The sequence below is a fragment of the Callorhinchus milii genome, unplaced genomic scaffold (genome assembly GCF_018977255.1).
Source record: "Callorhinchus milii isolate IMCB2004 unplaced genomic scaffold, IMCB_Cmil_1.0 Scaffold2, whole genome shotgun sequence".
Lineage (NCBI taxonomy): Eukaryota > Metazoa > Chordata > Chondrichthyes > Chimaeriformes > Callorhinchidae > Callorhinchus > Callorhinchus milii.
This window is the reverse complement of record NW_024704743.1, coordinates 92,077,925-92,222,103: the sequence shown is the minus strand read 5'-3', so window position 1 is coordinate 92,222,103 and position 144,179 is coordinate 92,077,925. Positions and strand designations below refer to the sequence as shown.

The window sequence follows — 144,179 nt, the reverse complement described above, 5'->3', positions numbered from 1 at the left end:
CTGCATTATCAATTGCTGCTGCTCAGTGCAAATCACTTCCAAGGCTAACTCCTCCTGACTGTCTTATGGTTTCAGCTGTATGGACTCTACAGTTTGAGCAATACTACATATTGAGTCAGAAATTCATGTACAATTTTGCCCTTTGCCAATTTTTCTTTAACAATTTGCTCCAATCCAGTTTTCTCTTACAGGTGTTGAGCTCTGGTTAGGTTAGTCCCACGAGTGCTGATCACATTCCGCAGCACGTCACCGAAGCAGTCATTCTTCATGTGTAAGCTTCTATGGTGAGTCGATTTGACTCCAGCAGAGTGGATTTCGAGATGGTTGGGGGGGGTGGTGGGGGGGGCGGTTGGCAAGTCAGTGGATTATGATCAGGAGTGGTGACTTTTCCTCACTAACTCAGAAGGCCAAGTGTAGAACTTCAACTGACAGAATTCAAACCTGACTCTGTTTTGTTGTTGAGGACAATGTTACAATATAAAGATAGGCAATTGCTCAACGATTCACTAACCATGCATTTTCCCACCCTACCTAACACCCTAATCCCCTACCAACCCGCCCGTTCCCTCTGCTCAGCCGGCTCTGGCCTGCTCCACGTCCCCCGACCCATCCGCCCCACCATTGGCGGGAAAGCCTTCAGCCACGCTGCCCCCAACCTCTAGAATTCCATCCCCCAATCACTCCGCCTCGCCCCCTCCTTAGCCTCAACAAGAACAACAACAAGATTCCATTTATAGAGCGCCTTTCATGTCGGGAGGACGTCCCAAGGCGCTGTACAGTTGGATCAGGACCCGAGCAGGGGGAAATGGTCAGGGTGAGGGGAGGGCAGGAGCGAGGAGGGGGTAGAGAGTCGAGAGGGGAGCTGAAGGCACGGGCAAAGAGAAAGGTCTTGAGACCGGCCTTGAAGGAGGAAAGGAAGGAAGCGGCGAAGGCACTGGGGGATGGAGTTCCAGAGCCTCGGGGCTGAGAGGCTGAAGGTCCGGCCACCGATGGTAGGACGGTTGGGACGGGGGATGTGGAACAGACCAGAGCCAGAGGAACGGAGGGTACGAGCAGGTATAGGGGGATAGTAGGTTGGAGAGGTAGGAGGGAGCGAGGCCGTGAATGGCCTTGTAGGTGAGGATGAGGATCTTGAATTCGATCATCTGGGGGATGGGGAGCCAGTGGAGGCGAGCGAGGGTGGGAGTGATGTGTTCCCAAAGCCTGGTGCGGGACAGTACACGAGCTGCAGAGTTCTGAATGACCTGCAGCTTGTGGAGGGAGGTGCCGGGAAGGCCGGCGAGGAGAGAGTTCCCATAGTCCAGCCTTGAGGTGATAAAGGCGTGGACCAGAGCTTCAGCAGCGTGAGAGGTGAGGTAGTGCCATAGTCTGGCGATGTTTCGGAGGTGATGGAAGCCGGTGCCAGTTGTGGCGCGGATATGAGGAAGAAAGGACAGCTCAGGGTCGAACAGAACACCGAGGTTCCTGACCGGCTTTGAGAGGTGGAGAGTGCAGCCTTGGATGCTGATGCTGTCAGCGCCTGAGGTGCGGAGGCGCTGACGTGAGCCAATCAGGAGGGCCTCAGTTTTACGCACGTTGAGCTGAAGAAAGTTGTCTCTCGTCCAGGACTCAATGTCAGACAGGCAGACTGTCAGGACATCGGTGGTCGTGGAGTTGAGGGTAGAGGAGGAAAGGTAGAGTTGGGTGTCATCCGCATACATGTGGAAGTTAACCCCATGTCTGCAGATGATATCACCAAGGAGGAGCATATAGAGGGTGAAGAGGAGGGGACCGAGGACAGAGCCCTGAGGGACACCGCACGAGACAGTGCAGGGGCTGGAGGAAAAGCCATTTGTGAAACAAAATGAAGACGGTGGGAGAGGTATGACCTAAAGCACTCAAGGATAGGGCCTTGAAGGTTGAGGTGGGAGGACAAGTGATGGAGGAGGGTAGCGTGGTCGACCGTATCGAATGCTCCTTCAAGTCCCGCCTCAAAACCCTCCTCTTCGACCATGTCATCGGTCACCACTCTTCCCCTCCCCTCCCTTCTCCCTCCTTGATCCCAGTTCGGTCTGAAATGCTGTACATTGTCCAGGGTCTTGGGACGTCCTCCCGACGTGAAAGGCGCTATACAAAAGTAATCTTCTTGTTTTCATTTCAGTCAGATTGCATAGATATATCATGTCTCTAGTAACCTTCCGGGTACAACTAAATACTGTTGTAGAGGTATAACACCTCTGCATTCTACTTTGTATAACTTCTATACTAATAAAATGACTTTGTCTGCGTGTGTGTATCAACCAAGACCTCAATAACCGATTAACTTAAGAGACATGATTTGTACATCATTGGAAAGGTCTTGCATCTGGGGCATATTGTTTTCAGGGATCTCCTATTGTTGGTGAGCTATGACCTAAACAAGCTCATCACACATGTATGGCAGTTTTGCATTTTCCGCTGCAGTTACACCTGATAGCCGCACCGACTCACAGGGGTGCTGTGGCATCGTGCGTCACAGAGCACACACCCAGACAAAACCTGATGGTGGTGAGGTGGAAGTCTCCTCGAGCAGTGTTGACGGCAGCTGTTCAGCCGCTTTTCTTGCTGTTTCTGGGTTGGACGGTGCCATGTCGGAGTTGGGCCGGTGATGGTTGGCTCAGTAAGGCTCGGAGTTACCGGGTTCCTCCGTGCCGCGGTCTAGCAACGACTAGCCAGGGATAGTGAAGCCTGGGGCTCCAGTTCAAGCCTCATCTGGGGTTGGGGCCTCACCTAGGGCTGGGGTTTAACTCCTCCCCCTCTTAGGTATATAATTTTATATAATAATCTATCTATGCTAATAAAAACAAAAATCTCTGTCTGTGTGTCAATCTACATTCCATATTGGATCCTCTGGTTGCAAGCGAACCTGTAATGGGTACAGCTAGTGTTTAAATAATTACGAAACAATAGGACAGTGCCTCAAGTTCACGAGAGTGAATGTGAACAGCTTGATTTAATTGGTTCACACAGAGGGTAGGAACCAATTTCAAATTTTCCCTCTGACAGAGTCTAAAACTGAGGACTTGGCTATTCGGGAGGGACCTCAGGCTTGTGAGGGAGCTATCCCTAAATATGGATAAAGATCCGGAGAAGAAAGGAATATACTGTATCGTAGTGAGAGGAACCTGAGAGAGAAATGATACCCAAACTGACGAGCTGGGTAAGATCAGACAATGGTCTTGTCGATAGTCTTGTGAAACATTATAGACTAAGGTAATTGCTCTTTAAACTATGTAATTTCAGAATTATTGGTGTATTATGCCACCAGCTCAATTTTCGTAACAAAATTTGGCTGTTTATTTTGTATCAGTAAATAAAAAAAGGTAAACTGGAACATTGATGTATCATACTGCTGAAAACTCTACGATAAGTGTTGAAGATAGTCAGAAATAACGCACCAATCTGCATAATATTACAAATGATTTTATAGGAATTGTTTTACCTGTTCACTACATAAGTTTTCTATATGGAAATACAAGAACAAAAATGAAACTGAACACAATCTAAAAGTGCACAAACGTAATTCAACACAGGAGGGGGCAGGAGGGGAAAGAAATTATTGCTAAACATCAGTCTAATGAAATACAAAAGAACTACAGCATAATATGCTGAATGAGTCACCCAAATATTGAAATTAGTTCTCTGTTGTGATTAAACATTTTTAAAAATCTGGTTACAATGATCCATAGACTTGTATGTTGTTCAAAGTCCTTGATCATGATTTCCAAACTGCAATCTGTACGACTCAATTCAAACAAGGGACTGTGTAAACATTGATTCCATATTACCTCATAGAAATTTATGCTGCTGTCCTATGAATTTTTTATTTTACAGTTTTAAACATAATTTGAAACATAGCTAAGACTCATCAATTCCCTTGAAAACAGGAATAATATCCTTTAATATTTACTGTATGCAATGTGGTGCCCCACTGAATTTTAAACCCTCACTCAAAATTACTGTTATAATGGCTTTACAAAATTGGTCCATGGATGAACAAGCACAAACTGCACATTAACTTGTGCAAACCAGATATGGTAACATTATCTTATTTGTGCTGTATCATAAAATGGCATTTTGAAATCAAACTCAAACACTAATAAAAATGAAGACACAAAAGAATCAGGATAGCACAATTCTATACTTTTTTAAAAAAAAACATAAATTTTAAAAAAATTCCAATCCCAAAAGGCACAGATGTCTGGAGTCATGCTCAAGTCTGCTTGAACTCTTTAAATAATAGTGTCAGAAATAGAAATACAATGATTTGTATACAGGAAAATGGTCACAACCACTTCAGGCTGCCAGCTGCTGATTATGCAGAACTACCTATACTGACAAACCTATCCAAATAAGCAGCATGTGTTTGTGCACCCCATGCACCTTCTGCTGATCCCTACATATCTAATAACTGTTTTTCTTATCAGGTAGACAGCTTCATTTCCAAATAAACCAAATCATAAATTCAGATTTAAGCAGATGCTTGCTTAGGTGTTTAGCTCGATATCGCTGCTGCCCCTGCCACAAAAAAGTTTCTTTCAACTGGGCACATTTACTGTGCACAGAAGCAGCTTGGCTTAATCTTAGGGCCAAAAATCATAATGAGCATTTAGCATCCTTAATGATAGTGCGACAAAAAATCATATTAATCCATTTATAAAAAAATATAAATGAGCGGTTGAACAATCTTTAACCAAGAAGGCACCATTTACCTCACCGTCAATTCTTGGGGTCTGCTTAATGAGATTGAATGTCAAAATAACACTATGTTCTTGCATTTGGCGACTGATTTAAGTGGAAGCTTACATCAAGATTATGCCAGTAGAGATGCAGAACTAATTAGCAGTTACACAAATCTGCAGTTAGCAGTCTAAAATTTAGCAAAACTTGTCTCACTCACTGAGATGAGTGAGAAAGTGCTGTACCTTAACAGTAAAAATATCTTATTTGGCAAATAGACTGTGTAACAGATGTGAGAAGAAAGGGGCAAAAAAAGCAAAGCCCGATGATTACAAAATGAAGGAACACCAGCAACTAAACAAGCTTTTGTAGCTAGTCTTTGATAAATTATATATTTTTTAAAAAAATATTCCAATGCATTCCAGTTCCAAAAGTGCAATCTGCTCATGACTTTGAAAGCTTTCAGTAGTGCTTTTCTTGCAAATAATCCTTCATTTTGTTTGGCAGAGGCAGTTTCTGAATTAGATCTATTCGAGTGTACTGACGAATGACAAAACGGCACAGGTACTGTAGCGAACGCACTTGCATGAACCGGGACACTGGATTTGTTAGTCTTACAGGATAGGTTGCAGATCCGGGTAGGCGAGATCTAGAATAACAAAATGCTCCATTTTCAGAGTCCTTGATCGAGTGCTCAATCAGTTCTACTATGGATGTGTGACCCTCCACATCAGGCTGCTCGTAAAAACTAAACCTGCCATTCGAGTGTTCTATTCTAGTGTGAAGAGTTTTGGCTTGTGAACGAAAACTCAGACTTAAAAGATATCGATCATCAGAACTATCACGCACAAGAAAAGAACCATCGGGCACATTGGTAAGTTTCTCCTCTGCTTCCCACCTCGTTATCGGGCCCCAGTACCAGCCTTGCTTCGCAAGTTTTTTCAGCTCTTCTGTGAGACTTGTAACTACCATTGGACCATTGTGCTGAACAGAATCATAAACTCTTCCAACACCAGGTGCAGAGGTTGGATCGAAGTTCAAGTGATGACGAACCCTTTCGGCTACTTGAGCTTCTGTGCCACTAAATCCAGGAAATGCCAACCGCATTACATTTGGAATTAGAGGTAGCAGTGGAGATAGCTGTGGGAGATCAACATGGTTAGATCTTGAGTTCTGTAAGAGAACATTGGTTCTAATCAAAAGACCATTTACAGGTGGATCCAAGAAGATATCAGAGGAAACCACTAAATCTGAGGCCATGTGGCCTTCATCCATTTGTAGGGTACCTGTACATACCTGGGATGGCACTGATGCAACTTCCATTGGCAAGGGATTGTCAAGACAATAGTTACGGGACCCATCAATAGGATACATTTCCTCGTCTAAAGGCATTGTGTACTGAATATAGTCCTGAGGCATTAATCCAATAACTACAGGCACATGACAGGTTTCATTAATATTTAGATGTGAACCACCATTCTGGGACTCTTTGATTGCATTGCCCTGATCCTGAAACACATGGTCTGTCTGCATGTCATGGAACTCCTTACGAACTCCATTTAATGCCGGGTTTGGACTATTATTGTGAACCATTGCTTTGACCTTAACTTCCATTTTTATGCAGGTCTCCTCAGAGCTGGCTGATCGCAGAGGCCAAGGTGTAGGACTGTAATGGTGGCCCCGGAGTGATGTCGATCTTAAAGGCCTTTGAGCTTTCAAATCATTAATGCTTGTTCGTGTTGAAGAGAATGAAAATGTGTCATCCTCCATCGAGCCGGCAGATGGTGAACTCCCTTTACCCTTTTGTTTCTGCTTAGCAGAAAGTCTCCTTTTCAGTGTACCCATTAAGCCTTCACCTTTTGTCTTATTCTTAGATCCTTTTTCATCTTCTTCTGCTCTGCTTAACTCACTGCCAGCCAATTCTTTCCCATAGCAACTGAAAAGAGAGTCCTCCTTCACAAATTCATTGGCAACTGCTGGCTGTTGCACCACCACAAAGTCACTTTCATCTTTACTTTTATTCAAGTTAAAGGATTTCCTTATTGTTTTAAGGCTAATTTTCTTCATTCTGGAAGTGAGTCTTTTTGCTCAGCAATGGCTCCAAAGATGCTGTTTGCACAGATCTAGCCAACGTGCTTGTCTCTCTTTATACAACAGTTATACTCCAAGATGGCCATCTCCTACAAAGACAAAAGTTATACATTTCAAAATGTAATCAACATATTAGGACTCCACTTTAGGTACATATTCATATTCACATTGGAACATGTTATTCAGCCTATCAATCCTATTTGACTATTAAATCTATTACAACTCTTTTATTCAAATTCCCCATCTTTTTTCATATTTTAATATCCTTATATAGAAACAGAAATATTCAGTGCAAAGGAAAATGGCCAATCATAGCCAATGTTACGCTTACTTTTTAACAATGCTCTTTTAAATTAATTCCACTTAATGTTTTTAGTGCTCAGATCCTTATTCAATTCTCTTTCAATCAATGAATTCCACACCAGAATAATCCTCTGAGGACGAAATTCCTGATAGTCTCTCCCTGATTCGTCTGCTCACAATCCTGAGATTACACGGCTCATTGTTACCAATTCCCCAAATAAAGGAAAACAATTTTCTCTATTTATTTTGGTCTACCCATTCAAACTGTAAATACCTGGATTATATTATATCTCAATCATCTCTGCTTCTATGGAAAAAGCTAAAATTTAGCTAATCTCTATTCATAAACTCCTGATAACAAGACCATAGCGTCTCAGAGCACTTCACAATAACGGATCCCGGGGCCGAGCCAGGGGAGGGGGAGGAAGGTGACCAAAGCTGCGGATGAAAAGGTCTTCAGCCGAGATCTGAAAGTGGGAAGAGAGGGGGCGAGGCAAAGGGAATGAGGAAGGGAGTTCCAGAGCCTCGGAGCATAGTGGTTGAAGGCACGTCCGCCGACGGTAGGAGCGGAGAACCCAGGGGACAAGGAGGAGGCCAGACCCAGTGGAGCGAAGGCAACGGGCACTGCTGTGAGGAGAGAGGTCAGAGAGGTAAGGGGGTGCAGAACTAGTTGATGAGCCCTTTCCACTTCGAGTGATGATTTATCAGGAGTTTACTGTATGCCTAACTATCTTTTAAACTTCTCAATTGACCGTCAGTATGCTTCAAAAACCTTTTGTTTGAACACAATAATCCGCATAAAGCTGCCCGATGGGTGGGAGTGATGTGGTCGTGAAGCCTGGTGCGGGACAGTACACGAGCTGCAGAGTTCTGAATGACCTGCTGCTTGTGGAGGGAGGGAGATGCCGGGAAGGCCGGAGAGGAGAGAGTTCCCATAGTCCAGCCTTGAACTTCACACTCCACCTTACTAAGCCAGTCCGGAATCTTGGTGTCTTGTTTGACTCTCATCTATCCTTTCTACTCTACATCCATGCCATGACCTACTCTCCCTTCTCCCACCGCCATAACATCGCCCGGCTCCGCTCCTGTCTCACACCGCAAGCCTCCGGATCCTTCATACATGCATTCATAACACCCAGGCTTGACTATGCAAACTTCCTGCTTGTTGGCCTCCCCAATTCCTCCCTTCACAAGCTGCAGATCATCCAGAACTCTGCAGCCCATGTCGTTTTCCGCACCAGACTCTGCGACCCTATCACCCCCATCCTCGCCCGACTCCACTGACTTCCCATCACACAGAGGATACAGTTCAAGATCCTGGTCCTCATCTTCAAAGCCCTCCGTGGCCTTGTTCCCCCCCAAGTCTGCGACCTAACCCCCTACGAACTTGCCGGCTCCCTCCATTCAGGGGCTCCGGCCTGCTTCATGTCCCCCATTTCGCCTGCCCCATCATTGGCAGGCGGGCCTTCTGCCAGTCTTCCCCCCCCCGCTCTGAAACTCCATCACACAGTCCCTTCACCTCTCCCCCTTTAAGACCCGTCTCAAGACCAACCTCTTCGACTGTGCCTTCGGTCCTCCTTCCCCCCCCCGTGCCCTCCACACTCCCCGATCCTGACCCCCAGCTCAGGTCTGAAACTCTGATTATCCAGCGCCCCGGGACATCCTCCCGATGTGAAACACACTATACAAATGTAATTTTGTTGTTGTTGGTGGTGGAGTGAACTAAGTTAATTGGAAACAAACTACAGTAAATATCTTAAGCCATTTTACTCAATTAAATGGTTTCTAAATGTGAAAGACCATGCTTAGACTGAGAAATCGTATCACAGTGAAGGCTTAAGATGAGCATTTTTCCACTTGGTAACATGAGCAAGTTAGCACTAGAATGTTCTTATGAGCTCACTGAAGCGAGACTTGCAAGCAGAGGCCTAGAGACTGATTGCAATGCATTGTATTTACTTTGGAGATCAAAACAAAGATATTTATCCAGGTAAAACAATAATGTGTGCATGAATAGTCACTTGCTTCCAAAAAAATTACTTCAATTTTGCTTCAGTTCATTACCATTTTTACCAAGCAAATGAAAAAAAGGAATGTTTATTTTAAATTTTGTCAGCTAATGTATGTATATAAAACAGACTTTACAAAAATATAGTAACTAAAACATAACCCTATGGGAAATACTTGCACTGAGGTTTACCTGCTGAGACACTTAAAAAATTCTGTTAATCAAAAATTGAAGGGACATAATGAGGTATGTAGTGTGATAATCATCATTGGTGATAATGATTGGTGATAACGCAACCTTTCGTCAGGTTCGATCCCCAATTATCCTTCCTCCCCCACGTCCGGTCCCTCACCAGGGCCGCTTTCTTCCACCTCTGATGCATCGCCCGTCTCCACCAATACCTCACTCCAAAAGCCGCTGAAACCCTGGTCCATGCCTTTGTCACCTCTCGGCTGGACTATTCAAATACTCCCCTCGCCGGTCTCCCCTCCACTACCATTCACAAAATCCAGGTCATACAAAATTCTGCCGCCTGCATTCTTATCCGCACCAAACTCCACTCCCCGATTACCCCAGTCCTTGACAGACTGCATTGGCTGCCTGTCCCAGAGAGGATCGACTTCAAGATCCTCACCCTAGTCTTCAAATCCCTCCACTCTTCTGCACCTCCCTACCTCTCTGACCTCGTCTCGCCTCACAACAATGCCCACTGCCTTCGTTCTACCGGATCTGGCCTCCTCGTCCCCCGAGCCCTCCGCTCCACCCTCGGTGGCCGTGCCTTCAGCCACTATGCCCCGAGGCTCTGGAACTGCCTTCCTCACTCCCTTCACCTCGCCTCCTCTCTTACTATTTTCAGGTCTCGACTGAAGACCTTTCTTTTCGACCACAGCTTTGGTCACCTTCCTTCCCATCCCCCCGGCTCGGCCCTGGGAACCGTTACTGTGAAGCGCTCTGAGACGCCGTCCGGCGTGGAGGGCGCTATATAAATCCAAGTTGTTGTTATTACAAGGTTAGAAAATGCAACAATTTCCCAATGTCCTTTCCTAATACAACAACTTGCATTCATATAGTTCCCTTCACACGAGTAGGGTCTCAGAGCCCTTAATTGCTTAATAACATATTTTAATATAATTTTAGAGTGAAACTCCAGGATGGAGTTCCTGAGAATGGGAGGACAACGGCTAAAAGTTCACCTAGAGAATATGAAGGAGGCAGTGTTTGCGGAGCAGAATTAGACCTGGAACATAGGGAACCAGGAGGTCACAGAAGTGGACAAGGTAGGGTGGGCATGGTGACACAGGCAGTTTAAAGTGAACATAAGAATCTTGAATTTGATCCCTGGAGGATGTTGAGAGTCAGTGGTCCAAATGAGGATGGGATTGAAGGGCTCATGGAACCTGTTGTGGGAATGGATATTCCTGCAGCGTTCTAGATGAGTTGCAGTTTGTGAAGAGAGGAACTGGGAGGTCTGGTAAGGAGAGCATTCAAATAGTTGAGCCTGGAAGTGAATAAGAATCTTGGCAGCCCAACAGAGGGGTACTGGCAGAGGCAGGCGGTGTTGCAGAGGTGAGTAAACTCTGCACAAGTGAGAGCTTGGATGTAGGGTTTAAAGAGTCGATTATCCTCACAAGTTAGAAATTACCTAGTTACATTCTCACAGAACACGTGCAGAACCTTTAGTGTCTTGCTCACCCCAAAATATCTGTCAAACAGTATAATCTAGGCTCACACTCCATTTCTACCTTAAACTACAAAAGTACCCCCAATGCAATCTCTGGGGTCCCCAAGCCTTGGCTCTTGCCAATTTACGATTCTCTGGCATTAGGTAAGTAGGACTCTGCCTGATCTATGCATATTTATCTAGATGTTCAGCTGTTCTGTTCCTGATAATAGATTCTACTAATTTGCCAAACTCATGGACTTGTAAGCAAGTTAAACATGATTTGATCACCGATTTTTAGGATTGCATCATTAACACGTCCTCACAATTTCGTCACGTTAGAAGCCCGCTTATAGGAAGGCTTAGATTATTGCTCAATGCAACAAGAATTGCAACAGGAACATGTAGCTCAAAACAAAAATTGTGCATCTGAGTTAACAGATTGGTGTTAAAGCAAGAGCAAAATGAAAAAGGTTTATGCAGAACCTGAACATGTTCTTAAGTTTTGATTTGAATTGCACTTACATTGACACAAGCAGCAATCATATCACCTTTATAGAGCAATTAGTTTTAGGTTATATGGAGAAACAGATGTAACTGTATATATAAATCCAAACGTAGAAGCTCATTTAAAATGTATCCATTTCTAGCAACTGGGAGATCTTCCCTACTTTCTTCCCTCGTCCCTCAATGGTAGATTATAACATTAAGCAAGAAAGAGTGTGAGCCCATTGGATTTGATATCATTAAAATATCATAGACAAGGGCAGGCAACAGATGTTTTTCTTGTGCAGATTGAAAAAGGGGAAGAGAAAAAGAGAAGAAACATACAATCGCAGTCCTCTCCTGTTCTCAGCTCTTGTTAGATAATATTAATAATAATCCTTGCATTTGATATAGCACTTTTCACATCTTCTCGACGTCTCAAAGCGCTTCACAAAATATACTATAAAGTGAATTGACCATATATTTGTGGGTGAATGTTACATCTTAGATGAGTTCTAACTTTCTACAGTTCAATGTTGACAAGACTGAGGTTTTCCTGCTTGGCATCCATCAGTTCCTTCTCACCTTAGGTGCTGAGTGCATTAATTATCACTCCACCTCACAGAGCTGCTGTGGAACATCTTGTTCAATCCCCCCCAACTATCCACCAAGAAGTACATCTGAGATCTCACTCGCTCTGCTTTTCCCTCACTTCCGCAACGCTACCTGCTTCCATCCTGGAGTGCCTCTGTGATGCCACTCCATCTTAAAACCCATCTTAAGCACCTTAACCCATCTTAAGGTTCTGGCCACCTTTCCACTCCACTTCTGAAATCTCCCACCTGCCCACATCTGGAACAGATCTCTAATCAGTTGTGTTTAGCACTTTGAGATATCTTTCTGATGTGGAAAGGTACTATATGAATGGAAATTATTGTTGGCTGTGTTCTTATCAAATCAATATAATACTGTACATATACCTTTACTCTGCGTTTTAAAGCATTTTTGATGATATGTATGCAATATTAATAACTAATATACTTCATGTAGGAATAAGGGGTATACTTAGACAAACCTATCAAGGCTTGAAGTTAAGTATTTAACCCTGAATTAAAAGCATTTAGTCAAACTTTTCACCATTTCAAAGATATCCTTTCAGAACTGTAAACGGTTGTGCAAATACATATACGGTAGGACATCAAATTGTCAAGACATTGTTAACTGATGTTCACGTTCATGTGAACTGCAAGGTCTGCTGAAAAATCTAGCGTGCATGATAAAAAAACAGGAACTGTATACTGGAGAAAACACAAAATATTGCAGATACTGAAATCTGAACCAAAAACAGAGAGAGCTGGGAAAACTCAGCAGGTCAGGCAGCATCTACAGAGAAAGGAAAGTGAGTCAACGTTTCGGGTCCACGACCCTTCGTCAGAACTGGGATATGTTGGGAGAGGGAGAGGTTTTAAAGGACAAGTTGAGAGGGAAAGGCAGGACAAGAACGACAAAGAAGACAAAAAAAAGAGACAATGTTTTGTGACCCGAAACGTTGACTCACTTTCTCCAATAGATGCTGCCTGACCTGCTGAGTTTTCCCAGCTCTCACTGTACACTGGAGATATGCTCAAAATGTCTTGGCATTGGAGGCACAGCTTATAGAATTGTGCAAGAGTCACACTCATTGTCTGGTGATAATACTGTCAAAGTTCAAAGACTGAACTCACAGTTCATTATTGGATCATGTTTTGACATATTAAGCATAATCATAAGTGTTTTTACATAAACATTGCATTATCTATTTATAGTCCAAAGTACGACAAACATAAAATGCCACAATAAGCAACTCTAAAGTACTCAAAGACCTAGTTCTCGATTTTTATTTTTAATAATAGTTACCTTTGTATTTGATATGGAGCCTTTCATGTCAGGAAGATGTCTGTCCCAAAGCGCTGCACAGGATTTAAAATGTAGTGACTGCGTATTTTGTAGGCGAATGTGACAGTCAATTTGATTGTTTGCCAGGACACCAGGAGAAACTTCCTTCTCTTTCTGAATAGTTTTGTGGGATCTTTAACATCCACCTGAATAGACAGACAGGTTTTCAGTTTAACACGTAATATGAAGTACTGAACCTCTAATATTGCAGTACACTACCAGCAATGCACTTTCATCATAGAATCTTACAGCACAGAAGAAGGCCACTTGGCCCATCGTGTCTGTGCCGGCTCTTTGAAAAGAGCTTTCCAAGTCAATCCCACTCCCTTGCTCTCTCCTCATAGCCCTGCAAACTTGTCCTCCCTAAATCTCAAGACTATTTTTCAAACTTCTAACTCAACGTGTTACTAACTGAGCCAGGCTGACACTTTTTTTAAAAAAAGTGCAGAACTGTCAACCATCTACAGACAGGAACAAGTTTCTGTCTAACCATAGACTGGTATCCTTTCATCAGGTGGCTGACTACTCCAAAATGTAACTAAACCTGTACATTGATCTAATGGAGCCTGAGAGGATTGGTTGCTAAGCTTCTCTGATGGATGCATTTTGAGTTCACGTAGTTTAGCATTTAATAATTAATTTAAAACTACCTCAATGGAATCCCAACAAACTTAAAGCTATTATGGGGTACAGTTCTCAGCATCTTTGATCGTCCATCACCATCTCTAAATTTTCTCCCCGCTAAACTATTCTTTGATCCATCATCCAGTCAGATTATCAGTAAAAAGAATACAGGAAATTTGCCTATGACTTTTGTCAGTTTCCTTGGATTTAGAGTGCCAAAAAGTTTAAACTGGGAAATTCCCTTTGACTATATCATTAAGCCTAAAGTGCAAATGTCCCCTTTAAAACATGAATTGATAAAATAATAATTCTTGCATTTGGTATAGCACCTTACCATGTCTTCGAGATATATCAAACGCTTCACAGAATATAATGTAAAGTGAATTGACAGCATATTTTGTGGATGAAGGGCGGCAGCCAATTAGGCACAGCAATGTCCCGAAAACAGTTGTAGATTGAGCGACCAATCTATTTTTTTTTTTAAAAGGAATTACTACCCCCGGAAAACCGATCTGCCAATCGACTAACAACCGGGTTTCTACTTACTGCGAGGTAAACAGAGACGTGTGGAGTAAGAAAACTTGCCCAATTGTTTCACCCTGCCGGGAACCAAACCCAGGTCTCTCGCTTGAAAGGCAAGTGTTCTAACCATTGAGCTACAGGACTTCATTATTATTAAATATTAAATAATTATTAAGTGCATGAACAAATTAATGCTGAAGAATCGCATTTTCCCTCCTGGCTTCAGCATAGTTGTTACACTCAAAGATTTCAATGCTATCATTGTTTCTGATTACTGACCCGCAGGTACGTATGACATACTATGACATACCGAGAAGAGAGGTTCCTGCACTTCCATTGAATTCAAAACTCTTAAAATATATATTTATCTGGTATTTGGTCAACATCTTTAATTCCCCTTCTTCCTCTCTTATATCCGTTAAGGGCTTAGAGATGTTCATTGTACATGAAAGGTGCAATATAAGTGCATACTATAGTTGATTTTGAAAAAAAGTACCATGATGATGATACATTTACTCGTTAGTTTTCATTATATAAATAGTATATATCTGCTGTATCTTTTTATACAGCTCTTGGACCTGCTGTCCTTTTATATACAAATCAATCCAAACCAAATTGAATTTGTTGTTTGTTAAATCAATTAAAATATCTACTACTTGTGTGGGGCAAATTTTTATAGAGAGCAGCAAGTGTTTTCCTTCTACCTATTCTCTCTCATAGGTAAATGTTAAACATACAGTAAACTCCTGATACACCATCATTCCAAGGGAAAAGAGCTCAGAGACTACATCCAGTGTGTCATTGTAGGCATGAGTAGCCATGAATGTCAGTTTATTTGTTGAAACTCATTTGTTAAGTACAGGATAAGTTTACGTACTGCCATATGTGTCTATAAATACACTTATTTTCCTTTTCCTAACGCTTCTTTCTGTTACTGTATTAGAAACATACACTTCCCAGGAGTTGTCTTGTAGTGTGTCAAAGAACAAAGGTACTGTATTTCCAGGATACATGTGAACCCCAAACATGTAATAAACAATTTGCATTCAACAAAATACATTACGTATTTTCCAACATGACAAAACATGGCAGACAATCAGATATTACTCATCTGTCCTATAAGGGTCCCATAGACTAGTGGTTAGCACGTTCGCCTCGCAAGTGAGAGGACATGGGTTTGAATCCCAGGCCGTTGTAATTCTGGGGAGGGTGAAACCTTAGGCAAGTTTCCTTACTCCACACGCCTTTGTTGACCTAGCATTAAGTAGAAACTTGGTTGTTAGTTGAACGGCGGATCACTCAAAGAAATTTGCTCACTCCATCCATGACTGCATTTCACCCACAATACAGTCAATCCACTTTGCAATATATTCTATGAAGTGCTTTGAGATGTCTCAACCACATGGGATGAGGCACTATATAAAATGCAATCAAAGTCCTCAAATTAAGTGTTTTGGTAAAAAGACGTGCCCACTGTGAAGCTAACTGCTTCCAGGTTGCTCAGCACCAGGTCAGTGTTAGTCAGAGCCCACCCTCCCTGCAGTGGTTTTCCTTTTTTTTAATAAAACACAAATCCCACTCATTGCTTGGTTCTGGAACTTGCCAATAGGCTGAAGGAGTCCCCTCCTTTGCATACCAAGAACTCTGAACCATAAAGGAGAAATTAATGTGTCACAAACGTAATCGGGATCAGAACTTTGCCATCAACAAAGAGAGACAAGACTAATTTGCCAGATCTCGGAGACAACGACAACACAACTCTATCAAAACCTTTCATAACTTTAAAGACCTCTATCACGTCACCCCTGATAGCTTGTTTATGCAAGTCAAGATACGAGAAAGTAGAACTTGCCTCCTATTCAGGTGGATGTTAAAAATCCCAGACTCTCTCCTGGAGGCCTGGCTAACAATCTCCCAGATAAAATTGGTCAGTCACTTCAAGGCTGTTTTCATTGGACATTGCTGTGCACAAACTGACTTTACGTTTACCTACAAAATATACAATCACTATAGTTTACACTAAAGCCTATGAAGCACTTTGAGACATTCTCCTGAACTGAAAGGCTCTATATTTGTGTGTCAGTCTGACTTAGTTGGTAGCATTCTCGCCTCCGAGTCAGAAAGCGGAGTGGAGTCCTGTAGCTCAGTGGTTAGAGCACTCGCTTTGCAAGCGAGGGACCTGAGTTCAATTCCAGGCAGAGGGCGAAACCTTGGGCAAGTTTCCTTACTCCACACAGAGCCTAATAATAATCCCTCCAAAACCAAAAACAATAATAAATTGGTCATTTTCAATCTACGACTGTTTGTGAAACATTGCTGTGCGCAATTGGTGCCGCGTTCACCCACAAATATACAGTCAATTCACTTTACAGTGTGTTCTGTGAAGCGCTTTGGGACATCCTCCCGACGTGAAAAGCTCTATATCAAAAGCAAGGATTATTATTATTACTATTAAAGCTGTGGGTTCAATGGGTTCACGTTGTGACTTGGAACTTGTATAGTATAAGCTGACAGTCGATGCAGTTCTGTGGGTGGTCGTGGCATTGTTGGAGGCGACTCCTTCGGATGAGATATTAAACTGAACCCCTGTCTGCCTGACTAGGTGTACATTAAAGATCCTATGGCCCTATTCGAAATGAGAAGGGCGTTTCTCCCTACGTCCTGGCCAACAATCTCTCAAAAAATAGGTCATTCATTTCATGGCTGTTTGTGGGACACTTGCTGTGTGCTAACTGACTGCCATGTTCACCCACAAAAACAGTCACTACACTTTACAGTGTATCCCACTAAGTGCTTTAAAATGTTCTCCTGCTGTGAAGTGTAAATACTGTTATTATTCTAACATAAAATGCAAGGATTACGTTTATTAACTTTGGATATAACATTGGTACTGTTGACGTTTCTATTTTAAGATTGAGCCCCGCTATATGTTTTTTTTTTGTAATTGTATGTTTGTCAATTACAACTTTTACTTAACATTTAGTGAATAAAATAATAGTTAGTACATCCTATATGTATTATTAAAATACTTGACATCTTTTTGGTCAATCAAGTGTTCAGTTTTACCAGAGTTGTCTGCTTGGTTAGTGTCAGGCAAATACCACTGATCTGATAAGAAAGACAATCAGCTCAACCAACAGAAAATAGCCCTAAAGACAGATTTTGTTTGTGTAAATAAGCGAATTGGTTAATTAAAGATTTCATAGAATCATACAGCACAGAAGGAGGCCATTTGGCCCATCGTGTCTGTGCCGGCTTTTTGAAAAGAGCTATCTAACTCAATCCCACTCCCCTGCTCTCCCCCCATAGCCCTGCAAACTTGTCCTCCCCAAATAATTATTTACTTCTCTCTTAAAATTTGTTATCGAATTGGCTTCCACCACCTTTTCTGAGAATCCATTCCAGATCCGTACAACTTGCCTTGTGAAAAAAATTCTCCTCACCTCCCATCTGTTTCTTTTAACAACTATTTTAAAATCGGTGTCTCCGGGTTACCGACCCACCCGCCCGTGGAAATAGTTTCTCTTTGTTCATCCTACTTTTTAATCAAAGTACAATTTACATTTTTATATTGTTTTTCCACATCGAGAGGACTTCTCAGAGCACTTTGTAGCTTAATGAACCTGGGGTGGGGAAGGGGAGAAAAGGAAATTGGGGAAGAGGGAGCTGGGGGGTGGTGGGGAAGAAAATGACCGAACGTGCAGTTAAAGTGCAGGCTTAAGGGAGGGAGGAATTTAGACATAGGATGGGGTGAGGAGGTGGAGGGAGTTAAATGCTAGGGCGAAGATCTTCAATTTGATCCCTGGAGCTGAGCAAGGATGTGGGTGACAGGCTCACTGAACCTGCTGAGGGACATGACACAGCTGCAGAATTCTGGATTGTCCACTGATTTTTAGGGAGGAGTTGGGGAGTTCAGTGATCAGGATGTTAAAATAGTCAAGACTGGATGTGATGAAAGTGTGAATCAGGATCTCAGCAGTTTGGGGGGGGGCGCGAGGTAGTGGTGGAAGCAGACAAATTTGCGGAGGTTAGATAAGCTGAGTGAGCTTGAAAGACAGGCTTGGGCGGGTGGGGGGAGGTCAAACAAAGCTCTGAGGTTCCACACCATCTCTGTAAGACAGAGTGAGCATCTGTCCAAGTCAACTCCGCCAGTGCCTGAGGTGGAAAGCCAAGCCAAGGAGATGGGTGTCAACCTTGATATTTGTCGACATTCAACTGAAATCTAAACTGGGAATATGATGCAAAATAGTTGAGCGACACTTTTGGAATCACTAAATTAAAATCAACTCAAGACATTAAAAGATCTCCCAGAGGTCCTGAACATAATTCTGGGGATTCTGTATCATCTTTTTGGAAAATATATCAGATATGCATGCATTACTGGCTGAGCATAGTGCAGTAGAGAACTTTCCCTTTGACATTGGTTTGGGGAACTATATGGAAAAATCTTCTAACAATTTCCATCATTCAACCTGATAGACTGGTCAAGCAGATTTCAGGAACAATTTTTGTATTGTGGAAATAGAGGCGTTAAAATTCCTTCCTCACTTTCTATCCAGCACAAAACCCAGAAAACGGTTGAAGTTCTTCTAATATACCCCACAAAAAAGCCACATCTCTCTTTTGCAATTTTAAGGGATTATTATTAAGCTGCAGTTTAAGGCTGCAGTATGCTAGAAAACCTCACCACCCCACAAACAATAGCTGGGCATGGAGGCCACAGCAGTCTCTTTTGTTCCACCACGTTTCTTTTCTCCAAACTTGACTCAAGACCAAAATGACATCCTAGCATTCAACTTGGCAATGTTCAAAGGTCTATGCCTCAATGGGATTCCCGGGGGGGGGGGGGGGGGAGTGGGTGGCAGGGGCTCTCCTGTTTTGTTCTTTTCCCATACCGGCAAGTTTGATAGTCTGATTCCTGAGCCACTCGGGACCACAGTGCTCCAGTACTCCAAGGCACTACTGATGACATCCCAGGCAGTATGGCTCATGACTAGGACTTAGAGGGTAGCCCAACCATGGGGGGCAGGTGTTGTTCCTACTTAGTCCAAACCAAAGCCATGGTAATAGCTGGACAAGCATCGGGGAAGCTATTATTTTGAAAATTAAAAAAAAGTGTATTCCTCTTTAAATGACATCTTGAGATTCTCACTTCATTTAATTCCAAATAGTGCTACTTGTTAGCCGCAATCAGTCACAAGTAATCAAGCTGTCCTGTAAAGGTCCACCACCACACTGAAGGCAGATATCCGCTAGTAGTTGATGAGGAAATTCTGAGGTTTAGGGTGACAACTGCTGGAAGGCGTTATCTGGAATCCGAGTTTGTGAACACAAGTTCAGATATCCAGCTCTGGAATCCACCTTGATCTCCCTGCAGAGGCAAGCAGCTGCTGCTTAAACCCGACACCTCCATTTGTTGGAACTATCACTCAATGGGAAGTTCCAACAATTGGAACCTGGGTGGCCGAGCTGCGGACAGGAAGACGTTGGCAATGCTGTCACAAATTTCATGCTGAGATATGTTGCCCACCAGGAAGCTCACAGGGAATTCCTGGTACCTACCATCTACCTTGTGAGGGCTCAAACCCGGCGCTTGTCGAATGACGAATGACCAACTAGTGACTATCTCGGGGGGGTGGGGGGTAGAGAAGAGAGGGGGGTGTCCTTGGAGCTGAACTGGCTCCAAGGTGTCATGTTTGGCAACGAAATATTGAAATCAAGCCAACCCTCTGTGGCAGTCTCGGTAGTCTGGTTACTGAGCCAGGCAGGTCCGCAGTATTCCAGGACGCTGCTGATGACAGCATAGCAAGCCTGGATTTGGAAGGGCAGAACAGACACTGGATCTGGGAATCATACCACTCAACTCCTGTTAACCATGCAAGCCAAAGCCCTAATGGGTAGGGCGGTCCTAGCTGGACAAACAGTGAGAAAGCTTGTCAGAAAGCGATATCAATGGCAAGCTATGAGGTTTTTCAACAACAACAACAACAAGATTCCATTTATAGAGCGCCTTTCACATCGGGAGGACGTCCCAAGGCGTCGGGAGCAGTACCCCAATATACTCTGGGAACCCCACGCCCTGGCTCTTGCCGACCTGCGCCAAATACTTTCCAGAATTAGGTAAGAAGGATGCATCCCTCCAGGGAGAGAGTGTGCATTCCATTCCAACAATCTATCTCTGGGATTTCCATGTGTAGATGGGATGCATGGAATTCTCAGTTTGGTTTGGATACACTTAAGCATGGCGATAGATTTCTGCATGTGTCAAGGCACCTGGCTGACCAAAATAATTACTACAATTAGTCTATTATTTTTCCCCAGAAATAATCCAAACCTACAAATAAACCAATCGAAAAATCAGACATTTTTCTAATTCAAAACATCAAAGTGCAAACTTTCTCAACAGTCCATGTTCAATCACAAGAATTTTGATTCGTTGTGTTCATACCACTACAACGCTTCCAAACAGAAGGGGTATTCAAATACTGTGTTCCCAAATTTATGTTATTTCTACATTTCAAAGTCTCTTCCTGTAAGCACAATTATTTGACAGTCATGATTGCAAATTTAATATCTCTCTGCCTCATCTTCCCTGAAAACAGATATTCCAGTCAGAAAAAAGCCCACAAGCAACCAAAAACACCAGAAAAATATGCCAGCATGCACCACAAAAGCATTAAAAAAACTGCAATCTACGTCCAAAGTGGGGGAGGGGAGAAGAGGGGGATAGTTGAGGGCCGTTGGGGGGAGTTGAGGGGCTGGGGGCTGAGGGTCGGGGGGGTTGAGGGCCAGGGGGGATGGTGGGGGTGGTTGAGGGCCCGGGGGATGGGATGGGGGTTGAGGGCTGGGGGGGGGGTTGAGGGTCGGAGGAAGGGGGGGGGGTTTGAGGGCCGGGGGAAGGGGGTGCGGTTGAGGGCCAGGGGAGGGGGGGGTTGAGGGCCGGAGGAGGGGGGGGGGGGGGCGTTGAGGGCCGGAGGAGAGGAGGGGGGCGTTGAGGGCCAGGGAGGGGGGGGCGGTTGAGGGCCGGAGGAGGGGGGGGTGAGGGCCGGAGGAGGGGGGGGGGGGGTTGAGGGCCGGGGGAGAGGAAGGGGGCGTTGAGGGCCGGGGAGAGGAGGGGGGCGTTGAGGGCCGGGGAGGAGGGGTTGGGGGGGGGTGGGGTTGAGGGAGGGGGGGTTGAGGGGCTGGCGGAGGGGAGTTGAGGGGCTGGCGGAGGGGGGTTGAGGGGCTGGCGGAGGGGGGTTGAGGGGCTGGCGGAGGGCGGTTGAGGGACTGGCGGAGGGGGTTGAGGGGCTGGCGGAGGGGGGTTGAGGGGCTGGCGGAGGGGGGTTGAGGGGCTGGCGGAGGGGGTTGAGGGGCTGGCGGAGGGGGGGTTGAGGGGCTGGCGGAGGGGGTTGAGGGGCTGGCGGAGGGGGGTTGAGGGGCTGGCGGAGGGGGGTTGAGGGGCTGGCGGAGGGGGGTTGAGGGGCTGGCGGAGGGGGGTTGAGGGACTGGCGGAGGGCGGTTGAGGGACTGGCGGAGGGGGGTTGAGGGGCGGCGGAGGGGGTTGAGGGGCTGGCGGGGGGTTGAGGGCCTGGGGGGGGGGTCAAGGGCCTGGCGGAGAAGTGGGGGAGTTGAGGACCTGGGGGAGGGGGGGAGGGCCTGAGGGGGGGGGGGGCGGTGAGGGCTTGAGGGGGGGCTTGAGGGTTGGGGGGTGTTGAGGGCCGGGGGGGGGTTTGAGGGCCTGGGGGGGGGGGGTGGGGGGTGAGTTGGGGGCGGTGGGGGCGGGTTGCTGAGAGCCGGAGGGGTTGAGGGTCGGGGTGGGCTGCCGGGTTGGTATTGCCGGGGGGGGGGGGTATTGCCGGGGGTGGGGGTGGTATTGCCGGGGGGGGGGGGGTGGTATTGCCGGGGGGGGTGGGGGGGGGGGGGTGGTATTGCCGGGGGGGGGGGGGGGTGGTATTGCCGGGGGGGGGGGTGGTATTGCCGGGGGGGGGGGGGGGGTGGGGGGGGTGGGTATTGCCGGGGGGGGGGGGGGGTGGTATTGCCGGGGGGGGGGGGGGGGTGGGGGGGGGTGGTATTGCCGGGGGGGGGGGGTGGTATTGCCGGGGGGGGGGTATTGCCGGGGGGGGGGTATTGCCGGGGGGGGGGGGTGGTATTACCGGGTGGGGGGGAGGAGGGGGTGTTGATGGCTATAAATCGCTGTTACTCTGGAGGCGGCTCCTCCTGATTCAGCTGCAGTGAGTCTGGGCTCCGGCCGCCGCCGCCGCCTCCTGGTCACAGCTGAGCCCGGGGACAGCGGCTCCCAGTCCGGGGTCGGTGGGTGGGTCTGTCTCCCGGGCCCGGGCTCGGCCCTCTGCTCCGCTCCCCTCCCCTGCCCGGGGCTGTGCCCCAGTATCCGCGCTGCCCTCGCTCCTCATCCACTCACCTGCTTTAGGCCGCACTCGCGCACCGCGATCCCCAGGCCCCGCTCCTCCCCCCCCCCACCCCTGGCAACCAGCGCGCACGCGCGTTCACGCCGCCCCGCGTGTGCTCAGACACCTCAGTGCACTGTGCGAGTGTGAGTGCAGCTCAGTCTGTGACAACAACATTCCCTGCACTTGGTGCAGCGCCTTATCAAAGACTTCGAGACGTCTCAGAGCGCTTCGCAGAATAGACTGTAAAGTGAATCGACTATATTTCGTGGGCAAAACCCGGCAGCCGATTGCACACAGCAGTGTCCCACGAACAGTCGTGTAATCGAGTGGCCAAATTATTGTTATTTTCGAAGGATTATTATTCCCTGGAAAATCGATCTGGGGCTATCACCAATTGGCTAACAGCCGAGTGCCTACTTACTGCCGGGCGAACAGAGGCGTGTGGAGTCTGGCAACTTGCACAACTTTTAGCCCTGCCCGGGAATCGAACCAAGGTCCTCTCGCTTGCGAGGGCTCTCAACAATAAACTACATGACTCTACACTTTGTACACTCTGTATGTATAGACCAGTATTTGCAGTCAGTGTATGCTTATTTGGAGTCGGTCAGTGTTCAACCCTTTCAGTGACAGAAACCTGCACATTGAGGGGGTTTAAACTAACAATTTGCATTGGTAGGAGAAGGACAATTCAACAGTTTGAGCAAGAATATTACAAAGGTCGTTCTTATTTTTGTAGAGATAATGTGACAATAACCAGAACATTTCCTAACCAAACATGTCATACTTTAGGCAGGTATGAGCACCAATATTAATTCATCAGAGAGCATTTAAAAGAGCAACAAGACTAATTATAGTGTTCTTTGTTGGGGAAAATTGCTTGCAGATCTGAATTGTTTTTTAATAGAAAAATGGTTGAATTCCTGATACTGCTTTTTGTATTCACTTTGGTCCTTTTTCTTTCCTGCCAAAATTCCCATAACTATAGAATAGTAAAACTATAGCAATAATACAAACAGATTTGCATTTGTGATGACACTCTTAAAAGGTGCTCGTTGCTGAGTGCTACCTGGCTCTCCTCAGCTTCAGGCCTGGGCCTTGCTTTAACTCTGGCTTCCTCACTTCGGCAGAGCCCTAGAATGAGGGACAAATACATTAGCAGAATATATCCCCCCTGGTATAGAGGTGTCATTTAATCCTTCGTGTTTGGTATGATGAAACTCAGTCACTTGAAGATGTCAACACACTTGATCCAGTACTATACCATTTGACACAATTTATACTTATACAGCACATCATTATGCAAGACTTACAACCTTATCACAGATGGCAAAGCCTGTTGGGTAGTTGTTCAAAATTTTCAGATATCAAAGCAGCTTTGACACCTTTCTGCATTTCTGCATTCTTCTGCATATTTTGTTACCCTAGCAATGCCTTCCAACTTTAGGAAACACATAAGGAATTTCACTCAATCCATGAGCCTCAACTATCCTTTCTACCCCACATCTGTGCCATGACCCGCTCTGCCTTCCCCCACCTCCGCAATGTCGCCGGGCTCCGACACTGTCTCACACTGCAGGCCGCTGAAACCCTTATACATGCCTTCAACAACAAGATTGCATTTATAAAGCGCCTTTCACGTCGGGAGGACGTCCCAAGGCACTTGAGTCGGGACCCGAGCAGGGGGGAAATGGTCAGGGGGAGGGGAGGGAAGGGAGGGAGCGAGAAGGGGGTAGAGAGTCGAGAGGGGAGCTGAAGGCACGGTTGAAGAGAACCGTTCATTACATTGAGGCTCGACTAGGCAAACTCATTGCTTGTCGGTCTCCCCAACTCCTCCCTCCACAGGCTGCAGATCATCCAGAACTCTGCAGCCCATGTCCTCACTCACACCAGGCTCCACGACCTTATCACCCCCATCCTTGCCCAACTCCACTGGCTTCCCATCACAGAGGATACAGTTCAAGATCAGATCAAGATCCATGGTCTTGCACCCCCTACCTCTCCGACCTCCTAACCCCCATCACCTTGTTCTCTCCCTCTGCTCAGCGGGCTCCGGCCTGCTTCACGTCCCCCACCCTGCTCGCCCCACTATCGGTGGGAGGACCTTCCGCCGCTCTGCACAACCTCTTGAACTCCATCCCCTAGTCCCTCCATCTCGCTCCCTCACTCGCCACCATCAGGACCCACCCGAAGGTCCTCCTCTTTGACCGTGCTTTCGATCTCCCTGCTTCTCCCCTGCCCTCCACCCTCAGCTCGGGCCCATAACTCTGTCTGTTCAGGGCCTTCAATTCACTTTGTAGTATATTCTGTGAAGCGTTTTGAGACGTGAAAAGCGCTATATCAAATGTAAGGATTATTAGTATATTATTATAATTGCACAGTGAATGCACTTCTCCTCAGACTTGTTCAAGTCCGCCTGGAAGCCTTCCTCTCCGACTGTGATTGGACGGTGTGTCTCGGACACCGTGATTGGACGCGGCGTCTCGGGCACTGTGATTGGACGCGGCGTCTCGGGCACCGTGATTGGACGCGGCGTCTCGAGCATCGTGATTGGACGCGGCGTCTCGCGCACCGTGATTGGACGCGGCGTTTCGCGCACCGTGATTGGACGCGGCGTCTCGGGCACTGTGATTGGACGCGGCGTCTCGGGCACCGTGATTGGACGCGGCGTCTCGAGCATCGTGATTGGACGCGGCGTCTCGCGCACCGTGATTGGACGCGGCGTTTCGCGCACCGTGATTGGACGCGGCGTCTCGGGCACTGTGATTGGACGCGGCGTCTCGCGCACCGTGATTGGACGCGGCGTCTCGCTCGCTGTTCATTATGACATTTTGGCGCCTTCCTCTCCGCGCTCGCACTGCGCCTGCGCGAGAGGATGTTTCACCTCCCACAAGTCCGAGCGCGGAGGGGCCGTTAAACGGTCCCAAGTATCAGCACTCGAGCTCCGGAGACCAGTGCCACAGCCCCACAGCCCCCCCCGACCCCACAGCCCCCCACAGCCCGACCCCACACAGCCCTCCCCCCACAGCCCCCCCCGACCCCACAGCCCCCCACAGCCCGACCCCACACAGCCCTCCCCCAACAGCCCCCCCCGACCCCACACAGCCCTCCCCCAACAGCCCCCCCGACCCCACACAGCCCTCCCCCAACAGCGCCCCCCGGCCCCACAGCCCCCCCGACCCCACAGCCCCCCCCCGACCCCACAGCCCCCCCCCGGCCTCACAGCCCCCCCACAGCCCCCCCGACCCCACACAGCCCTCCCCCAACAGCCCCCCCCGACCCCACAGCCCCCCCCGGCCCCACAGCCCCCCCACAGCCCCCCCCCCCGGCCTCACAGCCCCCCCACAGCCCGACCCCACACAGCCCTCCCCCCACAGCCCCCCCGACCCCACACAGCCCTCCCCCAACAGCCCCCCCGGCCTCACAGCCCCCCCCTGGGCCCCACAGCCCCCCCCGGCCCCACAGCCCCCCCCGGCCTCACAGCCCCCCCCCGGCCCCACGGCCTCACAGCCCCCCCACACTCCGGCCAGGAGACTGATGCTGACCCACACGGGCATTCTCTGGTGCTGAGTGTATTAAGATATACGTTACATTATTACTTTCGGATCGTTTATACCAAAGGAGAACGTCTCGGAATGTGAGCGCGCGATTTACACCCGAGACCATGGAAATAAGAGGAATGATAGAGAAACTAGGTACAGAGAGAGCGTGAGACACTGCATTCAATGTGAGAGAGACACTGTACAGTGTGTGTGAGAGAGACACACTGGGTGCAGAGTGTGTGTGAGAGAGACACTGTACAGTGTGGGTGTGAGAGAGACACACTGCGTGCAGTGTGAGTGTGAGAGAGACACTGTACAGTGTGGGTGTGAGAGAGACACACTGGGTGCAGTGTGGGTGTGAGAGAGACACACTGGGTGCAGTGTGGGTGTGAGAGAGACACACTGGGTGCAGTGTGGGTGTGAGAGAGACACTGTACAGTGTGGGTGTGAGAGAGACACACTGGGTGCAGTGTGGGTGTGAGAGAGACACACTGGGTGCAGTGTGGGTGTGAGAGAGACACACTGGGTGCAGTGTGGGTGTGTGAGAGACACACTGGGTGCAGTGTGAGTGTGTGAGAGACACACTGGGTGCAGTGTGGGTGTGAGAGAGACACACTGGGTGCAGTGTGGGTGTGAGAGAGACACACTGGGTGCAGTGTGGGTGTGAGAGAGACACACTGGGTGCAGTGTGGGTGTGAGAGAGACACACTGGGTGCAGTGTGGGTGTGAGAGAGACACACTGGGTGCAGTGTGAGTGTGAGAGAGACACACTGGGTGCAGTGTGAGTGTGTGAGAGACACACTGGGTGCAGTGTGGGTGTGTGAGAGACACACTGGGTGCAGTGTGAGTGTGAGAGAGACACACTGGGTGCAGTGTGGGTGTGAGAGAGACACACTGGGTGCAGTGTGAGTGTGAGAGAGACACACTGGGTGCAGTGTGAGTGTGTGAGAGACACACTGGGTGCAGTGTGGGTGTGTGAGAGACACACTGGGTGCAGTGTGGGTGTGTGAGACACACTGGGTGCAGTGTGGGTGTGTGAGAGACACACTGGGTGCAGTGTGGGTGTGAGAGAGACACACTGGGTGCAGTGTGGGTGTGAGAGACACACTGGGTGCAGTGTGGGTGTGAGAGACACACTGGGTGCAGTGTGGGTGTGAGAGACACACTGGGTGCAGTGTGGGTGTGAGAGACACACTGGGTGCAGTGTGGGTGTGAGAGAGACACTGGGTGTAGAGTGTGTGTATGAGAGAAACTGGCTGCTGGATGTGTGATCAACAACAACTTGGATTTACGTAGCACCCTCCACGCCGGACGGCATCTCAGAGCGCTTCACAGTAACGGATCCCGGGGCTGAGCCAGGGGGAGGGGGAGTAATGTGACCAAAGACACGGTCGAAAAGAAAGGTCGTCAGCAGAGACCTGAAAATAGGAAGGGAGGGAGTGAGACGAAGGGAATGAGGAAGACACTGAAAGATACTGGGTGCAGAGTGTATGTATCTGTGTGAGAGACACTGGGTGCTGTGTGTGTGAGGGACACTGGGTGCAGAGGGCGTGTGTGAGGCGCATTGGGTGCAGAGGGCGTATGTGAAGGACACTGAGTACAGAGCATGTGTGCGAGAGGCACACTGGTTACAGATCTTGTGTGTGTGAGAGAGACACCCAGGGTACAGAGCTTGTGTGTGTGCGAGAGGCACACTGGTTACAGATCTTGTGTGTGTGAGAGAGACACCCAGGGTAAGAGCTTGTGTCTTGCCCCAGCTTACCTTTGCAATCTTCTACCCTACAGCCCCCCGCTCCCTGCACTATACTGGCCGGTTTCACTTACCCTACCATTGGGGTCGGACTTTCAGCCTTTCTACCCCCCTCTCTGGAATTCCATCCTGGAGTCACTTAGCCTCGCTCCTTCCTTTGCCTCCTTCAAAGCCTTCCTCTTTGACAGCACCTTCAGTCATCTTTCCCACCCCTTTGATCCCCACGCTTCCTGAATTCAACCCCCAACTCAAGTGGAAACTCTTAACTGTCCAATGATTTGGAACGTCCTTCTGACATGAAAGGTGCTATATAAAAGCAATTTGTTGTTATTGTACCGAGTGTGTATGAGAGAGATTGAAACTAAATAGTGTGAGTGAGAAATCAGCTCATCATTGATGGGACCATATATTTATATCAACCACATATGGCCTTAATGATTTCTATTTCAATTTTGATATATTCCAATTTGTTAAATCCACTTCTGCCACCCTTTCAGTATTCCCTGGCTTGATGCTGTGATTTCCTTATTTCCTTGAAGTAATTAAGAGAACTTCATCCTTTCTCTGTAGGTCATCAGCTGGTTGAAATTCGAGTTCGAGCATTAAAGAATATATTGTGCAAAATTGATCATGGATTAATTACTCTGGTTGATCTAGCTCAAGAAAAGAGGCTTTTTGTTCTGCTACTTGAGTGGTTCAACTTTCCAAATGTTCCACTGCAGGGAGATGTACTTAATCTGTGTAATCAGCTTGCAAAGGTGAGTAATTTGGACAACATTCTTTAGAACGATTTACCATTTTATAGACGAGTGAAATAGGCTATAGGAATGGGGGACTAAATTATAACCAAACTTGCATGACAGTTAGAAGTTTTATAACGGCCATCCTGAAGCATACTGCTATTTGTGCCTGAAGTTGAATAAACAAATTATCTTCCTCATTCTGTAAATGTAGTTCAGAGTTGGACTTTCACAGTTCCACCATATATAATTTTGGAATTGTTTGACATGTTCATCCCCTTATTTAATGTTTGGTGTTTCCTGCCCTCCATGAGTCGAAGTGAACATTAAGCTTGTAATTCTTTCAAAAACAAAGTTAGAGAGAAGTACCTGGTTTCATTATTAGATCAATTATATGTAGACCAAATTTCTCGTGACTTTGATTTATAGAATGGCAATTTCTTATTTTTATGTTGAGTTGCTCACAGAATGAGAACATAACTATGATGTACAATCTGAATGACTTCCATGTCTTCACTTATAGCATTCCTCTGGGGGCCAACATTTCAGAGAAATTGGAGCCTTGGAATTTTTATCTCAGTTACGTCCCAATGTGGAACCAAAAATACAAGTTTGTATTGATGAGATTGTGGATAATCTGTTCAAACTCCCTGATACTCCTGTTGATACACAAGCAATTGCCTATCAGTTACATCCTCAGATGACCATGGAGCAGCAAGGTAATCCGAGTTGAGCAATAAAAATGTAACCAAGCAGCCCCAATGGTGCAGTGGATAGAGCTGTAGCTTATGGACTGGAGTTTGCTGGTTTGAATACATACAATACAAAATTGCATTTGTATGGTGCCTTTCACGTCAGGAGAATGTCTCAAGGTGCTGGGTCCATGCTGAGTTTGCTCAACTGAGCTGGAGTTGCATGAGTAGGCTAAATTGGCCCAGCCTTCCCAGGGTTAGGGAAGGGAAAATCAGCAGGTTCTTGCTCCTAGACACTTTTCAGCACCGTACGCTGTTTGTGGAGACAGGATGGAGAGAGGTCAAGCTCGCCTGCCCCTCCTTGTCCAGACTGCCAATGCTCACTGCCAAGGCTCGTGCATGAACAATGGCCACTTGATACAGAAGGGCCATCAGTAACTGTAACTGTAATCCAGCATGAGGCTAACCCAGGAACAACAACAACAAGGTTGCATTTATAGAGCGCCTTTCACGTCGGGAGGATGTCCCAAGGCACTGGACAGTTGGGTCGGGACCCAAGCAGGGGGGAAATGGTCAGGGAAGGGAGCGAGGAGGGGGTAGAGAGTCGAGAGGGGAGGTGAAGGCACAGTTGAAGAGAAGAGAGGCAAGTCACTGGGATGCTTGTCCCTTGTCCTCTCACAACCTCCATAAATCAATATGGAGGTAGATCTCTTCCACTGTGGATGTATCTGATTTTGTCCTTTGTACATTCAGATGCATCTATCCTCAGAGTCTCTGCTTGATAGGAATAGTGGGGCTGAACTCTATTTTCTACCATTTCCTGACTCATCAAATCATAAGTGCTGAGTAGTGGACACGGGCAGTCCAGTTGAGCATTTATTTCATTTCCAATTTGATTTTGTTAGTCAGACCTCGGGGTGCACTTGGTATCATGCACCCACAATCACTTGGAAAAGAGTTTATTTAACTGGAAAAGGTGGAACTTCAATCACAAATATGAAAAGGATTGAGTTATGTTTCCATAACAGGTTTGATGACCTCTGTTCCTATGTATCTTAATATAAAGAGATGTTTAAAAAGATAACAAGTAGCTAGTGTTATCATTGTAAAATTTGTTTTTGTATAGCTCTCCCTGCTGTTGCTTGTGACGTGGAAGATAAAGTGGCTGGTTATTTTCAACAAAACAATAACAGAGCAAAATTAAATGAATTTCCACTGCTGAGAATGAATGGTAAGTTATTAGAATCTCTTGTGCTTTAAGTTTAAATATGTTTTCACTTGTAAGGTGAAATTCCTATAGTTTGTTGTAAAACAATGATTATGTTGTCCTGTACTTCTACTTTTTGGTAGTTGATGATAACATAAGAAATGCTAGACGAAAAAAGACCAAAGTCCATCAAGTTCACCTTCCTGGCGGTTGCATGCACATATGTCCCAAACTACCTATGCACTACATCCCATAATGTTATTTCCCAAACTATTTAATCTATGTTTGAAAGAATTAACACTTCCTGCTTCAACCGTCTCCCTAGGGAGCCTGTTCCACAGGTTCACTATTCGCTCAATGAAATAGTGTTTGCGTAGATTCATTCTGAATTTAACCCCCTTCAATCGCAGGCTATGTCCTCTGGTTCTACTCTTTTGGACAAGTTGAAACAGCTTGTCATGATCTGTATTGTCTTGCCCCTTTAGAATCTTAAAGTTTATTTTGCACACTAACTTTAAAAATATAATTTTCAACAGATGTTTCAGGATTATGTATTGAAATCAATACAAGTATAGTACATAAAACCTGAGACAAAGGAACCGTGACCTAGAAGTGCAAATTCACTTGAAAGGGTATGAAGTGATAGTCATTATAGAGACGTGACAATGAACTGAGCAAGATTTGTAGCTAAGTGTGCGTTATAGCAGGATATTTGGGAAGGAGAGAAATTAGAAAGGAAGAGGAGGATATTATCTCAATATATAATTTTAGTAGAGGTTAATGTACATACTAATTTATCACCCCCTCCCAAAATCCTCCCCCACCTTCATCTCTGACATCTCCTCCCTCCTAGCTTCTCTCTGACTCTGCTCCAACCGCCTCATCATCCTAGGCAACTTCAACCTCCACATCACCCCCTCCTGCTATACCTCCTCAGACTTCTCTCTCAACCTCTCCCTTCACATCCATTCTGCTACCCACACCCATGGCCACCCACTCGACCTGCTGATCACCCTCAGCGTCTCGGATGTCACCATCACTGACAAGGTCATCTCTGACCACCATTTCATCTCCCTCAACTCCCATATCCCTCTCCCCACTGCCTCCGAACCTACCACCATCTTCTACCCTTGTGAAAGAAGATCTCCCCGCAAACCCTCTACGTTGCCCTGGAGTCCTTTGAACTCCTTCCCCTTTAGCCCACCTCTTGCACCAACCCACTCATTGCGCTTACTCTTCTCCACAGTACCCTCTCCACCACACTAGACGCCCTCACCTCCCGAACTGCCTACTATTCCCAATCCTCACTCTGGTTCTTCAGCCACCTTGGCTCGCTTAAGGGTCAGGTGCGGGCTGCCAAACGCACCTGGTTCAAATCCGACCTAACGGTCCACCGCCACATCTGGCTGGACCTCATCAAAACCTACCGCTCTGCTCTTGCCTTGGCCAAATCGTCTTTCTATTCCAGGTTAATCCTGGAGGCGAAGGGCAACCTCAGGGTCCTGTTCTTCACCACCAATGGCTCCTTCGCTTTCCCCTCCCTACCTTGCCTCGCAGATTCTTTCCTCTGACTCTGACGAGAAAATCAAGGGTATCCACTAGGCTGCCACTGCCCTCCCAACTTCCACCCCTTCCCTATCCCCACCCCACACTTACCACAATTACCCATCCCTCCTTTCACACCTTTGAACCTGTCACCCCGTCCTTTGCCTTCACCACCATATTTTCCATGAAGCCCACCATCTCTTCCACCGCCTCTCCTCCCACCTCAACCTTCAAGGTTCTATCCTTGACTGGTTCAGGTCCTACCTTTTACACCGCCTCCATTTTGTCTCAGCAAACGGCTTCTCCTCCAGCCCCTGCACCGTCTTGTTCCTCAGGGCTTTGTCCTCGGTCCCCTCCTCTTCACCCTCTACATGCTCCCCCTTGGTGACATCATCTACAGATATGGGGTAAATTTCCGCATGTATGCGGATGACACCCAACTCTATCTCTCAGCCTCCACCCTCAACTCCAGGATTACTGGCGTCCTGACCAACTGCCTGTCCAACATCAAATCCTGGACGAGGGACAACTTTCTCCAACTCAACATCAGCAAGACCGAGGCCCTCCTGATTGGCTCGCGCTAGCGCCTCCGTACTTCGGGCACTGGCAGCATCAGCCTCCACGGCTGCACACTCAACCTCACTAAGCCAGTCAGGAACCTGGGTGACTTGTTTGACCCTGAACTGTCCTTTCTCCATCATATCCGACCCATAACCAGCACTGCCTACCACCAACTTCGCAACATGTGGAGTCCTACAGCTCAGTGGTTAGAGCACTCGCTTTGCAAGTGAGAGACCTGAGTTCAATTCCAGGCAGGGCGAAACCTTGGGCAAGTTTCCTTACAACACACACCTAATAATAATCCCTCCAAAACCAAAAACAATAATAAATTGGTCATTTTCAATCTACGACTGTTTGTGGGACATTGCTGTGCGCAATTGGCTGCCGCGTTCGCCCACAAATATACAGTCAATTCACTTTACAGTGTGTTCTGGGAAGCGCTTTGGGACGTCCTCCCGACGTGAAAAGCGCTATATCAAATGCTATTATTATTATTAACATTGCCAGACTCTGCCACTGCCTCACCCCTCACGCTGCCGAAACCCTTGTTATGCATTCGTCACATCAAGGCTCGAATACGGAAATTCCCTCCTCATCGGCCTTCACAAGCTGCAGATCATCCAAAACTCTGCAGCTTGTGAACTCTCGTGCACCAGGCTCCGTGACCCCATCACTCCCACCTCGCCTGATTCCCCTGGCTGCCCATCCCTCAGAGGATCGAATTCAAGATCCTTGTCCTCACTTTCAAGGCCATCCATGGCCTTGCCCCCTCCTACCTCTCTGACCTGCTGACTCCCTACCAACCTGCCCGCTCCCTCCATTCAGCGTGCTCCGGCCTGCTCCACGTTTCCCGCCCGACCCGCCCTACCATCGGTGGCCGGACTTTCAGCCTCTTTGCCCCCGCACTCTGGAGCTCCGTCCCATGGACCCTTCGCCTCGCTTCTTCCCTCGCCTCCTTCAAGGCCGGTCTCAAGACCCTTTTCTTCGATCGTGCCTTTGGTCGCCCTCCCACCGCTCTGCCTTCCCTCATCCCTACCCACCCCTCCCCCATGCTCGGGTCACAATCCCTGACTGTTCAGCGCTTTGGGACGTTCTCCCGATGTGAAAGGCGCTCTATAAATCTTTTGTTGTTGTTCAGATTACTGGTAATGGTTGGGCCACAGCACAGAAATTGCACAACTGCAACCTATTTTGTAAGGATTTAGATTAATTTCAAAAAATTCTTTGCTCTAGAGAGAAACCCGAAAATAAAATGATATCTTGGCAGCCATTTGAACTGAATGCTCCCTTATAATATTTATGTTGTCTTGTACCCGAGTCCATGGACATGAGAGAGAGACAGAGAACCTTGCCAGAGAGTGCTTTCAATGTGGGTTTTTAAACTCCAGCAGTTACTCAAAGCATATTCTGGCGACCGCAAACCTTGGTTCTTGCTTACCTGCGCATAATACTCCCTGGAATTAGATAAGCAGAGTGTGTTCCTCCAGGGGGAGAGTTTGCATTCCATTCCAGATTCAGGGAAATTTCCAAGTGTGAGTGGAATGCATATGTGGAAATCTTTTGATATTCTTAAGCAAAGTTATGGGTTTCTGCTCAGCTGACCAAAAATAATCCTATTCTTATGATTAAGACATTGTATGTTCAATAATGCACAGCTAACATTACATCAACCACTGTAATTGTTTTGTTGTTTTATTTTGTACTGATGAATTTATTTGTCCATCTAGTTAATAATGCAGTCAAATGTTTGAAGTTTTCCACCTTTCCTTGGTTGACGCTGACTGTGACGGACAGGCACATTCTTTCATCAAATGAAACGTAAGCATTCATCAGGTTAGATTAATGGCAATGTGAAAGGCTGCACTCTTCGAAGCTTTGACTGCGATTTTGGGGGAGGAGGAGGAAAGAGTGTTCTATTCCAGTGTTAGCTATAAATATTTCAATACTGAAATGTCCGAACGTTACAGTCGGTGAACAGTCATTTGCCGAAGGGGAAGAGCCGCGGGTTTGTGAGGTGAGGGCACCCCTGCACTATCACTCTCCAGTGCTTTGTTTGCTGTTTAGCTGCCAAGTGGCCCCATGATTAGCTGGCAAGCACTCAAGTGATTGACTGCCGAACAACCCGCCATTTTGGCTTGATTGCAGATCGTAATATCAGGGGCTGCGATGCTTCAATGATCGCTGTATTGGGATAAGAATCAATAGGAAATAACGGGTCTCAATGTCGAGTTGGATGCACAATTGGATGACAAAATAAAAACAGTTTTAAAGGTAGCTATGCCAACAGTGTAACAGTTTTCTATTCCACGTCCCATGCTGTCTAAGTATAATTTTTATTGCAGATGTCTGTTTTCATCTATAAAACTGTTGTATATACCTGAATTCACACTGAGCCTGCTTGAATATTTTGCCTTTTTTATCGTGAGGATATCCTGTGGATAGACAGATGTTCATCTATGTCTAGATTCAATAGTTTAATCTGTTTATTTGCAAATATCACATTTAAAAATGCAAGTGACGGAGCTAGAGTTGTGTAGAAATTTTAAGTAGGAACAGCACAGTTCAATGGGGAAAAGGCTTGATATCCCTATTTCATTTGTTTTCCCCCCAAATAGCTCGTTGAGAAGCAGTAATCAGACCTTAGTCCGTAGTACATGTGAACTTCTGCAGGATGTCATCATGCAGGATTTTCCAGCTGAGATTTTCCTTCAGCGCCCAAAAATTGTCCAGGTAAGAATTTTCTTGCCTTTTGTGTTGTGCTTAAACTGCTTGGTTCCCATATTACAAGCATTGAATTCTGAAGTGTTGTCAGGTTTAGCTGTTAGATTGGAGCAAACAAAACTTTTTCTACTGCTGGCTGTCACCTCTAAGGGATTCAAAGCTTCTTTGCTGTGCATTTTGTATTGAATTGTTATAATTATTGCCTCACGGACAGATTTAAACTGACTTGAATACTGATGTAACCTGTCAGTTGTGATTAACAAGACTCACCTATGGATTCTTCCCCATGAAGAAACAATGTCATCTGGATTGAGAAGTTATTTCTTTCTATATCAAATGCAAGGATTATTATTATTACATTAACCTGTGCCAATCACATTCTCACAGCTACAAAGAGTTTTTGTATGCATTTTAAGCAGCCTTTTTCAAGACAGAGCAATTTCATACAGGAGTCAACCTAAACAAAAAATTAGATTTATCAATAGAATTAACCATCAATTCACTAAATATACAATTTGTGAATTTAAGTAGAAATATTGATGCACAGACTTCCTGTTATTACAATGTCCAGCTAACCAATGCTTTTTGACATTAATTTATGCTTTGACAGGCATACAGTAAATATTTGATATACAAATTGTAATATAACATGAGTGCAAAGTGCAGATTTTTTTATTCAGTCAAAATTATAAGGAACTCTTTCTCTTTTAGAACCTTCTCCTATTGACAAAATTAGCATTTGGGAGAGATGGCACACAACACTTAGCACTTCAGGCTGTAGGTTGCCTCTACCAACTGTGCAATTACCTGAGAAATAGGTTGAATTTTCACAGGGACCCCAGCTTCTTCTCAGCAAAAAATGGTAAGTTTACTTGTATCTTTCAATCTGAATACAGTATTTAAACCTAAAGTTATGATAGAGGACTGACTATCTGTGACCTGAATATTGAAGCTCTTTATATTTTTTTTATCCCTTTATTTTTTACCTTTAAATCCTTTTTTTTATTATCAGTTTTTTGCTTGTTTATTTTCTTTCTCACAAGATTTAGTTTCTCAGAACTCTTCAGTGACCCATGCTCAGGAAACACAGGGAACACGCATTTCCCAAAATCCATCTCCCAGAAGTACCAGTCCTAGACCATCTGTGATTGGGCGAACAGTTCAGCGCCCCAGAGGAGATGGTCAAGATGGAGACGCAGCATCCTCAAGGTAAATGGCAATTTTGCTTGGGATTCATATCATAACAATTTCTTCTATTTAGGTAGATATCTTATAATAATAATAATAATCCTTGCATTTGATATAGCGCTTTTCACATCTTCTCGACGTCTCATAGCGCTTCACAGAATAGACTGTAAAGTGAATTGACCATATATTTGTGGGCGAAACACGGCAGCCAATTGTGCACAGCAGTGTCCCACAAACAGTCATGGATTGAACATGACCAATTTATTATTTTGTTTTCGGAGGGATTATTATGTAACTTGAATAATGAAAAATCATTGATTCTGTCAATGCAAACCTTAGTCTTTATACATTTGTTTTTGTTGGATGGTTTAATTGAGGGGACAATACAGCGTTTTAATTCAACTACTCTTAATGGTTTTATTCTAATCTGTAATGTATAACAATTAAGGAATATATAACTCCTCATCTGGATAACATCACCTCTGACAATTCAGCGCTCCATCAGTACTGCACTAGGGTGCAAACTCAGCAAAACCATGGATTTGAGCCAATAACATTTGGATCAGAAGAGTGCTACCAACTAATCCAGGCTGTTGTAATTTTTTGAATATTGCACTTCTGTTGAACTATCATCTTTTCCACAAGGCGGCATTCTATTCTGTAGTCCCTTCATTCCAAAAGTGTAAGATTTAATTTCCTGCTTTATACTGGTTTTGCATGAGGTATCTCACATCTTCTACCTCATCAAATCCTTTAATTATTTTAAGAATTTGGATATTGCTGCGTGTCCCTTGAGCTTGCTTGTTCCTATGAGAATAAAAGTAGAATTTGTGGCTTAGTTTTATAGAATACAAATCTGGGGTGTACTGGGGCAAGTATGGTCACCATCTCAAGCATAATATTCATGAATACTTTATTAAGTGCTTTTATTACTACTTGAATTTCTTTACATTTTAGTTGCCAGCCGAACATTGCACTTTAATGTTTGATAAAATACAAGGATTGCAAGTGCTGTGCTCACCATCTTGAATACTGGACCATTCAGTAGGAGTTGGTGTTGGGTGCTCCATTGCTCAATAAAAGTATTGATTGGAAGATGTATGCATCAGTGTCCTGTAGCTCAGTGGTTAGAGCACTTGCCTTGCAAGTGAGAGACTTGGGTTTCATTTCCGGCAGGGAGAAACGTTGGGCAAATTTCCTTACTACACACACCTCTGTTTACCTAGCAGTAAGTAGGAACCCGGTTGTTAGCCGATTGGCGGATCGCTTTTCCGGGGATAATAATCCTTCAAAAAAATAATAATTTGTTCACTCAATCCACATCTGTTTGTGGGACACTGCTGTGCGCAATTGGTTGCTGCATTTTGCCCACACAAATACAGTCAATTCATTTTACAGTATATTCTGTGAAGTGCTTTGAGACGTCTAGAAAACATGAAAAGCGCTATATCAAATACAAGGATTATTATCAGAATTGTTGATTCCTGTTTATCTGGGGGTTGTGGTAGATGCTAACATTTGTTTGGATGCTGTCCTTTGTGATTGCTGGGAAAGGGTGAAGAGTGCTCTGTTATCATTGAAACAAGATGAAATTGACTAAAGCCCCAACAGCTTGCGGCGTATAAGTTTTGTATTCCGACAGTTCTCTTTTGTAGTTCAGAGCTCATAGGCATCCAATAGAAGGGAAAGATTAAGCTGTTGGTGATGAGTAAGCTTAACGTTGCATTTGGAACTTTAGAGCATCAAAGTGGTTGGCATGTTGCATGTTATCTTATAAGGGTCCTTTCATCATGCCGAAGCCAGATGCCTGTTCGTACCTACCTCGATGGAGACATTTTCAACATCAAAAGCAATGTTTCAAATGCAAAGATTATGATTTATTATTTGAATTTTCTCCATCTTCAGAAGAAAGGATGAGAATTTATGTATTTGAATGTCTGTTAAAGTTCTTAATTGTTTCTCTTTTCTAGTGGAAGCAGTTCGCAGGGACATATTCATTCCAGAAGTCCAACTTCCAGCCATTCTGTGCTTGACTTGGCTCATGTAGAGATGCCCAAGATGGAAAATGAGGATTCTGTGGAGCTACAATTCCAGCAGCTCAGTCTGCCACAGTTTTGTTGTTTGGTCCTGGAACATGTAATTTCCATGCTTAGAACAGGTATCCATCATCCTAAACAATGTTCTTCAATGCATTGATCTTATGTAGGTCATATGACTTAAACCATAAATCATTGTGTAAGGGCCAGCAGTTTAATGGTATCAGGTGATTGGAAGAAAATATTGTAATGATTAAATAAATGCTTACGTTAGGTAATTAACAGTAATTAATTGTTCAAACGTAATCCAGATTGATGAATTGAAAGCTGTGCAAGTTGATTGACCAGTGTCGATCGTTTCTCCTTTGGGTACACTATCTGATTAACACTGACATCCGTGTGCAGCAGAGGGTTTCCTGTTTAAAAAAAAAACCTGATACCTGCCAAATTGAGCACAAAAATTCATGAGAAAAATAATGCTGAGTGATAATTTCTTGCATGCACAGTTGAAAATTGGAAGTGATTATGGCTGTAATGTCATCAAAGTGGTTCAGATTTCATCCTGTCCTGAGAATACAAATATCCGATTATGTTGTGTTTTGGTTTAGTGCTAATGATACTCATTAGCCTTTAAAGTGTCCATTTTAAGTCACTGATTCTCTTTGCAGGTAGTAGGAAGATTGTGTTGTGTGTACTGGAATTGTTGGCCGAAGTGGTACTACTCATAAATTATTCAATCTCTGAAGACGTCTGGGTTGATGATAGTCTTACAGGTCGAGAACTGGTATGATTAAGAGCATTTCAGATTCATTTTGTGATGTGGCAACAATTTAAATTCATATGTCCCCCTTTATGTGTGCTAGTGTATTTGAACGACACACAATGATGGAATTGGATGCTGAGCAAAGGGGGGGTGGAGATCACTGTAAGTGTGGCCGAAGAGGTAGGTTTTAAGGTAAGATTTAAAGACTGCTTGAGAGTGAGTGAGATGGAAGCGTAGAGGGAGTTCTAGAAGTTAGGAGTGTACTATCTTTAGGCTTGGGAAATACTGGTGGTGTGGGGGTTGCACAGCAGGCTGGAGTTTGCCGAGGGGAGGTGGAGCAGAATAGTGGGATAGTGGGTTGTTTTTTGCTAAGTTGTGCCTCCAATGCTCTCCATAATTTGGTTAACGTAGAGAGAGCGCGCAATCTATTTCAGGCAAGGGAATTTTCTATATTTAAGTGGCATACATATGTGGTACTTTGTCTAGTTCGGAATCTCTTAAGCATGGTAATTGGATGTGTCCAACACCACTCTGACTAAACAAGATTTTTTTTACATTTGGCTACATTGAACTGCATCTGTCATATTTCACCTAATTTTTTAATATCTGCTTGTAAACATTTCAATCTTGAGTTTAACTTGCTTCCAAGCAGCATGTAGACAATGTTGTCAGTGCCACCTCCTGTCCACGGTGTGCAGTAAATGATTGCAATAGTGGCTATTTTGACTTTGTGCTATGTGTCTGAGTTTAGGTATCCAAACCAAAGGGTTCTCCTGTAAGTAAGGAGTATGTCAACCTTTCATTAAAGTTCTCAGCCACCTTATGTTTGTGTATTCATACTTACTGGGGATTTACTCCTGAGCACAAATTATTTAGTTGGCCTGAAAAAGCAAGGTTAATAAAAATCCTCACATTTGGAACAGCAACTTTCACAAAGGGAAGACTGTCTCAAGGCACTTCAAAGGATATACTGTGAAGTGGAGTGACTGTGTTTGTGGCAACTAATTTAAAGTGACAATATTGTTGGATCTCTGTGTTTTACAGAGGGAAAGCCTGATAGCTGGTTTGGATGCTTTAGGGGAAAGTCTTGCCTATCACAGTTCTAGCATCAACGTAGACCTGCCAGAGGCTATGCTGCTGCACCACCGCATGACTTTTATCAGTATTGCACTGTTCACTATGCAGCTGCTGCAAGTACTTGTCCCAGTGGAAAAGGTGAGAATATTGGATAAATCATATTGAATACAATTTATATGGTGCCTTTCACATCAAGGCATCTAAAAGTACATACATCATATAGAATGATGAAGGCTATGTGCAGTAAATGAGTTATTTTACAAATTAAAAAGTGTAGTTATGATGAAATCTGCATTTACTTATGTAATTATACACTATGGTCCCAAGCGATGGAATTGGATATGGTTAATCTTCGTGTAATTTCGGTGATGCCTACTTTTTAGATTTTTCCATCTTCAGTCAATAAAACTTGGGTCAACACTTCCAAGTGACACACTTGTGTAAAGATTTAGACCCATTACAAAATTTACTGTCCTGGAAATTTGGAGAAAAACCTGAAAAACTCCTGTCAATCAAAAACCCTCCAGCCCAATCAGTTATTTCGACCGAGTGCCAAAAGACAGCTATTACAGAGTTCCACTGTGAGCATTGATAGAATTCTGATACTCGCAGAAACATCCACTTGCACAGATTGAACAATTGTACCTGCTTTAGTAATCTCACTGTTTTACTTGAGACCTCTCACATCTTTGTCTCTTGATACTTTCTCAATGATGAAACTATCATGTGTCTGCTGTATTCCCATTAAACACAAAATATTAGAAACTTACAATGGAGAAGACTACTAGTTCTTTCAATGTGCAATCCATTCAGTCCCATTTTACCTGCCCTAAAATGCTAGAGGTCCTGATAGAGACACTCACTCTTTCAATTCAGCAAATGTTTTGCATTCACATGTGGGATATTAAATGGAATAAAATAATATCTACTGCAATTGCAAACTTTGAATACTATTGATTTCTTCACATCAAATGTGGTTTATGCAGCTTTACGTTGTGTGATAGTCATCTAGAAGAGAGCTAAGAGCTATATTTTGTGGTTCACCGAATAACTACTTCGGAGACAAACACAGTAAACTTTGTACATTGCTAAAAATAAAATGTTTTGCTAGAACAGATTACAATTTTTCATTGTTGATTTTGAATTCTCTTGTAGGCCAATGAAGTTCTGCCAGAGAGCATAGAAGTTGTTCTGTATCTTTTGTCTCTGGACATATCGTTTCGTTTAGCTTATCCCAACGTTCACGAGACCATCACTGCCTACTTAGAGCAGGTCAGCTCTGAGAGTTACACTATTTACAAGAGGGCCACAGAGATTGTCCACTCAATGGAGTTTGCATGTCGTTTTCTCAAGGAGATTGAAGACAAGGTATTTGCTATTAATTTTAAGATCTAAAACTGTTTTATTGTTAACTTGAGTTGTTGAAGGAGAGAGGTTGCAAATCGAACGGGTGTTCAATATGTTTATGGTTCTGTTCCAAAGAAAGTATTATGGTTTGGTTTGCAGAGACTCACCGTAGCATTGTTTTGGTACCCTTGTTACTTTCAATGAACTAATTACATCATTCTTTTTATGAACATCAAAACATTCACAGATAAAAAAAATAATCTACCATCAGTTCTCTTGCATTGATGTTCCTCAAAGTGAAATGCCTCATTGCTTTTAAGTTTGTGAACTCCCCATACAGAGAACTGTTGATTGAAAATCTGTATGCCCTCACTCTTGTTTGCAATGTTACTTCACTGATTTGTTGTGGTATTAGACCACTTTATTATAATTAATTGGAATATTTTTATTTTCAAAGTGTTCAGGCCAAGCACAGAACCTTAACTTTGTACTATTCATTTTTTGGATTCGTACCAGATTTGCTCTGCCAGATTTTATGATAAGTTTGAAATGGAAAAGTAAATGGCATTCTGAGTTTCTAGATGGTTGTAAAACCACTGGTTGGTGAGTCATACATATGAGGACATTTGCTGAGTTAGCTGATCTCAGGAGGGACAACACTGGGACTACTATAATTAATCTCAGTGTTCCTGGGTTAGGGAGGGAAAATAGGATAAGGAACACAAATTAAATAGCAACAGAGGGTAAGGAATTCAGGAAAAAAGTATCCCAAATAGAATCTGTTTGGGTATATCTGATAGTTAAAGGCAATATATTGTGGATGAAATTTGTAAACTATTTACAAAGCATAAATTAGTAATTGGGTTATAATATAGATGATCTTAATTATTATTATTCAGAAATGGATGGCAGAGGGGTTGAGACAGAGTTCTGGAGCATAGCGGCTGAAAGCACAGCGGGGCTCAGAGTTTTTAATTAATTGGAGCTCTTGCAGGTTAGATTTACAACGATATTACCAGGGATGAATCAAGGAAGATTGGACAATTTGGAGCTTTTTACTCTGGAGATGAGATAATTGAAAGAGGACCTGATAGAGATGTTTAAATTATGAAAAGATTTGATAAGGTGGACATCAAGAGACTTTCCATTTATTGGTGAGTCCAAAACAAGAAAGCATAAATATAAGATAGCTAATAGATCGAATAAGGAGTTTATGTGCAAGGATCCTGAAGGAAGCTGGTAATTCTCTGCTTTGTAAAAGTGAGCTCAGTTTATATATTTAACTTAAAGTTTATAATTTAAATTTGGATGTCATGCTGCCTGCATTTTTCTCTTGTAGGATGAAAAGAATCTTCTTGAACTGATTGAGTTAGCAGACCAGGCAGTGACGAGTCTTCCCTATCATCAACACCTCCAGCTGATTCAGAAATATATTGAAATCTGCTCAGAAATGTAAAGAAGGATTTCTAACATTTGTAATATTACAGCCTACAAAATAGAAATTCTAATACGAATGACTCGTTTTTTAACTTTTATATCAACAGTTCGTACGTAAGAACTTTGACAAAGCTAAATGTGTTAAAACTTTTTTTCTGGAGCACTACAAAAAGCAATGCTAAAAATCTTAATAGCTCTCTCTGTCACATGTTGCATTCTCCTTATAAAAGACTGGGTCTGAAATTACAATGCTTGATAACCTTGTTGGCAATAGTAATGCTGGCAATAGTTAGTGAAATTGTTTACAGTATTTGCCTGCATCGGTTATGAATCATGGAAAACAAAACAGCCACAAGATGGCAATATACATTTATATAGCAACTTTCACATCATGAGGACATTTCAAAGTGCTTTTGCAGCCATTGCCTATCTGAAAGTGGAGTCTCGCAACTTTTAAATGCCGATACCATCTTTGATTTTTTTATTACATATATATGTATATCTCTGAAACTAAGTGTATTGTTTTTTATTTTTCACAGTTGGAAATCTGCACAGGCCAGTCCATTACTACAAGGAGAAAGTCAAAAAGTATTGCTGAAATTATTATCTCATCCCTTGCCAGCTGTTAAATCTGAGGCTTATCTCTGTTCCTTGAACATTGTAAAGGTGAGATCTTTGGGCTGTGATAAACTAGCAAGCTGTATTGTATTGGTTTTATTCAGTTCTGTCAGCTATTAGATTTTTGGCATAAGGTTACTGTATTTTTCTTATGGCTTCTGATGTGTGTATTCTTGAGCAGTCAGCTGATAGATATTGGCAATTACACTATGTGGAAATTGATCTTATTTGAAACACAAACTTAATTGTTTCTCTTTCTTGCCAAGGAGTGTTTGGGAATCTACAATGTCACAAAGCCAATGCCATCAGTTTGCCAAGGTGTTCATTTTCTTCTCCATGGCCGAGTGTTATATGAAATATGCACATTTGGCCTACAGGACTCTCTAGAACAGGTTAGATTTTCAATGATTGTTTTGTAAAGGTTGTTTATTTTCTCATTCATTTAAATTCTATGTAAATGCATTGAACGCACCTTGGGAACTGCCACTCCATTCAGGCCACCGAGACCTTTGTCCATGCATTCATCACATCAGGCAGTCTTATCCACTCTTCCCTCCACACGCTGTAGATTATTTTGAACTATGCAGCTTGTGTCCTCTCCTGCACCAATCCATGAACCTATCACCCTCATCCTTGCCTAGCTCCACTGGCTGACCAACCCCCAGAAGATAGAGTTAAAAATCCTAGTCCTCGCTTTTAAAGCCCTCCAAGGCCTTGCTCCTCGCTACCTCTGACATGCTAACTTGATCTGTTCGTTCCCTCTGCTCCACCGACTCTGCCCTGCTTTGTCATGGAGCGGAGTCTGTAACTTAGTAGTTAGCATTCTAGCCTTGCAGCGAGAGGATCCTGGTTTGATTCTTGGGTGTGGAGATACCTTCGGCAAGTTTCCTTACTCCACATGCTTCTGTATACCTAGCAGTAAGTAGGCACCCGGTTGTTAATTGTTTGGAGGATCGCTTTTTAATCCCTCAAGAAAAATGTGGTCACCCAATCCTCAACGATTTGTGACGCTGCTGTGCGTAATTGGCTACCTGGTTTTGCACACAAAATACGCAATCAATCCGCTTTACCGTATACAATTACCACTGTACCATTGGTGGTTGGGCCTTCAATCTTTCTGCCCCCACCCTTTAGAACTCCATCCCACAGACTTTTCACCTCACCCCCTCCCTCCTTCAAGACCCATCCTCAAGATCCTCCTCTTCAACTGTACCTTTGGTCATCCTCCTGCCCCCAGTTCGAGTGCAAATCCTTTACTATCCAGCGCCTTGGGACGTCCTCCTGACTTGAATGGTGCTATACAAATGTAATTTGTTTTTTCACTGCAAAAATACTTGATGGGTATGGATTAAACGTGACTAATGATGAGGAATAATGAAAAGTAAAATTGTGACCAGCTTGTCAGTGTTTGGGATATGAAGTTCTCTTATTTCCCCATTGCTTAGGTGAACAGTGCTGCAAAGAACATTCTGGTTTACCTACTGCAGGGGGGCTTGATAATGAACACTTTAACCTGGAGCAAATTAATTGAAGCCTTCTATCCTGTAATTCCAATTCTGCAGGTAAATTTAACTAATTTGGTGAAAAGCTAAGAACCTCAAATATAGTATTGCTTAAGAGATTGGGAAGTTCGTTGAATTGCAACACTGTCATTTAAATCTGGGTTTAATTCAGCCTTGAATGATGTGATGCAAGACACTGCTGGCTGCAAGAGAATTTGGGCAGTTCAGCGTAAAACTAATTCTCATAAATCCGATTTGGAAATTTTCTCATTAATGCAAAAAGAACCGTGGCAAATTATTTTTACAGAACTAAATAAAGATCTGATGTTTGTTTGTATCATGCCTATGTCATTAGGTAATGCAGTTTTAAATTGACAGAAGGCTTTTTGGGGTCAGCAAGTTGTCTGACACATACGGAAACCCATCATGCTTACAGATATCAATTCCAGACTGAGATTTCCACATGTACATACCACCTAAATATGGAAGTTTCCCTATGTCTGGAGGGATGCACACTGCATACCTAACTCAAGAGAGTATAAGGTGCAGGTTGATAACGCTGACCTGGGAACTCCTGAATGCATTGGGGTACTGCTGGGGTTTAAATGGCAAGCCATGCTTTTAGCTGGTTAGAGTACTGCCTGACAAGAAGATGGCTCCTGCTGCTTTTCTAAATAGGACCATCTTTGCTCTTGGGGCTTTGGCTTGTAGGATTAAGAGGGACGGAGTGGGAAGAATCTGTTCTTCCAGTGTTGGTCTGCACCTCCCAAGTTTTGCCCAAACGGATTTAAATTAACCCAATAACCCATGAAATGGCATTTAAATTCCACAATTGTAACAAAAATAGCCAAAATCTTGTGCCCAACTATTGTCAATGTCACAAGAGACAGGCAAGGATTTATTTTTCCTGATTGTTTCGTTTTTCATTTATATTGTAACTGCAGATGAGAACATTTCTATGCTTTTTGAAAATGTTCCATGTATTTCTCCAACATAACACTTGTAATCATTAGGATGGATTAAAACATGAGTTGTTGTTTAAATGTTGCTTTTGAGATGTATGTAAATGTAAAATCTGACTTTTTGTAGATAATTCCAACAATGTTCATAGTATTATAGATATTTGAATGTTTATATGGTTCGATTAGGGTTTTGCAGATGCAGAAGGCCCCTTAGGAAGCTGTATTCTTGCACTAAGTGAGACATACAATGATGCCGGTGATGGTGTACTCCCTAGGAAAGCTAGGCTTCGTGCAGCTCTTCGACTTCTTATGTGCAAAAAACAATCGTAAGTGTAAAAGCTTTCTTTAACTACTGGTTTTACTCAACAATTTTTGCAGGTTTAAATAACAAATTTTACCACATACAATCAATTCTCTCCTCAGTAAAAGGTGCTACATCAAAAGCAAGGATTATTATTTAATATACACAAATTACTAGTAAGGACAATATTCAATTTTGATCTATCCATTTTAATAGAAATGCATGTAACAAATAAAACACAATTTTGTCATCAGCTTTTATTGGCTTTCATTGGCTTTCGCAACTTCCACTATAATGGAATAATTGCTCTTTCACAAGCATCCTGGCTTCCTCAAAGTTAATTTTAGTAATCACAACCTTGGTGTTTCTATAGCAAGGCATTGGTTAATTTGTCTGTTTTTGTTTAATAGAATACGCTCTATTGCTCTGAAACATTTGATGTGGCATCTGATTAATGAAGAAGGAGCCACTGATAAACAACCTTCATTACAAGGAAGTGTACTCCAATATGCATCAAACGTATACGTATTGGATGAATCTATTGACTTGCATCCAGAAGAAACTAGCACATCTTTATTTAAGGTAACCTTTTATTATTTCTGTCAGTCTGGGTTAGTGGTAGCGCTATTGTCTTTGAATCAGAAGGTTGTGGGTTGGGGATTTAAGCCCTATGTCAAGACATGAACCCACATTGTCTAAGCCAGTGGTGGTCAACCTTTTTGGTCAGCCAAATTTTTCTTTATTGAATTTTTTTCCTTCATTTATGGCCACGTCATGGATATCGGGGCTCACTAGCTACTGGAAACAAGGTATTGATTTGGGGTGGACTTGCCTGGACTGGCGCTAGTGTTTGGCGGTCAACTTCGTGACAGCCCCAAAGTGGTCCATAGTCCACTGCATTATAGTTTTGTGCAATTGAGCTGCCACGTTTGCCTACACATACACAGCCACTTCACAGTAAATTCAGCGAAGCGCTTTAGGATGTCATCCCAATGTGAAAGGCGCTATATAAAATGCCAGGATTATTATTATTTTTTATATTTTTCCAAATGTGCCAAGTAAAAAGATTGAGTATTCAACACTGTACATCGATAAATGTAGGAGGACCACATTTGAACCTGGTGTTTTCAGTTTGAAATGTAGCATGAAGTCAAAATGAGCACCTTTTCTCCACAACTTGCAGAAATGCCAGCAACTGTGTTAGTGGGTGCAATAGAAGATCCTCTTTATAAGCAAACTCACGCAATAGTAAAGTGCGTTTTTAAGGGATCAACCTATATTTTGTTCACTGCTCAACAAGTATGTCAGTTTCATACAAATAAAAACATTACCAAACTGAACCTAAAAGAAAATGGTATATGGTATGCATATGATATGAATTGTTATCACTCCACTCTCCCTATATAATCTCTAGGTGAACAGTAATACAATTATACTGAGAAAAATACAGTACACTTTTACTAGTTTAAGCAAGGTGGAGCTGTATGCTTCTGGGCCCTGGGTAAAATTTGTCAACTTTGCATATCTGAAGCAGAAGTGAAAGGAGTATTGTGAAAGTTCACAAGTACTATTCCTGTCTGTTTGAACTGGTTTCCGTTTTTAAAAGGCACTCCATTGTGGAACTGAATACAGATCGCAGTAGAAAATTCTACAGGATTTATTTACTTTTGAACTAATGGTAGCAATAAATCCTGCCTGGCCCGTATTCTTTGAAAGATTTTACGGTATTAAGTATAGGGTGATGTAAAATTCTATAATTCTACCCTGTCCCAGAACTGGTCCAATTCCCAGGAATCTGAATTCCAACCTCCTGTCACACATTTATTTCCCTCATCTGCATGTTCCTAGTAAGTCAAACGATAGTAATCCTAAAATTAGAATATCTTCAAAATCTTTTTTCAGCCATGATGCCCTGGAAGTCGGACATTTTTTCTGGAGGGACTGGCTCGCTGCACTCGTTCAGTGAAACTGGCTATTGTGCCTCGCGATAGCATGATTTTATAGGTCTCAACCACTACATTATAATGAGCTTATAATATAATCCTTGCATTTGATATAGTGTTTTATTATGTTAAGACATCTCAAAGCACTTCACAGAATACAGAGTGGATTGACTGTATTTTGTGGGTGAAACTGTATTATGATTTACAGCTTTTAGATATCAACCCCTCATGACCACTACCACTACACTCCTGCATTTAACTTTCTTTCCTCCTTTGCAAAACTATGATTGTTAAAACTAATGGATCAAACATACCTGCAAATAGGTTTTATATTATATATATTATAATGTCTCTTGTCTATTATGCTAATACCATTCTATTGCCCTTTTTCCCCCTCAGGGCGACAATGTTTTCAAAGTGTACGAAATCCTAATATCTGAGACTGTTGATCTGGCTCTTCGGAAGTCTGCAGCAGAGCAACTTGTCATTATGATGCAAGGCAAGTGTTTCCATACCCAGTGAACTAACAACAACAAATTGCATTTATATATTGCCCTTCACGCAGGGTAGCGTCCTTGAGCGAATCACTATGAAGAAGAAAAGGAGAGAGGATAATGGTGAAGGGGAGAGAAAATATTTAATAGGAGAGATTGAATAACTGAAAGAACAGAATTCTAGGGTCAAATAATCAGTCAGGAGAAATCCAACAAAGGGAATTAACAATACCATGAATCAATAAGATTAGGAAACTGACAATTAAAAATAGTTGATTTACATTAGCTTTGTTTCCCGAATGGTCGACTGGTCTAGAACAGTTTTAGTAAAACAGTAAATAGTTTTCTAGCAATCATTAATAGAGACTTGTGAATTGCAGTAAGATTAAATATGATGGTGAACCCTGCCTGAAGTCTGCTTACTGGACGGTTAACAGATGTTTTCTGCCCAGTCTCAATAGTGTGTGACATGGGAAGACTTTAAAGTATGAAAATAATGAACTAGTACAAATGGAGAGAAAAGTAGAGAAAAATTGCAAAACTTGTAGACAAAAGTTTCATCATCCTTTCAACGTTTCCAGCCTTTGCTTTTTTGGATTGATACAGAAAGCAACCTGATTGCTGGTTAATAGTTATTTAACTTGCACTTTTTATTCTTATTTATATAGATAACACAATGCATGGAGTGTTGAAAAATCATGGAATAATTGAAAAGATAATCTCATTTGTACATGAAAGTGTGCACAGAAATGGAAAGGTACAGTTTAAAACTTACTTTTTTCATCCCAATTGCATATGAGTAGTTAGTGTAAATTTCAAGAGTATTGTGTAATCCTTTTAATTCCGCGGCGGTGTAAACTGGAAAGCCAGATTTCAACACTAGTTGCGACTGACCCGATTATGGATTTACAAACCAGAGGGGAGAGAAGGGGGAAAGGAGGAGAACTGATCAAAACTCCATCCACAGCTTTCTTTTCATTCTTTATCTGAGAATTGTATGTATTTTGAGAAATTCAAGATAAATTAGTTAGCAAATGATGGTACATGCAGAATTAGTGTGGATGTGGTAAATGAGTGTGGTGTGTGTGCTGTGTGAGTTTGTGAATATATGTATAATACAAATGTTTTCTTTTGGCCAGAGTATGCAGTGCTTGGTGTTGCCATGTCTTGCTATTTTACGAAAACTAGTTTACTCAGACCCCACCCTACGCCACAGCCTGGCTCAAGAAACTCCTTTTCTACTTGCACTTTTCAGAGGTGAGATTCCTAAATTTATAATGGGATTGGGAAAGGAAGCTTGAACCAGAATCTCTGTTCTCTGCACTGTTTTTGGGTGGTTCAATGGTAGAGGGTTATTGATCATGCTTAACTGAATAAGGAACCGAACTGTTGGCAAAAAATATAAAAGCAGCAATTGTGTTCCATTTAGACTAGATTTGAAGAAGAGGGAATGTTGTGCTATATTGGTTTAAATGCTACCTAAAGAGATGGTAGTTCTGGCAATGCAGCACTCCCCATATCGGCTTTAGAGCGACAGCCTAGATATAAGTTCATGTTTTGATGTGGAACTTCAGCACACAAACCTGACCAGAAGTGAGAATGCTGCAGTAGAAATCCATACCATAGGAAGCCACTAAACCTACCACCCCTAAACCATGTATATAAATTGCAATTCTCTTCTGTTTCCCATTTAACACCTTTACTCCACATAATTCACTTCTAAGTACCAACTGGCACAGGTTATATAAATATTATTGAATATATAATGTCAAAGGATTTTGCATTAATGTTTCAGTAAGTAATAGTTTACTATAAGTACCATCAGTATAAAGGTGCAGTAGGGGTGGTATGTTTTAGACTTATAGTAACTATTTTATTGGCTATGTAGTCTCTTTGATTCTGCAGAAGGAAAAAAGTGTCCTTATAGAGGCGGCAGTATTGCTGAGCCTGCTGCTGTTTGATGAAGTTGCAACAATAAATTTTTGGTAAGAATAAGCATATTGTCAATTTCCTAGATTATATAAGTATTTAGTAAGTAGGATATTTACCTTTTTCTCATTATTTTAAAGAGGTTTGTATATTCTTGCATTTTTTTCACATGAAACATCTCCAGATGCTAAACAGGATTTTACTGTAAATGCAGTGGCTGTATTTGTAGCGAAACTTGGCAGCCAAAATGCAACCACAGTAATATCCCATGAAGTGAATATGATTATTGAAGGATGTTTTGACTTTTAGTTCAATTTTTTTTGGCCCTTTGGTGAGTTGATTCTTATCTTAACCCAATCCACAAAATAAATTATGAATTTAAGGGCATTCTGTGCACACCTTGCTCCAGCACTGAAAATGTATAAAATCAGATGCGGTTTGAGTTTCTGGTGTTCATGCTGGCAGTGTAATATTACTTGAGTATGTTAATAGCTTCTTTATTTTGTTGATCCAAACTTTCAATCATCCACCGCTCAAAACCACACACTTTGTCCCACTCCCAGTGTCCTTTTGTATTTCCTGAACTTCTTATTGTCCCTTTTGTTAATTGTCAATTTACTCTAAAAGGAGTATCCAACAGGCAGCGAAAGGGTTGAAAATTAAGCTCTCAAAGGCATTACCCAATGTGAAGAGCCATAAGATACAAGTTGCTGTTTAGCTAAATATGCAATGTGTTTATGGAAATTAAAATGTTATGTGGGATAAGCCTCAAGTTCATTTTACATGTAAAGAAAGAAATGTTAAATATCGTCCAACTATTCTTCTGTCTTAATGCGAAATAATAAAACAGTTCCTTTGTCCCACAATACTTTTAAACAGGTGTGATCATTCATCTGGTAATGCCACTGCTCCTCCTCCATTCAGTTTACCTGTTACTGTAGCGAGGAGGTAAGCTATTGTATACTTTTGTTATCAGTATGCCATAACATTATTCTTTACGTTACAAAATTGTAGTTGATAAAGAATCTTATTACTTGGGAGCTGCTCGAGCTCCCACTTTGTTTCTGTAAAGCATTTTGATACATTATCTAATATTAAAGATGCTATATAAGTGCACATTGTTGGTTTATAGAGTATATACTCACTGGATTTTGTTTTCTAAACAAAAAGATATAACTTGACAATCAAAGTTGCAGTCCATCATGCAGTAAGTCCGTACTGCACTGTGGTCCCATCTGCTTCGGATCATTTGACTACAAAACCTGCTTCAGACATGTTAAAAATAGCCTGGAATCTTGCATGGTATAATGGAATCGACCACCTCTTAGATCAGATGAAGTGTTTAAGAACCTATACATCAGCAGAGTAAGTATACACTATTTTATGGTGACCAGTAAACCACTTTTTTTTTAAAAAAGCCATCCAATTATTTCTACTTGCCCTTTCTTTCTCTAAACATCAACTCATTCTCAGGGTAATGACCATGAACTGCCTGAAATTTCCCAAATATGGTCCAACATTTTTGTCTTAAAATTTGAGATTGTTCAGGGTTTAGGAAAATTCTTCCTCATTTGGCACCCTTAACCACTGGTTTAAACTCACTGGTTTGACCCAGAATATGGACCCCCTAGTAACCCTTCAAACTGCCTCTTTTAAGAAGTTTTTAAGGTGTCAGTAATGGGATGAGTGCTGTCCCATGTTCTGGATGCCTATATACGCAATGGCTGTTGAGGCTTCCCTCTCCCCCGCCTCCCTGGTCCCAACTTGACTTCTCTGGTCTCCTTGAGACCCCAGCACGTTGCTTCAACATACCTCATTTTCATTGATGTTCTGTGGCAGATTGGGTTGCCAGCACAGGCAGGAATTTAATCTAAGACTGGTGGATTAAATGGTGCAGAGCGAGCCACCATGTCCCTGGTCTAACATCACTCAGTGGTTCAACGAGTCAACAAACGAGGAGGGACTCATTCTTCAGTCAGTCCTCTGACAAGACTTAATGTGACTTAATATCTTAATGTAAAGTAATAATAATAGTTACTTTGTCCCACAATACTTTTAAACAACTGTAATCATTCATCTGGTAATGCCACTGCTCCAACTCCTAATGCCTAACGCCTAGTTATTTGTTTTTTATATGCCACTATATTGCTTCTAAACTATAAACATTCTGGTGGACATTGGAATAATTCTCCCCACATTCTTAATATTTTCATTAAGGAAGCAATGAAGCAGGTATTGAGAATTAAGATAGGAAATTCAGAAATGAATGCTTCCAGAAACAGTTTACATTTTCATTGTTATAAATTCCAAAATGTCTAGTGACTGGCTGTCTGTTTCAGAGTTCAACTGAATTGCTTTTCATGTGCTGTTTTACTGTATACTAAATACCATAGTTAAGTTTCTAGTTGCAGTGTGTAAAGACTTCACTGACGCGTCTATTTGTTACATTTGTTTTCTTTGTAGATTTGTAGAGAAACTAAAGTTGTCTCCTATTGATGGTGTGATGCTCAAAGTCACCAATGTTGCCAGTGGTCTTCAGGACTGTCTCTCCTCCATCACCTTGGCAGTGTCTCACATCACTGTCAGCTCTGCTCTCTCCAGAATGAGACTATACTTGCTGAATGATAAACTAGCTCTCAAGCAAGGAATAAACAGCAGCTTAACTGTATTACAGAAGCTTGAATGGCATACAGCATTGGGCAGGTTTGTGAAAGTTCAAAACGGAGTGGTTCAAAATAACTAAGAAAAGCTGTTATTTAAAAATTGAAAGAGGTCTGCTGTTGAGTGTGTAAATCTTAATAAAAAAATTACAATTGTTGAGAGCAAGTTTAGCAATGATATAAATTCATAGAATGTTACAGCATTAAAACAGACCATTTGAACCATCAGGTCTGCACTGGTGTTTTTCTCCACAAGTCATCTATTGCAATGTGACTTTGCTGCTTCCTCCCCATATTTTAATTGTCCTCTTTTTCAAGCATGTGTACAGTTCCTATACATTTATGACTTTGCTTCAACAACAATTTATAATAATCCTTGCATTTGATATAGCATGTTGTTCAGACGTTTCAAAGCGCTTAACAGGATTTACTGTTGAGTGTGGACAAAGTCCCCAAAACAACCATGAACAGAATGACCTATTTTATCTGGGTGATTGAGGCCAGGATGCTGGGAGAAACTCCCTTATCTTTTTGAATAGAGCCATGACTTGCACATAAACACGGAGCGAAGACCTCAGTTTAATGTTTCATCTGAAGGATACCACCTGCAACTATGCAGTGCCTCCCTAGAACTGCATTAGCATGATAGCGTACAATCTGAGCTCAAAGTCCCAACCTGGGGCTTGAACCCACAACCTTCTGACACAGAAGCTTTTCTTGATGACTTTTTTAACCTCCTTTTTAGTTCCTTTTGTGATTCTTAATTTTAAGCTCTGATTACTGACTAACCACACAGTATAACTAATCTTATTTACCCTGTCAGAAACCTTCATGATCTTGAAGACTTCTTATATTTTTAGTTTCAGTCAAAAAGGCATAACCTTTTGTCTCTTCATAACTGAATCCCCTTTTCCTAGCAAATATACAATGTACTTTTTCAATTCTTCTTATAGCTTTCCTATAATTAGGTGCCAAAATTATATTTAAAAAATTACTCCTATCTATGGCCTAACTAAAATCTTCACGTTCAACATTACATTTATACTGTGGTTCAGGTAAAATGTAGTCACACCACAGGCCTGCAGTATATAGAATTGTGATTCATTCCTTCCTCTCTGGAAATAGTTTTAGGCTTCCTACGCTGACTTGTTGTGGATGCTGTGAAGTTAGAGGGCTTGGAAATGCTTGAGGATTATCTGCTGACTGACCAGTCGACCTACCTTGGAAGTGCTGACCAGCGGCTACATCAGCTATCCAATTTTCATTGAATAAAATCTTAATATTCAAAGTATTTGATTTTATAAATCGGGAAAGATATGCTTATCGAATGTTTTTGTGCTACTCTGATATTTGAACACCTTTATAAAATATGTTTTAGGTTTTTGCAAATTCTTCCAGCATGTACTGAAGATGAGAAGCTGCTGGCTGATGTTGTGTCTTTCCTGAGGAAATTGTTGTTAGCCCAAAAAGAGGGTGTGGATTCAAAGGATCTGACATCACTTTTAGAACTCCTGCTCAGACAGGTAACAAAGTATTTAAGGTTGTTAAAAATATTGTGTTATGTTAGCATCATGAAGAAACTACAAGGCAACTCAAGGGCATTGAAAATCTGGATCTTTTATTGGATAATATCACAGATGTGTTTTCTCTTATGTATATTCACAAGAAAATACTAACAGTATATTAAATACCACTGCATGGGAATAACAACAACAAACAACAAATTAATTACATTTCTATAGCATTTTTTGCATCGGAAGGATGTACCAAGGCGCTGCACTCGATTTGCACCCGAGCTGGGGGTTGGAAGCAAGAGAGGTGGGAGAGTAGGGGGTGGGAGGGTGGCCGAAGGCACGGTCAAAGAAGGTGGTCTTGAGACAGGTCTGTAAGGAGGCAAATTAGGTGGAGGGATTCTGGGATGGAGTTCCAGAGGATGGGGACAGAAATGCTGAAGGCCCGACCGTCAATGATGGGCAAGGCGGGACACATGGAGCAGGCTAGTGATCTCCGAGCACAGGGAGCAGACAGGTCGGTATGGTGTTAATAGTTCGCAGAGCTAGTGAGGAAGTCCACGGATGACTTTTAAAATAAGGACCAGAATTTTAACCACAATTTTCTGCAGAATGGAGAGCCAGTGGAGACGGGTGAGAATGGAGGTGTAGAATCACCAAAGCATAAGAGCTCTTTAATCTTTGCTTTAATTATATTCATCTATCGCCTTTTCTAGACTTGTCCTTTTTCCAGTGTCTGTTCAAAAATCAATTTTTAAAAAAAGAAAGTTGTAAATCAGTCTCTGTTTACTTAGCATTAAGTAGTAACCCAGTTGTTAGTCAATTGGCGGATCGGTTTTCCGGGGGTAATAATTCCTTCAAAAATAAATAGTAATAAACTGGTCACTCAATCCGCGACTGTTTGTGGGACACTGCTGTGTGCAATTGGCTGCCGTGTTTCACGCACAAAATATACAGTCCATTCACTTTACAGAATATTTTATGAAGTCCTTTGAGATGTCTCCAAGACATGATAAGATGCTATATCAAATGCAAGGATTACTATTGAATCTACAATGCAATTTGCTATCTGCAAAAGTATGCTTTGGGATTAGATATCTTTTTTATATTCAGGTGAGTATATTTGGGTGAGTTTTGTGACTACTGTTCTGGTGTCTTTGACATAGGAATCCAACCCACTGCTGAACTTCTTTGTGGCAGCTGAATCTCCTGTGCAGGGTGAAATGGATGAAATTCAAACTCTTTTAAGACAGAAACTACGAAAGGAGCTGACTGAATTCTTTAACATCGTATTACAAGCGCTCACCTCTGTTACAGATAGGTACTAGAAGATAATTATACATTGTTTTATCGTATGTGATTAGCTTTGTTTTTATAGTGTGTTTTCTAAAATTTTTTTAGTTTTCTAAGCTATTAGGTGGTAACTATCAAAATATTCTTATTTCTGTTTCACCACAGATCTGTACATAACCGATTAAAATACACACTTGGGTTTGTATTGTGCTTTTCTTTCAGAAAGTGTTTGCTGTTGGCTGGCCCTTTCAGGACACTGCTGGCAGTTAAATTTCTGCAGTGTTTGCGAATAACAGATGCACCACATTTCTATGGTCTACCTTCATTAGAGCGGACACTACGAGGAATGGTTCACATCACCGCTCTTCCCAGGTGGAGTTTGCACTCTGCTGCTTTGGAACCCTATTCCCTGTGTATGAAATATTTGACTGGGCTGCTTGAGGTATGAACAACAATGCCAGAAGTAATTTATGAAAATATCTGTTTTAAAATAGATTCACAATTAGCATTAAATATCTTGTTACATGTACACAATGCTCTGCACCATTCTAAACCTTAAATAGATCATAGACCAAATCACTCATCCCTGGAATCATCCGAGTAAATCTCCTCTGCACACTCTCAAGTGGAGTGACCAAAACTGAACAAAATATTCCAACTGTTGTCTTAATGATTTATATAAGTTTAGCAATTTCTCTTTGGGTTATCGTTTATACCCCTATTTATAGAATTCCATTTTAATTGAGTTTTATTCTATAATAATTCTTGCATTTGATATAGCGCCTTATGTCTTTGAGACATCTCAAAACGCTTCATGGAATATACTGTAAAGTGAACTGACTGTATTTTTTTGTTCAGGTCCTTTTGCTTGCTAGGCGAGTGCTCTAACCACTAAGTTACAGGACTCCACAAGATATAATTAAGCTATTATTCTGCTTCCTATTTTCCCGAAATGCATTAATTCACATTTTTAGCATGACACTGCATCTACCATTTATCTAACCATAGTCTGTCAACATTTGATTGAGTCTATGAAGCAAGCCACAAAGACACAGTAGGCCAGTTCTAACATTTTATTGGATAATGACAAATATTTTAATCCCATTTCATTGCCCTTTCTCTATATCCTTTATTCTCTTACTTCTTGATTATACAGATATTTTCCAACTGTCTATCCAGATAACTCCTGTGCAGTGGTTGATGTGGAGTTTGGTAACCATTATCCACCTCTTATCATTAATAGGTCATTTCAGCCTTTTATGTGGAATGGGGAGGAAATGCTATGTCTTACATGGGTAAAGGTGTTACAAAAAGTGCAGTACTTTGCTTGCTTCAACTGTCGCATGAGATGATGACCCAGGCAAATGATGAGGTAGGCCTGTCAACTGTAACTTTGCATATTTGAGGAATAATTATTTTCAACAAACTTTTCAGTACAACAAATTTGTTATCCAGTGTTTTGTCTATACACATTGTGCTTAGAAAGATTTGAGTACTTTCAGTTCGCTGAATTATGTGAAACTATTAAATAACATGCACAGTGAAAATACATTAAATCTATACAATAATTTTAAATTAGTTGGAAAATTTACACCATTTTAAAATAATTGCATATGTAGAGCTGATTCAAACATTTTCCATGCTTGCTACTGTTGATTGATAGCATTCAAAAATATTTCTAATTAATAATAATACTTTCTGCTATGGAGCCTTTCATACCAGTTTATTTTTGTGGGGTGGGGGTCAGCCCACCTGACAAATGCTGCAACCATCACCATGCATGCATAATAATAATAATCCTTGCATTTGATATAGCGCTTTTCACGTCAGGAGGACGTCCCAAAGCGCTTCACAGAACACACTGTAAAGTGAATTGACTGTATATTTGTGGGCGAACGCGGCAGCCAATTGCGCACAGCAATGTCCCACAAACAGTCGTAGATTGAAAATGACCAATTTAATTATTGTTTATGGTTTTTTGGAGGGATTATTATTAGGCGTGTGGAGTAAGGAAACTTGCCCAAGGTTTCGCCCTCTGCCTGGAATTGAACTCAGGTCTCTCACTTGCAAAGCGAGTGCTCTAACCACTGAGCTACAGGACTCCACGAGTGTAAGAGTATCCAAATCACATACAATTCCATGCATCCCATGGATATTCCACAGAGATTTATTAGAATGGAATATGCATTCTCCTTGGAGAGATGTCTCCTGCTTACCTAATTCTGGAGAGCATTAGGTGCTGATTGGTGAGAGTCGAGGTTCGGGGACTCCGGAGTGTGCTTTTGGATCTGATGGAGTCTAGCTAAAACCTCACAGCTTGTAATTGAAAGCACTGTATAGCAAGCTTTCCTGCTGCTTGTTCAACTAGGATTGCCCACCCGTCAAGGCTTTGGCTTGCAGGGTTAAGGGGACCTGAATGGGAAGAGTCCCTTTCCAATTAGGAGGATGTCTCAAAGCAGGATCTGATGTAAAATATATACTGGACTGTGCAGGTTAACACAACATACTCTGCAAGTGTCAATTGGAATAAATCGAAAGGAACTGGATAGAACCTGACACTCGCTTCTCTCACATTCACTCTTCCCTCTTTTACACTGTCTGTTGGTCTAGTCACATCATGTGTGATAGTCATTCGGTTTATTCTTTGTATCTTGTATGTAGCACTCTTCTGTATGTTAGCTCTCTTAACTACAACAATTACATTCATTCACAATTGTTCCCTCATCTTGCTCCCATGTACTGCTCACTCAATGACTCCTTCCCTTTTTTTTTTACGTCTTATAATGTCTCATTCTCACTTACTGTCTTGCCCCTCTTTCTCCCCCCATCCCCCCTCCATCCATGTCTGACCCTACCCCACACAGAGACGTTGTCTTCTGGGATGGGTACTATATGAATGCATTGTATAAATTTCTGGTGCTAGATCTACTATACAAAACAATATTTTCTCTTTTTCATAGTGTTATTCATTTTGACCAGTTCACAGGTTTTTAATAAAACATTGCTCGTTATATAGTCTTCAAAGGCAACAATTTTAGTAAACATTTGGTCTTAAAAACCTAAAAAAAAGTTAAATCTCTCTTTCTGTTTTAGACGTGGGTATCTCTTTGGTCATTGGCATATGAGCAAAATAATGAGGAGCAGATGCCATCACGACTTGGTCTGGCATGGCTTATTCCTCTCTGGGTCGATCGAGATCCTGAAGTAAGTAAATTTGATTGCTCGTGTTTTTGGTAAATTGGTTTATAATGGTATGTTTTGTGTAATTTTGTGTTACGCAGACACAGGGTAAACTTCCACATGTATGTGGATGACACACAAGTCTACTTTGCCTCCTCTAGTACCAACTCCAGGTCCACTGATGTTCTGTCAGCTTGTCTGGCAGACATCAAGGCCTGGATGAATGTAAACTTCCTGCAGCTGAATATGGACAAGACGGAAGCTATACTCCTTGGTTCCCGTCAACGTCTTCACTCCTGCGGATCTAAACTCCTCAAACTCACCGAACCAGTGCGCACCTCCCACTTGGATTACTCCAACGCACTCCTCACCGGTCTCCCCAGCTCTACCATTCACAAGATCCAGCTCATTCTAAACTCTGCTGCCCGCTTGCTGACCTGGACCAAACTCCGTACTCACATCTCGCCAGTTCTGGCCGTGCTCCACTGGCTCCCCATCACTGAACAGATCAACTTCAAGATCCTCACTCTTGTGTTCAAATCCATTCACTCCCTGGCACCTCCCTACCTCTCTGATATCCTCATTCCCCAATCTACCAGTCGGTGCCTCTGCTCGACTGACACTGGCTTCCTGCTTGTCCTTCACATCCTCCGCCCCACTTTCGGAGGTCATGCTTCCAGCCACTACTCCCCAAAACTCTGGAACACTCTCCCTCAATCCCTCCTCCTTGTCCCCTCTATCAGATAGCGCCTGAAAACTTTCCTCTGACCGTGTTTGCAGCCATCTCCCCGCAGCTCGGAATCAGGCTCTTCCACTGTTAAACGCTCTGAGACACTACCGTGCGTGGAGGGCGCTATATAAGTGCAAGTTGTTGTTGTAATACTACATTAGGATAGATAATTTGTTCCTTTGTATAGAAAAGTAGTTGGGTGGGGTGGTGGGTACACTTTTATCAGAATCTTGTACAGGCCTGTGAGCCTGAGGCAAAGAGTATTTTAAAACAGGGAGAAGAGGCTCCAAAGTTACTGATCATTTTGCAAATCTGTTACTTTTCTTGGAATGGTTTGTCTATATCACTCAGTTTAAAAGGTATTCCATATCAAGTTATCGTAGAAGAGTTACTGACTTATTAATGGATTTTTTAATTGTATAGAAAAGACTTTATGTAGTTCTATTTGTTCTGAGTTAATTTTATTTATACTCTTAACCTTATTTTCCAGAAAATCCACAGAGTAGATCTAAATGTATAGCACTATTGAGGAAGTGATGCTTAATATTTGAAATCGAAAAAGTAAAGGTCCCAGAACTATTGGAAAAAAGAACAGAGTTTCTCCCAGTGTCCTGGCCACAAATTTGTCATTCATTTTATGACTGTTTGTGAGAACGTGTGTAAAAATTGATGACTGAATGTTTACCCACAATACACAATCACTCTACTTGCCAACAGCTACCTGTGCTTTGTTGCTTTACAATATTAAGAATATTAGAGGTAATAAATGCAAGGATTACAGTATTCATAATTTTATTATCTTTATTGTTTTAGGTGCGTTTTGCTAGTTTGGGTATTGGATCAGCTCTCACATTGGTTGAAAATGGGTGCACTGCTCTGGCTTCCAGTTGCCAGAACATTTCTGGAGGATTATGGGGTACAGTGCTAAATATCCTTCTGGACCAATCTGAATGCAGTATGGTTCGAAGAGAAGTGAGTAATACTTCTGCAAAATGGAAGAGATACCATACAATTTAAGTACAATAGAACCCATTATAAGAATCCTGTCAAATTGCTGCTAACTCAGAAGTCACCCATTGTTTAGTAAGGGAAGCCGTGCTAAATATGCAGAGAGTGACGGCAAAAATGTCTTCACTCAGATGGTTGTCCCTGCTCACTGGATCCCTCTTTCTCTGCTTTCAAAACCTGCCTTAAAGTCTATCTCTGACTGCATTTTAAATTGATGAAATAATTTCAACTGGATTATTTTTGACATTTTGTAAAAAAAAAAGTTTGAAGATGGTTCTAAATCATTTCTGTTTTAAAAATATTAAATCTGAATGTCTTTAATTGTTACTGAAAAGCTGCTGCATTACAATTTTAACAAACATTTTTATGGTGCGTGATGTTGCTGTATTGTTTGCACCTACTTATGCAGAAAAAAGCAATGATTTGTTTTTCTTCAGGCAGCATCCATTCTCCAGAATTTACTGATGATTTGTTTGCCTGCTAACACGGAGGAAACCAAGGATGTCTGGCAGGTGAGAAAGGTCTAAGTAATATAATTAGTTAAATATTCTTGCTTTCACAATATTATGCAATAAGTATTATATCCACCTAACTTTGAAATGAGCCCTTTTATTTATAATTTGGACTTTTTTTCAACAATAACTCATTATTCATAATTTTTGTCCTTTGAAGTGATTGAGAGGTAGTAATCTAATTAAGGGTTCAGTGTCCTCTAAGTGATGAAGTCAATGTTGAAACAATTGCTAATCATTCTTTAAATTGTTTTACAAAACCTGACATTACATTATAGTTATGTTGGGTGCATATACATCTGTCCATTTCAGTCCAAAGAGATCTATAAACAATCTGAACATGTATATAGGTGGATTGGTGTACTAAATTAAAATCATCATATTTACATAAATATGCTGCAGACACAATTTATTCACAACAAACTGATAGTAAGTGTAAACCTCAGTAATATTAATAATTGATATTTTGGCTCTATTGATGGGGGAGGGTGCAAATGTACATGAGTAAGAAGGGAACAGGAGAGGCTTGTGTATGGAGTATAAATGCTAGTATGGACGAGTTAGTCAAAATGGCTTGTTTCCATGCAGTATGGTTCTATGTAATTTCCTGATTATTTTTCTGCAGACCCCATGTGTTCATGATGAGGAGTCTGGGGTGTCACTGGTAGGACTGCCTGCTTTCCAGGCCTTGCTGTATCACTGCCAATTTTATGAGCATGTGGCTTATATGGCAAAACATTGCTACTTTGGAAGGCAAATGTTTGATTTCAGTGTCGCTAAATCTACTGAAAACAGTTTGCTCAGTAACAGCTTCGAAGGTATGCGTTTTAAGAATGTCAACCCATTGAATTTTATTCTGAATCTTTTCTTTGGTTTACATAATGCTGCTTTTATCTGAGCAAACTACTTCTTGCTGCTGTAGAGGTTGTTCAGCACCCTGATCTATATTTTATTTAAAATTACAAGTAATAAGTATTTCACTGGGGCTGGTACTTTCCCAGCAACTGAGAAAGGTGAAAGATGGCAGTTTGTGGCTGCCAGGGGACTAAGTAATTGAACTACATTCAAGGTTAAAGGTAAGAAAATTGCTTTTTATCTGCATGAATACAGATTTTAACATTTCAATTGCTCAATCCACTGGCAGCCACAAACTGCTATCTTTACCTTCCTTACTAAGCTACTGTCAGCATTGAATAGATTATAGGTAGAATTGTGACAGAAATAGAAGCTGCGATTTCCTGAATAATGTGTTACAAATTTTAGACAAAATAGTAAGATACTAGAATAATATTTTAAGTCTCAAAAATATAATGGCTTGTGAAAATTCTACCCATCGCACTTTATACACAAGTCATTCAATACACTTTTTGTGCTAGTTGATTGGTTTAGAACTTTACAATTCTGTGTCTCATTGTGTCGGTGGTGGTTCTTTGAAAGCAATCCATTCAGGTTCATTTGCCGGTCTTTTCCCCAATCCCTTCAAACTACTCCTTTCAGATATCTATAATTTCCTCTGGAAAGATAGTAGGATCCTGCATCAACCACTCCCAACTGGGCATTCCACACCCTGGCAATTCTGAAAAAAACAACTCCTTCTAATCTTCCTGAAAGTCAGCCATTTTTCTGTGCTTTGTTATTGCAAATAATATGAGACATCGTACCTAGATGATTGCATTATCATGGGGTTGTGTGAGGAATGTCTCTTCACACTCGATGGGGAATATAATAACTTTAAAATTAGAGGTACGTAGGAGACAGAGTCCAGAAAATTGCTTTAACACCAAAGGATTTTGAATATATGCAACGGAAGGTCATGGATTCACAATGGACTGAGATGGTCGAAAGAGAGAAATCCTTGGTTGGAAAGGATATGAAAAGGAAGGGAAATAGAGTTAGAGTTTTCATAAATTTAATGGCAGAGCAGGCTCGATTTTTTTTGTTCATAATGACAAATATTTATTAATATTTCTTTTAACAGACTCATTGAAATATTGGCGAATGCCATCCGTCTTATCCAACCACAATCAGTCTTCAAGTCCCCCTTCTACATCAAGCACTTTGGTATGTAGCAAACCCTGAATGCACAACTACCTATAGATCATTAACTAGAAAATTTAATTTCAACAGTTTTGTTAACCTTTTGTTTTGAACTTTATTTTGGAAAAATTTTTTCCCTCAAAAGTGCATCCTGTGGATATTAGTGTGCGAAAGTTATATCAACTACTTTTCAAAAAATGTTTGAATTCCTTTTTAAACTGTTCACAACTGTTCTGAAAATTCTAGGTTTTGCCACAGTCTTCCCCATCAGTCGGTGGACCTGAATTATACAGAGTGTTGCAAGTTTCTGCCCTGTCTGCTGTCATTGCTTCTGAAGCTCCAAGCAACAGGCTTACAGCTCAAGGTAGATTAACGTTCTGCAAATGATTAGTGTCTTATTTCTAAAGCAAGAAACACTGAATAACATTTGAATGATTTCAAAATACCAGATTTCAATTCAACCCTGAAAATAGCATTATTTCAGTGGAAGCCTAAAAGTACAATACTAAGTCATTCTGTTTTCTATTCCTGGCTTTGCCTGGTGTGTTTGGAGGAAAAGCAACCACAGTAGAAATTTGGAAATTAAATCTGTTTCAATTTGTATAATCCGGCCCTGATTTCCTCAACCTTCCTGGCCTCTCCCTCAGACTCACTGAGCTATTTTTTAACTTTGGTTTTCAGTTTGATTCAATGCTCTCTTTCCTCCCTCATATTGGTCCCTGGCCAAAAGCGCTTTTCTACATTTTCGCCTATCTGCATCCCAATCTCAATCTCAAAGCAAAAGGTGTTGTCAGCGTTGACCCGAAGACGCTTAAATTGTTATCAAGTTGCTCCCAACCCATTTCCTGCTTCACAAATGCACAGTAAATGGAACTTATGTTGGTGGGACTTCCCCTACTGATTTTGATCTTTAAGCACTCTGAGACACCATCCGGTGTGAAGGGCACTGTATCAATGCAAGTTGTTGTGTGCAAGATATCAATTTGGGTCACAATAAGTCAATGTTTTCCTTCAGAACAATTGCATCCAATTTTTTTGAATGTGCCTATAAATGGGAAAGGTGACTAAAAATGAAAGTTTAAAGGTGGAGAAGGCAGAGCAAGGACAGGACACAAGTACTTTGAAGTTCTAAAGTATAAACCCTTTAGCTCAATGGAAGGTTTTCCTGAAAACCATAATAATAATCCTTGCATTTGATATAGCACTCTTGACATCTTCTAGACATCCCAAAGCGCTTCACAGAATATACGGTTAAGTGAATTGACTTAATTATGAGCATCATTGGTGATCATTCCATTATATTTTTCTACTCAGACAAATTTGATGCTCTTGGCTGGTTTCCCCAGGATATAGTTAGGAGACTGTGTTCTCTAATTTACAGCACAAGTTCTGGTCTACAGATTGAGAGTATTTTGTCATTGTCATGTGTTTTGTATTGCTTTTACTGCTGTAGTACCAAGATTACGTTTTAACCTTTGTTTTTACTCCTCTTAGGGAAAAGTGACACAGACACACTTCAATCTCTGGACAGTGAAAATTCCCATGTTTCTGTTAACTCAGAGCAGTGTGCAGTTGTTACCCCTCACCTTCTCTCAGCTGTCTGTAGCCTGCTTACTAACCTCCTGGCAGCTATTCCAGAAGACACATTAATTGCAGTCAAACAAAACCACCTCTTTGCAGCTTTCCATCGGTAGGTAATTCAATAACAGTTAATTGGGAAGTATTGAAGGGCAACTGAGTCATATTTCCAAACTCTTGTCTGCATCTTGTGTCAAACAGTGACTAAAATTATAGCTATTCATGCAACCCACCTGTACTCAAGTGGGTTGCAAGAATAGCTCTACTGCCTGTGCAATTGTATTTTGTATACACCCTTATTCAGCATTTAGTAGGTCACCGAGTAAAAGTAATGGGGTATAGAAAAGGGCAGGTAAATGGGACTGAAAAGATTGTTCATGAAAATGCCAGCACAGATGCATTGATTGGGTTGAATGGCTGCCTTCTGTGCTATAAATCTCTATGGCTCTAATTCCAGCATGATTTCATAATTAATGTTACTGGAATGCTAATCAATGTTCTAGTCGTACGTGTAGCTTCCTTTACAGATAATCTATGCAATAAAGTCTGTGGCCATGTTTTGCCATCTATACAATTCAATTTACATTTAAATAGCACCCTTCTAAACTAATCCTAATCTTTGCATTTGATACAGTGCTTTTCATGTCTTCTAGACATCTCAAAGCACTTCACAGAATATACTTGTAACCCTTTCACATTGGTAGGATGTCTCAAAGTGTTTGACCTATTGGCATAGGACCTGAGCTATGGGCAGGAGCCGAGGGGCAGGGGAGAGGAAGTATGGTCAAAGAGATGAATTTTGAGATAAATAATCCTTGCATTTGTTGTAGCACTTTTTACATCTTCTAGATGTCTCAAAGCGCTTCACAGAATATGCTGTAAAGTGAATTGACTGTATATTTGTGGGCAAACGCGGCAGCCAATTGCACACAGCAGTGTCCTGCAAACAGTCGTGGATTGAGTGACCAAATTATTTTTTTTTCTTGAGGGATTATTATCAGGCATGTGGAGTAATGAAGCTTGCCCAAGGTTTTGCCCTGCCGGGAATCAAACCTGGGTCTCTTGCTTGCGAGGCAAGTGCTCTAACTTTGAGCTACAGGATTCCAAGATCCATCCACTCAAGATGGATCTTGAATGAGGAAGCGCGAGTCAAAGGGACTCTGGGACAAAATTCCAAAGAGCAGGGGCAGAATAGCTAAAAGCCTGCTTGCTGATTGACGGTAGGTCATATAGGGCAGGAGACCTCATGTAGGCCAGTGTTCACTGAGCAAAGGGAGCAGCTGGAGCGATATGATTGAATGAGGTTGCAGAGGTTTGGTGGGGCAAAACCGTGGAGGATTTAAATTTTAATTGAATGAGGATCTGAAACTCTCTGCTGGGGAATGGGGAGCCAGTGGAGGCTAGCGAGGATGCGAGTGATAGGCTCACGAAGCCTGTTGTGGGAGAGGACATGGCAGTATTTGTTTCATAACACTTTGTGTTTTATGCCCTTATTTAGTTTATGTAGTGATTTACATGAAAAATTATCAATGGAATTAGTTGTTTTTAAGTCAGTTGTGACATTAAATTCAACATGTAAAACAAAAATGATGATTCATAAGTAGGAACTCCATTAGTCAATGTATGTTGTTCCTTACTGAGGAATTATATTTTCCATTGAAGAAAAGCCACTGCTAAATTGTGGAGAAAATAGCTACTGCTACATTATGAAGAAATAGTTGCTACTATAGATAGAAGTGATCCTTCATACCAAGTAACGTGGGGTGCTTCAGGGGTCTGTGCTGGGACCCCATCTGATCTTTGTATACAGTAATAACTTGTGAAAATGTTAAACTTATTTCCTTAGAATATACATAGATGCAAAATCTATTTGGATCAATAAAAGATAAATATTTGGAAAGCAGGGTTTTAAATGTTATTGAGAAAAGAACATAAGGAGCAGGAGTAGGCCATTCGGCCCCTCGACCCTGCCCCGATGAGGTGTTGAAATGGAATTAAAATATCTGCCCCGATCTAATAAACAAGTAAAACAGGTTTGATGAGCTTAATCGATGCCTCTACTTCTTGTGCAATATAAAAACTTTTGTGAATCTTTCACTAAACAATTTGTAATTAATTGTAATATATTCATATTCCTTTGCTTTGTCAATAGTGTAGTTAACACTAGTTTGTTGGAGAGATGCTTGTGGGAGCTGAGAACACCACTACTTCACCCTAACCACAGACAGGATATTAAAGCTCAGGTCAGTTTGATACCTCAACCGCTCATTTCCTTGGAATCCACTGCTAGCACCATCTTTACTCGCAGTACTTGAATATTCAACTGACTTTGAACCAGAAATCCACTGCACTGTGACTCTTTAAAAATAAATATTTTCTTGACTCATAAGTATCACCAATAACCTTCCTTCTAACGGAACAGACTTGCCCTTTTTTGTTTGGCTTATTGCCAAATACATAAAGACCTCAAAAGTTGTCGCTCTGACTGGTTTTATGGCAGAAGCAATTATGCTTTGAGCTTGGACTCTCAATGCTTCTCAGTTCTTCCATCTTTTCCCATTGATATATTTTTTTTAATTTCCCTAACCTGAGGTGCTGAAGCCAATAGTAACTTCCCAACTGCTGTGCTGGTTGAGATTAGCACATATTAGCACTCAGTGTTACAGGATGTTCAGTATGATTTCTTAGGCTGATGTTTTGATTTGTTCCGTGCAAGCAATGTTATATTTTTCTCTGCAGGTTTTGAGCCTCCTTCAGTATTTGTCATCTTTGTCTGGACTGTTCCAGACCTGTCTCATCCTGCATTATGAAAATATAACACAAGATGACCTGCTGAAACCATTATTGTCAAATATATTAACAGTACTTTGTGTTCGATGCAAGGATTATTTTGGTAATGTACTTCACTTACCTTTTAATTCAAATTGAACGATTATAATCGGGGGATTATTGTAATGTGCTTTATAATGTGGTAATTATCACAAAAGCACAGCCAACCAGTGGTCAAAAGAGCATTATTGTTTACTGTCTTCGATTGTCCTCACAGGGTAATTTAAATGTGTGGGTGCCTAAGATCAGAGTTCATTTCCCCATCCACACAGCCAGAAGCTTTAATACAGACCTACTTTAGAGCTTGGTCAATAATTCCATACAACCGTTGAGCAAAATAATCCACCAACTAGTGTCAGCAGCAACTCTACAGTCACCAATCCCTATACCAGCACCACCTATTTAGCTTGAGGTTGACCCAATCCTGGTAAACAGTACCTAGGAATCAACCTTCACAGGACAGTGAGGCTGAACAGCAGCTGACTACCTCATCTCTTATTTTGAACTTACCATAATAGTTATTGAAGACTTTAGTTTAAGTGGCTCAAAGACTCAAACGTGGCACAACCCTTATCGCAGAAGCTCAGCAAAAAGGTTCCGCGGTCCCTGCTCAAGGGCACCCAACTTTGATTCCCCTGCAGTTCACAGTTGCTTGTGGAACAAAATGCTGCAGATATGGACTGACATGACTGTCAAAACATAACTTTTGACACAACTTTTGACTTTGTTCTACCACTTGTTTAATAATACTTTACAGTATATTCTGTGAAACGCGTTGAGACATTTCAGCGATGTGATAAGGCACTATATCAAATGCAAGTATTATATTCTGCTAGGTTAGGCCACAGGTAGGAACAGAATCGGGTTCGTCCTGAAAATGAGTCCCATGAAAATGGCTTCATTTCTTTGTAGATGCCCAGGCCCAAATGGCTGGCTAACAGCTTCATTGGGTAATTTTCATGTAGCAAGGCTGAAAAGATTAATATTGTGTTGGTGATTCCCCAGTCAAGAAAATGTGATCCTATTCTCACCTTAGTTGAGAATGTGAGGTATACATCCTACCGGAATAGGCAGCAGCCAGTGCTCTTGCCCAATGCCTCAGCCTCAGCTTGAACCCCCACACAGTGACACCCACGCTGTGCTTTATTTCTTTCCTCCCTCACATCTAATACCGAGGAGAGATTTATTCATTGAGATTGAAGACAAAGTGGAGGGCCATAATAAATAATAATGGATTCTAGGGATTGTAAGAAAAGGTACTTGTTCACTTTCTATCAGTGAACATCTCTTGTTGTTGTCCCCCATCCCCTTTGTTTTTGGGAAATCATGCCATGTCTGCCAATACAATACATAGCCACTATGCTTTATAGTTGTTCCTATGAGCATTTTTGAGACGTTCTCCTGACGTGAAAAATGCCGTACCAAATGTAGTAGGTTTTTTTATTAGCTATTAATGAATCCTTTGAGGTTTACTTTTTGACACCAAACTAATAACAATATCGATGTTTCAGACTGTGAGGTAACCTCAGCCATCTACCAAACGTGGACAGACTTGTTCATCCTTCTAAATTTAATTCTACGGAAAAGTGGTCAGGCTACATTCCCGTCTGTTGTTGGTGCTGCGGCGGAGCAATGGGCTGCTCTCATAGGTAATGTAAGACAATTAACGTGTGCATTCTCTATTAAAAAAATGAATTCCCCCTTTGAGCTCTTTTTATAGTATTGTCACATAAGATAATGTAAATTTCTGCACAATTCTAAAAACAAAATATTTGACAAAATTACAACTGCTTAACTAAAATGACCCTTTCTCAATTCCAAACAGAATATACTTTATTTCTACAAGTTTGAAAGACGTTGGTTTGTGTTGCTCAATGAATATTTCTTTGTTTTTTAGATACAATTTCAGTGTGCATTCAGCTGTCCAACAGCACACCATATTTGTATACCGCATCCTTACAGTTCATTTCTCTCCTCTTGGCTGAAGAGGGGAAGAGACAGTTCCACAATAGCGGTGAAAGTCAATGTCCCACGATTACTGAACTTCTAGAGATCAGTGATGGGACTGAGCCATCAGGAATTTGCCTCTGTGAAATCTTATTACAGGTAATCTGAAAGAATACTACTAGATGTGTAAGTTTTGTCCAGGTGGTTGTATTGAGTTTATAATAATGATGATCCTTTCATTTGATATAGCGCTTTATCACGTCTTCGAAACATCTCAATGCGTGAAATATGGCAGCCAAACTTAGCACAGGAATTTCTCAAAGTTTTTAAAATTTCTGAGAGCCAACCCCCACACACATGTAGACAATTCCAAATTTGTATTTATTCTATTTTTAAAATTCACTTTCATTCATTTCAGTTTTTTTTATCAATTGTATATTTTTATTTATCCTTTGGGAAGAGCAACATTAAACTGATTTTGCTATGAATCTTATAACTTAAATGTTGTGTTCTTAACACAATTATTGAATTCCATCTTAATTAAATAAATCTGAGACTGGAAAAAGTGGTTCCTAAGAAAAACAGATTAACACAAACATTTTTGATCAATAATATTAAGATGTAACAATTCTGGATCTGACTTCAAATTGACAAATATCCTTTGCTTGTTAACCTTGTTTTCAATTATTGCTTGCCGATGATGTTAAAATAACATTACTCACCTTCTGAAAGAGACAGAACTATTGAAGATCAACACTATATTATAGTAATGATCAATTATTTGCCTTGATCAAGGAATATTAAGTGGTTTGTTTATCTGGGGTGTGAAACGTTTATCAGAATTGTAAAGTTAAGTTACAAGTCAGTAAAAGTCTTTCAGAGCACACCAATTGGTGACATCAAGAGAGCAAGAGTGATTTTATAATCGTATCCAAGAAAGGAAAGTGGGAATCTGTTCTCAGAATCACAACGACATAGAAACAGGAAAATCATTTGAAATTTCTGCTTCAGTTTTTGGAATAATATGAACCCTTTTTTCCCCAAAAGATCCTTGATTGATTGAACATGCTGTTTTGCATTTTTTTGTCAGAGCTATGAAGGTAAATCGACTGAAGATGCCCACAGGAAAGTTGCAGCTGGTGCTCTTACATCATTGCTTGCTGTTAGTGGTAGTGCACAAAAGCACGCTTACAAGGTAGGATTTAAACAGAAATCACATCTCTATTAGCCTTGTCGATTTAGTTTTATTACTCAAGCATGTAATTGTTAGTAAAGAAACTAGAATTATACAACCTAAATTAAATTTACATCTACCTGAAGGATATATGATAAATAACGATACTCTCTAATTACAAGCAAGAAAGAAATGTTCATCTCTCAGTGTAGGCTGGAGGATGGTGGCAATGGTCTCAGTGAGTTGGGCTGATTACCAAGCAGCTCATAAGAAGTTTCTGGTGCCTGCAATCTACCTAAGAGAGGTAGATAGATACCTGTTTGTTAGATGTCTAATTACCAACTTGGGACATCTGGGGAAGTAGTGGTAAGTGGAGTGGCTGGAGTACTAACTGGGCACCAGCATCTGGAACTACATGCCGTCATGTGGAGGCTAAGGACCAGGAGCAGAGACACATATGCCTATGTGGAGATATTAGAAAATAATTGGAAGTCAGGATTAAGTAATTTTTAAAAAAAAACTAATAATTTTTCCTATCTGTTTAGCTGGTGTTATTGACAGCAGCATAGAACAGATGAAGCATACTTGTATTCAACTTAAGTTGGATTCTCTGAGACCAGGAAAAGTGGTCCAAAGAAAAAAGGTAAACCCAGATGTTTTTGTTCAGTAATATTAAGATTCGCAGCGATTCATTGTAGTAGCAAGATGTTACAATTCTAGATCTGACTTCAAATTGACAAATGCCCTTTCCTTTTGACCTTTTTTCAGTTGTACTGAAATATGGTTACTCAGTGAAGCTCATATGGCATGCGCTGATTCCTGTTGGTGCAAAGAATAGACACAGCCAGATGTAATGCTCTTGTTTCTTAATTTACAAGATGAAATATCAGTAATCTCTTGCAAATTGTAACTTGTTTATCCAGTTAGATTTCTTTCATTCTCATGCTTTGCTATTCCTCAAGTCTGCCGATAATGCAGCTGTCCTGTAAATCTGTAAGAGTGGTTGCCTTCTTTCCTGCGCAGAGTATACACTTACAGCTCGGAGGAAATTACATTAACAGCATTTCCTTCATGCAGTTTAAAAGGAAGTGATGATCACTATGATCCTTGGGGTAAGTAAATCAGGTCTGCTTGTTGCTGAGCTGGCTCCAAGGTGACATGCTTGACAAAGAAATGTTGGCATCAATTCTTACTTGTCTGACGTTCTTGGTAGTCTATTCCTGAGTTGGGTTGGTCTACAATCCTTCCAAGGCACTGCTGATGAGACAGACTGGTCAGTCTGGCTCATAGACAGGACTTTAAGCGGTACTGGATGTTGGCATTCCTCCTATTGAGTCTTCTTTAATCCTACAAGCCAAAGGCCAAATGGGTAGGGTAGTCTTAGCTGGACAAGCGGAGGGACACTTTCCAAACAGTAATGCCAGTGGCAAGCTATGCAGTTTGGGCTCGTTAAACTCTAGTAATAACCTAAATGCCCACTCTTGCCAACCTGTGCCAAATGCTCTGCAGAATTAGTTCAGTGTGGTGTGTCCAGGGAGAGAATAAGCATTCAACTCAAGACTCAGGGCCAATTTTGTGAGTTCATGACCCAACTGCTAGAGTGGGGGTCATCCTTTATTAATACGCATTTGAATTTAGTGTTTTCATTCTCACATTTTTCTATTCATGCAGGATGACAGTCTTATCCAAGAGTTGAAGATTGCCATGCAGCTCCTGAGAAATTGCTTATATAACAATGCTGAATGCAAAGTAAGTCCACTTCCAAAGTGAAGCATTCAGAGTGAGTTCAGAATTATTCTTTCAGGATCAGTTTAAGGCACTAGTTCTAACCAAGAGGTTCATTGTTTTACCATCTTTCTAACAGGTTGCAGCTTCTGATGCCCATCTTGTGAGTGTAGTGCACTCACTTTGGCCCTGGTTTTTAATGGATGATCAACTACTGCTGACAGCTTTGCAGCTGCTATGTGTTTACACAGCTAATTTATCAGCATGTGAGTACAATTGCTATACTAAGAATTGCCTTGTTTACATCAGCGTTGGATGACAATTATACCTTTTGCATAGTTTACAACAACAACAAGATCACATTTGTATAGCGCCTTTCACGTAAGGAGGACCTCCCAAGGCACTGGACAGAGTAGAGCATTTCAGACCTGAGCTGGGGTCAGGGAGGGAAGGGGAAGGGGGGTGGCCGATGGCATGGTTGAAGAGGAGGGTCTTGAGGCAGGACTTGGAAGGAGGCTAAGGAGGGGGTGAGGCGGAGTGATTGGGGGATGGAAATCCAGAGGTTGGGGGCAGAGTGGCTGAAGGCTCTCCTGTCAATGGTGGGGGACGTGGAGCAGGCCAGAGCCAGCTGAGCGGAGGGAACCAGCGAGTTGGTAGGGGGTTAGGTGGTCGCAGAGGTAGGGTGAGGCGAGGCCATGGAGGGCTTTGTACGTGAGGACCAGGATCTTGAACTGGATCCTCTGAAGGATAGGGAGCCAGTGGAGTCGGGTGAGAGTGGGGGAGATGGGGTCACGAGTTTGGTGCGGGAGAGGACACGGGCTGCAGAATTCTGGATTATCTGCAGCCTGTGGAGGGAGGAGTTGGGAAGGCCGACAAGCAGGGAGTTTGCATAGTCGAGCCTGGAGTTTCAGCGGTCTGAGGGGTGAGGTAGTGGCAGAGTCGGGGCAATGTTATGGAGGTGAGGGAAGGCAGAGCGAGTCATGGCTTGAATGTATGGGAGAAAAGTCAGTTTAGGGTCGAACAAGACACCTGGGTTCCTGACTGGCTGGTGAGTTGTAGTGCGCAACCATGGAGGTTGATGTTGCCAGAGCCTGAGGCCCTGGCGCGAGACAATCAGGAGGGCCTCAGTCTTGTTCACATTCAACTGTAGGAAATTTGCCCTCATCCAGGACTTCATGTCCGACAGGCAGTCTGTCAGTACAGCAGTGGTCCTGGAGTTGAGGGTGGAGGCAGAAAGATAGTTGGGTGTTATCCGCATACATGTGGAAGTTGACCCCATGTCTGCGGATGATGTCACCAAGGGGGAGCATGTAGATATTAAAGAGGAGAGGGCTAAGGACAGAGCCCTGGGGGACGCCAGATGTGACAGTGCGGGGGCTGCAGGAGAAACCGTTAGAGGCAACGAAGTGGAGACAGTGAGAGAGATAGGAATCGAACCAGGCAAGGGCGGATCCGTGAAGATTGAGTAAAGCGGAGAGGCGGTATATGAGGATGGAGTGGTCGACAGTGTCAAAGGCAGCAGAGAGATCGAGGAGGACAAGGAGGCAGAGGCAGCCCTGATCACGGATGTTCAGAATGTCATTAGTTTACAAAGAAATGTGCTTACATCAGGAATCTGATCACCTAGGAATGCAATCTATTTTCACAGTACAGTGACTTCTACATTTTGACTCATTAAGACCTATTCCATGTACTTCATAGGGACTCTGGGATAGAGTTCCAGAGAGCGTGGCAGAATAGGATTGGGAAGCCCGCTAAGCCTAGCACAAAGTTGAATTAGACCTCTTCCTTGCTATGTCCTTTAATGTTTGTCTCTTCTTACGTGTGGTTCATTTTCTATAACCAGGCTGAGCATTGCCTCTTTTGCTTGTCAGGCTTGTGATGTACTTGAGTGGCAAACAATTCTGAAAGCACTGTTATCAATCTTGCTCATTTCTGTTTGGTGAACTCATTTGCTAACCCTGCAGGATTACAGATGGTGCTCTAATGGTTGACGTTGGTTGTTAATTAGCTGCGGTGTGCAATTGGCTGCCGTGTTTCTCCCACAAGTATACAGTCGATTCACTTTACAGTGTATTCTGTGAAGCACTTCAAGGCATCTAGAAGACATGTAAAGTGCTATATCAAATGCAAGGATTATTATTTACATAATTAAGGACATCTGTAGTTACCTCTATGTATACATTTACACACAGTTAATGTAACTTACAAATTGGACCCCACTGTGTTCTTACTCGAGTAAGTAATAATAGTTATGAAGTAAAGGTGATTATTTCAGTTGGAAATCTCATATGCTGCTTATTAATTGTATCTTTCAGCATGTAATTTCCTTTGCTGGGGAGGTGGAGCATCACTAGTTCCCCAGTGTTCTCAAAGAAGCTTGTCAAATAACAGTTTGGTTCACTTAATCATGAAGCAAGCCCTTCACAAATCATGTGACAACAGTATGGTACGACAAATGGCATTTGCTCTCCTCTCCAATTTAGCCATGTTCCACGAATGTAAAGGAATCCTGCAGAAGGTAAGTAACATTCTCCCTGAAGTCAAATCCACATTTTGTTTATGGTACACTGGCGGTTGCACTAAGTTAGCAGTTTACCTAGTCCTGTCAAAAATGAACCCAACCTTTCAAAATCAATGTAAACTTAATTCCTTGTGCATTTTTGCATTATGTGAATGTATCATCTTCCTGCTGGAATTTGCATGTTAGTGACCATCTTTTTATGACTCAAAATCTCTTAAAACAAATCCAGAAAAAGAGCTTCAATATTCTTTGATTGATTTAAAAAGTTGTTTTGCCCTCCATTATTGGCCTTTAACTCTTAATAAATAAATAAACAACAACAAGATTACATTTGTATAGCACCTTTCACTTCAGGAGGACGTCCCAAGGCGCTGGACAGTGTACAGCATTTCAGACCCGAGCTGGGGTCAGGGAGGGAGAAGGGAGGGAAAGGGGGGTGATCAATGGCATGGTCGAAGAAGAGGTTTTTGAGGCGGGACGAAGATTAAGGAGGGGGTGAGGCGGAGTGACTGGGGGATGGAATTCCAGAGGTTGGGGGCAGAGTGGCTGAAGGCTCTTCCGCCAGTGGTGGGTCGGGGGATGTGGAGCAGGCTGGAGCCGACTGAGCGGGTGGGTTGGTAGGCGGTTAGGAGGTCGCAGAGATAGGGTGGGGCGAGGCCATGGAGGGCTTTGTAGGTGAGGACTGGATCCTCTGAGGGATAAGGAGCCAATGGAGTAGGGTAAGAATGGGGGAGATGAAGTCACGGAGTTTGGTGCGAGAGAGGACACTGACTGCAGAATTCTGGATTATCTGCAGCCTGTGGAGGGAGGAGTTGGGAAGGCCGACAAGCAGGGAGGGCGTTTGCATAGTTGAGCCTGGAGGTGATGAAGGCATGAACAAGAGTTTCAGCGGCCTGAGGGGTGAGGTAGTGGCAGAGTCGGACGATGTTACGGGAGGGAAGGCAGAGTGGGTCATGGCTTGAATGTGGGGGAGAAAAGTTAGTTTAGGGTTGAACAAGACACCTAGGTTCCTGACTGGCTTAGTAAGTTGCAGTGTGCAACCATGGAGGTTGATGCTGCCAGAGCCTGAGGCTAAAAGAAATGTCAAGTGTTATGACTGCAAAACATATTTTACTAATTGGAGCAAAACAACATTTTGAGATCCTTCAGAATCCTAAGTGCAACAATTCCAAGAATCATCCACTTGATCTTTCCTCAAAATATTTTTATAGCAATCTATACAAATGGATAATTTGCAGGAGTATGGGGTAAAGCCAGGTAAATGAGACTGAATGGATTGCTTTTCCAAAAGAGTCAGCACAGATGGGCTAGGTGGATAAATTTCTATAGTTCTATGAAAAACTTGCCTCCTTCAAGAACCCTATCAAGACTGTCCTCTTCAACCGTGCCTTTGAACTCGGGACTTTCTGACTTCAGTGAGTCTGAGGATTTAGATAGGCTTCAAGAGCTTTAAAAAAAATCCCCAAATGCAGATGACCTGTATCTCAGGATATGTTGCAGAGAAGAAGCGGTAGATATTTGTAGCACTGTAGACATGAGTAAGTTGATCACCCCTAGGGAGGTTCTAGCAGACAAAGCCAGCAAATGTATATTAACATTATGGGATATAGTACATAGGTAATTCAGGACATATGTGCAAGCGACCGTCAAGAAGGCAAACTAGATGGACCTTGGTTTTTTTTTGCCTAGCATTTCTTATGTTCTTAATGTGGTTCCCATATTCAAGAAAGGTGTTAGCTACATTTGGCAAATACAGACCCATTAGTTTGACTGCAATAATTGGTAAATTAATAGAATCAAATATTAGATCAAAATGGAAGAGTACGTGTATGAAAATAACCTAATTAATGACAGCCAGCACAGCTTCAGAAGGATTGGATCAACCTCAGACTTTTGAGGAGATGATATTCCAGTTTGTGGGAAGTCGTAAGATGTAGTGTACCTAGATTTTGAAAAAGCCTTTGACAAAGTACCACATGAATGACAAATTGGATGTCAATAGTAAGATCAGATTTTAATTCTCATTTTCAGTCCAAAGGAGGCTTTTGCCATTCTGTCACCTGTCAAGTGACACATAGGTGTTTGATTGTCAAGTAATTCTGCTCAAGTTAGTTTTATTCACAACATCAAAAGTAGGTGTGGAGCTTTGCTTTGAATTCTGTGAATGTTTATTTTAAAGCTGTGATTTTCATTGTAGAGCAATTTCCTGCAAAACTTCCTTGCCGTGCCATTACCAAAGACCACAGTAAAAGGCCTCAGCACATTGACCACTCTTTGGTTGAAGCTGTTACTGAACATATCTTTTGGAGATGATGGACAGCAGATGATATTGAAGATGAATGGGAGCTTGGAACTACTAACAACAATGTCCCAGTACAAACACAAGGGTAGTCAGCCCACAGCTCTTCTGATTCTGCATAACGTTTGCTTCAGTCCAGCCAACAAGCCAAAGGTTCTAGCCAATGGTAAGTAGCCATAGCATATTTAAAATACTGTATATATGTTTTACATGTCCTTACAGAATTTGTTACTATGCTATAGCATTTTAGTGCTTCAAAATATAAAGTACACTATGGTTCGTCAGCTCTCCTCAGTTGGTAGAATGTTTTGAGTTTCAAAAAAAAAGGAATATCAGTAAAAATAGGTCAAAACAACTAATGATCTTTATTTATAGAGTTAAGTGCAACTGTTTAGAAAAATGCATCACTGTAACCAACATCTCTGGCCCAACATTTTGCTGGAGACTATGTGTTGTTTACATTTGCCATTTTTAAAAATTTCGAGACAGCAAACAGTTAAATCTATCAAATGTGTTAGTGTTGGCTTCCAGAACAGATAGTCCTAATAGTAAGCCTTGCATTTGATATAGCGCTTTATCAAGTCTTCGAAACATCTCTTACAGAATATACTGTAAAGTGATTTGACTGTATATTTTGTGGGCAAAAAGCGGCAGCCAATTGCGAACAGCAGTGTCCCACAAACAGTTGTGGATTGAGTACCACTTTCTTTTAGGGATTATTACCCCCAGAAAAGCGATCCGCCAATCGACTAAATAAAAAAAAAGGGTTCCAACTTACTGCTAGGTACACAGAGGCATGTGGAGTAAGGAAACTTGTCTACTTGCATTGTTTGACTAACCAGTGTGATTTGTTTTCCAGACAACATTGTGTCAACATTTGCTGCTTGTCTAGAAAATGACAACCCTCTTGTTCAGACAATAGGAGCCTCAGCTCTTTGGGCATTACTTCATAACTATCAAAAGGTGTGTGTTCCTTTATAATTTTTTTTCAGCTTTTCAAATTGTATTTGAATTCTTTCCAGTGACTTCTAAATGTTAATGTAGCCACATCTGGAAATGGTTTACATTTTGACATCTGCATCACTGATGGTTTAATAGTGATAGACAAATGAAAACAACTGGCAAATAAAAAATTACACTTGTAATCTTTGTTGGATGATACGATCCTATATGAGTGTTGTGAGTTCATAATATTAAACATTATTAAACAATTGTTCCTTTTTTCTTAACTCAGAGGGTTGTTAAGGTCTGTAATTTATTACCCAAGTGGCTATTAAAGAAAGATTGACAGAATTGTTCTGTCTAATGGAGCTGGATTATTTATGCCATAAATCAAGAAATATTCATTCTAAAAAAACTGAAAATACAATCGATCGAGCAAGGACTTACCTCGACTCGTGTGAATGTTCAGGGTGCCTACTTCTTGACAGCCCCACGGGCCATTTCTGACTTGTGGGCCACAGGTTGGCAACCACTGAACTAACGGAACAGGCATTTAATGGCCGCCTTCTGAACCTCTGTCAGTGACAGTGGTTAACTTCAACATCCTTGCTTTCAAATCCCTTCACAGTTTTGCCCCATCCTATTCATGCAATCTCTTCTATTTTTATTCTCCTGCCTCACATTCAACTCTTCTGATTTTGGTAACTTGTTCACTCCTTCCATCCCATCATTGGATGGGATGGAGTACTTCTGGTACCCTCTTCCAAAATCTATTTTTCTTTACTCAGTCCTTTCTTTCAAAACTCTTTTTAAACATACTTTTTCAACTGTGCTTTAAGTCAGCAACTTTAAATCTCTCTTTTCTGTGCTGACTGCTCCCTATTATTTGTAAAGCACTTTGATGCTACAACACATGAAGGGCATTATACAAATGCAACTTGTTGCTGAAACATATTTCATGGGTGAAAGGTATTGTTCAGGTGATTTTTAACTAAACAAGGTTTCCATTTGATATAGCATAAAGAATCCTGTAGACAGTTTGCCCATTAACAATTGAACACAAATATTGTTTACAGGCTAAGGTTATTCTGAAAAACCCATCAATCAAGACAAGAGTGGATGAAGTTTATTTATCTGTCAAAAAGTGTAAGTATTAAAGTGGATACATAATGTAAGTGTGGATTGCCAACAGAGGTGGCTAATTTTTGAAACATGTTATGCAATTAATGCTAGTTTTTAAGTATCAATGCCAGTATTTTTTTAAATAAAGGATGCTGTTGACCACGAAGCCCGGGAATGAGTTTGTGTGACAGCCGATGATGTAGCTAATGAATTTCTTGTTTCTGCAGTTGAGGTTGTAAGCAGCCTAAAGCTGCAGCCTGATAGCCACTCATGGGTTCAATTCCAGGCAGGGCGAAACCTTGGGCAAGTTTCTTTACTCCACATTCCTAATAATAATCCCTCCAAAACAAAAACAATAATAAATTGGTCATTTTCAATCCACGACTGTTTGTGGAACACTGCTGTGCGCAATCGGCTACCGAGTTTCGCCCATAAATATACAGTAAATTCACTTTATAGCATATTCTGTGAAGTGCTTTGAGACGTCTAGAAGACGTGAAAAGCGCGATATCAAATGCAAGGATTATCATTATTATTATCCACAAAATAGGATCCTGTCAAGACAACTGCAATGGGAAATAGAGCTATTAGGCAAAAGCAGAGGGTCTTAAAAGTAGTATAAGAAGCCTCTTAAGAACAAATTAGAACTGCTTACAACCAAGAACAGCAAGAAGTCAGGAAGGTTATTGGGGAAATTAAGCGATTTCTGTGGGTTGCATCATTCTGTAAGGTATCACAATTACATATCTTTTGATCTCATTTTTTTTCTGCTGACACTAATGGGAAGTGTATTCAGATCAGACAAGCAGCAGGAAGCTCGGTGGTAATCCATGTGATTTAAATGGTTAAACTCCAGCAGTGCTCCCAACGAACTCTGCTGACCCCAAGTCTTGGCTCTCCAATCAGTGCCTACTACTTTTTGAAATTAGGTAAGCAGGGTATGTCCCGCTAGGACAGAGGTCTCCAGCTGTCGAGCGCTGTAGGTGGATGTTCTCATGCATGTTCAAAAAGATAAGCGGAATGAGCAATAGAACTATACTTATTTAGTCTGGTTGAAAATGAAGCCAGAAGCAAGAACTATTTTATGCATCTCAAAATAAAAAATGAACACTTTATTGTGTAAACGGCTGTAAATATCTCCTTTTTTTTCTACTTTTTTTTCTACTTGTATTTGATATAGCGCTTTTCACGTCGGGAGGACGTCCCAAAGCGCTTCACAGAACACACTGTAAAGTGAATTGACTATATTTGTGGGCGAACGCGGCAGCCAATTGCGCACAGCAATGTCCCACAAACAGTCGTAGATTGAAAATGACCAATTTTTTTTATTATTGTTTTTGGTTTTGGAGGGATTATTATTAGGCGTAAGAAGTAAGGAAACTTGCCCAAGGTTTCGCCCTGACCTGCCTGGAATTGAACTCAGGTCTCTCGCTTGCAAAGCGAGTGCTCTAACCACTGAGCTACAGGACTTTTATTGAGCATGTATAAAATCCGATTTTTTTTGTTTTCTCCCCAGATGTCACTGAAGCTGATGAAGTTCCATTGAGAACCTATTTTTTGAAATGCTTGGACAATCTAACAATCCTGCTGAACAGTTAATGGCTGCCACAAGCACAGACCATGACATGTTATTGTGGAAAACTGAATCGTGTATATTGTATTGAAATTCAATTTATTTTTATAATAAAGTCTTCATATATTTGTGTTTTGTTTGTCATTTAGTCTTATTAACATGTTGTCAAGTGCTGATGAGATTCAGTCTCGCTCAGTCAGTAAATTTATATTGGGGGTAAATGTAAGTTACGCATTTCTTTATCTTAATTTATTATGGCTTAATCGGGTTATGGCTGAGTTAGAAAAGAACAGTTGAGCAAGGGTACCTGAGCACGTGAACACGGACTGGAATCAAATCTTTAAATACTCCTTCCATTTGATACTTGCATTTCACTTTGGGATAACATCTCACTGGTTTGCTGGATAGTGTGTAAAATGCAGCAGCCATTGTATGATAACAATTAACCACAAATAGCCATGAACTAACAATTTCATCTGGAGAATTGCTGGCTTGGCAGGGCACCAGGAGAATCTCGCTTCTCTTTTCAACTAGTGACAGTGATCTTTTAACATTCACCTGAGCAAGCAGACAGGACTTCAGTTTAACATTTCATCTGAAGGATGGTACCTCCAATACTAGTGTGCCCCAGCCACTGCACTGATGTGTCAGCCTAGATTGTGAGCTCAAAGTCTTGACACGGGGCTTGAACCCACAAACGCATGTTGGATATTGCTGTTCACAAATTGGTTACTGCATTGGCCTACAAAATATAAAGTCACTACACTTTACGTTGAAATCCTTTGGAACGCTTTGAGACGTCTCGACTATGTGATAAAGCACCATTACCCAAAGCAAGGATTGCTATTTTTGTGAATTACAAGCTCGTAGTTGAGTAGCGGTATTTTTAACGTTAGGTCTTAGCTTTGTGAGGTGGGGAGAGCGAGCAAGTCATGAGTATCCCAAAATTACATTTTTCAATAAAGCAGAACTTGACGGTGCCCTCGTGGCCGAGCAGAGTGGCCAGAGATTAAAATGGGTTTGACGCCGAAAGTCAACCAAATACTGGCCCCAAAGTAGTCGATTATGCGTCACGGCCTACACGAGCAGCAGAGTGCCCGGTTTAGGTTAGTGCTTTTGAAACTAAGAAAAGGCTTCAAAGGGGGAGACGGCTTCAGTGGGTTTCAATCTTTGAACTTTAGGCACTCGCCGAAAGCCGTTTGTCATGGAAAGCGCAACACAAACCCACACAACTTGGGACTGATCCACTTTACACTATATCCGGTGAGGTGCACCGCTTCATTAGTTCATGATTACTTGAGACGTCTCGAAACAATAACGGTGATGATGAGGACAACACCATCTGTGGGGGATGGCGATCGTCAGGGGCTGAGTGACAGCCTGAGCAGTGCGCAGGCGCGGCCCGGCCCGGGGGCCGGTTGCCATGACGCCGCTCTGCGGAGAGCGAGTCAGTGAAGTGGGCGGTTGGGCGGCTTCACGCCCAGTTGGGGCGTGGCTTGGGTTGGGCGCAGTGGGTTTGGGTGGGGGCCGAGTTTCATTTTTTAAACCTGTAAAAACCCTCTATTTCCGCCTCCTCTTGCGGTCCTTTTCCTGCCCGGTTTAAAAAAGCACTAAAAACCTCAATCCGACCGTTGCTGCTGCCGCAGAGGAGGCGAGGCCTGGTATTGGGCTACCTTTGGGCTCGTGTTTGGGGGCCTTTGGGCTCGTGTTTGGGGGCCTTTGGGCTACAAGCGTGGTTCACAGCGGGAGCCAGTGCGCCTGCGCTCAGCGGGGCTTCCTGTCAGAGCCAAGATGGCGGCGAGTGAGGGAGGTCGGCGGTGGCGGCGGCTGCTGCTGTTTGCCGGTGAGGACAGTCTGCCTGGGGCGGGGGGAGCGGGGGGGGGGTTTCCAGGCGTTGGTTATGTAGATAGAATCAAACTTGGCCACGGCGCAGGGCCCTCGTGATTGATTTCTCTCCTCTCTGTTGCAGTGATGGTTTTCCGGGCCGAGGTTGTGCTTTCCTTCGCTGTGCCCTTGGATGATTCGTGAGTCTTTCTTTCTTTTTTTCCTTCCTTCCTTCCTTCCTTTCCTGTCGTCACTCTGTGTCGTTGGACAAAAGCGAGCTGGTAAATCAGTCCGATTGCCATGGCTGCCCACAGGGACCTGAGCTGCTCTGAGAGGAGAGGAGAGGAGAGGAAGAGCGAGCGGTTTATTTTGGTTAACGGGGTGTCACTCACTCACTCACTCACTCACTCACTCACTCACTCACTCAGTCACCTTTTGCTTCAGAGTCTCCTCTCCGAACCAAACCGCTGGGAGTTGCATCTGATGATAATAATAATAATAATAATAATATCAATAATAATCCTCGCGTTTGGTGATAAGTGCCTTTTCGCGTCGTCGAGACGTCGCAAAACGCTTCTCAAGGATATTACTGTGAAGTGCATTGACTCTTCTTGTGTTTTGCGCGTGGACGTTTCTGTTTGGCTGAGACGGAGTGCGCAGACTCCCCGAAGGGATTGCCTGCTGCTCACCTAATTAGTTTAGGCACAGGTTGGGGTATACGCACTCTGGGATCCCCAGCTCTTGGCTTTTGCCCGTTACTTTACAGAATGAGGTGAGCAGGGTTCGTCCCTTGGGGAGACCGCAGGCACCCAATTCCAGAAAATGGAAACGTTCATGCATTTGTGGAATTCTTAGCAGTTTTGTTTGGATACACTTAAGCATAATGTAGTGTTTCTGCAGGTGTCAGACACCTGGACGTCATGCAAGAGGCACACCAAAAAAAAAGGAAGATATTTTGCAGTGTTATACGCACACAAAGAAAAACAATTATGGGGAGCGGCTTTGAAAACATCACATTTGGCAGTTAGTTAAACTTTCAAAAATGATGTGAAGGAGCATTTTTTTCGACCGATTTGTGTTGCCTAAAGTAACTGGCTGAAAAGTCTTGTATTGACAGCAATTTCCACTTTGAATTTGTGAAATAAATTATATGTAAACTTGTATGTGAATGTTAACTGATATTTAGGTTTTGTATAATTTAAACAGTATAATTGTCGTGGAGGTCTTGTCATCACACAATCTTGTGATATCAGGACTTAGAATCAAATGAAACTATTCAAATCTAAAGCATAGGTACTTTTAAATATAAAATAAACCCTTACCATGCTACTTGTTTACAGGTGCTGTAAAATCGTATACAAACCTTCGTCCTCCCACTTACAGCTTGAGTTTACTTCATGTCCACTACCTTGCAGTAATGAGAAGCTTGCACATGTGTTAGGGTTAGGGACCATCAATTCTAAGGTGCGCCTTGATTTCCCCCCTCTCCCCATGCCAGAAGCTCCACATGCAGTTGCAAATATAACTTATGCCTGTTTTGCTTATGCTTCTTTTGTATTATAATAATCTCATGTTGTGCCTATAATGTTGAACGTTTCTGTAAAGTTTAGTGGCTGAATTTGTATGCAAAGGTCCATCCTTTGGATGAGAAGCTAAACCGGGGCCCGTCTGCCTCATTACGTGGACGTTAAAGATCCAATGGTACTATTTAGAAAAGTGTCCTGGCCCACAATCCCCCAAATAAAATTGTGCATTCACTTCATGGCCGTTTGTGGGACATTGTTGTGCACAAATTGACTACTACGTTAGCCCCCAAACACTCCACTATTTAATAAATGATAAGATAATAATTCTTGCATTTGATATAGCGCTTTATCACGTCTTTGAGACGTCTAAAAGCACTTCACAGAATATACTGTAAAATAAATTGACTGTATATTTTGTGGGCAAAACGCAGCAGCCAGTTGGGCACAGTAATGTCCCACAAAGAGTTGTGGATTGAAATGACCAATTTATTATTATTTTTTTGAAGGAATTATTACCCCCAGAAAAGCGATCTGCCAATCAACTAACAACTGTATTCCTACTTATTGCTAGGTAAACAGGCGTGGGGCGTAAGGAAACTTGCCCAACGTTTCGCCCTCCTGGTAATTGAACCCGGGTCTCTCGCTTACAAGGCGAGTGCTCTAACCACTGAGCTACAGGTTTCCATAATATCTCTGTAAAGCACTTTGGGGCTTATTCCTGACATGAACAAGTTCTAACGTATACCAAATGCAAGGATTATTATTATTAATAACTAATTTGTGCACAGTAATGCCACCTAACTGACGTGAATGACACATTTTTATCTTTAGTATTATTAGATAGGATTCCTTTCACTTTTCAGATATTTTCATGGAAATTTTAACATCCATCAGAACAGGCAGACATGGCTGGATTAATATTTTATCCAAAGGACTACATTGTAATTGTCAGTCCACGCTGTGAACTCAAAAGGCCTGATATAAGGGTTGATTCCATAACAACAACAACTTGCACTTATATAGTGCCCTCCCCTCTATATAACCTTTTAACTCAAAGCTGATTGTTACATATATATATCTTATATATATATAGAACCTTTTAACTCAAAGCTGATAGTGCTACCAACTGAGCCAAACAAACACCCAACATATGGGATCTATTGCCTTTAGCTATATTGCCTTTTGCTGTATTTAATGAATTGAAAAGATCTGCTGATGACAAGGATGTAATAAGCATAATTGTAATGTACAATATATTGTTTTGCCCCAAAGTTATTCATGTCACCAGGTCAGATAATAGGGGGAGTCTTAACTGAAATCATGATTGAGGCAGAATCCCTATCTCCTTTAAGAGGAATAAAATAAATATCTGGAAAGGAGAAATATAAAAATGATTTGGAGAAAAGGCAGGAGAATGGTACTAAATGCGTTTTTTTAGAGAGCGCCAATACAGACAATGCCTCCTATGCTGCACATTTCAATGGTCCTACTCTTTAGTTTTCTTTCAATATCCCATGGATAGAAATAGTTAATGGTAGTGGGTCATTTTATTAGAACACCTAATTTATTGCTTTGTTAAATATGCTCAATGTATGCTTCAGTAGAATTATAAATATTTATGTATTGCTAATAAAAACAAAACCATTTGAAAACCTGCTGTGCAAACAGGGCTTTAGTAATATTCAAAATCCCTATTGTTTAAGTTTTCAGTAGCAAATGATCTGCACGGCACAATTGGAATGTTCTGACCTTGTGGCATGGAGAGAATGGACATTGAAATTAAACGTTGACCTTCAAAATTGTGCTTCTGAATTTATACTCTTCCTCACCAGAGCTCTCAAATCCTTTCTGTAATGATGTGCCAAACGTTTGTCAACCTAGTCATTAAATGTCCATCACCAATTCCTTACTATTTAAGCCAACATTGGGCTCACTATTTGGGTGCTGTGCAATGATGCATCAATACTGGGTGGGGGGTAAGGAGAAAAGTGTAGATTGAAATAAGAGAGATAGAGACTAAATTGGGAATAACTTGGGTGCGCTCATTTACTTCTAGCAGCAGCTCTGCAATGGTATTTACAGTGTAGAAGGTGCAGCTGCATTGCAGATGTTTGGGAAAAATAAATATGCCGGCACAATTCGAATATTTTTAAAATGTTCGAGCCAATGGAGAAGACCTGGTGTTGCTTTCAAAGAAGGTTCCCCCATGTGGATTGTAGCTTAAAATGGAAAGGTCTCAAGGCGCTGTAAATATGAATGCCACGTGTTTCAAGAACAGCCTACAGTATGACAGAGATTAACAAGGTTGCAGGTGGTGATGTAATCTTTTCTTTGATAAAATAATTTACATTGTGTTTAATTTTTGATATACACTTTGAGATTGGTATCTTACTGCTTTGAAGTTTCCATTGTGTTGATCTGCCCACAGTTGAATGATTAAGAAAGTTTTTTTTATTCATTGAAATGCGTGTAAACCAGACTCTATTTCTTCAGTGTAATGTGCTTGGACTATGACATTGTAGGTGGCCAACCGGTCATGAGCTTGGAGGTCACAACTGGAATATTTGTGCAGTTTTGGGTGCAGTGTAGGTTGTAGCTTATAAAAAGATGCAAGAGCTATGGAGAGGGTACAGTGATGGTTGATAAAGGTGACACCAGAGATGAAAAGATAGAGCTACGATGACAAGCTAGAGAAGTTAGTAGACGTCCTGCTGAAAGAGAGGAGGTGGAAGGGTGATATGATAGAGGTGATTAAGATAATGAAAAGATTTTAAATAATTAATTGTGAAACACTCTTTCAGTTAGTAGATGATTCAAAGATAGCGGGGTGTGAATTCAAGATTGTGAGTTGGGGAGTTTCACAAATTTCTGATGGCCTGTCTTTGATATACCAATCGACCTCTGCAGCCCCTTTTTTGGTCACTTTGGTGTCAACCTGACTCAGTTGGTCATACTTTTGCCTCTGCACCAAAAGGTTTAAGCCACACATCAGAACTTTAAACTCAAGTCTAGACTGAAACTCCAGTTTGGACTTGCCTTACATTTGCTGAGTTCACATTTTGTGTCCAGCCATCTCTAATATAACTAGAACTGTTTGCACATGTTTGATTTCTAAATGTAATGTGTACATTATAGATTCATAACTGAGTTCTTGTGGAAGTACATCTATAACTCTTGCCCTTTAGGCAGATACGTTATCTGAATTGTCCAGAAAGATTAATAACAGTTGGGTGTCTTGATACCCATCACCATGCTTACGATTATTTAAGCATGACTGAGAGTTTCACATATGTTTTGCTACCCAAATGTGGGAAATTTTGCTGTGTCTGGAATGGAATGCAAACTCTCCACCTGGAGGGATACACAAATCCCTACACCCAATATCCTCCAAAATCCTGCCTATGAGCCAAGATGCTGGTCTGTTATCAGCAATGCCTTGGACTGCAATCCCACTTCAGGAACTGGACTACGAACACAGCCACAGAGGGTTGATGTGACTTTGGAGACCTCACTTACTTCTCCTCCCCCTAAGAACAGACACCTGTTAGAGGATAGAATTCAAAATCCTCGTCCTCGCCTTCAAGACCCTCCACGGCCTTGCCCCTTCCTTCCTCAATGACCTGCTAACTCCTTATCAACCTGTCTGCTCAGTAGGCTACGGCCTGCTCCTCGTCCCCTGCCCGACCCACTCCATCATCAGCGGTTGGGCCTTCAGTCTCTCTGCCCCCACCCTTTAGAACACCATCCTACATTCCCTTCACCTCGCTCACTCCCTTGCCTCCTTCAAGGCACGTTTCAAGACCCTCCTTGTCGACCTTGCCTTCGGCCACCCTCCCTGCCCTCCATCCTCCCTGATCCCAACCCCCACTCTGGTCCAAATCCCTGACTGTCCAGCGCCTTAGGATATCCTCCCGATGTGAAAGACTGTATACAAATGTAATTTTGTATTGTAATTTTTTATTGTATTGTTACTCATTAAGGCATATCTAGGATATAATCTATATAAGAAATGTTTTTTTTAAATTGCAGATTTAAAGAAAATAGAGAAGATCAAATATGGTTAGTTGACGTAAGTATGCATTTTCCCTTGAGTCCAGCCATTAAATATTGCAGTTGATAATGATCTGATGTGTCAAAGATGTGAAAAATGCTGTATCATCTGCAAGGATTATTATTATTATCTGGACGGGGGCGATTCAGACTTGTGTGTTTTTCACTAATGTTATTTTTAAAAGGTGCCTTTCTTTAATTCACCTTAATATGTAGCATTTACAGTTTTGGATGTGTCTCAGATTATTGAACTGATCCATTTTCATTTATTGCTGCACTGTGATTGTGCTGTGAGTTAAAATTTGTGGATCAAATGTCTCATCACTAATTACTGTACAAGCAAAATCTTTACTGAATATTTTATGTGTGAAAGTTGTCCATTTGTAATCCTATCCTGTTGATAATGGGCATTTGAAAATTTTGAGGCCCAGTATCTTCAAACTAAATTTTATGTTGGAGATATGCATTTGTTTATTTTCTATGCTTAGTTTCATACAAAGGGAGGTGAAAGAAGTGGCTAACAATAGGAAAGCAGTATAATTTAAGGTTGAAGGAAGAACTGATAGAGGTCTTTAAAATTATGAAGCGTTTTGATGGGGAGTGCCGTAAGTGTCACTCTGTTTTTAAGAAAAGAAAAATGGAAGAGCCAGGGAACTATTGACAGTTTTACATCAAGAAAAACCTTAGGAAAGCTACTTGAAGTCATAAGAGTTGTGGAACATTTAGAAAAAAGGAACTGATCAGGGATCTCCTTGACAAATTGAAAATCTCTATCAAATTGGATTGTAATGTCTATAGAATGTGAATGGCTATTGAGAAATGCAAAACACGCCTAGAAATAGTGCTGAATTATGAGGGGGAAGCAAGTCTGATAGAGAGAGCCACTGCTTAAGCAAGTCACCGTAAGCACAAACTCATAGATGCAAGTTGTTTTCGTTGTTGTTATAATTGGAAAACATTCAGATTGAGAGAGAGTGATATTTTTCACTCCCTAAGACACAATGATGAGCCCAAACTGTGAAACAAAATCCTGGTTTGCAGTTGTTTCCAGGCTAGTTTCAGCTGCTTGTTTTTACCTATGGGAAATTAGCATGTGTCACCTAAGTTCAAGAAGAATAAATGACCTTGGATGCAGCTGAAAGAGGTTGCCCCCTCTGAAAGTTTTTTTTTGGTCAGCTGGGTGTCTGATCATGCTTGGATAACTTCATTTCAGAAGGCAGTACACTGAGTAATGGGGGGATAACTCTTTGAAAGTTGGACAATACTATACCTCCAGGAAGTTGCCAGTGATAAACAGTACAATAATTTACAGAAGAAATTATGGTGCCTTTTGGTATACTTGCTTACCAAGCAAAGAAATTAAATACTTACAACTGATGAGTGCTGGAGCTAGAAATCATTAGAGTTCAGATAACTGAGCAACACTGCAATTAATCTTCAGTTGTTGTCCTGTTCTCTCAACAATGAGTGCAAAAAGTTCTGTTATTTTTGTTCACAGGGATTCAGTCATTGCCATCCTTTTATACAGTTTCAAATCCCACATGTGATCCACTGCCTGGATGATTTTCTCATTTGCTTTGGTTTCTGTGACCTGACAAAACATGTTGAGCTTTCTTTGTGGTTTATAATCCCTCTGTTTTGTAGAATTACTCCTTCCTATTTGCTACTCTCTATTGCATTTTTTTTTGCTGAGAAATTGCTAGTCATAGAGTCCTGTAGCTTTGTGGTTAGAGCACTTGCCTTGCAAGCGAGATACCCAGATTAAATTTCCAGACAGGGTGAAACGTTGGGCATGTTTCCTTATTCCACAAGTCTCTGTTTACTTAGTAGTAAGTAGGAACCTGGTTGTTAGTCGATTGGCGGATCACTTTGTCAGGGGTAATAATGCCTTTCAATTTAATAAAAATAATAAAAAAATAATTTGGTCACTTCATCCACAACTATTTGTGGGACACTCCTGTGTGCAATTGGCTGCCACGGTTCAGCCGCAAAACATAGTCGATTCACTTTATAGTATATTCTGTGAAGATCTTTGAGACATCTAAAGATGTCATAAGGCACAATACCAAATGCAAGGATTATTATTATTATAAAGTGTTCAAGTTGCAGTTACATGATTCAGTCATAAACCTGTGATTTGCTTAACACATTGCAGATTTGCCATCAAAACGATAGCTTGACCACTTTATAACTGCCAACAACCAACTTAGATGTTGAAAGAGTGAGCAAGTTTAGAATTTAGTGAGCTGTACCTAAATAGCTGTTAGTTTAGTTAGCTGTTACTTGGCTATCTAAAATATATTTTTATTTAAAAGGAATACATTGCAATTAATTCTGTTCAATGGTTTTGGTGCTTTTCTTTGTACTTTGAGTAGTGCGTTCCAATAACATTGGGAATTGTCACAATTGATTTACTGTCCAGGAACCTCATGAACGAATTGAGTTATAGAACCATAGAAATTTACATCCTAAGTTGTCATTTGGCCCATCGTGCCTTTGCTGGCTCTGAAAAGTAACCAGTTTAGTCCCTTCTCATGCCTTTTTCCATACCTTTATTCCTTTTAGATATTCATCTAATTTCCTCTTAAGATAATATGGATTCTGCCTCAATCATCTTTCTAGTAGCGCATTCCATAATAATAATCCTTGGATTTGATATAGCGCTTTTTCACGTCTTCTATGCGTCTCAAAGCACTTCACAGACTAAAAAACGTCAAACCTAACAAACCACTGTTGAACAGATGCTGGAAGTTTGCATATAATTCTAAAGTATATTCAAAATTTCACCCACAAACTATACAGTCAATTCATTTTACAGTATATTCTGTGAAGCGCTTTGAGACGACATGGTAAGGAGCTATATCAAATGCAAGGATTATTATTCTGGTGAATTTCCTATGACTAAGGCCTTGATATTGTTCCTACAGTGAGGTGTCTGAAACTGGATAACTGTACCCTGACTTGCGATTTCTAAAGCTTAGCATTACCCACTTTACCTCTAGGCTATATGCCCCTATTTATAAAACCTAGGATTCCATTTTATTAACAGCTTTGGCAACTTGCTATCTCACCTTTAAAAATGTGTTACATTAACCATTGGTCTCTCCACTCTTCTGCTCCTTTTAAAATCTTTCACGTTTTTGTATCTTAGTCTGGCTTCAGCTTTATCGAATGCCTTCCATAGCCCACGTTCTTTTATATCGCTAATATCGCTCCTCTCGAGCCTGTTGCGCATGTGCTGCTTTTTTATAGGTACAATCAACAAGCCTAGACTCGCCCCTAACAAACAATGCAAACTAGGATTCAATTTCTTAGTCTGGTACATATGAGATGCAAATACCAGCAATTTCACCAGTTTTGTTTTCCAATATAATTTAATGGTCTTCTGAAAAGGATATAATGAATATAAGTAGATAAATTCAGCTATATTGGAGAAGTTAATTTTGTAGTACGTTTGAAATTCTATTCATTTTAAGCTCCAACCCCTTCCATTTTGTGTTCATCCACTTGTGATATGATGTTTAAAAATCCACAATTGCAAATAAGTAATGTAATTGCTGACCTGACTTTTTATATTGGGCATGAACAAGACCTGATGACTTGGCAGTAGAGCAGGAAATTCTGAGCAGTACTATCACAACACAGACTATTTGAAAGGGTTTAACAAAGCACTGAGGGAATTAATGAAACAGATAAAGGGGATGAAATTCCTCTTGTCGCTTAGAATAATGACCTTGATCATAAAATCCTAAAAGTGCATTGTCAAAGCTTCTGCGCTCAGCAGCAGGAAAAGTGTAAAGAATATCAAAGAGGTCACATAGATTATACCATCCTCATTTTATTTTGTCTTGTTTGAGCCATTGTCAGACCTCAAGATAAAAAGAATGCAAATTGTTATGCTTGCAGGGTGGCCAAAATAAAGCGGAATGAATGCTGGAGATAGGTCCCATAGCCAGTGGCAGCATCTTGATCAGCTCTCAGATATTGGAATATATTTGATCTTTCTCCACAGGTTCATCACATGACTGAATATGCAGTCAATAACAGGAAATGAAATTGCAATGTATGCATTTCTATCTTCTATCTAAATGATTCTAGTGGCTAATCAGTAAATTAGCATTTAACTGCTGCATCTTTGTTTTTGTTGGTTTAGTTCTATGCACCTTGGTGTGGTCACTGCAAGAAACTAGAACCAATATGGGATAATGTAGCTGCTGAATTGCAATCTTCAGGCTCGCCAGTAAAAGTGGGGAAGATGGACGCAACACTTTATTCAGGTAAAGTGTGCCCTCAGGTTGTAATGTAATTTTCTGTAGTAAATCATGTCTTCTGCATCTTCCCTTTTCTCATGACTGCTAAAGAACATTGTGAGCTAAAACATTTCATTCTTTGGGTTGGTGCATTAGTAAACATTGGTAATATTGTACAATGCAATTTACATTTATATAATGCTAGGATTATATAATCGTGTTGGGAGGACCTCTTACAGAGACTTGCAGACTACATGCTGAAAAATATGATTTCTGAATACCGTTGGTATTTTTAGCTATTTTACACATGAGCTTTCCCGCTAGAGAGTGATTCTCTATAGGTTTGAACCTCATGGTAAACAGTCAGCACCTCTGACGTTGGTTCCCTGATGAACATTTGTACCAAAGAAAAAACAGTGTCAGTTCTCTGAAGAATATCAATTATATCAAAGGTATAAAGCTAGCTTTGAAATATTTCCACACTGGAAAGAACATCATTTAACCCCATAACAAACTGACATTTTTCATACTAATAAGTACTGTGATTTTTACAGTAGATACTTATGACAAAGGAAGTTAATTGTTGCTTCAGTGTTCAATATCTGCTACAAATCATTGGCTGTTTCCCCCCCCACCGCCATCCATCTCCCTGAAGATGACTTTGCTCGGGTGTGATTCGATATTGTGAGTAACTCTCAATATGTCTCGCCTATGTAATGCATGAGTCTAGATCACAAAGTTCTAGAAACGCTTATTTTGTTGGCCAACCTCTTTGGTTGGCCACCAATGGTCTTGATAGTGAGTGTATTTGATTTCAAGCATATCAACCAATCCTATTCTTGTAAAATATTGTTTCAGAAAATAAATAATTTTCTGAAATAATAACTGAAAAATTGTGTATCAGAATTTTGCAGCACACAAGGAGGCCATTCGGACCATCGTGTTCACATCAGGTCTTTGAAAAGAGCCATCCAATGTAATAATAATAATAATCCTTGCATTTGATATAGCGCTTTTCACGTCAGAAGGACGTCCCAAAGCACTTCACAGAACACACTGTAAAGTGAATTGACTGTATATTTGTGGGCGAACGCAGCAGCCAATTGCGCACAGCAATGTCCCACAAACAGTCGTAGATTGAAAATGACCAATTTATTATTGTTTTTGTTTTGGAGGGATTATTATTAGGCTCTGTGTGGAGTAAGGAAACTTGCCCAAGGTTTCGCCCTGTCTGGAATTGAACTCAGGTCTCTCGCTTGCAAAGCGAGTGCTCTAACCACTGAGCTACAGGACTCCACAATGTAATCCCACTCCCCCATTCTCTCCCCATAGACCTGCAAGCTTATCCTTCCCAAATAATTATCTATTTCTCTCATAAAAGAAGTTATCAAATCAGCTTCTACCCCCCTTTCAGGCAATGCATTCCAGATCCGAACAACTCACTGTATGAAAAAAATTCTCCTCACCTTCCCCTCTGTTTCTTTTGACAACTATTTTAAATTGATGCCCTCGGATTACTGACCCACCCGCCAGTGGAAATAGTTTTTCCTTGTTCACCCTATCGAATTCCCTCATAATTTTGAAAACTTCTATTCAGTCTCCTTTTAATCTTCTCTGCTCAAAGGAGAATAATCCCAGCTTCTCCAGCCTCTCCTGATAACTGAAGTCCCTCATTCCTGATACCGTCCTGGTAAATCTCCTTTGCATCCTCTCCAGTGACTTGACATCCTTCCTAAAGTGTGATGTCCAGAACTAACACACAATACTGTAGCTGACCGCTAACCAGTGTTTTATAAAGGTTCATCATGACATCCTGACTTCTATTCTATGCCCCTATTTATAAAGCCTTGTATCCCGTATGCGTTTTTAACAGCTTTAACTACCTGTTCTGCCACCTTCAAAGATTTACTTACATGAACCCCGGGTCTCTCTGTTCCTTCACCCCCTTTAAGATTCTACCATCAGCTTATATGGCCTCTCCTCAATCTTCCTCCAAAAATGCATCACTTTGCATTTCTCCACATTAAACTTAATTTGCCATAGGTCTGCCCATTTTACCAGTCTGTCTATGTCTATTTGCAGTCTGCTACTATCCTCCTCACTGTTTACTACTTTCTCTAGCTTAGTATCATCTGCAAACTTGGAAATTTTACTCTCTATACTCAAGACCCACAACTTCTGGATATTCCCCTTCATGCCTTTATCCATACCTTTATCACCCTGGACTATGGGAACTCTCTCCTCGTCGGCCTTCCCGGCACCTCCCTCCACAAGCTGCAGGTCATCCAGAATTCTGCAGCTCGTGTCCTGTCCCGCACCAGGCTTCGTAACCACATCACTCCCACCCTCGCTCGCCTCCACTGGCTCCCCATCCCCCAGAGGATCGAATTCAAGATCCTCATCCTCACCTACAAGGCCATTCACGGCCTCGCTCCCTCCTACCTCTCCAACCTACTATCCCCCTACCTACCTGCCCGTACCCTCCGTTCCTCCGGCTCGGTCTGCTCCACATCCCCCGCCCCAACCGCCCTACCATCGGTTGCCGGGCCTTCAGCCTCTCAGCCCCTAGGCTCTGGAACTCCATCCCCCAGTGCCTTCACCGCCTCCTCCCTTTCCTCCTTCAAGGCCGGTCTCAAGACCTTTCTCTTTGACCGAGCCTTCAGCTCCCTCTCAACTCTCTATCCCCTCCTCCTCCCTCCCTTCCCTCCCCTCACCCTGACCATTTCCCCCCTTCTCGCTCCCTCCCTTCCCTCCCCTCACCCTGACCATTTACCCCCTGCTCGGATCCTGACCCAACTGTACAGCGCTTTGGGACGTCCTCCCGACGTGAAAGGCGCTCTATAAATGGAATCTTGTTGTTGTTCTCCCTGTAGAACATTTTGTACCCATTCTGTGATGTCTTCAACCCTGGCACCAGGGAGGCAACATACCGTACAAGAGTCACATCTTTGGTTGCAGAAACACCTGCCTACTCCTTTCACCATTGTATCCCCAATGACAATTGCATTGACACTCTTCCCTGTCCCCCCCTGTGCATCCATTTGTTTTTGACTCCCCTCCCCAGAGATATCACCACCCTGACCAGTATTCAGTACAGAGAATTAATTTGTGAGTGCCACACTCACAAGGGATTTCTGCACTGCCCATCCCTTCTTCCTACCATGCCATATGGTCACCCACTCACTCTCCTGAACTCTCTGTGGCTGTGGGATGACTATCTCCTGAAACTATCCCATGAACTCTTCAGCCTCCCATATGTCATGTAGTAATATCAGCCTCTCCTCAAACTCAGAAACTTTGAGCCTAAGCTCAAGCAGCCAGAGACATATCCTACACACATTCTGTCCAACCCACACAAAGCATCGTGGAGTTCCCACATAGCACACATGTAACTCATCTCAGCTGTCCTGCCATATTTCCAGACATGTTTTATATAATTTGAATATAACATATTTTTATAATTATGCACCTCTTTCCCCCTCTGCACCAAATTCCTTAACAGAATTCTTACTCTGTTCCACCTCACTCAGTTCCCTCCTCACACTGCTGGGCTCTCTGCTCAAATGAAGCTGTTACAAGTCTTCTCCTTTATATAGGACACACACAAAAACACCCAGTTTTGACTGGTCAGCAGATTTTTTAATCCCCACCACCTGGCCTATGATTAACTGCGAGTTGACTTGTTTGCCTGCTTCTACATATAAGGTTGCCTCTACCTCAAGATAGATTTCCCACTCTTCTGCTGAATGAAAGAGTTCTCTCTTGCTGAAGAATTCCCACTCTCACCAAATTCCTTAACAGAATTCTCACCCTGTTCCACCTCACTCAGTACGCTCCTGGGCTCTCTGCTCAAGTGTATTAAATAATTACTGTGGTAACATACAAGGTTTCATTGGTGATTAAAGTGCTTTCAGGTTTGAATCTCTGGAGCAATGAAAGAATGTTCACCTAGGAAGGATTTTAAGGATACAAGGTACAAACCAATTGCTTTTATTTAGGATTGTGACCATGTTGTATTCTTGGCTGGTATTCTTCAAAGTTAAATTACTAAACTGTGGCTCAGCAGGATCTGCTCTCAGGCAAATTGTGTTTGTGTTAAACTTATGGAGCTGCTCTGGCTTTTCCCAGTAATTTACATTCGTGGAGAAGGTGGGTTGCAGTTATGTTGTATGCAGGAAAAAAAAGTACTTCATTTGTATATTGTTACATTTCCACGATCATCCCAGTGAACCTGCATTGCACTGTTGCTTACTAATTTTTTCTCTCTCTAGTTCTGTTCTTGTGCTCACTGTGTTTCAGCCCTTTGGTCTCCCATTTTTTGCCTGATCTCTGATTTTGTCCCACCCCCTCCCCCCAGCCTGAGTGAATCTCATTCTGTCTGTTTGACTCCAACCCTATGACATACCTGTAAAAGTATTAAATTGAACATTTATTAGTTCAAATTGGGTTAGGATTAAGTAGCCCCACCTGCTTTAGGCGTAACAAAAGGCTTTTTGGTCACTGTATCACCTTTGTATCAGCCCTAATAAAGAGAAGTAGACATGGTTATCTCACGTGATTTAGGCATTGATCCAGTGCCTAAATCGTAAGGAGATGGTCATGGCATTATTGAGACTTGCACCGGTACCTAAGATGACTTTTAGTGCTTTAAAGGTGCTGAATTATATGAGAAGTTGACCCACCTTTGAGAGATGGGCTAAGACGCTGGGCTATGTGTGGGAGAAATGTTTTAATTGGGCTAATTCAGAATGGGGGGTAATTGCTAATAGTTGTTTGTATTGGCATTTCAGAACTGTAACTCGGCAAGTCTTTCAAGGAGTCATCCTCCGTTACTGAGTATACTGCCTTCTGAAAGAAACGAGAGGCTATACATATTGAGGTAGTGCTCAATCCATGCAGTTATTCCTGCCAAATCAGTGGGGAGGGGGGTGATCTGAAATCTGGAGAGAACAGACCCTGATTACAATATGTTGCTTTGGAACTTTTAATGTTCACTTATATTTTTACAGGAGTTGCTTCGGAATTTGGAGTCAGAGGTTATCCAACTATCAAATTGTAAGTAAAGGATTATTCAACTCTTATTACTGCTAACAATGTGTTATTGTGGTATGGATGTATGTATGATTTAGTAGTAAAGAGTGACTCCATTTTAATATGGTGGTTTGGGTCCATAAACTCAGACCCGCATTATAAAGAGGCACACTAAAATAGGCTGTTTTCAGTGTTATCAGATCAGCTTGCATTGCATCTTGTACTCAGCCATCTTTCAGCATGGGAAACTGGCCAGGCAGCACATAACATAAACTGGGTTTACGGTGAACCTGTTGTATACTGGGGAACCTAAAAACGGGATTGCCCTGAAATGCACAGTATAAATAATATGGATAAATTGAAGAAATTGTGTACAAAGCGGCAAAATCTGTATTCATTTTCTGTGTAATATAGTCAGATTATAATGTAATTAGATTACCATTGTTGTGTTGCCTTGCATTTCTTGTTTTATTCTTATAAACGTCTAACACAAGTAACTAAGCACAATCACAAAATGAAAAATAGAATCCTGTTAACTAATGATAAAAGCTTATTAGGAAGAATGAGGAGCATTAATTGTGAATTTGCAGTCTGGCAACATTACAACAACTTGCACTTATAGCGCCCTCCACGCAGAATAGCAGCTCAGAGCGCTTAAGAGTGGCGAAGCCTGACTTCGAGCCGGGGGAGGGGGGAGGTGGCCGTAAACACAATTGAACAGGAAAATCTTCAGGCGGAACTTGAAAGAGGGGAGAGAAGGGGCAAGGCAGAGGGATTGAGGGAGAGTATTCTAGAGTTTTTGGGCGTAGTGGTTGAAAGCACGACCTCCAATGGTGAGACGGAGGGTACGAGGGACAAGCAGGAGGCCAGTGCCAGTCGAGCGGAGGCGCCAGGTGAATTGGGGAGTGAGGATATCAGAGGGGTAGGGAAGTGCCAGGGAGTGAATGGATTTGAACACGAGTGTGAGGATCTTGAAGTCGATCCATTCGGTGATGGGAAACCAGTGGAGCCTGGCCAGAACTGATGAGATATGTCTACGGAGTTTGGTCGAGTTCAGTATGCGAGCGGTAGAATTTTGAATGAGCTGGGTCTTTTGAACAGTGGAGTTGGGGAGACCGGGGAGTGCATTTGAGTAATCCAAGTGGGAGGTGACAAACACATGCACGAGCGTTTCGGCTGCATTTGGGGTAAGGTATAGTTGGAGGCGCGCAATGTGGCGGAGGTGGAAGAAGGTGGTCCTGGTCAGGGACTGGATGTGGTGGAGGAAGGAGAGTTGGGGGTCAAACCGGACGCCTCGGTTGCGCACTGGTTCAGTGAGTCTGAGAGAGAGCCCAGGGAGTTTGAGGAGTTTAGATCCGCAAGAGGGAAGACGTTGACTGGAGCCAAGAAGTATGACTTCTGTTTTGTCCATATTCAGCTGCGGGAAGTTACAGTGATCCAGACCCTGATGTCTGCCAGACAAGCTGATAGAACATCAGTGAACCTGGAGTTGGTACTGGAGGAGGTAAAATAGATTTGTGTGTCATCCGCATACATGTGGAAATTTACCCCGTGTCTGTGGATGACATCGTCCAGAGGGAGCATATAGATAAGCAAAAGAAGAGGGCCAAGGATGGAGCCCTGGGATAGCCGCAGGTGACCAGGCGGGGGAGGGAGGAGAAACCATTTGCTGAGATGAAATGGAGGCGGTTGGTTAAGTAGGACTCGAAACATGCGAGTGCAATCCCACTAAGATAGATAAGGGAGGAGAGATGGTGGAGGAGGATGGCATGGTCGACTGTGTCGAATGCGGCAGAGAGATCCAGGAGGACGAGGAGGCAGAGGGAGCCGTGGTCACAGGTAGAGAGAATGTAATTTGTAACTTTGACAAGCGCTGTCACTGTGCTGTGGGCAGGGTGAAAACCAGACTGCAGGGGCTCGAGGATGGAGTGGAGGGAGAGGTGTGACCGAAGTTGACCTGTAACAGTGCGATCCATTGTTGGTCGACTGTGTTGAACGCGGCAGAGTCAGTATATTGAGAGAACACAGTTGAGCTCAAATTGTTACTTTATAAGCAATAGTAAGGAATAAAAGGGTTAGGATAGGTGATGTTTAAGTCTGTTTTCTGACCAGTGGACAGGGATTCAGGATGAGATTGTATTTAATGTGAAGTTCTATTGTTAGTGAGGTTGAGCTTGCCATCTGTTGATAACCCAACCTTAACCTGGGCGTTTCGGGGGGGTGGGGCGGAGGAGGAAAAGAGGCCGAAGGGAAGGCAAATATCCACTGGAGATCAAATAGCATCACTAATAATTGTTACTTTATTTGTTACTCTATGTATGTCACTTGTGTCTTTACAGTGGAGCCCTGTTATAACACAGTAGTTTGGGATCCGTAAAATCCTGATCAATGCTATAATGGAATGCAATGGCAAGTCAGCACTTCTGCATTCACTGCATGTGCGTGGGAAGATACCCGGCTCCAATCGTGCTTCAGAACACTGGAGAAAGCAAACATATGCAGTCTGCAGGAAGTGCTGTCAACCTCATGCCCTGGAGTTGACCATTTTCCACATGCTATCTGGAGTTTTAAATTGCTAATGGAGTCAGCGTTTTTTTGGAAAATAAGTGTTAGCTCTATATCCCAACATTAGTTTAGTAAACTGCCTGTTATAATGGGGTTCTACTTTACTTGCTTTAGATTTAACTATATACCAGCAGATACAGCCTTTTTCAGTTCCTTCATTTTGCTTATCAAGATTTACAGTTGAATAAATCACAGGAAAGCACAAGTGAAATGATATTGATGAAAATTCATTTACTGCTTTAAAAAGTCGTGAATGTGGTACTGCAGTGTTGAATGCAAAATTGAACTTGTCACAAGTATATTTGATAGCACAAATCTAACTGATCCTCTGGTCTACATTTATGTTAAATTCAATATTTGTTATTGGTAAAGCCTGCATTTGGGCCTTTATTTAGGCTCTTTGAATGTTTTCTATTATGCTCAACCAAATCCACCATAGGTCAAGTTGTTAATACAATGCTTATTTGCTCAAGATTCGTCTTTTTAAATTCCTTTTGCAAGGTTGAAAGGGGACCTAGCTTACAATTACAAAGGACCTCGGACTAAAGATGACATCATTGAATTTGCTAACAGAGTGTCCGGGTTAGTGAATTCTGACTATTACTGTCTTCATTTTTAGTGCTGAAAATTCTTTTTTGGGGGCAAATGAATGTCTGACACGTGGAAACCCATTATCAAGCTTGGAATATCCAAATCAGACTGAGGGTTGAGACCACCACAGAGGACACGGGAAAGAATAGGGAATAGGATAGGATAGATGGCTTCATGGAAGGACCAAAAACTGACATCAATATAATAATCCTAGCATTTAATATAATAGGTCAAATGGCCTCCTACTGTATTGCATCTTCCCCTTTGTTAAAAAGTCCAGCATCTCATTAGCTTCATTGTTTGCATTCTGTACTCATAAATGTTAATGATTAATAAACTTGGACCCTAAGATTCCTCTGCTATTCTATCCTTATTTCTTACTAATTTAAAACTTATTCCTACATACTATTTTTCTATCTGAAGTGTACCACCTCACCCTTTGCGGTTTTAAGATCTATTTGCCATTGTTTGCTACTCATTTAAATTGTCTATATCCAGTTGCCATTTTGTCCTCTCTTCACAATTGATAGCCACCATCTTTGCGTCATTAAAAAACTTATCCCCTCCTATATCCAGGTCAATAATATGAAGTGAAGTCCGATTACCAATTTTTGGGGATATTGCTTGTCATTGCCTGTCAGAGATTTAAACATTTTACAAACTAATTTCCTAACCATGTAACAATATTACATTAAATTCCCTGTATTTTAATTCTAGTGAGTAATCTCTTAAGTGATACATATTCTGAAAAATATAACTTGATATCGATTGATCCTCCTTTATCACCTCTGTGGTTCTGTCAAAGTCTAATTAGGTTTGTGAGACATAATCTACCTGTCGCAAAACCATTCTGTAGTTTCCCATTCCTTGCATATTTATACAGTTACTCTATTCCAATTGATAGATTCCAGCAATTTACTCTTATAATAATTCCTGCATTTGAAATTATAGCACCTTTCATGTTAGGAAGATATCCCAAAGCGCTTCATAGGATATATTGTGAAGAGCGGAGACTATATATTTTGTGGGCAAAAACAGCAGCTGATATTGCGCACAGCAATGTCCCTCTTACAGCCACAAAGTGAATGACCATTTGGAGAACAAGAGCGGTCCCAGCACTGCCTCCTGAGGAACCCAACTATTTACCTTGTACCAATTTGAAAAACGTTCTTTAATTCCCCTTTTCTGCCACCTCTTCAATCATTGCACTATCCATTTTGTTTTTTTCCATCATTCGCTTGTGCCTTGACTTTGGCCACACGTTTCTTATGTAACACATTACCAAATACCTTCCAAATGTTCAAATGCAAAACTCTAATCCTTGCACTTATAATAGCATCTAGCTTGTCGAAATGTCTTTGGTAATGAGATGTGACAAATAATTGCTGTAAAATGTGATGACTGTTTTATTTGAAATTGCACAGCAATGTCCCACAGACAGCCATGTAACATCTACTACTTCTCCTGTATCTAAACCCTTGGTTACTCCCTCAAGTCAATCAAATTGGTTAGACCCAATTTTCCTTTACAAAACAGAAAAGATCTGCACATAAAAGGCCATTCATTCCTGTGCCATTGCTACTTCTAAATTACATGTTTTTAAATTAATCCCACTTTCTGGAAAAATAACACAAGACGAAAGCCATGCCCTTCCCTTATCAGTTTCATCTTTTGAAATGCTCCACATCAGTAGGACAAAGAAATCATTAATGTAGTTATAAATGTATCAACAATTTGCATAAGACTCACCAGATACAGTTCCCCAGTTTTTCCTTTTTCTCTTTCTTGAACAACAGTGATGTTTGCCACTCTCCAGTCCTATGTGACAATCCCTGTAAATTAGACTTCTGGAAAATAATCGTAAGAACCTCTGCTACTGAACTTAGTGATCTACTTTAATCCTTTCTTATCTTATATATCAATTATCTGTTTCTGTACATATATTCCTACATTACAGTGATCCCTCTCTAAACACTGACACAAATATCTATGAGCATCTCATCATCAGTTTAGGCTCATCTATTACTTTACCCTCCTCAACTTACAGTAGCCCCACTTCTTCCTTGATTATTTTCTCCAATTTATGTACTTATAAAAGTTATTATTAATACTCTTAACATTGTCCTGTTTTGTTTTAATCTCGGTCTTTCAATCCTCCTTATCTTGTTTTAGTTTTTTCCTGTATCTAAAAAAAGTTAGTAGAGAGAGAAAAAGAAGCTGAGGAATGGAGAAAGAGTCAGAGGTAGGGTTACTGATCAAGATGGAAGGAGAGAAGCTAGAGTGACAACTGGGGTAAAATATAGTGACTGGGTATTTGGCAAACATGGCAGCAAATTTGCAGAAATCGGGTCCCATAAATAGGCATTGAATGAATGACCAATTTATCTGAGAGATTATTGGTCAGATTTACACTCCGCGTGATGACTTGATATGTATAACAGACTTGACCCTAATTAATGCAGATATCTGGGTTTATACTGTTTAAAATTTTGTAGTGCAATTTATTTATATTTCTTAAATATGTTTATAAACAGGCCTCTGGTTCGGACACTCTCCACCCAGCAGCTGTTTGATCATTGGCACAAAAGGTACCCAGTGTTCTTTGTGTACGTTGGCGGAGAATCTCCATTGAAGGTCTGAAAAGAAGTTTATTTGAAATAAAAACTTTACAAAACACACAAAAAATTATTCCATTGTTTTACATTTATACAGACATGTTTAATATAGTGCTGAGGAAAAGGCTTGAGCAGAGTATCTTTAATTTTGTTTATAGAACTGTATAGTCTACATTCTGAGAATAATACCTAAACGTGTTTACAATCTTATTCAAAAGGTTTAGATCCTAAAACCATTGTTTAGGGGCAAATGAAAATTGTTAACTGTCCAATGCTTTGTATAGAATAATTCAGTTTTACCTTTGGATTATGTTTTTGTCAGGACCATTGATTTTGTTATTAATTTTCATGGATAAATACCATATGAAAGTTAATAAACAATTTTCTCCTGTATTCTATTTTTTGAAGTGAATGAAAAATGTCTGTGCAAACTATGTTAATAACCTTAATGTTATAATTTTACTCCCCACCAGGAGAAGTTCTTTGAGGTGGCTGCAGAACTTATTGTCTATACATACTTCTTTTCTGCTTCAGAGGATGCTTTACCACAGGTAAATAATTTAAGTGAATTATGAAAGTCAGTTGTTAAAACCACTAGTAAATGTTCTTGCATTCCACTTCAACAAAGTTTCCCCATCCATGACTTGTGGATGAGCACAACAACCTCCTTCATATAACTCAGTGGATCACCCTCAGTGACTCTCTTCCACCTCAATGAAGATGCCCCATCCAGCGCTGCCTCAGCTCCCATATCTGCCACACACCTACCTGTATTTTTCAGGCAGCAGAAATTGTTTCTAGAAATCTACCTCTCACAGATCATTTGAACTTTTCTCACCTTATTTACCCAGTCATCCTATTTTACGTTATTATGCAAATTGTAATGTCAATTCACTTCACAGTATATTCTGTAAAGTGCTTTGAGGCGAATCAACAACGTGATAAGGCGCTTAATATAATAATAATAAATAAATAAATAATCCTTGCATTTCATATGGTGCCTTATCAGTACTGACAGACTGGCTGTCGGACATCAAGTCCTGGATGAGGGCAAATTTCCTGCAGTTGAATGTGAACAAGACTGAGGCCCTCCTGATTGGTTCATGCCAGTGCCTCAGCACCTCAGGCTCTGGCAGCATCAACCTCCATGGTTGCACACTACAACTCACCAAGCCAGTCAGGAACTTAGGTGTCTTGTTTGACTCACTTGTCTTTTCTTCCCCACATCCAAGCCATGATCCACTCTGCCTTCTCTCACCTCCGTAACATTGCCCGACTCTGACACTACCTCAGGCCGCTGAAACTCTTGTTCATGACTTCATCACCTCTAGGCTCGACTATGCAAACGCCCTTCTTGTCGGCCTTCCCAACTCCTCCCTCCACAGGCTGCAGATAATCCAGAACTCTGCAGACCGTGTCCTCTCCCGCACCAAACTCCGTGATAACATCTGCCCCATTCTCGCCCGACTCCATTGGCTCCCTATCCTTCAGAGGATCCAGTTCAAGAACCTGGTCCTCATCTACAAAGCACTCCATGGCCTCGCCCCACCCTATCTCTGCGACCACCTAACCCCCTACCAACCCCCCCGCTCCCTCTGCTCAGCCAGCTCATGTCTGCTCCACGTCCCCTGACCCACCCGCCCCACCATTGGGGGGAGAGCCTTCAGCCACTCTGTCCCCAACCTCTGGAATTCCATCCCCCCAATCACTCCGCCTCGCCCCCTCCTTAGCCTCCTTCAAGTCCCACCTCAAGACCCTCCTCTTCGACCATGCCATCGGCCACCCCTCCCCTCATTTCTCCATCCCTGACCCCAGCTCGGGTCTGAAATGCTGTACACTGTCCAGCGCCTTGGGACATCCTCCTGATGTGAAAGGCGCTATACAAATGTAATGTTGTTGTTATCACATCTTCGAGACACCTCAATGCGCTTCATCATGCCGGGTCACGTCCTAGAGCGATTAAGGATTATTATTCACAGTAGTACATGGATTTTTGACCCCTACAAGTTAACAAAATATTTTTTTAAAATCTGAAGTTCCTAGTTTATGGAGGAAAAAGAGTTAGTTCATTAGTTCATTCTGTGATCTTATCCTAACTCGAACCCTAATCACTTACCACTCATCCCTGACAATATTCTTGTAAATCTGTACACTTACTCTGTTATGCTATGATATCTTTCCTATAATGTGACAACCAGAACTGTACATAGCAACCTATATGTGGTTCAACAAAGTTAAAAAGATAGTTAATTAAAAAAGATACCTTGTGTTTATTTTATTATTGTATTCAAGTGGACCCACAAAGATCTTTCCTCTCTCACACTGTAAAAGCGAGAGATCATTGTGAGGANTTTTTTTCCAGAGTGTCTCCCTGCAGGAGCTGCCTTCTATCCTGGTGTTCAAAGACGGAGTCTACTATGTATATGATGGTGAGTCCAGAAAGCATAACTCTTTGTTTTTAATTCTCTATACGCGTGTGTGCTTTTCACTGGTTAATCCTGTAAGGTGTGAAATTCCATTCTTCATGAATAGGTTTCATGTTATTACTTCAACCACAGCTTCCGACAGTGAATTCCGCATTCTCACATCCTCCACATTAATTAAATTAGCTATTGGAACTCGTACACGCTTTCATTACATCGAGGCTTGACTAATCAAACTCATTGCTTGTCGGCCTCCCCAACTCCTCCCTCCACAGCCTGCAGATCATCCAGAACTCTGCAGCTCATGTCCTCTCTCGCACAAGGCTCCGAGACCCTATCACCTCCATTCTCGCCTGACTCCACTGGCTTCCCATCACACAGAGGATACAGTTCAGTTTTCTGGTCCTCACCTTCAAAGCCCTCCATGGTCTTGGTCCCCCCTACCGCTGCGACCTCCTAACCCCCTACCAACCTGCTCGCTTCCTCCGCTCAGCGGGCTCTGGCCTGCTTCACGTTCCACGCCTCACTCGTCCCACTACTGGCAGGTGGGCCTTCAGTCACTCTGCCCCCAACCTCTGGAACTCCTTCCCGCAGTCCCTCCACCTCGCCCCCTCCTTGCCTCCTTCAAGACCCTCCTCTTTGACTGTGCTTTCGATCTCCCTGCTTCCTCCCCTGCCCTCCTCCCTCCCCAATCCCGACCACCAGCTCGGGTCCGAAACTCTTATCTGTCCAGCACCTTGGGGCGTCCTTCCGATGTGAGGAGCTATACAAATGTAATTGTTGTGGAAGAAGACATATTTTAATTAAGTGGGAAGAACTATGACCGATGGAGTTTACAACAACAACTTGCATTTATACAGTGCCCTTGACATGGGGTAATGTCCCAGAGTGCTTGATTGTGGCGGAGTCTGACCCCGAACCAGTGGGAGAGGGAGTGGGGAGGTAACCATAAGCATGATCAAAAAGGAAGGTCTTTAGGCGGGATTTGAGTGGGGGTGGAGGGGGCAACGCGGAGGGATTGAGGGAGGGAGTTCCAGAGCTTCGGGACATAGTGGCTGAAAGCACAGCTGCCGATGGGGGAGGGATTGAGGGACGAACAGGAGGCCGGAGCCGGCTGAGCGGAGGAAGCAGATGGTGGAGTCGAGGGGTAAGTAACTCGGATAGGTAGGGAGTTGGGAGCACATGAAGGGATTTGATAATGAGTAAGGATCTTGAAATCGATCCGTTCATTAATTGGGAGCCAGTGCAGCCTGGCAAGGACTGGTGTGATGGGGGCCGGAGATTTGTGCGGGTTAGTATCCGGTGGCGGAGTTCTGAATTAATTGAATTTTGTGAGTGGTGGAACTGGGGAGACCAGCGAAGAGAGCATTTGAAAAGTCCAGCTGGGATGGGACAAAGGCGCGGATGAGGGTTCCGGCTGTTGTGGGAGTGAGGTACGGACGGAGGCTGGTAATGTGGTGCAGGTGGAAAAAAAGTGTTCCAGGAGTAATGTTTAATGTTCCAACAATGTTTTCCAAACTTCTCCCACATGTAATGGAACTACCAGTATTGAACACTGGGTAATTCCTTCCTTATCCACACATATGCAATGGTTTGTCAGATTTTTTTTAATATATTAAAATATTGTCAGATCGGTTATAGTGAGGAATCCTGAATTCATTGGCTATATAATTACTTTTTCTAGTTTGAACAAAACAAGTCTTAGAAAGCAACTCCATAAGCCTATAGAGATATTATAGTGGATATTATTACAGATATATAGTAGACAATGACTGTCACTAAACAAAAGTTATGATTTATCAAATTGACAATTTCTCTTTATTTTCCCCTCAGAGTATGAAGATGGTGATCTGTCCTCATGGGTGAACAAAGAAAAATTCCAAGGATATGTTTATATTGATGGTTTCACTTTGTATGAACTTTCAGAGACTGGTAAATTATGATTTTAACTTCTCAACTATGATAATATGTATCAAAATATTTCAGAGCCCTAACAGGCAATTCACCCCAACTAATCTGTTGTGTCTGCATGAGCCTTACTCCTTTTGCTTCTTCACAACACTTTTTCATTGTGTGTTTTAATTTGGTTTGCTGCATGTGGTCCAATAATAAACATTAGCTTTGATAAACCAGATTTTCTTGTGAGAAGCTTGGATGAAGGGCCATCTTGAAGGGTGGAAAGGTTATTCAATAGATGAAAGGGACCAGTTTAAAATAGGTTTTAGCCACTATTCACTATAAAAATGAAACAGATTAAAACCATCATATTTGCTGTGGGAGGAGAACTGTAAATTCTCAAATCAAAACTACATTTAGTGCCAAATCCACCAGATTGACAAATCCAATTGAATGGGTCTAGGATTCAGATAAGAAGTGTGTTGATATGAACATTTGTCTGGGAAAAACAGTGAATTGTGAGGGGTGGGATGGAAGACATGTAATTACAGAGAGAGAGAGAGAGAGAGAGAGAAAGCATCCTGTGACAACAATTGTGCAACCAACAGCCAGGTTGATCATGAATATAAAAATAAACTAAACGAAGATGACTAAATTCTTCCAAATGGATTCAGACCAGACTTTGTTTAAAACATAGACTTCACCACTTTCTGAGAAGCATCAGTTGTTTGACATGCAGTTCTGATGTCTGCTTTGTTTTATCAGGAAAATTGGTGGTGGTTGCTGTTATCGATGGCAAGAACTCATCTGAGGAACATACTAGGTAATATTGTGTACCCTTTCATTAGTGCAAATTCACAGGTATATTTTGTTCTATAATTGGCACTGAAATATGTACATTGAATGTACATTAAGATGGTAACCTGAACTGACACTAGCAATTTCCAGATTTCCTGGAACAATTAATTTTATATTATTCCATCTGAGTCTCCGAGAATGTGGATTAAGTCCTGCATTTTGGAACTTGAGACCCAATCAGATCTTTTATATTTAAAAGCTGCATTGGCTGAAGTATGGCTGGTGAGTGGAGAGCAGTAAAGAGGTGCCCACTACCCCTGACCTGGATAAGTATTCTTCTTTTCGCTCTTCTATTTTCTTTTCAACTTTGTATTTTATTTGGCTACCATTTCTGTTGTCTGGTGCTCAGCCCCCCTCCCAATAATGATCTAATGTAGAGCCAGATCCAGGCTGCATAGCACAGTATGCTGCTTTTACAATGGCTTTACTTCTAAGAAAGTCTTAACTCTGGAGCCAAAGTAGCAATATAAAAGCAACATTATTTATAAATGAATTACTTTATAAATGAATAAAGTAGGAATCTGAGGGTTTTGGGGAGTCAGCCTGGTATTTACAACAAACCCCAACATAAAAATATACAACACTATAACAAGCCATTTGTCCTTTTTTTATTCAAGTTGGATGTTTGCTCCTTCCAGAAGCAATCCATCCTAGTTCTACTGCTAATAACATGATCTATCCCTGTACCCTCTCATGCCCTCCCTCTGCAATTGCTTTTCTAAATGGCCCAATTGACATTTCTCTAACACCTACCACTGGCCAATAAATTTGATTGATATATTTGCAGTGTATTGCACAGATAAGTAATGTTTTCCTTTTTCCCCCCAGCTTGAAGTCCATCACTCAGGAAGTTGCTTTTGGCTACAGGAATCAGTTTCACAGGTTAGTTGATAAATACAAATTACTTCTGCCTCAAAGAGAAACATTTACTTTCTAATACTTTAGTCTCCGGCAATACATCACAGACAATTTATCAGTTTATTGTACACTGTTATTTCTCTCTTGCTTCCCCCCCCCACCAACATTAGTTTTGTAACTTTGTCAGGAATTTTGTTACTGAATTGAATGCATCTAAGCTAGCATTGAAAACCTTTTTCCATATTTCCACAATTGCTACATCATAGACATCAGTAATCTTGCTAGAGGATGGTTTTCCTCTGCTGTTTTAAAGAAAGAAAATCAATGTATTACATTCTATTGGTTTAAGAAATAAACATTATAAGCAGAATAGTATTTTATGAATGGAACAAGGTCATGCTTTAGATCCATGTCCACAAGGAGGTTCAGATTCCTCTAGATTTATTTATTTGTTCATAGGGTTCAAACAGCTAATGATGAAAATACTTTTGCAGGGATTTCCAGTTTGGGCACATAGATGGAGCTGACTACATCAACAGTGTCATAATGGAGTGAGTGTTTCCTCAATAGAAATTAATCAATTTGAAGTGAACATAACTAATGTAAATTGCATCGGTTAGGTTAGGGATTGTGGGATTGTGGGGGTCGGGCCTTCAGCCTCTCAGCCCCGAGGCTCTGGAACTCCATCCCCCAGTGCCTTCACCTTGCTTCCTCCCTTTCCTCCTTCAAGGCCGGTCTCAAAACCTTTCTCTTTGACCGTGCCTTCAGCTCCCCTCTCGACTCTCTTCCCCCTCCTCGCTCCCTCCCTTCCCTCCCCCTGACCATTTCCCCCCTCCTTGCTCCCTCCCTTCCCTCACCCTGACCATTTCCCCCCTGCTCGGGTCGTGACCCAACTGTGCAGCGCCTTGGGACGTCCTCCTGACGTGAAAGGCGCTTTATAAATGGAATCTTGTTGTTGTTGTTCTAAATTGCGGCAGTGTGTATTAACTTATTTGACCACTTAATTTCACCAATTCTTGAAAAGGAATGATCCAATAAAGCTGTCTTTCTTTACTGTGTTAATTTACCAGAGTAAGGATTCTAGATCATAACATTCTTACAGTAAAACTCATGATTATAAGTTGTGAATGGGTAGCACTTTGTTTATTTTGGACATTAGATATATATATATTAATATAAGATCATTAACGGATCATGTTATATGAGAAATTCTATTTGTTGAAAAGTTCACTTGTTTATCTGTTTTCAGTGAAGTCAAGGTTCCTTCCATTGTTGTGCTGAATACTTCAAACCAACAGTATTTTGTACCAGAAAAGACAATCGGAAGCATTCAGGACTTGGTTCAATTTATTAATGACATCTTGGAAGGCTCAGCAGAGGTAAGTTTCAGTGGCATTAAACAGGTTTGAATACATACATGATGGTTCTCTTGGAAGTGCGTCTGAGGAGAATTTTTCTTTTTGGTCAGCTGGATAACATGCAGAAATATATCATGCTAAGATTACCCAAACCAGAGTTCCATGTGACTGGAACAAAATTTCCATGTTTCTGGAATAGAATGTGCACTCTCTCCCTGGAGGGACCCTGCTTACCTTATTCTGGAGAGTATTATCCATGGACCGAAATACAGATTGTCCATCGCCGTGGGACGTCCTCCTGACATGAAAGGCACTATACAAATATAATTTTGTTGTTGTTGTTAGCAAGACCCAAATATTGGGAACTCCAGGATTATGTGTTGGGGTACGACTGAAGTTTAATCACTTACCATTGAAAGCACAGTTTGACAATAGTTTTCCAAATAGGACCACGCTACCCATTAGATCTTGGGCTTGCGGGATTAACAGGAGCAGAGTGGAAGGAAGAATCCCTGATCCCAGTCTGCCTTCTGAATCCTGCTGATGAGCCAGGCTAGCTGGTCTGTAATCCTCAGTGCCGTGGACTGCTGGATCCACCTGGCTCAGGAACTGAGATGGCCACAGATATTCATAATGATGTTCGCATTTAATATAGTGCCTTTCCTATCGGGAGGTCATCTAAAAGCACTTCCCAGGCTTTACTTTAATATGTAGTGATCGTGTATTTGCCGGCAATTTTGTTGACTCAATTCTGACATTCTTTCATTATTATGGTATCAGAGCAGAGAAACAGACCATTCGGCCATCAAGTATTTGTTGTTTTTCTTTGCATGAGGCAACTGATCTAATCTCAATTTCCTGATCACTCCTTTATTTAATATTGCTTCTCTTGAGTCATATCTGTTTCCCTTTTTAAACAATTGGTATTTCTGCTGTAAATACAATTTGTGGCAAAGACTATTTTCTATGTAAAGAATGTTTTCTAACCTCTTTAGTTCTTTTCATTGCAATCTTAAATTAATATTAATTTTAAATGTTTTCAAATGAAATACACCTGTTTAAAGCTAATTGAATTTTATGCTCTTGAAAATAAATCCAGTTGTTTGGTGAACCTATTTTACAGGCACAAGGCGGAGATAGTTTTTTTCATCGAGTTAAACGAATGTTATACGATGGAAAATCAACTATATTGGTAAGTATCAGTAAATCCTGTATGGCTACATTGTATTTGCAGCCACTTCTATAGGTTTAGAGAAATGTGTTGTGATAGATATTTGGTTTCTTGAATTGTAATGCATTGCCTATATATAACTATTAGAGGCTGATATTCTGGTTCAAGAAACAAGTGTGAATCTGTGTGTTTAATTTGAACCTTTAGACTGCAAGCAGATCTATTCGTCTGCAGATTTTACTTTGAGCAGTTAGCTGATTTCATAAGCACAGTGCTGTACACCAGTACTGGGTTCTACTATACAGTTAGTCAAACCAGAATAAAATTCTCAAATAAGTTGTGAAATTGTGATGTAATTGTGACCATAATACCAGAAGTACTCAGAAAGAGACATAATTTCAGAGAGAGAACACAGTAGAAGAAAAAGAGGCTGTCATTGTGGTGCTATTTTAAATTATAACTCTTGATGGGATATATTTTTGGTTAGCACCTAGCCAATTTGTATTTTGCAGTGACCAATTATCTGCATTGCTTGCTCATCTACAATGGGTTTATATAATTGGCTCCCTTTTCACTGTTTGTTTGTAATTTAAGCTCCATTATCTCCAACTATGTCAGAAGTGGGAGCCATACTAAAAGTTTTTGTAGGTCCAAGCCAATTGCAGGTTACATCAGTCATGTAAACAACAAATTGCATTTACATTGTGCCTTTCACATCAGGAAGATGTCTCAGGATTTCCACCCAAGGCTACAGGTTGGACTTGTTGGGGTGGGGGGGGAGACTTAAAAATGACCAAACGTGCGATCAAAGAGGAAGGTCTTGAGACGGATCTTTTAGGAGTCAAGAATTGGGACCAGTATCATATGGATGGGTTGCACCTAAACAGGGCTGGGGTGAATGTGCTTGCAGACAGGCTATCTAATGCTGTTGGGGAGGTTTTAAACTAGTTTTGAGGGGGGAAGGGAAAGCCAAAAACAAAGAGCTAGAAAATGGAGAAATAAAACAGGGGGGGAAGTGCAGAACAGGTCAAGTCGGTGTTGGAGTGCATGTGCCTAAATGCACAGAGTTCAGCAAACAAGATTGGTGAGCTGCAGGCTCAAGTGGTCATAGGGGATATGATGAGTAGCAGTAACAGACTTGGCTCAAGCAAGGACAGGAATGGGAGCTGAATATTCCTGGCTACAATGTATTCAGGAGAGATAGGGAAGGAAAAAAAGGAGGGGGTGTGGCAATGTTAGTCAAAGATACGGTTATAGCTGTGGAAAGGGTCGAGGTGCTGGAGGGCCCCAAAACGGAATCTGTCTGGTTAGAGTTAAGGAACAAAAAAGGAGCTGTTACGCTGGTAGGGGTATACTATAGACCACCAAATAGTGGGAAGGAAATAGATGAGCAGATCTGCAAGCAGATCTCAGACAGATGCAAGGCTAATAGAGTCGTGATAATGGGGGACTTTATTTATCCCAACATAGACTGGTAAAACAACAGCGCAAAGGGCAAGGAGGGGGAAATATTCCTAAAATGCATACAGGACAACTTTCTTGATCAGTACGTTTCCAGCCCAACAAGGAAGGAAGCAGTGCTGGATCTAGTTCTGGGGAATGAAGTAGGACAAGTGGAGCAGGTTTCATTGGGAGAGCACCTGGGTAATAGTGATCATAACATCATTAGATTCAAAGTGCATATGGAAAGAGACAAGGAACCATCTAAGGTAAAGATATTCAACTGGAAGAGGGCAAATTTCACTGAGTTAAAAAGGGACCTAGCCAAGGTGGACTGGAAAGAAAGATTGGTGGGTAAAACAACTAAAGAGTAGTGGGAAGTCTTCAAGGTTGAGATAGCTCAGGGACAAAATAAATACATTCCCACAAAAGGGAAAAGTAGGGCTTCCAAACCTTTGTGGATGACGAAGGTAATTGTATCTAAAATGAAGCAGAAAAAGGAGGCGTATGACAAATGTCAAACCCAAGATACAGAAGACAACCAAATCAAATACAGGAAGTGCAGAAGAGATTTGAAAAAGGAAATAGGAGGGGCAAAAAGATTATACGAATAAAGGTTAGCGGGTAACATTAAAGGGAATTCTAAAATATTTTACAAACATATCAAGGAAAAAAGGCTTGTGGCCAATTAAGGGCCAAGAGGGAAATCTTATTGTGGAGGCAGAGGGCATGGCTGATGTGCAGAATGAGTACTTTGCATCTGTCTTCACAAAAGAAGTGGATGCACCAAATGCTGCAGTATCAGAGGAGTGGGTAGAGGAAATGGATAGGATAAGTATAAACAAAGAGGAAGTACTAAAAAGGTTGACTGCGCTGAAGGTAGATAAGTCGCCCGGTCCAGACGGGATGCAACCAAGGTTACTATGGGAGGCACGGGTACAAATAGCGGAGGCTTTGGCTACAATTTTTCAATCATCGTTGGACACAGGGGTGGTGCCATAGGACTGGAGAGTGGCCAATGTGACTCTCCTGTACAAAAAGGGACAGAAGGACAAACCTGGGAACTACAGGCCAGTCAGCCTAACATCAGTAGTGGGGAAACTCCTGGAGACTATAATCCGGGACAGAATAAATCTTCAGTTAGAAGAATATGGGTTAATTAGGGACAGCCAACATGGATTTGTTAAAGGCAAATCTTGTCTAACAAATCTAATAGAATTTTTCGATGAGGTAACGGAGAGGGTGGATAAAGGTAGTGCAATTGATGTCGTTTATATGGACTTTTAAAAGGCATTTGACAAAGTGCCACATGAAAGACTTGTAAGAAAGATAGAAGCCCATGGTATAAAAGGGACAGCGGCAGCATGGATCCAGAACTGGCTGGGAGACAGATGGTGAACGGCTGCTTTTCTGAATGGAGGGAAGTGTACAGTGGCGTCCCCCAGGGATCGGTATTAGGACCACCACTCTTCTTAATATACATAAATGATCTGGACTTGGGTATAGCAAGCACCATTTCCAAGTTTGTGGATGACACAAAGTTAGGTAGGGTGGTAAACAGTGAGAACGATAATAGCCAACTGCAGGAAGACATAGGTAGACAGGATAGGTAGATAAGGCTGTAAAAAGGGTAAATGGGATTCTAGGCTTTATAAATAGAGGCATAGAGTACAAGAGGTTATGATTAACCTATATAAAACACTGGTTAGGCCTCAGTTAGAATACTGTGCCCAGTTCTGGGCACCACACTATAGGAAGGATGTTAAGGCATTGGAAGGGCTGCAGAGGAGATTTACAAGAATGGTACCAGGAATGAGGGACCTTGATTATGAGGAAAGGCGAGAGAGGCTGGGATTATTCTCATTGGAGCAGAGATGATTCCGAGGAGATCTAATAGAGGTCTTCAAAATCATGAGGGGATTTGATAGGTTAGAAAGGGAAAAACTGTTTCCACTGGTGGGTGTGTCGGTGACTTGAGGTCACAGATTCAAAATAGTATCTAAAAGAAGCAGGAGAGGTGAGAAGAAATTTTTTCACGCAGCGAGTTGTTCGAATCTGGAACGCATTGCCTGAAAAGGGTGGTCGAGGCCGATTCGATAACTACTTTTAAAAACGCGGTGGACGGGTATTTGAGGACGACGGGTTTGCAGGGTTATGGGGAAAGGGCTGGGGAGTGGGATTGACATTAATTGCTCTATTCAAAGAGTTGGCACAAACTCGATGGGCCGAATGGCCTCTTTTTGTGCTCTATGATTCTATGAAGAGAACTCTGAGCTGAAGTTCCAGAGAGTGGGGACAGATGGGCTGAAAGCTTGACCACTGAAGGTGGGGCAGACTGGGTGGGGGGATGTGAAGCAGACCAGTGCTTCCTGAATAAAGGGAGTGGGCCGAGTGGTAGGGTTTAAGATGGTAGCAGAGATAGGGTAGGGGCAAGGCCATGGAGGGATTCAAAAGCGAGGATAAGGATCTTGAACTCGGTCTGGACGTCGGGAAGCCAGTGGAAATGGGTGGGGGTGATAGGCAGAGGAGAGGACATGAGCTGCAGGGTTCTGGTGGTCTGCTGCTTGTGGAGGGAAGAGTTGGGAAATTTGGTGAGCAGAGAGTTGGTATAAACTTGGTTGGATGTGATGAAAGCATGAATAAGGTTCTCGGTGGCCCAGTTGAGAGGTAATATGTAAAAATACACAGAACAGGAAGGGCTACTGATGAGTGACTGTACTCAGTGGGAATTTACTGTGTGCCAATGGCGTTGGCCAATAAAAATTGTGACTCCACAAGGAAATTACTGCAAAGTGCTATACAAATACAAACTACTTCTTTCTTAAAACATTATGCTTTTGAAGACTATCTGTACAAATATTAAATGAAAATGAACCTTGCTTACTAAGTACCTACTTTCTGTTTTCTTCTGCTTAACGTAGTCTGTTTTTAAGACCTCTCCACTCCTGGGCTGTTTTCTCTTTGGCCTGCCACTGGGTGTTATCAGCATCATGTGTTATGGAATATGGACAGCAGATGGGGAATATGAACCAGAAGAAGGCGAGCTACCTGAACCAAATGCCATTACTCAGGGAGATACTGAAGCCAGTGATGAGGAGAAGGAAGATGGCAACTACGAATATCACAAAAATGATGATAAGATTAGAGAAAATTCAGACCATACAGATGAGGAACTTGAAGAAAAGAGCATGGTGGAAAAGAAAACTGATTAACTAGAGTTTAAATGCTGAGTTCTTTTTAGTGTTTGTTTTTGGATGATTATGACCATTGTTGCATTTTAACATGAGCAAGACCTTTAGAAAAATAACAGAAATGGATACTTGACTTAACCAGGTGACATGCACTCTTTATAGAAGCTGTCTGGATTGGAGATGTTTTGAATGATTATGTAAATTTACATTTTGTTCTTTAGGTGCACATAATTTTTTAAAACAATGATATAGACTATGTTATACAAGTATACAATGAGCATTACAACCATTTTCTTCCATACTCTGCAACATGCATCTATATACAGTGCAGCTCCATGAATAACACTTATTACAGTGTGAATATCATTATCATGCTGGCTCTACTGTGGACCCTATTCACTATGCATATACCCAGCCAGCCCACATATGTCCTGTGGATCAGCTGGCGTGCAGTTAGAGTTGTTATGGATCCCAAACACTGAGACCCACTTTACACTCACGATTCAATATTGAGATCAGCAGAAAGAGTATTGCATTGAACACATAGCCCACTGTAGGGCATTTGAGAGTTTCATAAAGTGAAGCTAATGAGTAAGATGGAGTAGAAAGTGATCACTCAACATAATCTGTAGGTCATTGTTAATGAGAATGTTTTATCATTGCTGTTTGTTTACAGTTGTAAACATCAGAAATGAGTATTAGCCACTTCTATTACTTGACAGACTATATGAAAGCTGTGAAAACAAAATCTTTATAAGAGATTGCATTTTACTAACAAAACTATTCCAATATCTCAGTGGTACTTACACTGGGAACAAAGACAAATGATTATTTTGGAGTTCTTGTACTTTTTATGTTGGTTCATTTTACACCTAAAATTGACCTTTTTTTGTCAAAAACCTGAAATAAGCCATACACGCCTTGAAGTGGAATACGACTTGATGTGAACACAAATTATTGTTATTTATGTAGGTTACACATTTTCTACAAATCATAAGCAACTGCTTTGATAATATAATATATAGTAAATGAAATATTAAATCAAAGTGCTTTCTACAGGTTATAAAAAACGATAAATGCTAGTTTAAAACATCCCTTTTATTTAGGAAATGACTGAAATACACAGTACATGTTGTCCAATATTTATTTTCACTAGTTAAAGCGCCTTGGGACGTCCTCCCGACGTGAAAGGCGCTATACAAATATAATTTTTTTGTTAAGGCCTTTCCATGTATACTGTTGGCAATTCAACATCATCCCTATATAAATACTTGTATAAACATGAATGTAGCTGAGTAAATCAACAATAGTCTTTCAATAGTTAATACAGGGTTGCAAATACAGTGCAGCCTTTCATGTAGTGTAAAATGAACCCCTTACAACTAATTGCCGGAGTAGCTGTTTTAAAGATATTTTTCAATGGAAATAACTGCACTGTGGGGCCTGGGATAATTTTTTCCATCTATTTCTACAATGTTACCCCACTGAGCCAATGTTCTCAACTGCTCCAAAAATAAATCAGATATAAAACTCATATTTCAAAAGACCAAATGCTAGAAATGTGAAACTGTTTATAATTTTAGTATCATTGCTTGGTTTCTTCCTCCTCTCTTAGCACTTCCTCTTTTAATTTCCATTGGAACTATTTGTTTATGTAGTAGTTTTTTTTATTTTGACCCTATGTTTTGAAACCCTTTATAATTCCAGGTTTAATGCGCCTGTCACTAATTTTGCTTCACTTAAAAATAAATCTGCGTTTCTTATTTTGGAGATCTCTTTATGCAGCTAAAAAGCACATCTGGATCCAAGTTTTCCAAGCCCTTCATAATCTTATATGGTTGCCTTGAAACTTCAGCTACCTGCATCAACACATTTCTCAGTCATTACCCCAGCAAAACTTCTCCAGTATATCCAGCCTCTAATATATTGCTTGAAATGTCTCAAATAGTAGGTGAGAATAGTGAAGTATTTGTAGGCAAACAAACCACAAATCATATGAATCATATGAAATAACTGATGAATTTAGCTGCAGGATTGGAAGAATAGTGAGCTTACCTGCGATGGGGCCTTCCTTTCCCACACCCAGCTAATAGTCTGGAATCATTCATGAAGCATAGCAATGCGTGAGCGGGTCTGCTGGTGACACTTGTACGAACTCCCAGCAGGAGTCGCCAATCTCAGAAAATAAACTTGGAAGGGAAAAGGTAGCAATGTGCTTTTCCAATGTTACAAAGAATCACATGCAGTGTTTCTGCAATACTTGCTTTAATTTCCTAATTAGTTTTACCCACAACTGCTTAGAGACGTCTTGGAAGACGTCATAAGGCGCTACATCGAATGCAAGGATTATTATAATATAGATGCTTAAGTGTTAAAATAGTAATTTGTGTTTCTAACTGCCAGAAAATGTATCATGCTGGAGCTAGGAAAGGTATAGAAATTTTCATGAATAAATTATTTGGAAGGTTGTACAATTCCTAAGAATTGATGACTCCAGGTACATCATACGGAAATGTAAGGAATCCCATCAGTGTCACACAATAGACCACAATATATTTAAATCTTTGTTGATCATAACGGCGAATGGATTTGGCACTTTTTTATGGTGAGCCAGTTAGCTGATACGTCATCATGCTTGTTTGACAATTCTACTTCTGTATGCTGTTTGATATGGAGTGCACTATCAAGGCAGCCACATACTTTTGCCTAATCAGTGTTGAATATGTAGGATTTTTGATGTAGCTCAACAGGGCAATAAGGTTGTTCAAAATTGATTCATAGCTGAACAAGAATAACCAGTTATTGTCTACTCTTTGTTTCTAGTTTTTGACTTGGATGCTTTTAACTTTTATTTCTGAAATGACAAATGCCTGTGCTCCATCATTGTTCCAATTTAACAAATTTATTACTTTCAATACATTTTTTTTTGTCAACCGGGTGTCTGAATGCTTTGTGTTATTTTGTCCAGGACAAATATATTGCTTGAAATGTCTCAAATAGCAGTTGAGATAAAACCTGTCACCATTCGACTAAATCCAATCAAAATTGGGAGTTTGGTGAGACTCAGAAACAGGGAATCCAAGATAAACCAAATCAATTTAACATTTTTATTTCTTTAAATGTTTTTCAAGCTTGCAGCACATTAAGTATCGGCTTCTTTCCTGAACTTCATAAATATAAAACATATGACCTGTTTCTTCTCAACATCTTCCTTGGGGCAGGTGGACAGCTTGACCATCTGGCACTCAATCACCTCTTCCTCATTTATATATTTTGTTGTTTGCTACCATAATGTCCTCGGTCATGCAATTCATTGCCTTGTTTGGTAATCATTTACCACACATGAAAAAGTTAAGTGCAATCATTCTGTTCTTTATATCACAAGTTAACAGTTTTACTGCCCAATATAAATTGAAAGTCACAATACCATTGCATGGTTTTGGCATCTCAGACTAACGAGCAATTATTTTTGCACACAATACTATCAACAATTGTATCTGTCATCAAACCACCACCACAATGCTTCTAAGAGTAACCAAACCAGATTTGCATACGCCTTCCTTCAACACATGGACTTTTGTTTATGTCTGCACACCTTTTGAGATGCACCCATCTTACCCAATTCTGGATAGGTTGGCAAGAGACTTGTAAGCCCAAGAGTGTGCGTTGGGGTACTGCTGGAAGTTAACCAGCTGAAACCACAAATCTCGCCATTTATCATGGTCTAGAAAGCTTCCCACTGCTTGTCTAACTAGGACCACCCTTTCCATTAGGGTTTTGACTTGCATGGCTAACAAGAGTTGAGTAGAAAGAATCTGTGTCTCTAAACCTGACTGGGAGTATGGATGCAGTGTAGAGGGAGCTTGACTGAGTTTCTTAACTTAAATTTCATCAACAAGCCAGGCCTGCTCGTCTTATCAGCAATGCCTGGTGGACTTGGCTGCCAGCAAATTGACTAGATTCTAATACTCTGGTTTCTAAGCATGTCACTTTGGAGCCAGTTCAGCCTAAATAATCCCGCTTATCTCTACTCCCCTTTGGAGGATAGTCACTAGTTGGTCACCCGATAAACCAGGTTTGAGTCCTTACTCCCTGTGAATAGCACAAATTGTGCCATATCCTTACCTATTTCAGTGAGGTTACAGTTGTAAGTACAGAGCTTGAACAGCAGCTGCTCATCTGTGTACCAATCAAGGAAATATATAATATAGCTTGCTATAACAAACTTGGAATAATCATTTTTGTTTATCAGAAGCAAAATCTGATACATGAGGTTTTGCCAGGCCTAAAATAATGAAATGTGCAACTTAATGGTTTGAAACAGCTGAGCCAAGATTAGATTCAAAGTAACTTATGTTCTCCATTGCCCTGGTTACTGCAGTAATCCTGGTTGGAAATCCAATTGTAGATTTTTCACAGCATTAGTTTAGTAGAATGCTTAAAATAAAATTGCAGCTGTGATGCTTCCTGTTAAAATCTACATATTTATGTAACAACTTAATTTCCTCACGATGAAATATACATCATTTTGTTTCTGGGCATTTGTTAATTCTGTGTTGAACAAATAAAGTCAAGAAAACCTATGGCATTTTTCTATAATAGTTTACATTTTCAAATATTCAGTAATCTTTTTTAATGTCTGAAAAGTTAATGAATTTGTGGATCTAGGGAATTACTACATATCCATAATGTGATATTGCTCCTAATTGAGGAAACTTTTTAAAATTTACAATAAGCCTTCAACATAAGAGGCTTTCTGACTAGATATCAACTGGAAGCTCAAATAACAAGTACAAATTCCAGCTCACTTTGTTTTTGTTAAATGTGGAAAACTCAAGAATATTCCACAACTACATATAAAAAAATAATCTACCAATCTGTAGAACACCACATTGGCAACTGCTGTGTTTCAATCCACCAAGATAATGTGCCCTTTGTAAAATTTAAAACCACATTTTCTTGTACTCAGCAAAAGCAGCCACATCCAGACAGGTATTAAGGTCAACAGGAAATATTTTATTTATGTCCAAGCACAGAAAGCCTTTGTCTTCAGTTCAAACGAAGAATGATGGGGAGACAGTCAAAATATCTGAAAGTTTTAAAAATAATATTAATTCAAAATGTGACAAGGGCATATTAAACAAATGTCATCCGAGGTGGGATTGAGATGCATAAAAAGAAAAAAAGTTCTCATTTTGGTACTAACAAAAACAGTTTAGTTAATCTCATATTTTAATCAAAATGGAGGAGAATCAACTGAGACAAGGTGGCAGGAGAAGTACAACATAATTGGTTTTGTTAACAGGTAAGGAAGTGGATGGCAGAAACACAGCCAGCGCTCCTGCTCTAGATCACCATCCAGTGGCCATCTGATGGAAAGAGGATTGTATGGATATTGGGTATTGACAGAATTTTATTCAGCTGTGATGCTGCTACACTAAATAGTCTGCCAGCATACAAACTAAACTCATGCCCAAACAAAACCTGTGTGAGTGGTTCTACAGCATGTTTTTGTACTTCAGGGGCAGTAATGACAATTGGAGTGCTCTAATTGCACTCACAAAAACAAAAATCTAGAATCACACGTTGCTTTCACAGTACCTAAAGATCTGTTCATGTATTTGGGGATTTCTGGTTTTTTGTATCAGTTTTAAAAAGAATAATGGTTGTTGGGAAAAGTGAATGTTTCATTTTAGGTATAATCTGTTAAAGGCATTTGAAAAACAATTTTAAATTTTGAATTCGGGCCTCAGCGAGCATTCAATTAGAAAATTATTAATGAAAATATTCTAAACTATATGAAACATTCAAGTATCAATTTTATGCAAATTGATAAAAACTATAGAATTACATGACGTTTGTTTCATGGCTGTTTGTGGAATTGGGCTGTGTACCACTGCTGCGTGCAATTCAGCTGCCTTGTTCTCTTACAAATACAGTCACTCCACAGTAAATCCCGTGTAGTGCTTCAGGGCATCCTCCCTACATGGATTATTCTTATTATTGTGACCATTCTTACAAAGATTTTTTGAAAATCTTCTTTTAAAATCTCATATGAAATGTTGAAAATAGACTGTAGATATCCTTGTATTTTGAACATTCCATGTTCTTACCTTCATATTTAGGCCATTATTTATGTTTTGGTTTCACACTTTCAAATATACCAGCTTCTCTCATTGCTTCAAACTCCTTCATAGCATCATACTTCTTGTAGAAGTCAGCATATGCCTGCTTCTTGGGTTCAGTTACTGCATACTGCAAAGTGTTAAAATGTTTCAGAATTAAAAATATTGTATTTTTACCCCTGTGCCTTAAACAGTAAAACAAAAAAGTAGACCAATGATTTATTATAATGAAATAATTATTCATTACAAATACAGTCACTTCATTTCATAGTAAATTCTTGTGAAGCAGTTTGAGATGCAACGATTAGTATTATTAATAATTGCACAGGCCTCTTAAATGGAAGTTTGACGCAGAACACCTGCATGCATATACACACATACACAACAAAGCAGAGGGACTCAGAAAGACAGACTCGAAAGACTGTGAATAATCTTTGTGGGTTATCTTTAACACATCAATGGAAAATGTGGTTGAATATTTCAGAGTGTTAACTACATTCGAGTCTCGAAAACTGTACAACGTTTAAGAAAAAGCTGCAATAAATTTAATGATCAAATCAGATTACCAACACATTATAAAATTGTCAAATACCAAAATTACAAGAGCTAGAGAGTATCTGCAGGCTTCAGGGCAAAGGTGAACGTTAACACAAAGTGGCATTTTAGTCACTACTTAACAAAATTCACATCAGCTACTATTTTTAAGCTACCTGCCAGCCTTCACCTTGAGTCATTCATCTTGTTCAAGGTCCATCTTAAGACCCTTGATTACCTTTTTGGTGATCTTTCCTCTCCGCACCCCCTTGGGTGCCAAGCTAGGAATGTTAAGCACCTTGGGACTTGAAAGGTGTTGAATAAATGTATTGTATTCTGTAAATGACCTAAATATTATAGCCATATTTGAAAGACAGCAGTCCACTACTTTGTGTAGAATCTGTCAACAAAATCATCCATACCACTGCACTCCTCTATGGAATGGTAGTATGAATATATGGGACAACAACTACATGCATTTAGTTATATAGCAACCTTCACACCTTATTGTCTCAAAGCGAGACTGGGTGTGGTGAAAAGAATAAAGATCCTGAGCTCAATGATACTAACCTTGATGAAAGCAGCTGCTGAAAAAGACACTGCAAACGCCACAACTAAATGCAATCGCAAACGTTTGGCCAACAGGCCTCTCATCACAGGCTTGACAATCACGGAGGAAGACATGATAAAATCTTTCCTTTTAAGAAAAAAACAAAAATGAACATGAGAAATGTGATTTTCTAACAGATCAGTCAAAAGGTCATGAGGCCAAGCCCCACATCAGGACTTGGAACTCATGTAGGTGATTTTTTGGGAGATGCTGTCTTTTGGTCACATTAAATCAAGGTCCCTTCTGTCTGTTCAGGTGAACATTAAAGATCCAATATTTGAAAAGAGAAGAGTTTTTCCCGATGTCGTGGCCAACACTCCCCCAGATAAAAGTTCATTTCATGGCTGTTTGTGGGATAATGTCGTGACCAAATTAAGTTCGCTGCTGTATTGGCACCTTTCAAGTCAGGAGGACGTCCCAAGGCGCTGGACCGTCAGGGAGTTGGTGAACATGCACGACAATCCGCACCCGAGTTGGTGGTTTGGATCAGGAGGGGTGGAGGGTAGGGGTAGGAGGATGACTGAAGGCACAGTCGAAGAAGAGGGTCTAGAGACAGTCTTGTCGAAGACAAGGGAGGGGTCGAGGTGGAGGGACTGCGGGATGGAAATCCAGAGGGTGGGGGCAGAATGGCAGAAAGCCCGCCTGTCAATGGTGGGGCAAGCGAGGCGGGGGATGTGAAGCAGGCTGGAGCCCGCTGAGCAGAGAGACAACGGCAGGTTGGTAGAGGATTAGAAGGTTGCAGAGGACTTTGAAGGTGAGGACCAGGATCTTAAACTGTATCCTCTGTGTGATGGGAAGCCAGTGGAGTCGGGCGAGGATGGGGGTGATAGGGTCGCGGAGCTTAATGTGGGAAAGGACACGGGCTGCAGAGTTCTGGATGATCGGCAGCCTGTGGAGGGAGGAGCTGGGGAGGCCGACAAGCAGGGCGTTGAGCCTGGAGGTGATGAACCTACATGTGCAACTGCCCCTCCAAACCGAAGGATAAAACCTCCGATCCTCCTCCCCCCACTCCAAAAAAAAACATGGGAACAAACACCGTCATCCCCTAAAACCAGGGCAGAAAACTCTCTCCCTTTAAAAATTAGGGGGAAAAAAAAACTTCTAAAACAGGGGGTGGGGAAGCATCCTCCTCCTCCTCCTCCTCCAGGGGGGAACCCTCTTCCCTCAAACAAAAACACAGGAAAAGACAACAACCCACAAACCAGGGAAACCCAGGGATAACCCACCCCCGACCCCGGACACCCCCGCCCCCAACCCCGGACACCCCCCGCTCCCCCAACCCCGGACACCCCACCCCGCCCCCCAACCCCCCCGGCCCCCCAACCCCGGACACCCGCTCCCCCAACCCCGGACACCCCCGCCCCCAACCCCGGACACCCCCGCCCCCAACCCCGGACACCCCCGCCCCCAACCCCGGACACCCCGCCCCCAACCCCGGACACCCCGGACACCCCCGCCCCCAACCCCGGACACCCCGCCCCCAACCCCGGACACCCCCGCCCCCAACCCCGGACACCCGCTCCCCCAACCCCGGACACCCGCTCCCCCAACCCCGGACACCCGCTCCCCCAACCCCGGACACCCCCTCCCAACCCCTAACACCCGCTCCCAACCTCTTCCACCCCCTCCCAACCCCTAACACCCTCTTCCCCGGGGTAAATCTCTCCCTGGTCTCTGCCGCCCTCCCCCCCACCACCACCACCACCACGACCTGAGGCCAAGGCTCCCCGCGCCCTGTGGACAAGACAGTCGCACAGCCGTTTCCATGGCGGGCAGCGCGGCCTCCCCTTCCCTGGGGGCCGCTGTGGAGGCCGGGGCGGGGCGGGGGTCCGGGGGACACGGGATCAGCTGTAACCCGAGGCCCGAGGCTCCAAGGTTACCAGCGGTTACCCTCCGCCCGGCCCCCGGGCACAGACAGGAACCCAGACGGCGGTTAGTGTGAGCCGAGGCCTGGCCCCCGCGCCCTGCCCCCGGGCCGTGCGGTGCTGTGTGGCCGGGGTTTGGGTGGTGTCCGGGCGGCAGCTCCTCACCCGATCTCCTCCTCCTCCTCCTCAAGGCCTCTGGGTCACTCTCTCCGCCTCCGCGCCTGCGCGCCGATAAACCCGGGGCTGACACGCCCCCCGCGCGTCAGCGGCGCGGTGACGTCACGGCGCAGCGCGCAGCGCAGGGTTTGGGCGGGAATTGGGTGTCACGCAATCTGACAACAACAACAACAACAACAACAAGTGCCTCCACACCTCAGGCACTGACCGCCTCGCCAGCCGTGGCCGCTCACTCCGCCTCACTCCGCCGGTCCGGGGGCTCGGACGTCTTGTTTGACCCTCAACTATCCTTTCTACCCCACGGCCGCGCCATGACCCGCTCCGCCCTCCCCCTCCCCCTCCGCGACGTCGTCCGAACCCAAAGCGAAATCGCGCAGGACTCTGCATCGCCGGGTGCGGCTTCTTGGCCGTCCATTGTGACATCTATTTGCGATTTTGCAAGTTCAAATTAATAAAGTGCGTTCACTCGTGCAGCTCGTGTCCCCATCGCCCCCACCCGCGCCCGGCTCCCCCGGCTCCCCCTCCCCCCTCGCCCTCGCTGACAAGGCGCTCCTACGTCTCTCACCTGCTGACCCCCTATCAGCCTGTCCGCTCCCTCCGCTCCGCAGGCTCTGGCCTGCTCCAGGTGTCCCGCTCGACCCATCCAGACATTGGCCGCCAGGTTCCAGCCTCTGTGCCTCTACTCTTTGGAATTTCATCCCACGATCCCTTCGCATCACTCCCTCTGCCGCCTCCTTCAAGGCACGACTCAAGACCCTCCTTTTTGACCGTGCCTTCAGCCGTCCTCCTGCCCCCTCTGCCTTCCCTCATCTCAACCTTGCCCTCCTGATCCCTGACTGTTCAGCACCTTCGGACTCCTCCCGACGTGAAAGGCGCTTTACAAATGTAATTTTGTTGTTCTCATTGTTCACACAAAGCAGCAACTCAGAGTACTAATCCATGGCAGAGCTTGACCAAGGAGAAAAGGGAGGTGACTGTTGGTACAATCAAAGAAGAAGGTTGTTTGGTGCAATCCGAAGACATGCAATCTGAAGGGGGCAAAGCGGAGGGATATTAGATGCAGATTTGCAAGAGCCAAGGCTTGTAGACCGCAGAGTGTGCATTGGGGTACTGCTGGAGTTTAACTAATTAATACAGCGTAGCTTGCCTTTGAAAGCACTGTCTGACAAGCTTTCAAATGCTTCTCCAACGAGAACAAACCTATCTGTTAGGGCTTGGGATTCTAGGTTTACCAGGACCAGAGTGCGAAGAACACATGCCCCAGTGCAGGTGAGCCAGGCTGGCAAACCAGAATACTGAGACCACCACATTGTTTCCTACCAAGCTCCTGTCGACTTCTTCAGATGAACATTAAAGACACAATAGCATTATTTCTCCCGGTGTATTAGCCAACCAACCCCCGGATAAACTGATTATTCATTTCATGGCTGTTTGTAGGACTTACTGTGCGCACATTAGCTGCCAGATTTACTTATAAAATGCACTTTAAAATATATATCCTCTATGTTCACTGCACGTGGATGGATACTATAACACTTTATAAGAATTTATATCATTCAAAAATTGCAAACATAACTAATGCTATGATGTTCCTATGTACAATATAGGTGTCCTTAATCTATAGAATTGAGGCACTTACTGTCCAAATCCTGTAGCTCAGTGGTTAGAGCACTCACCTGGCAAGTGGAAGACCCAGTTCGATTCACGGCAGGGTGAAACCTTGGGCAAGTTTCCTTACTCCACCCGCCCTGATAATAATGCTTCAAGAAAAAAAAGCCAATAATAATTTGGTCACTTCAATCCATGACTGTTTGTGGGACACTGCTGTGCGCAATCGTCTGCCGCGTTTCTCCCACAAAATATACAGTCAATTCACTTTACAGTCTATTCTGTGAAGCGTTTTGAGATGTCCAGAAGGCATGAAAAGCGCTATATCAAATGCAAGGATTATTATTATTATTAAGTCCACATTAAATCATTCTGCCGTCCTTTCATAGGGTAAGATAGGTTTCTCAGACTTTCTGGTCCATGATAAACCTTCAGGACTTGCTGGTGTTGGTGACCAGCCTGATGCTTTTAATATGCTGAACATTTTAACAGAATAAGTTTGCAAACAATACTAATTACAATCTGGGGGAAGTATGACATAATTAGCAATTTAATCTAAAATGCCATATTACATTTTCATTTTGTGTGACCTACTGTATTCAGGATCTTACATCTTACATACTGCAATCAATCCTTGTAAATGGGCCTATGGACTCTGGACTACAGCCCAGAAAATCCTGGAAGCCTTTCATCCTCTGTGTAAGAATGGCAGAAGTGGTTTAATGTAATTGTAAATTGTCCAGAATATTTATGAAAATGAACAATGTATCCCAAATATAAGATTTATCTTGTGTTTTATTTTGCGAAGGAACTTGAGGAGTATTTCCTGTAAGTATTTTCATTTTTCAAGTGGTTTGTTTCACATTCATTTTCTCGGCATTCCTTGTCATTTGTCATTTTTCTTTGATTCATACCAGGCTAATGTTCTAATAATGAATAAATAGTTTTGAGTAAATGAGCAGATCCTATATCTTGCTGAGTCTTCACTCCTAATTTCATCCAGCAGTACACTACCTTCAATCAGATGTAGTACAGAATCTAAGTTGCACGTATTTGGAGACATAATTTTTGGAAACAAATATATCTGTTGTTTTGTTTTGCATTTTATGTGTTACGTGTAAGAAAACAAAAGGGAAACATTTAATATATTCATACTGTAATTATAGAGCAGCCGCAAAACACGTTTTATGTAATTCAAGAACAATATTGTGGTACATTAAAATTATCCTATTTATAGTGGTAACATGTTTTCCAGATTGTAAAATAGTAACAATTTAAAGTATTATCCACTAAATCATATTATGCCAGCCCTTTACTTCTTACTATCTTTATGTCTCTCTGAGCCCTGTTTCTCTTTCTCTCACTCTCTGATTCTCTCTCCTTTCCAACCCCTGTGCTCCCCACCACCTTCGACTATGCCTATGGTCAGCTCCCCTCCCCCTTCCCTCCTCCCCCCTCCCCCATCCTATCTCATCCCGCTTGGCATTCGTCACTGTATTGTATAAAATGATACTCTAACCCAATGCTGGATATGTGCTGTATTGTTGGAGGTGTCAACCTTCAGATGAGACATTGAACCAATGCCCTGTTCAGCTGGATGTTGAAGATCCCATGGCACTATTTGAAAAGAGAAAGGAGTTTCTCCTGGTTTCCTGGCCAACAATCCTCCAAATAAAATTGGTTATTCGTTTCATGGTTGTTTGTGGGACATTGCTGTGCATAAGTTGCCTGTCATGCTCACCCACAAAGCACATAGTCACTACATTTTAAAGTATATCCTGTGAAGTGCTTTCAGACATTCTCCTAATGTGAAAGGCGCTATACCAAATGTAATAATTATTATTATTTTTTGTGAAGGGTGCTATATGAATACATGATATTGTTGTTCACTAAGACATATCTTTGTGGGACTGGCAAAATAATTCCAGTTGCATACATGTGCAAGAATTGTGCAATTGTGTGCATGATGCCTGAGGTTCCCTCGGAGCTCAATTGACCACATAGTGTGAACTTTAATGGTCCTTCCAAGTAGCAAATGCATTGGAAAGAAGATAGAACTTGAATTCTTACAGCATGTTATTGTGTCAAAATGCTTCAAACACTTTACTAAGTGCACTGATTTTTTTGTAAACAAACGTGAATCTGTGGACAGGTTAGGAGCAATGTTTTCACACATGGAGTTGTTAGAATATGGAATGCCCTGCTGGGAGCGGTGGTTGAAGGAGATTCTGCATAGTCTTTCAGAAGGGGATTAGATAGATATCTGAACAGGAGTAAACTACAGGAGAATGGAGAAAGGGAAGGCAAATAGGATTGAAAGAATCAGCACAGACACAATGAGTCAAAGATCTTCTGTGCTGCAAATTTATTTGGTTTCATTCGCTACAGTACTTATATTCTTGCACTAGATCTTGATTTTGAGGTTTGGGAATGCTAAACATGAAGACGAAATCTTGTGGTGAGACAAGAAGTGCAACACAAATCTGACACATTAATTATTTGTGTTTACTAAAACATTGGAAGTTAATTTATGTGCAGAATATCTAAAGCTACATCTTTCTTCTGTAGTTAGAAGTAAAAATCTGGCAGATATAGTTTTCTTATTACAATATTAATGTAACATAATAAAAACAATAATAATTTGGTTACTCAGTCCACGACAGTTTGTGGGACACTGTTGTGTGCAATTGGCTACCATATTTCGCCCACAAATATACAGTCAATTCACTTTACAGTATATTCTGTGAAGCGCTTTGTGGCATCTAGAAGACAAGAAAAGTGCTACATTAAATGCAAGGATAATTATTATTATTACATATAAGATTTTATCTAAAACTTTGTACAACCCATCAATTAACCAAAAACAAAATTTATTTTAGTAAAGCGATGAGGTTGAACTCCCTTCTCTTTGCAAACAGTGTCATGGACTTTGATGCCCACTCAAAGAAACATTCTTTTATCATCCTGTGGTTAGAAGATTCTATATACTTACACAGTAAATTGTTTTGTAGTTGCTGAAATAGGAAGGCCATCCATCCATTCGTTAATAAAGGAAAGGTTATCATTTATTTCAAGTGCTCTTAAGGGTTTTGAGCTTGCAGTCCAGACTGCTGCTCCAGGACAGTACGAGGGGAGTGTTGGATTGTAAAAGGTACTGCCCTATAGATGAGATGTTAAACCATGGTCCCATAAGTTTGTTCAGGAGGATTCTAAAAATTCCATCATCACTGATCAAAAGGAAAGAGAGTTTCTTCAGGTGTCCTGGCCAAGAATCCCCCAGATTAATCAGTGGAATATAGTTTGCGGTACATTGCTATCTGCCAATTAGATGCCAATATAGACACTACATGTCACAGCAATTACCTGGGAAGCCTTTCGAGATGTTTCGAATTTATACACATTACGTACAAGGAATATTATTAGTATCAGATAAAAACACAGGTCAATAAATGCCAACAGTAGATGGCACTGTTTACTTTTTAAAGCTGTGTGAGCATCAGTCATGGACTTGCTGAATGTTATTAATACAAAATACTCAGTCTCAGTCAAACTGCCTTCATACGAAAATCAAGGTCTAATTTGTGGTATTTTGTAACAGATTTTTTGAAAAAAGAAATGAGTTAGAAATTATCAAATTTCTAAAAGCTTGAATCTTTTCTCAGTTATATCAAAAGTTTAGAAATCTGATAATTACACAGTTCTTATGAAGTAATACAATAAACTAGAACCTGATGTAAACTACAGAAAAGACTTGTGCTTGTAGTGATGTGGACGGTTTTCAGGCCCAAACATTATGAAGAACGTTTGGGGGGAAGTAATCACATCCATAACCAGATGTTAGCTATTGAGTATCTCGGTCTTTAGTCATTAACTAGTCTCAGTGAATACATCTATCTACGATCTGATATCTGTCACCAGTAATAACTGATCAATCACAGATCATACTTTTCGCCCTATAGAATAAAATGAGCTTATTTTGGTGGAGAAATGCAGAGGTATGATCACAGGTCATGATTCACATAGACACTGGTGATTCACATAGAACATGTGCCTCAAGTTGTAGCTAAGTTATGGGGACAGTTCTCAAGTAGCGTTGCTTGATGATGTTAAGTAAGCTCTAACAAACAGCCATGAAATGAATGCTCAAATTATTTGGGGGATTGTTGACCAGGATAAACATCCTTCTCTTTTTGAATTGTACTATGGAATCTGTATGCGAAGGACGATACCTCCAATAATACAGCACACCCCCAGCACCTCACTGAAGTGTCAGCATGGACTATATGATTCCAAATCCCAAAGTGGGGCTTGAACCCACAACTTTAAGACTCAGGCGAGAGGGCTACCAACTGAGGCAGGCTTACACACAAATCAGATGATACAAAGCTATGATGGACGTTCAATACTTTTCTGAAAAACAACCCAGGTAGAAAGAAAGATCTGGAAATTCACTTTAAAAATACCAAAAGAGTTCTATCACTAAATGATGTCCTTGACTGGGCAAGAGGATTGGAGATTTAAGCTGGAGTCATGAGGTGGCTTTGGTCTTTGACCTCTTGTTAGCTAGAAAAAGTGTAAGCAATAAATAACTTCACTAAATAACCGTGTAAAAGGCCAGACAGACTAATTCTAAATAAGCTGCCACCTCTCAGTCAAAGCTCTTCTATTCACCGATCTGGAGACTGAAGATTGCGGGAGTATGAAGAGGTTGTGACTGGAGGGGTGATACTGTATTGCAGACATTGCAATGAACACAACAATACATGCAGCTGATAAATTAAAGCACGTATTTGATTTCAAGAAAAGGTGGCATGAGGTGAATCCAGGGGCTGTGCAGGTACTATCAATAGATCCAAGAAAGTGCGAGAATTTTGTAATTTGAAGAAATTCATGTTTATCCACAGTCACTGATACAGGTTTGATTGGAAACAGCTGAAATGATCCATGACTGACTGACGCAGCAGTAAGTTGGGAAATAGGCTTTGACATTGATGCCTGACTGATACTTGTGATGTCTCTACTGGGGGTCTGAGAGACAGCAGTGCTGCACACAGTGAATACTGAAACTGAAAGGCATATTTCCAAGCTTCATACATTCCAAATCCTCCCTTACCTCCTCACACACATCAAAAAAACACTTGCTTATTAAAACAAAATCTGTGTTGTGTAAATGTTAGACCTTGCTCTCTGGACTCCATCTCTGAGTCCCCTGATTCTTACCCTCATTCCCCACTTTCAAATCCCACCTTAAGATTTATCTCTTTCACCACATTTTCAATCATCTTTCCCATTACTCCCGCTTCCCCATAGCTTGGATGCTGAGCCAGCTGTGTAAAATGCTTTGAGACGTGTTCCCAATGTAAAAGGCGCTATATAAATGTAAAATAAATTGTATTGTAAAATAAGTATTGTTTATGTATACTTTGGGAATAATAGCCATTTTGAAGGATGGAAGGCCAGATGGTCTTTTGAGAGTCTATATATAGCTATGTATCTATGGAAATCGCTGCTAATGCCATAATTCCAATTTTTAACCATTTTTATTATAACAGGTGCAATACACCATTTGAATGCAAACTATTATCCAACATGCATAGAAACATAAAAACAGGAGAAGGCCATTCAGCCCCTCGAGCCTGTTCCACCATTCTATAAGATCATGGCTGATCTCTACCTCAACTCCAATTAGCCGCTCTTGCCCCGTATCCCTTGCTACCCTGACCTAACAAATGTCTATCCACCTCAGTTTTGAATATGTTTTGAACTGTGAGATCAAGTCCTGACATCAAGTCCTGCGTGAAGTAGTTCATTCAAAATCTTATTTTCATCTGAACCTCTTTTTTGTTGTAAAAATGCCTGGAAGACAATGGAGTGGAAAAAATGACATTTAATAATAGATTTGATAACTTTTCGACATTTATCAGATTGGTTGTGAAATGTTGCCTTTTTCATTCCAATACGAGAAACAATTTGATTTTATTATTGTGAATTTCAACGGGAAGCCTATATATTGGCAAATAATTGAGTCATATGGATATGTTGACAGACGCCTGTTGCCCTTGATAGTGATGATGATGATGTCAAGTACTTCATGAGCACAGTTATGGTGAAATAGATTGTCCCAGTGAGGACAGGAAGTAAGTTGTGAGAGCATGACAGCAGATTAGAAAACCGTGGTTAGAATTGATCATGGTTCATTCTAAATGTTCATGGCACTTCAGACCAATTGAGCAAATGTTTATCTGCATGAGTGGACCTAGTCTAACAAGCAATGAGATCACTGCTACAAGTATACTATCACATATACATCAATTAGCATCCTAGCTCTCTCCTATCTCTGAATTGCTCATACCCCACCCTACTCAATTAACACAGGCCTACTGTGCATCCCCTACCTCCTTCACATCACCATCGGTGACCATGCCTTCAGTCATTTATGCACTTAACCTCTGAAATTCCTTACTTTTATGCCTCCACCCATCTTTTCTGTCTATCTTTAAATCCTACCTTAATAACTATGGTCACTCCCACTCCCTCTTCTCCCTTGCTCAGCATGGCATTCTGAAGCTTTATCCAATGTTAAGGATGCGCGTTATGCAAATGCAAGTTTTTTTTAACCACATGTAACAAATTCCAGGCAATGTTGCCTCATACCCTGCTCATCTGATCAAAGTATATGACTTAATTACATTCTCTATTGCTTGGAACAACCAGATAGATAAAGCAGAATAATGAAAGTTATGTATGAATGTAACTCTTTTGAAAAAATGAAGCTGACCTTGTTAAATTATAGTTAGAATCGTAGACCAAAGGAGAGGATTTTTTTTACATAGAGGGTTAGTAAGACTGCACTGATCACGCCCCATCATAATGATGCTTGAAGCAGAATCTACAGCAGCTTTTAAAAGTGAATTAAGCACATATTTATATAAAAAAAGGGAAAGATCAAGGAGGTAAATGGACAGCTCTTGCAAAGCACCTGTAACAGGTATGATACCTACCGTTCTGTACTGTTCAGAAGCTGTCCCACCACCTCCGATGGCCAAGCCTTCAGCACCTAAACTCCTAATCTCTGGAACTCCCACATGCTTAGATGCGTCACCTTGACATCTCACCCTATCCTTTGACAAGATAAGGCAGGAGGTCACGATCCAGCCCTCCAATAAACCAGAGGCTTCAGCAATGCATCTGAGCATGCGGTCCAGGATAGGACAGAGGCCTCTGTGATGCAAGCCTCTATCTTATAATAAGTTGGTCACTTCAATCCACGACTGTTTGTGGGACACTGCTGTGTGCAATTGGCTGCCGCGTTTTGCCCACAAATATACAGTCAATTCACTTGACAGTATATTCTGTGAAACGCATTGAGATGTCTCAAAGACATGATAAGGTGCTATATCAAATGCAAGGATTATTATTATTATAGGACTTATGGAGGGGTAATGTTGTTTCTTCATTGCTGTGGCACTAGTGGCTGTCCACAGCTCTAAACCTCATCTTCCAGGGGACCTGTAACAGTTTTCCTTCAAGCACAAGCACAAAAGCTTTTTCTCAATCTTAATACCACACACATATAAGCAAATATTTTGTTCAAGCAAATTGCTTTATTCAGTTTTCCCAACTGGGCATTTTTTCTTTGAAGTATGGATATTTCTGTCATATGTTCTGTCTTATTAATAATTTCTCGCTCTCATTGTGCGTAATTCAATACTGAATTGTTAGTCTCATTCAGTGGAGCCACAGAAAGTCAGAGGTGCAAATGGAAATGATCACACTGATGAAATAGGGGGCTCTTCAGAAGCTGAGCCAGAGAGGAGGAAGTTTCACAGTTGCATCTAACCAGGCTCTGACCTTGGAAGTAATTGTTACAGTCAATCCACTTCACAGTATATTCTGTGAACCGCTTTGAGACATCTCAAAGATGTGATTAGGTACTATATCAAACACAAGGTTTATTATTATTATTATAATCGTTGCTAACACTTGGTGCTCGAAATTAGAAAAATGTTTCATGTCCCTGAACCCTGACAAGCTTGAAATACACCCAAAGTTAAAGAAATGAAATGTCTGACCTTTCAATTGAGAGGCACAGTATAACTCTGTTTTAAAATGAAAATAAATCTGCAGTATCTATTTTGTGAATCCTAAATACTCAGTGACCAATTCAAATTTTCCAGCTGTGCAGAAACTAAGAAAGGAGGCTGGTGCCAGTCAAGCGGAAGCTCTGGGTGGTGGATTGGGTTGTGAGAAGATTGGAGAGGTCGGGAGGTGCCAGGGAATGAAGGGATTTGAACACGAGTGTGAGGATCTTGAAGTCGATACGTTCGGTGATGGGGAAACAGTGGAGCCTGGCTAGAACTGGTGGGATTGGGGTACGGAGTTTAGTCTGGGTAAGTATGTGGGCGGCAGAGTTCTGAAAGAGCTGGATTTTTTGAATAGTGGAGCTGGGGAGACGGACGAGGTCCCTATTAGTACATAGGCATCCTGTAGCTCAGTGGTTAGAGTGCTCGTTTTGCAAGCGAGAGACCTGAGTTCGTTTCCTGACAGGATGAAACCTTCGGCAAGTTTCCTTACTCCACATGCCTGATAATAATCCCTCAAGAAAAAAATAATAAATTGGTCACTTCAATCCACGACTGTTTGTGGGACACTGCTGGGGCAATTGGCTGCCATGTTTCGCCCACAAATATACAGTCAATTAACTTCACATTATATTCTGTGAAGGGCTTTGAGACATCTCTAGAAGACGTGAAAAGTGCTACATCAAATGAAGGCATAATAATAAAGGAAAATGTCTTACTATTTGATAAAAACACTAATTGTAATTTGATTAGCTCTGAAGCATGGAACGTGATTGATCTTCAAGGATATTTTCAGCAAGGGAATTGTGGCTGATTTGCAGAGACCATTTCAATATGAATTTGACATTTACTGTACTCGATGTGATACAAATTTAAATAAGTTTCAATTCTTTGCTTAGAAACAGACGTCTTCCCAGCTGAAGTCTATGATGAATCAGGAGAACAATATAGCGGAGTCTGCTTGGATAACCTAATTTAGGAATAGATACATTAATGGCAAAACTGACAATGCAAATTGCAATCAACTGTTCTGCCTTAATGGGAGTGAATATAAACAACATCTTGCACTTATATATCACCCTCCATGCAGGGTAGCATCTCAGAGCGCTTAACAGTGGCTGAGCCTGACTCCGAGCTGGGGAGAGAGGGGAGGTGGCCATGAGCACGGTCAAAGAGGAAAGTTTTCAGGTGGGACTTTAAAGGGGAGAGGGAGGGGCAAGGCAGAGGGATTGAAGGAGAGTGTTCCAGAGTTTTGGAGCATAGTGGCTAAAAGCACGACCTCTGATGGTGGGGCGGAGGATGCGAGGGACAAGCAGGAGGCCGGTGCCAGTCGAGCGGAGGCTCCGGGTGGTGGATTGGAGAGTGAGGAGGTTGGAGAGGTAGGGAGGTGCCAGTGAGTGAATGGAAATTATATCATTAAGATATAAAATTCAAGAAATTATATCATCATGCCAAACCTCTGCTTTCTACGTATAAATAATCTTTCCAAGACATTTTACAATAATAATAAGCCTTAAATTTGAAATGCATATAACACAGTATGTTGTACTTAACGCAAAGTAAGTATTCATGTTGCTTCATGTTTCTATCAGGCAGTTCTGCTGAGAATATTCACTTTCCAATGTGTTACCCCGATTGTAAAATGATCTTTACTGCATGTGTATGTGCTGAACAAAGCATGTTAGTGTGTGTGTGTAATAATAATAATCCTTGTATTTCATATAGTGCCTTATCACATTATCATAATTTCTTAAGCGTTTCACAGGATATAGTATAAGATGTGGTCACTGTGAATTTGTAAGTGATCACATAACCCGATTCACATTCCACAATGTTCTAAAAACAACCATGAATGGAATTACCAATTTTATCTTGGGGAATTTGAAACACTATTTCAGTGAGCGAATAGTGAACCTGTGGAACAGGCTCCCTAAGCAGACGGTTGAAGCAGGAAGTGTTGTTTCTTTCAAACACAGATAAGATGGTTTTCTTTTAGGAAATAAGATTATGTGATATAGTACATAGGTAGTTTGGGACGTATGTGCATGCGATCACCAGGAAGGTGGAAGGCGACTAGATGGACTTTGGTCTTTTATCGTCAAGCATTTCTTATGTTCTTATGAATTTTGGACAGAACACCAGAAGAAACTCTCTTTTTGAATAGTGTTATGGGACCTTTGGCATTCACCTAAGACGGCAGACCTAAGCTTGGCTTAATGTCTCATCTGAATGGCACCACCTCTGCAAATGTAACGCACCCCAGCACTGTATTGGAGTGTCAGCCTAGAGGACTATGAGCTCAAAATTCTGAGGTGCAGCTGGAAACTGCAACCTTATGATTCAGGGGCAGTGCTACTTAACTGAGGCAGGATCACACCTAACGTGTGGTTTGGGGCCAGAACTTACATTATATTTTTAGCATTTCAAAGTTTGAAATGTTGGACTGTTCGGAAATTCAGTCTTATTTCTTAGGCTGGTTTCCCGCAGTTCATTTTAAGAACTTCCCTTAGATGGAGAAAGCTGTTTCACCATAAGAAACCTCAACAATAAAATCAAAGCTGTGGATCCATGCACACCTTTAAAATCTATAAAGAAACTTATCCTAGCTCATTTATGTTGCTTTGTTGTTTTGGTGTGTTAGTCTGGTTCAGTTGGTAGCATTACTCGCCTCTGCATTAGGCTGTGGGTTCAATTACATCGGGGCTTTGAACTCACAGCCATTTTGACACTATAGTACAGTGCCAGGAGAGTGTTACTTTGCTGAAGGTGCCATCTTCCAGATGAGATGTTAAACTGATATTCTGTCTGCCTGGCTAGATGTTATTCAAGAAGGGAGTTACTCCCAGTGTTCTGAGCAACGATCTTCCAAATAAAATCGATTTTTCACTTTATGACTGTTAGTGAAAAATTTGCTGTGCAGACAATAGCTGCTGCATTCACATATAAAATACACAGTCACTACGCTTCACTGTAAATTTGCTACAGCACCTTTTACATTGGGAAGACTTCACAGTAAATTCTGTGAAGTAGATTAAGATGTCCTTCCAACATGAAAGGCACTATTTCAAATTTAAGGAATATTATTATTATTTTTGTAAAATGTCTTCAAAAGATTATTTATACATAGAAAGCAGAGGTTTGGCATGATGATATAATTTCTGGAATCTTCTGTTTATAGGTTTTGCTTTAATAAAAGCCAAGATAAAGCCTATGAATCCTGCTCTGTAAAGGACATCGCTGCAGCAAAGCTAGCATGTGCCGTAGCACAAATATGCTCTGATGACTGGCCGTGGGAGCTGAATAAACACTCAAGTTGGGTTAACTGCTGGAAAAAGTATTGTATCTCGTTTCCTGAGCTTACAGGGAATGCCCTGTTTATTTTGTCTCTCTGGCTCGTGAGATCTCAGCTCAGAGGAGATATGGAGTCGGAGCTGAGGTCTTGCAAAGTCTTGGCTGCAACGTTTCACCTACAAAATACGTGGTCAATCCATTTTCCCCAAATATTCTGTAAAGCACTTTGAGGCATCTCAATAACATCATAAGGCAATATTATTATAATAATATCAAATGCAAGGATTATTATTCAGTTGTAATGAAGTCCAGAAGTTTCCCTTTTTTTTGTTTGGTCAGCCAGGTTTCATGACACATGCGGAAACCCATCAACAACAACAACAACTTCTATTTATATAGCACCCTCCATGCAGGGTAGTGTCATTTAACAGTGTCGGAGCCTGACTCCGAGTTGGGGGAAATGGGGTGGAGGAGGTGGCCGTAAGCCGTAAGTCCCACCTCAGATGGGACTTGAAAAAGGGGAGAGAAGGGGCAAGACAGGGGATTGAGGGAGAGTGTTCCAGAGATTCGAGGTGTAATGGCTGTTAGCGCGACCTCCAATGGTGGGGCGGAGGGTGCGAGGGACAAGCAGGAGGCCGGTGGCAGTCGAGTGGCACCACCTCTGTGCTTAAGAGTATCCAAAACAAGCTGAGAGTTCCATGCATCTCATCTACCCATGGAAATCCCAGAGATAGATTATTGGAATGGAATACGCACTCTCTTCCTGGAGGGATGCATCTTGCTTACCTAATTCGGAAAGTATTAGGCGCAGGTTGGCAACAGCCAAGGCTCGGGAACCCCAGAGTGCACGTTGAAGTTGGGGTACTGCTGGAGTCTAAGCGAATTGACCCCCGCTGTAGGGGTTTCCCTACAGACAACAGTTTACATGGCAATCACTTTTTCGGGTGGTTATGCCGTTTAAGCAATTTTTCAACCCACATTGAATGCATGGCACAGTTTTCAGAGCAGATTGCTCCTGCTGCTCATGGAGCAGGAGCCTGTGTGACACAATCATTTAGTGGAATCATTAAGAGCACTTTATAGCCTTTTTAATGCTAAGAGCCTTCTAAAGAACAATGATTTTAGCCTCCCTCTTCTCTGTATGTTCAAGCATCACTTTCCTAATAAAGCAAATGTGGTGAGGATTGATAGTGGAGGGATGGGACCATATTTCATTTGATAATACCATAAGGCATTTCAGGTCAGCTGTGGTGCAGAGATTATTTAGTTAATTGACCATTAGTCAACTGTTCGTGCAACTATAACTACATTTTAATGGTGCATTAAATAACAAAATCCCATGATGTATCTATTCCTCGCTCACTTCCAGTCTGACTCATTTTTCAATAAGATTGCTACATACCTTGGCAAAATTGTGTCTGTCGTCACTGCGGTTGGCAGAAGATCAGCTCTTTCCAAAGCCTTGTGCTGTTTCTATGGAGCTCCTATTCCAATGATGGTACTTCTTGTGTGCGTCGGTAGAGGGCATGACAAATTACCATTTGACATCATTGTCCTAAAATCACTTTGAGCATTTTTTTATGTTTCTGATATAATACCAAATACTTTGAAGCAATATTACTTTAAAGTAGCAGTATAGCGTGCAATGTATAAATTGATTTCAAGATATTTCACCAGGATAGCCCATGAACTTGGACAGCTTGTTTATACTGAATCCCTCCAATTTACCCACTCCCCTCTCACTTTCAATGCCCACCACATACTTTTTGACAGCACCTTCAGTTATTTTCTCCTTCCCCACCCTCAGCTCAGGTGTCCAGCCAGCAGTGTAAAGAACTTTGACATCTCCTCCTGATGCGTAAATTGTATTGTATAAATTGTATTGATTAAATGCCTTATTATCTTTTGTTTCTATTTATCTAACACTTTGGCGAATTTCACTGATGACGGTAAAGTCCCAGCTATTGGACGCAGTGATAAACTGACAGACGTGGACAACAAAGTAATACGTCCTCCCAGAGATTACCCAAACAGACAGTATATATAGAAGAGGAAACCATCCAATCTAAATCGTTCACTTTGTAAGTCACTGAAGTTATAACCTTGAATCATTTTTGCAAAAACAAGAGGTAGCTGGGAAAACATTCAAAGTTCCTAAGGCTTTGAGAAAATAGACAAACGAGTGGAAGGCAGCCAGAAGTCCTTTGAGTCTGCTTCCTTTTGAGAAAAACAAAAACTTGCTTGGTACTTGTGAAGTCAATGCTAAGCCTAAATCAATGTTACATTTTCTTTGTTGTTTAGTATAAAGTTGCAGGATACCCATCAGTGCCTGAAGCAAATAATAAGAGGATGGTTCTTTCATCATATAATAATAATAATCCTTGCATTTGATATAGCGCTTTTCACGTCTTCTAGATGTCTCAAAGCGCTTCACAGAATAATAATAATAATAATCCTTGCATTTGATATAGCGCTTTTCACGTCGGGAGGACATCCCAAAGCGCTTCACAGAACAAACTGCAAAGCGAATTGACTGTATATTTGTGGGCGAACGCGGCAGCCAATTGCGCACAGCAATGTCCCACAAACAGTCGTAGATTGAAAATGACCAATTTATTATTGTTTTTTGTTTTGGAAGGATGTGTTGCCTTTAGCAAAAATATGAAGGTTACAATTACTTTGTTGTCCATGTCTGTCAGTTTATTACCGCATCTAACAACAGCTGGAACTTTACTGTCACCAGTGGATGGGCAAGAAATATAAGTGGTGGTTTTCACAACATTCCATTTGCATTTATAAAAGAAAGTAGATTTGTGGCTATTAACTATTTTCTGCACCAGAAATCCACAGTTTTGTAAACAGTGAAGAAAAAAAGCTTGGTGATGTTATAAAACAATACAAATAATAATCCTTAAATTTGATACATTGCCTTTCATATTGGGAGGCCATCTCAAAGTATTTTACATGATAAATTGGAGTGACTGTGTTTTGTGGGTGATTATAATGGATAGACTGCAGTTTATCAACCAGAAGCTCACTGGTTGGAATCCACAGACAGGAGGGCTGTGCTGAATTTGCTGGTCTCAGCCGGGATTGTACGGGAAAGCTAAATTGGCCCTGGGCCTCTCTTTGGGTCAGGCTTAGCTATGACACTCTCTACAGTCGATTGGCTTGTCAACACTCACATTCATAATTCAGTTAATATCTCAAGAAGCATTGTTCAAATACTGCCTCCAGGATCTGAAGTCAAACTCCTTGCAACACACCCCCATGGTGATTTTTAAAAATTGAATAAGAATCATTCAACGTACATAAGTCAGTGGACCTGTGTGTGTGTGTGTGGGTTGGGTTAGGCAGATCTGCTTAGGTGTGTGTGGGTATGTGTGTTTGGGTGTGTGTGTGGGTGGATGTGTGTCTATATGTGCCTGTGTGTGAGCGTGTGGTGGGGGGTGGGGGGATCATTATGTGGCCATACCTTAGAAATGGCTTGGAATTTGCATTGTCATAATTATCATATTGAATATATTACAAAACAATGCGGATGTCATCCCAATACATTTGCTACATGATATAAGCTGGCTTACAAACTTGTTAATTTTTGTTTTTAATAACAACAACTTACATTTATACAGCACCCTTCACATGTGTAGCGTCTCGGTGGCGTGGCTTGCTGCTGGGCCGGAAAGGGAGGAGGAGTAATTGAAGACATGATTGAAGAGGAAAATCTTCTGGTATGATTTAAAGATGGACAAAGATGGGGCAAATGGAGGGATTGACGTAGGAAAGTTCAGATATTTGGGGCATAGTGGCTAAAAGCACAGTCGCCAATTGCGGTCAAGAGACGTGCAGAAGACCTGTGACAGCTGAGTGAAGGTGGCGCGTAGAGGAATGGGGTGTGATATGAGAATTTTCAAAGTTTCTTTCATTTTGCTTTAAGAATGTCATCCTCCTGCCCACGGATCATAGAGCAAATATGGAGAAGAGTTATATTGAACCGTCTTGCCCTCCAAACTGCTGAATGACAGGTTACACTGAGCAATTTAAAAGAGAGGAGAAATAGGTCTAAAATGGGCATAACATGAAATTTATATAACTTTTTGATGTTTTATCCATGCCATGACACAAAACCCTAACCCTAACCCTAACCCACTCTGCCTTTTGCCACTTCCACAACATCGCCCGGCTCTGCCACCGCCTCACCCCTCAGGCCGCCAAACCCTCATCCATGCATTTATTACATCTAGGCTCAACTATGCCAACTCCCTGCTTGTCAGCCTTTCTAACTCTTCCCTCCACAAGCTGCAGATCATCCAGAACTCTGCAGCTCATGTCCTCTCCTGCACCAGATTCCATGACCCTATCACCCTCACATTTGCCCAGCTCCACTGGCTCCCAATCCCCCAGAGGATAGAGTTCAAAATCCTCGTCCTCGCCTTCAAGGCCCTCCACAGCCTTGCTTTTCCCTACCTCAGCGACTCAATGACCCCATATCAACCTGTCTGCTCCCTCTGCTCAGCAGGCTCCGGCC

At 41.8% G+C, this 144,179-nt stretch overlaps 4 protein-coding genes across 6 annotated transcripts; 2 read left to right on the top strand and 2 right to left on the bottom strand.

The window, feature by feature from the left end:
• Positions 1-3,432: 3,432 nt before the first annotated feature.
• Positions 3,433-22,791, bottom strand: LOC103175177 (suppressor of cytokine signaling 6). 2 transcript variants are annotated; one of them, XM_007888015.2, is made up of 2 exons: positions 22,729-22,791; positions 3,433-6,878 (listed from the first exon to the last, which is right to left on the bottom strand). In XM_007888015.2, the coding sequence occupies exon 2, from the start codon at positions 6,763-6,765 to the stop codon at positions 5,161-5,163; it is 1,605 nt and encodes a 534-aa protein (XP_007886206.1). In that variant the 5' UTR covers positions 6,766-6,878; positions 22,729-22,791; the 3' UTR covers positions 3,433-5,160. The 2 variants fall into 2 exon arrangements, with proteins under 2 accessions (XP_007886206.1, XP_007886207.1); XM_007888016.2 differs by lacking the exon at positions 22,729-22,791 and adding an exon at positions 13,143-13,174.
• A 3,434-nt stretch (positions 22,792-26,225) lies between these two features.
• On the top strand, positions 26,226-81,785 carry rttn (rotatin). The gene is made up of 50 exons (XM_042331662.1): positions 26,226-26,409; positions 28,577-28,764; positions 29,270-29,465; positions 30,565-30,669; positions 34,479-34,569; positions 35,367-35,481; positions 36,184-36,334; positions 36,516-36,681; positions 38,631-38,818; positions 39,365-39,480; positions 40,504-40,674; positions 41,692-41,904; positions 43,223-43,335; positions 43,860-43,986; positions 44,205-44,330; positions 45,384-45,500; positions 46,589-46,728; positions 47,114-47,285; positions 49,046-49,145; positions 49,809-49,897; positions 50,280-50,397; positions 51,029-51,125; positions 51,949-52,017; positions 52,240-52,434; positions 53,533-53,772; positions 55,108-55,252; positions 56,407-56,561; positions 56,756-56,975; positions 57,777-57,905; positions 59,627-59,737; positions 61,257-61,415; positions 61,889-61,963; positions 62,589-62,781; positions 63,942-64,024; positions 64,247-64,364; positions 65,495-65,690; positions 67,731-67,821; positions 68,318-68,471; positions 69,919-70,056; positions 70,305-70,513; positions 71,445-71,549; positions 71,736-71,766; positions 72,074-72,171; positions 73,200-73,277; positions 73,393-73,519; positions 75,572-75,774; positions 77,975-78,242; positions 78,936-79,039; positions 80,095-80,164; positions 81,657-81,785. The coding sequence occupies exons 1-50, from the start codon at positions 26,379-26,381 to the stop codon at positions 81,737-81,739; spliced, it is 6,777 nt and encodes a 2,258-aa protein (XP_042187596.1). The 5' UTR covers positions 26,226-26,378; the 3' UTR covers positions 81,740-81,785.
• A 1,445-nt stretch (positions 81,786-83,230) lies between these two features.
• tmx3b (thioredoxin related transmembrane protein 3b) lies at positions 83,231-120,293 on the top strand. The gene is made up of 16 exons (XM_007888018.2): positions 83,231-83,556; positions 83,683-83,737; positions 89,093-89,132; positions 93,267-93,390; positions 98,373-98,418; positions 101,461-101,541; positions 104,085-104,184; positions 104,639-104,716; positions 106,528-106,594; positions 108,422-108,520; positions 109,250-109,307; positions 110,171-110,224; positions 110,695-110,751; positions 111,450-111,579; positions 112,682-112,750; positions 117,091-120,293. Exons 1-16 carry the CDS (start codon positions 83,505-83,507, stop codon positions 117,379-117,381), a joined length of 1,401 nt encoding a protein of 466 aa, XP_007886209.1. The 5' UTR covers positions 83,231-83,504; the 3' UTR covers positions 117,382-120,293.
• A 2,062-nt stretch (positions 120,294-122,355) lies between these two features.
• On the bottom strand, positions 122,356-126,742 carry LOC103175179 (cytochrome c oxidase subunit 6C). Of its 2 annotated transcripts, none has more exons than XM_007888020.2 (4): positions 126,660-126,742; positions 124,590-124,716; positions 123,474-123,615; positions 122,356-122,449 (listed from the first exon to the last, which is right to left on the bottom strand). In XM_007888020.2, the coding sequence occupies exons 2-3, from the start codon at positions 124,701-124,703 to the stop codon at positions 123,490-123,492; spliced, it is 240 nt and encodes a 79-aa protein (XP_007886211.1). In that variant the 5' UTR covers positions 124,704-124,716; positions 126,660-126,742; the 3' UTR covers positions 122,356-122,449; positions 123,474-123,489. The 2 variants fall into 2 exon arrangements, with proteins under 2 accessions (XP_007886211.1, XP_042202781.1); XM_042346847.1 differs by having other exon boundaries at positions 124,590-124,711; positions 126,660-126,729.
• Positions 126,743-144,179: the final 17,437 nt, after the last annotated feature.

Bases quoted from the DNA above. Each gene is read 5' to 3' on its own strand.
- LOC103175177 (XM_007888015.2), bottom strand. From the start codon at position 6,765: ATGAAGAAAATTAGCCTTAAAACAATAAGGAAATCCTTTAACTTGAAT.
- rttn (XM_042331662.1), top strand. From the start codon at position 26,379: ATGGAAATAAGAGGAATGATAGAGAAACTAG. The intron at 29,466-30,564 runs GTAATCCGAGTT...GTTTTTGTATAG, and splicing joins GATGACCATGGAGCAGCAAG to CTCTCCCTGCTGTTGCTTGT. The intron at 73,520-75,571 runs GTGAGTACAATT...TGTATCTTTCAG, and splicing joins CACAGCTAATTTATCAGCAT to CATGTAATTTCCTTTGCTGG.
- tmx3b (XM_007888018.2), top strand. From the start codon at position 83,505: ATGGCGGCGAGTGAGGGAGGTCGGCGGTGGCGGCGGCTGCTGCTGTTT. The intron at 109,308-110,170 runs GTAATATTGTGT...TTTTCCCCCCAG, and splicing joins TCATCTGAGGAACATACTAG to CTTGAAGTCCATCACTCAGG. The intron at 111,580-112,681 runs GTAAGTTTCAGT...CCTATTTTACAG, and splicing joins TCTTGGAAGGCTCAGCAGAG to GCACAAGGCGGAGATAGTTT.
- LOC103175179 (XM_007888020.2), bottom strand. From the start codon at position 124,703: ATGTCTTCCTCCGTGATTGTCAAGCCTGTGATGAGAGGCCTGTTGGCC. The intron at 123,616-124,589 runs GTTAGTATCATT...AACACTTTGCAG, and splicing joins CAGCAGCTGCTTTCATCAAG to TATGCAGTAACTGAACCCAA.